The sequence below is a fragment of the Cygnus olor genome, chromosome 10 (assembly GCF_009769625.2).
Source record: "Cygnus olor isolate bCygOlo1 chromosome 10, bCygOlo1.pri.v2, whole genome shotgun sequence".
NCBI classification, from domain to species: domain Eukaryota; kingdom Metazoa; phylum Chordata; class Aves; order Anseriformes; family Anatidae; genus Cygnus; species Cygnus olor.
Window position 1 is genome coordinate 14,908,683 of NC_049178.1, and position 141,844 is coordinate 15,050,526.

Sequence of the window (141,844 nt, forward strand, 5' to 3'; positions counted from 1 at the left end):
TTGCTTCCAAATAACAAGCTCTCGACTTACAGAGGAGTTGCTTGTTAAATGCATTACCTGGTGCTTCGGTTCTGTTCAATTACATCCCACGTTCATTCCCCAGCGGTCAGACCTTCTCTGTGGTGAGAGTGCCTCCAGCTTTCTTTCCTTGCTGAACTTCGTTAGCACACGCTGTTTGCAAAGGCTGCCAGCACATGAAGTGGGCTCAGTCCTGGAGAGGCCTGTGAGGAACACCGCCTCTACCACCTCTTTGGCCTGGTGTTCTGCTGAAAGGGTGCTGTTCTCACCCTTCCTGAACTTTTGGAAATCATCTCCCAGTTTTCACAAGCCCTTTCTTAGCTATCATAACTAATAATTTCCCCTGGGGACACCACAGCAAGTGATTTGCTGATGTCCAAGCCTGCTAAACCTGCCACGCTTCCCCTGGTTCACAAAACAGCCATTTATTTGACTGACAGAGATGACAACCTCTTTAATGCCTCTTTTCCCCAGTTCCTCGGAGACTTCAGAACAATTCACTGCTGAGGGAATAAACTTCGGTGGAAGCAATTAGAAACGCTTGGCTGCAAGTAGCTGATCATGTAGGGAAGGGAAAAGCCTGTTTGCTCCAGCCCTACGTGCTCCCTTGGCCTGGTGGTGCTGCTGCCACCCTGCCTCGTCCTTCCCCTTACCTGGTAATGAGCTTCTTTCCCCGTGCTCATCACACGATGCCGGTTCTGGTGTTATGAAAAGAGCTCCGTGTTTCAGCTCGTATTCAGAGCTGATGCAGTTTAGCACCACTCCTTTGCCTGCCAGCACACAGCATGTTTGCCCAATATAAGGGGGTTTCTTTACAGACAGCAAAGCATTAAGGCTGCGATGTAGGCCCCGTTGGGTGGTGTGCTCCAAAAGGGATGCCGAGTAACAGGTGGGGAGTTCGAAGCCCTCACCCTCAGCCAGACCATGGATGCAGCACAGCACCGTAAGTCAGGAACATGGGAAAGCCAAAAAGGTGTGCAAAAACATTTTGTTCCTCTCCCAAAGCCTGTGCACGGATACTTGTCTTTTTCCTTACAGTCCTCACATGGTTGTTCTTCATTAACAGATTGTATGATGGCCCTACACTTGCCAATTCAGCCAAGGAGATATTAGGTTAAAGCACATCTGATGAAATATTGGCCAATATTCCAACAATGTAAGAAAATAAAACCAGCTTGGAGTTATTTCCAGTGCTGTTACACCTTTTCTGCAGTCTGCTTGCCTCCTTCAGCAGAAAATAAAGGACTGAGATAACTCGAAGTGCTTCTAAATTGAGAGAACGCTGCCCAGCCCTCTTGGTACTTGAGGGTGGTCTGTGGAGGTGCCCACTGGTGGAGGGGATCACCCCAGACCTCAAACCGAGGTGGGGAAACTGTGGCACCACTGGGAATAACGAGGGCAGAGGTGGAGCTGCATGCCCTGGGTCAGGCAGGCACCTGGGGTTGGTCTGTTCTCCTCCTCCACATTTGACACTCACAGCTTTTTTCAATGGGGGAACCCAAAAGTGGGTGATCTGTGCCAGGTGCATCGAGGGGAGGGGAAAATTAACTTCCCTTGGCTGCTGGCTGTGCTTGCAGGGAAGTTTTCAGATGTGCTCACCCACAGCTTAGAGAGGAAAGTGCTGCCACCATCCTTTTCCTGGGGCAGAGCAAAGATATTTAGAAAGCAATTTTATCTGCAACCACAGATTAGTGCAGGAAGAGGCAGAGAAATTGAAAAGGGGTGACAGGCTCAGGAGCAGGGACTCAGGCGGGCACAGGGGGTGAGATGTGGCCCCTGCCCTGCCTGCCAGAGCCTCCCCAGCGCCAGGGCCTCGGGAAGAGGAGGGAAGGATCCTACAAAAGGAGACGGGCGGCCCCATCAAGTGGCAGCTCGGCAAACTGCAGGGAAATGCAACTGGACGGGTTCAGCAGGACGGCTAAATATTGAGGTATTGCTTTTTCCTATGGCACTGAAACAGAGTTATCGGTGTTATGCTCGCTTTCAAATAAAAAGGCTGCTGGCTGTTTTTAGCAGCACAGATGTAAGTGGTTACACTTGCTAAGGGGGGAGCTTAGAAATGGTACGTTTCTTTGCAACAAGAAATTCAGTTAATATTAAAAGTACTAAATTGCTTTTCCCAAGTGCCACCATTTATAAGAGCCGCTCTTCATTAGCGGTGTCATCAGGTTTGTAAGATTTTATATAATACGCATGCAATTATTTAGCGCAATGCTTAGAAATTTGGTTTAGATTAAAGTATGTATCTGCCTCACACATAAGAGCCCAACTGCAGTGTGTGCTGCATAAGCGGGTTACAAATGAGACACTTTTGGTGAAAGGCAACGTAATGCTGGGTTTTAGCTCCAGCTGGGGGTGCAAAACACCACATTGCCAGGCCCTGCAGCTGCAAACCCCTACCCAGGGAGGGCTCTGGGGAGGTGTTGTACAAGTGCAACCTTGCAAACACAATTTCCTACTGTTGGAAATTGCAAAATGAAATGTGGATTATTAGCTGTATTACCCACCACATGAGCTTAGAGACCAGAAGCGTGTATTTCAGCACTCAAATGTTACCACAGCAGTAAAAGGAAATGAAACGTTGCTGTTACTGGCATTGAAGTGTTGTCCAGGGTTATGAATCCTAGGGCCTGCAGTGAGCTAACAAATATTTGAGATACTTGATGTCCTGATTTCTAATGCTGCCTACACGGGTAGGGAAGAGTGGAGAATAGGCTCTGCTGTCAGCACAGCCCTATGTCTCAGCTCAGCTCCATTTCAAGTGCACTTGAGAAATGTTCATAGGACAGAAAGTCATGAAAAGATTTATGAAACTTGCACACGAGAGAAGTTTCTAGTGGCTCTTGCTGTGGCTCACGAGGCGTTCTCCTTCCTCCACATGCTGATGTGCCAGTAAACAATAATGTGGCTGCTTGGCATTGCTCACAGGAGCCTGTGCAGCTGGGAAAGCTGCTCCATCTCCAGCCAGAGATCCCTGGTTTAAACTGAACCAGTCTGAGACCATTTGTGATTAACATCAGCATGCTCAAAATATTCCCATCAGTTGGGTGCTTTGCTTCTCTAGTACCTGTGAAGAGCTTTGAAAGCAATTCTGTGATTGAGTCTGCTAATCATTTTCTCTCCTCCTCACCTTCTGTTATGTTCATTTAAGCAAATATCAAACTAAAAGCTACTTCTTCTGTGCAAATGAATGCAGACACCTAAAGGAAAGACCAGCTGACTCACATCTACCTCAGCATGAGGTATCCCACAAGAAAAAACCTTCAGCTCCGCTACTGAAAAACAAAAATCTCACTTTTGCTCAATCTCGACTTCTGGATTCAGAGCAGCACTTTGCTGGTGGAGCAGGTACAAGGAAAGCCACCACGCGATCCCCCAGCTATAAGGACACTTGCCAATGCCTTGGTCCCAGCGTTCCCCCAAGTAATTCAATATAATTCCAATAACCTGCTGAAAGGTCACTGTGTAGTGAGTAATTCAGCACGCAGCCGATAGCGAGACGATGGTGGTGCTGGCACAAGGCCCACGTGCTCTCGCAGCTAACTTGCTAAGTGAGGCCATTTTCCCCAAAAGACAAAACTGGGGCTAGAAACGCAGCCCTCGCACTGGGAGCTGGGCTTTTCGCTTTAATTTCACAATCGAGGATCTCTAACTCCCCCAAGGCACCCAGCTGGATCCTGGAAAGAGAAAACTTGCGGGTGCGGAGGCCCAGCCGGCACGTCAGTGAGTTTCAGCATGTCGGAAATAGCAGCCAAAAAACCAACAGCATCTCTGGGGAGGTCACTTGTTTGGAGAGAGGAAATGGAGACCCCGTTTTCGGGTGTGCTTGGGTAAAGAAAAGGGAAGGTGTTTTTGGGGTGCTGCCTCCGGATACCCCATATGCCACGAGCCTGTGGCAGCGAGGTCTGCAAAGTGCCTGCTGGCTGCTCCCGGACCAAATCGTGGCTCTGGTGCCTGGTACTCATGGCACATCCACCTCTGGGGGCTCTGGGTCACCCAGCTGCACCCCAGTGTCCTCCCTGCTGGAGAGCTGGATGCTGGCACCTGAGCACCAGGCTCTGCACCCATGGGTGGTGCATCCCCCAGTGCAGGGGAAAGAGGATGCGCCCCAGCCCAGCCAACTGGCTGTATGTAAGGCATTTGGGGTCAAATTCTTGGCCAGCATGAAAGACTTCTGCTCCCGAGGTCAGTTTCTGAACAAGGACTCATTTCAGCCTGAGAAGACAGCTGAGTTTTGTGTTGAGGCAGGAGAAAATATGCAACTGCTTCTCTAACAAACTCACTGTTCTTTACATTCCCAAGGATCTCAGACAAGACCTCTGATCTACTGCAATAAATAGAGCATGAAAATCGGGTTTGGGCTTCAATTTTATCCATGACGTTAGCTCTGCCTTCCCTTTTTTTCCTCTAGCAGGGTGAAGTCCTAATAAAAAAGGCAAAAGTCACTGCTAATAATCTGGATATTACTTCTCCCTTCCTTTCTTTCAAACCTGAGCAAGGTAGATTTCAGTAAGAATGAATCTGCAGTTCGGAGCTCTCCAGCAGACCTTCACCTCCATGCTGCCCAAGTCACCGCTACCTCAGCATCTCCTAACTGCAGGAGATGCAGTTCCACTACCAATGCCAGCAAAGATCTGCCTAACACCCAGCTTCCCACCCCCTCCTGCAAAGAACAGGCTGATAAAAAGTAAATAAATTAAAAATAATAATAATCCATGGATCAACTTCTTTCCAACCATGAAGCCCCTTTTTCTCAAAACGGTAAGGTTGCACAGGAATTCTTGACATTTTGTACTTTTTAAAAAGTTTCTGGGACCTGGGAGTGCGCTGATGCTAGAGGCCCTGGTCTGCATCACTCACACAGGATACAGGACGTGTCTCCTGCCCCCATCCTAGCAGGGCAAGGATTTTACAGTCTTATATCAAGGCCAATAGTTCCTGGGCATCCAGGGTGGGAGAAAACTTGCAAGAGAGCTCCTGGCTTAGGGGTGCACTGGGAGTATCCCTGAACATGCTCAGCTGCTCAGGAGTTGGGTTAAAGCAGCAGCCAGGCCTGTCCAAAGCTGTGAAAAGCCTGACGGACATATCTTGCCGTGTATCATGTCGTATTCGCTTGTCAAAAGCAGAGCACAGTGCAGAGGCATCTCACTCTTGAAAGGGCCTGGCAGCAAGCGTGGGTGGAAGCGCAGCCGTGGCTCCGATCGGGTTATCAATCATCCCTCCGCTGCGTGGCTGCCGGTGCCACCCAAATGGTGCCCGACTGAGTGCCCCGTGTGTGCCAGGAAGCCACATGGCCCGGGCAGCTGCTGAGCAGTCGGCCCAGCAAATGCCGGGGGAAAGCAAAGCATCCAGCCACTTCTCCTGAAGAACGATGTGTAAATTTGATGACAGGCTGGGTTATTGCCCCCGGTTTAATTGGCTGTGTTGGATGGCTGCTGGTTGGGGCTCCATCCTGGGAGACAGCTTGGTGCTTGCTTGTGGTCCCTGTACCGTGTCCCTGGCGTGTCAGGGAGCACTGCAGGGCCACAGGCGGTGTCCCAGGGAAGGGACAAGCCGAATGTGACCCACACGGGAAGCTCCCCGAGCTCTTCTGGGGCTGGTTAAATGTGAAGTGTGGTGTGACTGCCTGTACCAATGCAGGCAGCAGCCTGGCTTTTCCGAGAAGTTTGTTGTAGAGATCAGAGTCATCTTCTAAGTCAGGAGGTGAGAATTAATCGCATTGCTTAAATAATATTGCACGGTGGTGAATTAGTAGTGCCTGGACTGTAAAACACTCCCAGGCTTGGCAGAAGTCTCCTCTCTGTGTTCATTTAGAGGAAAGAAGTACTTTCCAGAAATTCATGAGCAGAAGCTCTTTTGCATCACAAAAGTCTCCTGTTCCTCCAGTAACATTTTCCAGAGGACTATTTTGGAACAACATGTGGGATCAAGGCCTCTGTGTGACTGCATGGTCTATTTGCCAGCTATAGTCCTATTAGTGCTCCTTTCAGCTCTGCTTTCTGTGGGAAATCTTGCCTGTTGCTAATGTTCCCGACCTCCCGAAAGGCTCTGAGACCCAGCGCTGACAAACGGTGTGCAAGAGCAAGATGTTACCGCAATTAGCCAGACTTGTTAAGCACATCCTGGCAGGTAACGAGTACATGCCATGGGTTTGTGCAATAATTCAGCAGCTTAAGAGTGTTGAAAAAAAAAATGTTTCTGTTTTCTAAATGCCTTCAGTTTTGAAGAAGGGACGGACGCCACAGCTGCCTTTGCACGGAGGAGCCACGTGAGGGTGAGGCTGAGAGATGCTAGGGCTGTGTGAAGGACAGAGGGAGCCCAGCATCCCTCTTCATCTGCAGACACTCAGCACCCTTTTCATGCAGACAACCTAACCGGGGGCTGTCACACCATGAGCTTTGGTCCTGGAGGTAGCTTTCAGGCGATGAAACCAGCTGCCTGCAGAAGCTGGGATGTCACCAGAGGAGGGTGGCAGAGCACCCGTGTCCTGAGCATGGCCACGAGGACTCACCCAGCGCGGCGGGGCTCAGGGTGGACTCTAAAAGCCCCAGGACTGAACCACGACGTGAAGTGCACCCAGCTCCTGCAGCCACCACGAGCTCCCCGCTGGCCCCATGCTTCCCGTGTCTATGGCAGGAATCCCTCCTCTCCTTAGCTTTCCTGTCCGGGCTGATCCCAGCAGCAAACGCACAGCCCGAGTGTGAATCAGTGTCGTGATTCATCCTGCCTGCAATGTATCCTTTCACTGTGATTAAACAGCTATTCTGTAAGACATGAACTTCACTTAAGACTACATGGTTTATTTGGGTTTGGGAGTACAGATGCGGTCCTGTTCAAACTGCCATGCCTGGGAGCCAATGACAGAATACAAAAATAGCTTATGCTGTCAGCATGGCTTTTTCTTATTTGTATTCTGAGTATCATCACTTTGGCAGGCACAGGAAGCTCTTCTTGTTTGCATTTTATTTTGCCTGCAGAAAATTTACAGTTCAAATGACTTCTCTATGCTTCATCAGACTAATCGGATGACAAATTGCTTGAGCTACAGAGAAGAGACCTCAGACAACAGAAAACTGTAATGGAAGGAAAAATTAAATGCATGCTTTCGGTAGGAGCAAAGATTTTGTTTCATGGCAATCTCGATTTTCATTTTTTCCCTCTGTGTTAGTGCGAAGATTCGTGAAATGGAAATCAGATCATTTAATCTGATTACAAGGATCTGAAGACTTGACATCATTACTTTCTTCAGTGACACAAAACCTCAAAAATGCCCTTCTTTCTTACTTAACCGAAAGAAACAGCTAGGTTCTCTATTTATGCTGCACCTCCTACTTCCACTGAAGCCTCATAAAGCATCGAGAGAGAGAGGCTTGTTTTGTGCTCATCTTCTTTATAGTTTTTGATGGCTTGCTGCTCCCCAGGAAGAGTGTTTTAACAAATACCAAAGATCTATCCCTTTTTCAGAAGGGAACGGGGAGATGGGATGGGTTTTCTCTTCCTTGTCGAGCTGGCTGACCTTGCCTTGAGTCACACAGAGCAAAAGCAATAAAGATACATTGCCCTAGTTTTCAATAAGAGCCTTAACACAGACTAAATGTCAGTTTTGGAGCTTTGAGCTGCCCTTGAAAATAAGTTTACTCTTCAATTTTGATGAAGTATTATTTTCTGTGCAAGGACTCTCTCTGGTCTGGCATTCATTTTACAGGCAGAACTGTGGCACCATCTTCTGGATGACTCTTTAGACAATAAAAAATAACCCACCAAAAGAGATGGTTCTTTATCATCCCTAACAATGAGAACAGCTTGAATATTCATTGACTGTGCACTCCTGATTACAGCAGGCTTTAAATCATTTAATTATGCCATCCATTTTGGAAACACTAAGAGCTAGTCAAACTCTTGATTGCTGAATATTGTTGCAAGGGAATACAGATTTTGCTTCTGAAAGGAAACTTCTGCCTATAGGGTTGGGACGAGAAGGGTCCCATATATTAAACGCGGGGGCATAACTCTCCCGATGTTACGAGCTCAGATTATTCTGTAAGGAATCAGTTGTGAGTTCTTCCATCTCAGACAGCTGTTTATGAAAAGTTTGCATTTTGTGAGAGGAAAATTGAAGTAAGAGGTGCAAAAGGAGACTTGAAAAGTAGCCTGGGACTACCTGTAAACGTAACGCACAGCACAAGCTAACTGCCAGAACCTGACACGGGACTAAGGAATTAGAAAAGTCTGTAGGCTTTCCTGAGCACAGCTTTTAGACCAGTATTTACAGTTAACCCCCTAAAGCATTTTACTACCTCAGGGCACGGTTCACCAGCAAGTTAAGCAAGCAGTTTTACAGGCACTGAGGAGTTTGGGGAAGACGCTGAAGCACGGCAGTTCCCCTGGCACCACAGCTCCCCCTCAGGCTGGCAGTGCTGTGCTCTCCCCCCAGCACAAGAGAACTTCAAAAAGCATTTGTTACTCATGTACTTGTGGTATTTTCTTTTTACTTTTATTTATTTATTTTTTATTTGATGGTGATCATTGAAAACTGCAGCAGGTAAGATTACTGGTTGGATTCCAATTAGTGACTCTGGGGCATCTGTCAAGTTCATAAACTTTTATACTTCTTATGACACTTTGATGTCTTTTAAACTAAAATAAAAAGCTCTTTGGATTGTGTTTTTGCAGGACATAAAGGAAGGAGGGCTGCAGTGGCTTCTCACCCCTGTTCACTTTTCTTCTTCCATTGGAAAGATTAAGTAGGAGGGCTGCAGCTCTCCCCTGCGCCTCCCCCAGACACCACTTCCTGGGGAACACATTGTACCAGGCATCCCATAAATCTTGTGTGAAGGGCAAACCCAAATGTTCACAACCTAGAAGCTGGCACAAGAAACCATTTTTGGGCCTGACACTCGCAAAATTATCCACAGTCCCAGATAGCATGGTGCCAGGTGGAGAGCTCTGTCCCTTTTCCTCAGGTGGGTATTGATGCTTTTCCTAGTGATTTAAATGCATTGGGGATGTTCACTTGCAGCATTGGTCCTCATTCTTAAATTCAGAGTACAAACGCATCAGCCCATCCAAAGGATATTTTTTTTAATTTCCTTGAAACCATGCTGTGTGCGTGCGGAAGCACAAATTTAGGGTACTCTTATCAGGACGACTCTCCACCTCATGGGGCCAGAGAACCTGGACTGTGTGCTGTGTTACCTCCTGCCTTTTGATAGCTCCTGTAACGTTATATGTGATAACAAGTCATGCTATTTATCTTGGATGAGTGATAATTGGGTTGCTCTTCATAGATCGATATCTTGACAAACAAAATGACGATCAATACAAAGGAGAGCCATGACTGGTGTACCCTGGCATTTATGCCATCAGCCAAACCTGCTACAGTTTCTAGAACCAGCAGCATATCGTCGCATCAGATGAGATTTCTGGGTTCAAACTGCTATATCTGTAAGCACAAGAGATGACTTAGGTTGTCTCCTTCAGTGGCAACTTAGAGGTGCAGTATCTTGAAAATAACACAGGAGCTCAGAGCCCCAGCCCTGCTCCCACAAATTCATGGGAGCCCTGTTGCCAGCAACACGGCTTGTGCTCACCCATCCTGCATGCAGCCACTCCGGCAGCACGTAACGCTTTCCCACCCTGCCTCATCACTGCAGAAATCAGCAGCTGGAACTGCCCAGCTCGCCTTGGTACGGGAAGCAGGACCATGGCACACCACCACCACCCAGGGCACATCCCCACCGAGCTCACAGCTCTGCCTCCTTCAGAGCTCAGCTCCTGGAGTTGCTCCTTGGTCCCCCCGGGTCACTGCATGCTGCCAGCCCTGATCCCATCGGCAGCAGCTTTCCCATTCAGATGCCCAGTAATTGAAAGCACTAGGATTTCTGACTTGCGTGCTGGGTTATAGAAAAGTACTATGGCCAGGCATTACACTCATGCTGTGAAATACGACATATGCCAGAGGATACACCAGATATTTCTGCTCCTTTCCCCTCAAGGTCGTGCATGATCAGGGTACAGCAGGAACTGGAGGAATAGGGTTAGAGGTTGGCTCTCAGCTGGCACAATAGGTGGGAATTTTCAGAGAAAAATCATTGCTTTGGTTTCCATTCTCTCTCCCCCAGATTAAACTCTGGAGCTGTACAAGGGAACACAGACCTCTGCTCCATTTCTCTCTCCTCAAAATTAAACTCAAGCTATGTAACGGAGCACAGATGTCTGCTCTGTTCCTCTCTCTCCCCAGAATTAAAGTCTGCCTGCACAAAATATCTCCAAAGAGAGGTTTGCTTGCCATGCTTATAAAATGCATTAGGAAAAGCATATGCATAGTGTGATTAGGGAGTCTATACAATGAAAAATGAGGCATACTTTAGCTACTTATCATCTCTGGTGTTATTTTGATGTCTTTCTGTGTCTGAACCAAAGCAAAAGGGAAGTTCATTTGACACACAAGTGCTTTGCTCTTCAAAGCCTCCAAAGAATATAGGTCCAGATGTTACACTGGTGATTAGAGTGGGACCAAGAGCGTGGAAATGACATGCAAATGTTTGCAATCTCTAAATCTTGATGATATCCGGTCACGTTTACATCACCTTTTCTCATGCTTTTCTCCCAAAATGTGCATGTCAGGGTCTGACTGCAGACATACTGAGCAAGCAGCGTTTATCTGTGCAGATTCAAGGGCTTGTTTGCAAAAGGGTGCATTCCTCCTACAGAACTGTCCCTCCTGTCTCAGCAACTACACAATCACCTAGGCCAAAAACAACCAAAGAAAACCAAACAGCAGATCTGCTAGAAGTCCACCACGTACTGGGTTTTCTAGGCAAGGCCTTCAAACAAAGCATTTTTGTTCTCTGTTCCTACAGCTTCTAGCACATGACCAGGGCTGTAAATTACTCTTGAGTACCAGTAATAAATCCCATCTCTGTTTCTCTCAGAGTTAAACACAGCCAGCTTTGAAACTTGTATGTCCATGCAGATCCAGGCAAGGTTTTCCTTTATTCAGGAAGGAAAGACAACTCGTCCAGGCAATGGCTTTGGGCAGTGTGAGGATGGGTTTGCTCATGTCCTTCAGGAGAGGCAGAGAGACACTCCCTATGGGAGCTGGGGCCTTATGTTTGTTCGCTGCTCTCAGAGGGTCTGCTCAAGGGGAGAATACAGCTTTGTGCCACTGAGGCCAGCACCAGAGCTAGTTAAAGCAGATGAACTGCAGTGATCGTGTTTGGCTGAGTCAAGGGGCTGTTCTGCATGCTCTGGTGCTGATGGGTCTCAGGATTTAATCATAAGCCTGGCAATATTTATTATAGTGGTGGCTCGAGGAACAATTCAAATCAAAAATGTTGATCCCTGTGCATCCTAAATCTGACTGGGAAGAATCTCAGCTTTATTTTAGCAAATCACATTTTAATGTGCCAGAATAGTAGTTACAAATAATGAAACTGAGTTCCTGGAAAATAAGGTAGAAGAACAAGAAATGACAGTGAACTCTCCCATTCTGAAGCTAAGGTAAGTGCAGTAAAAAGCTGAGAAAAGGTGCAGACAAGCCATACCCCACTGTGCAGGAGCCATCAGCGGCTGCAGAAAATGACATCTGGCCTGGGATAATCTGCCTGCGCACACAATGGCTTTATGCGAGGGAAATGCCACTGATCTCAGAGGACTTGTTCCAGATTTAGCTCCGGGATCAGGAGAGTGGCTGCAGCTCAGCCTCGCGGGGGCAGCTGCTCCAGGCTGTCTGTCCCGAAGCCTCGAGCATCCTCCGGGCTGTCTCTGGGTACCGTAGAGCAGGGCAGCCTGCTGGCATCTGAGCTGGAGGTGGCCAGGATAGGGCCTTCTGTTAACTGAATGAACCATCCCCATCCCAGGGCAGGAATCTGGCCCGCTCCAGCTTCTTAACACACATCCCAGCCTGGTGCTGATGGCCAAATTATTAGCAGTGGTTTGAAAATCATCCTCTAGAGCTCACATCCCAAACCCACTACAAACTTTAAAACCAGAGGTGGAAGAAAGCACCCTTCCTGCCCTGCTGGGTGCAGGCACGCAGCCCAGAAGTGGGGATGATCATTATTGTGTTGCCAGGCATGCCAAGGCCACATGTCTATACAGAGGAAGTTTGGCTAAAGATACCTGCCATGACAAATTGCACAATAAAAACAAATTAATATTTATAAAATATTTAGGCATTCCTGACTTTCACTTTGAACACATTTTTTTTTTGGAAACTCAGATTAACATGTAAATACGCATATAATTAGACCATTATTTGCAAAAATCTTTCCTGTCATCACAGAATACATGCAATTTTTCTTTTTGATGCATTTTCGGTAAAGGGTCTGATTGTTACTCACTGAACGTGCTGTGCCAGCAAACCACACTTATTTTTAGGTCCTTTTTGAATTACTGAAAAGGTGTAACAAGGGCTTGATACAAATGAGGATTAGGAATGAAGTGTTGGTTTGCAAAATGGGATTATATCACTTCTGAATTACGGAAGACAGAAAATAGCTCAAATATCAGAGAAGCTACTCATTAAACTACAAAATTTAGGATCCTTAACACTAAACTGCATTATTTAAAATGTCCATAGCCTGTCATTATTCCTTTTTTCTTCCTTTTTCCATGAGGTGGATGCTTTGCTTTATAAAGGAAAAATCATGATTTCCTCACAATGAACTGAGTTGCTCTAAAAGAATTAGCTGAAAGACAACTCAACAACCCCAAATCCCAGTGCATTCATATTTGCACTAAACAGTGCTGAACAGACTTTGCATTAGATGTCCTGCTTGACAGTTGTGAAAAATCTTCCTAGGAGTCTACTTCCTTTTCTTGCTATGTGAAGATCATTTTCAATGATATTAAGAGTTGTACCAAAAATAATTTATCCTTTAAAAACAGAAAGAACAGGAATCTATTTGTGTTTAGTCAGTGGTTAATTGTTTTCTTTATTTTGTTGCATGGTTGTTCATGGTAGTAAGGATTTCAATGTAAAATGGAGCAAGTTGTTAAATCAACGTGCTTTGAAAGATATTTTAAAAAGCATTTTAACTGCTTGAACAGTATCTTTTTGCATATGTCCAAATATTTCAATTGTTAGAAGTATTAATATGACAATGTAAAGGCTTTCTGGTCTTAGGTATTGCCTTGCTTTTAAATCAGTATGTCCCAATAATAAGACATTTAACATCAACAGGTAGTCTGTGTTAAATTCAGGAGGAGTAGGAGACCCAAGAGCCGTTTGCTTTATTTATATAGTATCCGAATCCAGATTTTAAAAAACCTCCGGTGTTATATTATCATCCAAGGATGTACTTACACAGCTAAGGCCTCTTGGCCAAGGTGCTTGGGAACAGCTGTTCCTGGCAAAGGAATCAAGCTTGAGCCCTGAGCCTTCAGGACGCTTGCACAGCCAGGGCATGCGGATGGGCACGATGCTCCCTTCCAGGCCTTGTTTTGCCTGGATAAGCAGCTAAGCTCTTGCACTCTCCTTTCTACACCTTTGCCTATGATTTCACTTTTCTTGTTCTTGGGTGACCATAACATAACATCCCAAATTACATAGTGATACAAGCACTACATTATCCCCACTGAAAATACCACCCTTAAGAGGGTTCTTAACTGCATCTGCCTTTCCATGGCCACATCACATGGCTGGCTCATAGCTCTGCTCTGATGAATACCCAGACCTTGCCCTCCTTTTCACACATGCTGAGCTCCTTGCTTAAGGCCAGAACAGCTGGATTTTGTTCTCTGGTTGCACGTGTCCTTGCAGCTTGCATCCCTATGCAGTGGCACTGCCAAAGCCACTGTTTCTATTCTATTTCTATTAAGTGCTAGAACTGTCACCCACTAAGGCAGGCACACAAATATATGTGTATGCACACACGCTCACAAAGGACTTCTCTATAGATCTCCAGGCTCATAAAGAAGCTCTAGTGTACACAGGTCATCGAAACAAACTAAAGGGACTTCATAAAGATCAGGCTGCTCTAGAAGTTGCTTCTGCCAAGGCAGATTCTGAGAAAATCAGTACAGTGCCACTACGTGACCTTTGCTGACAACAGCCTGGGGGGAAAGGAACCCTCTATTTTCTTCTCTATCTGCCCAGTCCTCCTCAGGCCTACCAAATGCTCTCAGACAGCTGGAGCTCATCATTTCTCCTGGATAAGTTATTTCAGAAACTCAAACCTTTTTTTCTCCATTCCCCAGACTGATTCTGTGAGAGCTACCATAGTCCCCAGCTCCTTCTGTACCTGAAGAAAAGGTCTTGCAAGATTTCAAATACTTCTGAAAACTGTAGCAGAAAGTGTAGACAGAACCCCAAAATACAGAAGGGAGACAATAGGTGATAAAACTCAAGAAAGAAGACAAAAAAGATACTGCAGAACTCTTTTCTGGTGCTCTCTTCTTGTTTTAAAGGTCTCAAGATCTCTCGTATTTCTAAGAAAAATGAACTTCAGCAAGAAAAGAAGTTCTCTTAAGAAGTACACAACTATAAAGAAGACTGAAACAAGAGATACTCTGCAGATCTTGCCAGACTTTGGACTCACCTAGTGCTTTACTGTACTGTTGCTTCAGGAAAAGCCTCACCTGCCTCTTCCTCCCTCTCCCCCCAAACCCTCAGCTCTATCAGGCAGAACTAGCCATTAGAGGGCTATATATAGCCTTCCTCGCCCATCCCTAATTGACTTAATAATGCCTCTGGGAGGGGCTAACTCAATAGAAGCCCACCCTGATTACAGCTACTTGATGTTCTTGCTGCTCTGGGCTGTGTTCTTTTTCTTTTTAATTGATCTTTTGGATCTATTTTTTTTTTTCCACTTTAGTTTTGTGTTTTAATTTGTATGCTAGTTCTTGTTAGTTAGCATCCCTTTACTATGTTTTTTGGTGTTAGTGTTTTTTTCCTGCTCTCTGTACTGCAGTGTTCTCTAGTGTTGCTTTTTTCCAGCAAAGAATTGGTGGTGGGGTCTCTAAATACTTCAAAACAAAAGGTGTGTACTTTCTCTGTTGTTCCAGGGACTTGGAGCTCTAGAAGGCTATTTTTAACTGGCCTGTAGAGCTAATTTATCCTGATGAGATCTGGATATTGTTTAGTAAGGTTCCATTATCTATGAAGAAAGCAGGTGGCTTTCAGTGACGTTGTAGCTAGTCTCCTAGCGTAGTGATAAAACTGAACGGGAGTGAGGTAGGTGTTGGCAAATGCTGGATAAGGAATCTCTTCCCTCCCTGGGAGAAAAAGCAAGGTAATACTGTGAAGAAAAATTATCAAGAAAGAAGACCTTAAATAGCTTCCTAAAGGCTAGAAGCGGGAGGCCTGTGGCAGAGCCAAGGCTAGGCCTCAGGTTTGTTTGTTAGGCCTCAGCTTTGCTAGGCCTCAGCTTTTCAAGCTAGGATATAGCAGGACCTGGAAGCCTTTTGTTGGGGGAGGAGGCTTTGGTGCTGCCCATCTCAGGGGCTGGGGAGAGCCAGCTCCATGCTGGGGTGCTGCACCCTGCAAGTGTCTTGTAAGGGACAGGGCTGCAAGGAATAGTGAACTCTAACAGACCTCAAAAATCTCGAGTTTCTTGATCAGATCCTATATGATGAAACAAAATTTTGAAAAAAATGGCTTGGGAGGAGGGAACCGATGTTTTCAACAGCTCTAGAGATAAGTCATGTTGGTTGCTGATGAACTGTAACATCTTTAGCCACATCACAGACCCGAAGAAAATTCGGGTAAAGTGTAACATGAGAAAGGGATTTTGAATTACTTTTTGGTAGTCAGTTATTGTTTTAAACAGTCTTCTTTATGGTGGATAATTCTGTTTTGAGGTGCTACAGGTAATCTGATTTCAGCACGTGAATCCAGATTATTCATATTGTTAGCAAAAAAAATCTAGATGAATGTAGTAAAGCTCCTTATGAAAACCTGGAGGTTTGAAGCACTGTTACTTGGTCAGCCCCAGAGCCTGAGAAGGCAGTTGGAGAAGTGTAGTCAGCGCGAGGAAAGCAAAGATATTGTGTGAATTGTCTGCAAGTAGCAATAGGTGTGACATTAAGGGATGTTACAGGCAGTCCCTTGTTGAGATCTTTGGGATTTTACTTTCCCATAATTTGCACTTGTCCATTGTCTCTTTCCGATGCCCAAAAAGTGGGATAGAGAACCGCTCTCTTGAGTTTCTTGAAATCCCATTGCAGATTACAGGAATCGGCACCACGCTCAACTCTTCTATCCACCCACCAAGTACTAATGAGATTTCTCTTGCAAGAACATCCAAGTGGGTCACAGTCTTTAACGTCTGCCATGGCCAGGCTTTCACTGTTAAAATCCACCGAGTATTTTAAGTTTATGTGTAATATCCTGCTTGCTGCTCTGACCTTGCTGGAGCTGCACAGCAGGTGTTTTGCATCTCATCTTGGGCTTGTCTGCACCCAGTGCTTGGGGCACCCTCTGGAAAGGATGATACAAGTTTGATCTTTCCCTGGAGAAGACTGAAATTTCCTTCCATGCTTTGTCAGGCAGCAGGGTAAAAGGCAAGCAGCAGTTTTTAAGAAGGAGATATTGCTGTTGTCTTGCTCCAGGCTTTGGGTGCATGGGGAGTTGCTTGGCATGCCTTGGAGGGCAGTGGTGTTTGAGAAATTTCCTTTTCTCTACTTTTTCTATGAGCTATCTTACACAGCCAACCATGAAAAATTCCTTCCAAATTCCAGAGCTGTTCTGGTGCGCATTTGGGGATTTTGGTGAGTTTGGGTTCCTTTTTTTCCACTTATTTGGGCGATTTGCACCTGCTGTGCTGCCAAATTGCAGGGCTTTAAATCCCAGAGCAAGGGAGGCAAATAGATGCTCACCTAGAGAGGGAAGGAGAGGGGAAATACTTCTTGGGATACAGGTGTGCATGCAGTATACCCACCTCATCCTTTTCTGAGGATGTAAATGGTGTGTGTCTGCTTTACACCAGTACCCAGAGACAAAGTTTATGGTATTTCTCATACAAGCATCAATCCTAGAGCTGGCAAGGTGGTTGCTCTTGCTCTGGAGACCTGTGCAGGGGTGTGGGGACAGGGCACGGACTCATCCCTTATGGGTCTGGGGCAGCTGAGGGCATTGTTTCCATCCAGGGCTCAGAGCAAGCCCCTTCCTCTGCAGTTACCCCAACGCAGCTCTAGTTTCTGGAGCTGTACCTTGGAGCCAGTGCACTGACATTTTCCTTCTTTCCTTAAGAAAATGTAGCATTTAAACCTTTTCGTTGGTAAAGGATGCAATGGAAAAGTAGGTCGTATTTGAAGGATCCCAGCCCTGACAGCGTCCCTTTTAGAGCTCCAGACCCAGGTTTTGGGAGAGAGACAGAATCTGACTGCAGCAGTGCTCCTCACACTTGTCTCTGCTGTTTGTGTTCCTGTGTACAAATCACCCAAAAGATGCCCAGGATAAACTGCATTCCCGTGCTTTTAAGGGAAGGATTTTGTTGCCAGCAAAATAACTGTGAATTGAAGCTGCCCCTGCTCAACTCCTCTGACACTCAGCTGGGTTTTACCAGGAAGCAGAGCAATTTTTCACTTTTAAATAGTCTAAGTTAAATTAGCTGGAACCTAATTACAGAACGCTTTTGATTAAAGTCAGACAATACACTCTGGAAGCAAGGATCAGAAATGACAAGACTTGATGTCAGCGAAGGATTAAGACAGAAAAGGAAAATGACTGATTAACTTTTTAAATCAAACCAGAATTGCTTTGTACACTGAAAAAAGGTTTCAGTGCAGTTGGACAAGCCTTTTGGACTCAGGAAAACTTGACTTTCAATTTCATCTCAAATGCATATAACTGAAATCCAAAAAGACACCAAAGATGATTGCTACAGCCACTCCTAGAGATCAGGAGAGAAGTAATTGTAAGTCTTGTGTGAGATCTAAGAACTGCATTAAGATAGTCTGACCTGTAGACATTAATACTTCTGGGTCAACATCAGCCATGCAGGTAAACATCTGGTGCCTGGTTTAATCACCAAACCTTTATAAGGTGCTCTCTAATTATATGCATCCCACACTATGAAAATGACCCTGCTACCTGCTTAGAGAAATTATGTTACTGGAAAAACAAATGCTGATTTAACAAAACTAATTTTAAAGAAAAAAACACTTTTGTATCTTTAGCTTAATAGTGAACAATTTTCTCACTGCTCCATTTGAGTCCTGTAAACTTTGTATTCTATATGGTGACGTATTTAGGCATGTCTTTTCTGAGCTATTCTGCTCTGAAATGATCACACAGGGATTTCTGTTTTTGAGCTTTTTTTCAGGTTCTGAGGGTGGAATATTCTCCAGTACCATGGCCTTTTAGTTCATTGACTTTAACATGCTGGGAGGCATTGACGTCCCCACCTGGTGCTATTCTATGGAGATGAGAAATTTGAGAAATGAAGCTCATTGGGAAACAAGGTTTCCTAGAGATTATATATATATGCAGGGGTGAACACCTAGAATTTTTTCCTAGAGATTATATATATGCAGGGACGGACACCTAGAATTTGGAAACAGACCAAGGGGGAGGCCTGAAGATGCTGGAAGATGGGCTAGAGGGAGATGTCTAGGGCAGAGATGTCTGCTGCTTTTCCCACTGTTCACCCATGCGTGGTTTCTGGTCACTTGGGAGGCAATTTTTGGCTATCCCATAGCCCCATATTTTATTGCCTAACTGTTAGAGTGGAGACATCAAATGAAATAAAACCATGAAATGACTGGCAATTCCCACTAGGATGGGAGAGTGGACCCCCCCATTGCCAGGAAGAGGTTAAAAGCTCCCTGGTGCAAAACACAGCCGCAGGGAAAAATATTGTAACCTGCTCCAAGGGGCTGGTAGCTTTAAAAACAACAAAGATCCAAGAGGCAACTCTCCCTTCCTGGGGATAACGGGTTGTGAACAAATTTGATGCGGACCCCGAGAGGATGAAATGACCCTCCGGAGTGCAGATCTTGAGAAGAGTGACAGGTAGAGTGTGAGACTGAGGCCTGGCTGGAGCTGAGAAATCTGGTGTGCTAAGCACCATATGGTCCTCCTCGCGCCTGTGCGAGACCTCCTTTCCACACCCAACTGCTCACAAAAAAATAGTGCTGGTGCTATCACCAGTTGCCTTCAATCCCTTCAAACGGGGTGACCCCACCGTCTGGCCTTCACTGCTGCAGCCTGGACGGGCCCACAGGCCGTAGGCTTTGTGCTCTTTCACTTACAAGGAGAAACGCAGTTTCATCTGTTTTTGTTTTTTTTTGTAGGTTTCTGTTTTTTATAGGTGTGTGCATATGTGTGTGTGCTTTTAATGTCCGGTCTAGCAGAACCAGCGATCATTTCCCTGTTAGCAGATGGTTATAAGATTAAAACCAAAGATGTCCCAAGCAAAGGTAAATCCCCACTGTCTTGCAGCAACTATCAGCCCTTTATGGCTCTTGCCACTGCCACCTGCAGCAGAGGCAGTGCCACCTGATGTTGGCATCCCCCCTCTCACAGTGGGCACTTTTTAGCTCCCCTGGGCGTCACTTAATCCTGAGCCATGTGGAATCTCTGAAAGGGAAGGGTGGGAGGCTTCTGTCTTTGGGGAGCACATGCATGGTGTGACATCTTGTCCCTATAAAATGCTTCTGCTCTCCCCATTTTTTTCATTCATGCTGATTTCTAATTGCACCTTTTTTAGCAATTTTTGATTAATGCATGCCAAGCGCAGTCATCCAAGTGTGAAAACAATGAGTATAATTTAGTAAAAGTAGTAGTCTCAGAGTGTAGGTTCTTGCTGTTTCTCACCTAATTGCAGACCTATCATGTCTGCTGGTTTGAACATACATTTCAGTGTTTCATATTTTATCAAAAAAAGTGTGGATCTCTAAAAATGTCATGTGCAGAGCAAGTTTTGTACTGTGAGGCTCAAGAAGTGGCAAGGAGATGCTCTTCTAAGCTAGCTGGGACTGCATGCAAAGAGCTGTTGTGAAAGCCAGAGAGACATGCTCTGCCATATGAAAGGACAGATGCTAATAGTCATCGGGAAGACTTACTAACCTCTAGAAGAGGTACCGAGTGTTGACTGTAAAATCAGGTTACTGCCACTCTTTTGCAAGGATTTCCAGCCAGGGGGAGCTGAGGTGGGGATGACCGAGCGCTGAACAGCACCAAGACAGAACTCAGCTGGGGTGGTGAAAAGGGGAAAGTTCCTGTAGCCTCTGCAAGCCAAAGCGTGCCAAGCTGGAGAGCAGCAGGGAAACCATCCTGGTGGTGCTGAGGGTCTTCAGAATATCTGCTTTTGTGTGTCCAAGATTGACAATTTCTGAAAACAGAAGCTCAAGTGCTCCTAAAAATCTCAGGATTATAAGAAAAGGTAATTAATGAGAGTAGGTGAATTAGGCTTCCAGTTCGTCAATGCAGTCAATGGAGATTGGGCTTTCATTTCCATGAATATGCTACCAATAAAATTAAGGAAAAAAATGCGCTGGTCTACTGCTCAGTTATAACTCTCCTAAATGTTTCAGTATTTTGCGTGGCTGCACTTTTTGGGCACTGGACTGGTTTCTGCCCCAGGCGTGGGAGCTGCAGGCAGGTGGCTCACAGGGACGTGGCCCTGGTTCTCTGCACCAGTGGGGGAAGCTGTGGCCGGAAGGCAGAGGGTGGCTGGTGTATTGCTGCCTGCTTGTGCCCTCTGGAGACTTAGGGGTGCCCTGTCCCATTGCCTCAGCCAAGGAAGTCTGCCTCCCATAGCACCAAGCCACCTCCAGGCAGTTACTACGATAGCTGAGAAGTGTTTCATATTCCCTAAAGAAGTTATTTCGTAATTTAAATAAAAAAGCTTCCATAATATTTCATAATCAAATTTTCTTTCTTATTTTTCTCCAAGGGCAGGAAGAAAGGAGGGTACAGCTGACAATGGCTGTGTTTTTTTTTTCTTTTCCTTGAAAAAATGAAATGTAGTTGTAATTCTGACCCCAAGCCTATTTCTGATGGGGAAATAGTTTTAAAAAATAAAAGTTGGGCCCCCTCCCTTTGCTGTCATAAGATATGACTGGGTTCTTTACAGTTCCACAATTTTCACACAGAATCTTCTGCATCAAACTCCAGTTAAACTTTCAGAAATTCATTACCCCCACATGCCTCTTGTTTGCTCCTAGAGCACATATGGATTTTTTAACTGAGCTTTATTTTGAACAAATCTAATTAACTTAAACTCCTGCAGCTGGTTGGTCGCTTACAGAGAGAAATCTTCAGGTATTTTTGAGGCAGGTAGTGCTGTCTCTGACCTACTTAGGGCCCAAATCCTGTTAGAGCACTGGGGTCCTGGTGGCAGAGCTGTTTGTTGGGGTGGTGGCGAATTGAGTATGTAAGTGCTTGCAGAAGTGGGATCTAAATCTCTCTGGATACGTGCTGGAACACAGGGTGATGGGTTTGTGCCCTCAGTGCTGTCCTGAGCCCTTGCTGGGCAGGATCTGGCCCCATCACAAACCTCTCGTGGTGATGTTTTAAAGCCACAAGGAACTGGAAGCGCTGTCAGCACGTGAGGGCAAGGCAAGCACGGACCTATGCAGGGAACTGCTGCTCCTGCCAGGCTGTGCCACCCAGGATATATTCTAATCACTGGGGTTACGTTGGGAAACGAGGCCAGCACGACGACAACACACATGGAAAACGCTGCTCTGCTGTCAAGGAAATGCTACAAAAGCACGACGGAGCGCTTAGGGAGCGGGACAGCAGCGGGGCTGCCGCGGGGGGCCGGGGGCGGCAGGCAAGTTTGCCTGGGGAGATCAAGAGGGGAAAGAAGGGCACGGCGGGGCACGGCTGGCCCAGCTGCTGCTGCACAGATATGAGTAGCTTCTTGGCAGGTTTTTTTCCTTTTTTTTTTTTTTTTAATTTATTTTCCTTCTTTACTTTTTTTTTTTTTTTTTTTTTTCTTTTTCCCTGACGTTTTCCTTCTGAAATAAAAATGTTTCAAAATTAAAACAACAAAAAAATCTTTTTATTTTCTATGATTCTTTTCCCGACGTTTTCCTTTTGAAATAAAAGTGTCTAAAAATTACTATATCTATATATTTAAAAATAATAATAATATAAGTGAGTGGTGGAGCGAGGGGCGAGCGCTGCACGCATCAGCCAGCGGGTGGAGGTCGGACCGGTGCGGGGGGCGCGGGGAATCTTTTATTTATTTTTTTAACTCTTTTCCTGACCTTTTCCTTTTGAAATAACAATAGCTAAAAATAATATATATATATATATATGTTTTTAAAAAATGATGATAATAGCAATAAGCGAGTGGCGGAGTGAGGGGTGAGCGCTGCGCGCGTCAGCCCGCGGGCGCAGGTCGGAGCGGTGCGGGGGGCGCGGGAGGGAGGTGCGGGGGGTTCGGGGCGGTGCGGGGGGCTCGGGGCGGCTCCGCGGGGCGGTGCGGGGGGTGCGGGGCCCCGCCCGGCTGCTCCGCCCGGCGTGCGCGGGGGCAGCGGCGCGCAGCGCATCCCCGGCTGGCGGGCGGCTCCGCTCGGCTCCGCGGGGCTGCGGCGCCATGGAGGCGGTGGACCAGGTCCGCGGGGTGCGGTGCGGGGCCGGGGGGGGGCGGTGCGGAGCGCGGGGCTGACCCCTTCTCTCTGCCCGCAGCTCGCCTCCGCGGGGACTTTCCGCGTGGTGAAGGAGCCGCTCGCTTTCCTCAGGGTGCTCGAGTGGGTGAGTCCCGCGTGGGGAAGGGATGGGGAGAGGTGCTTCGGTCGCGGGGGGGTCGCCGTGGTGGTGGGGAGGGGGGGGGGGCTCGGGGGGTGTCCGCAAGGTGCGCCCCGCGGAACAGGTGGGAGCCGGGCTGGGACGGGGGGTGCCGGGGTTGAGGATGGGGACCCGTCGTCCTGCGGTGGTGGGGTCGGTGGGACAGCCTGGGGGGGGGTTGTGGGTGCCCGTTATCCTTGTGCCGGGTGTAAACAAATTTTTAAGAAAAGGGGGGGGGAAAAAAAATCCTCGTTATGCGTTGAGCAAACTTGTCTCTGGGCCGAGCGGGGAAGGAGGCAGACAATTGGTTTGCGGAGCAATGTCACTGCTGGTTGCTCTGATGCTCATTCGTAGTGAAGTCTGCAGGTCAAATGACATTCATCGCCAGTAGGTCTGCGGGAGGAGAGAGCCTCCCTGCACGGAAAGTTCAGAACATGTCATGGAGGATTAATCACATTCCCCTAACGCCGACTGGCTGGGGAATTATGTAAGCCGCGTATTTTTGGGGGGCGCGTCCGTGCGCGGGTGCCTTTACCCGCACGTTGGCACCCGCTGCGCGCAGCCTGCCCGCGGGGTGCTGCTGAGGGGGAGTTTTGGCATGTGTGGGGGGCAGCTGCTCTCCCCGGAGCCAGCTGCTGGTCCCTGCACACCGCCAGCAGCTCCTCTCCATGCTGAGAGCCCCAAAGCCCCGGGTCCCGTGGCGCAGGGTGATGGGGACGTGGCGGTGCCGTGGGCTCGAGGTGGCCCTGCAGCGGGGTGACCTGTGCGTGGTGGCTACGGAGGGTGGACGAGGTCTCCAGAGCTCCTGCAAAGGCAGCTGGCGCTGCTGCTCCTGCCTCCAGCAGAAGTCGGGGTGCTGAGGGGCTGAGCACCAGACATGGTTCTGGGGGGCTTCAGCCACCCTGCAGCACTCCCTCCTGCTCGCTGTGAAAGCAAACACGAAGCAGAACGGGGAGCAAAGCTTTTTTTTTGGCAAATAGCTGCTGGGAGTGCGGTGTCTTCAATATCTTCCCACTGAAGCTGTGCTGGTGGTGGCTGGGCAGCGAGCGCTGAGGGGCACAGCCTGAGCCCTGCCAGGAAACTGTCCCACCCCCCCCAGCACGTTGGCATCTTTGAGACACTAAGTGGGAACTCTCAGGGCTCTTTTCTCGATGATTTCCTAGTTCTGTAACTTTTTCCAGCAGCTGAATATAAACCTGCCTTTGTCATGGTTGAAAACTACATGTGAAACTCTCGTGGTTGCATGTCTGTAAACACACGTGTGTCTGTACGGAACAGCTCTGACACTGTTGGCGTGGATCAGTCCCTTGGGAACGAGGAAGGAGGACACAGAGTGCATTACAACTTAAGATGGTCTCAGAAATTACTCTTTCCCCCCTTTTGAAATGTATCTGTGAGTAGAATTAAGTGCATCTTAGTGCAAGGAGTGTGTAAGACTGTATCTAGCTATATACTCGGTAGGCTTTTTGGGTTACACAAATTCCAGTTCTCTTCACTTCCTCGTGCTGCTCCCATCATCCTTCCCCTCTAACCATGCCCACCGACTGCCATTCAACTCTCCCCACCATCTCAGGTCTCAAATAAGTGGCCATCTTTTCCTCAAACTCCTTTCTTTTTAATTTTCAGCCTAATTGCCATTTTAAACTTTAAAAAAGCTCCAGCAGATTCTGTGGCAGCTTTCACATCCCCCAGCAGCCTTGCAGCCTTCAGTGCACTTGATCAGAACAGTCAAATTACACCGCTAATTGCTGAATTTACAGCTGTTTCATTTCGGGTGTTAAATGATGTGTGAGTGGGGTTTTTATGCAGAAAGTGCTGGTGACAGAGGAATTTATTAAACCTGCTCTTGTTAACGCTGATGAGTTTCTCGGAGGTTCGCAGTAATCACCTATCAGAAGGTGTGACCGGTGCCATGCGAGTGACGTGACAGCTGAATCATAACTCAGCTTTACATGGAGTTTTGGGATCTGGGAAAGCAACAGCGAGTGATTGTAACATTGCCTTCTTCTGGCTTATTTACCATCTCAGAGGGAGGTGTTAACTCGTGCTTTTGGAAAACTTGCGTTTTTTTTCATCGCATTTCCCAGAAAGCCAGGTTTTTGATTTCTAGTGTGAAATCAAGCAGGTAGGACCCAGGAGTGGGGAAAGCCCTTTCTACGGTCTAAGAAGGAGGAAAACTGGCACTTCTCCCCTCTTTGTGTGCTGTAGCCCCCGTGCTACTCGTGGCACCTCTGAGCACCTCCCACCTGGGTCCTAAGTCGCATTTGGAGAGAAGCAAAGCTCATGGCCCAGCTGGAGACGCACTGATTCCGGGCGTTGGGTCATGGCATGGGGAGGGTTACAGCACAGGTGGCAGGGCTCCTCGGACTTCCTTGATGATTTCCTGGGTCTTCCTCGGAAAGGCTGGTGGCCTGGAGGTGGTGTGGACCAAAAATGTCCTCAGCTGGTCCAAGCAGTCCCATCTTGAACGTGTGCTTTTGGGCAATTTGGGTAGGCCCATGGAGGAAGTGGCTCAGGGGTCCACGTGTCTTGTTATTAAACCTCTCATACGCCAACTCCAGGAGCACCGTTGTACAAGCAAGTGCAAATATTTGCAGATCTGGAGACAACTGGGGTGGCTGTAGGCTTCTCAGGTGTGAAAGCGTGACTGCTGCAGGAGCAATCTGTTGGTGTGCGAGTTGCAGCTTCCGTGCAGTCACAGACTGGTATCTTGAGGAGCAGGGACTCGGTCAGGCCTTTGTCAGGCTTCTGTTCTGATTATCACCCAGAGAGAAGATGCTGAAATAGAGCTGAGTCTTCTGAATATTCATGGTACAGTAATATGTTTACGTTTGTATTTCTCATGTACATTGTACATTGTAATCTTATTTCCAGCCAAGAAATTGCATTTAGAAGCCACGTAGAGACAATGTTGGCTCAGGCCCAGGAAAGGTTAAAAAAAGGGGGGGGGGACTTGTAACAATTAAGCCTCAGAGTTGCATTTTTTTTTTTAAATCCAGAGCTCTACCATGGTGATAGTGTACTTACAGCACACAGATCACAGTTCTGGAGTTGGAAAATTGCGCACAGCTGTACAAGATAGGCTCAGGGCGTTTCCAGTTTTGAGTCAACTCTTGCTTCATGGCACGTGTTGGGGGCAGAAGAAAACAGTTTAAGAGCAAAATTTATTCTTCCTCCCCGTCGTTTCCTTGTCTCACATGAAGACCCATGGAATAACAGACAAGGATATACTGCTGAGTTTATTTCATGGCTATCTACTGTGGCACTACAGTCCTTTGTGACCAGTTGCAATGCCGTAGACACTATTAAAGCTCCACTTGAGAAATGACTCCCCTATATGTGTATCTGACAGTAATGAGAAAGGAAAGATGAAAGAGAAGAAATATGTTCATCTCCCTGCATTAATTTCCATCATGTAGATATCTGGATGTGCTTAGGTTGCTTTTATTGGGTCCGTGAAAAGTAAGTAAGAAAAGCAAGTTTATCAAGCATGTTATATTTGTCCCACAGTTGTTGCCTCTCTGGAGCCCTACTAAAGCAAATCAGCTGAAAAGCAGGGCGTTGTGCATCTGCAATGTGACATCTATATGACGTACTTCTTACACCTGCAAAAAATGTTACCTGCAAAAAATGTTTTTTGTAAATATGGGTACTTTCAATCGTTAGGCTGAGGTTTTTAAGGACTTTCCTTCACAGTGACTTGCCACAAACAACTCCATTCCTGTGGATGCAAAACAGCCCGGCATTTGTCCAGTGACCACATAAAATACCAGGAGCTGCGGTGATGTCCGTAACGCATTTCCCTGTAATCCTTGATAAGTAGCAGAGGTGCAGAGCCTGCACTGTTCTGCAAGTGGAGGGGCACTGGCATAGCCCTGGTGGCTCTGCAGGTGCTTTACAACTCATCACAAGCTCCTTGCTCTGGGCAGGAGCTGACCACCGCCAGCCTGGAGCCCTGCCCAGGCATGGGCACAGCTGAGGGGGTATTTGGGGCACAAAGACCATACAAGGAGCTCTGCCTAAGCCAGCCCTGCTTTTATTGGGGCAAATGGGAGACATTTGTGTTGCAGGACAAGCCCTATGGATGCATTCACAAGAGTGAATCATGCGCGCCCTCTGCTCTGGTTGCTTACAGGACTGTCCTTCTGCTGCGCCCCTTTCACATCGGTGTGTATGTACCTGGGAGCAGTTCTATATCCGTGGTTTTCATCTACCGGTGGTGTAGCAGTCTGAAAAGCACTGCTGGGGCTTTTCTTCATAGGTCAAGTTGGATGTGGACATTAAGCAGTTTAACAAACCCGAATCTGTGCGAGGAGTTGTTTCAATTCTCGCTTTGTGCAGAAAAAAAAAAATACATTCCAGTCTTTGCATGACTGTAGGTACTCACCACACATGATTCTTCATGGGATGTACCAAAGGTTTTCAAAGCAGTGCCTGGCATTTGGACAACAAATCCCCATTCAGCTCTGATGGAAACCGGACAAGTGAAATGCCAATGTGGTTTCAAAACTCTGTGTGTACATGGACCAAGCTGACCTGGCTTTGCTTCCTTGCCTTTGCGATGAGATCACTTGACTTGGGAGATGGGAAGAAGGTCAGGCTGTTATCACCTTGGCAAGAGTCAAACTCACTTTGTCTGTACTGCCTCTGAAAGGTTAGCACCCTTGCCTTGCAAACAGATGCGAACTTGGAAGGCAAAGGGTCTCTCAGTCTTGAAAGACAGATAATAAGTCTTGTCTTTTGTTCTACTGCTGATTGCTCGTCTGGCCGTGGAGCACTTTTGTTGGATTATATTTGCATGCATATGAATGGACTGAAGTAGATGCACGCTTCCAAGTGTGTCCTGGAAAAACCTAGAGATCTTGGTGATGAAAGTGAATGGGGGGAACAAGGTGACTCTTGCACAAGGCATTCATGATAGTAATTTGCTCTGTAAAGTGTGCTATGGGCCTAAGATATATTAAAGTTGTTTGAGCCTCTTCATCAAATTTGCTTGTGCTTGCTTGGTTTTTGCTCAACCAGAAGGCTGCTGTCTGGCATGGGCAGAGAGTGATCCGTGAGGAGTACTGTTGGTGATGGAGCAGGGCAATCCTGCTAGAGCCTAATGCTCCTTGTAGATGCAAGGCTGGAAGATTGGAGTGTTTGATCTTCCCTGCCCTTGTTTTAAGAGAAAAGACTTAATAACAATAATATCTTTTTATTGTTGAAAATTTGATGTTGCTTATGCTCATGCAACACCAGGACCAGACTGTGCATTCTGTATTGGGTCTGTCCATCTCCATGTGTAGGATACACAAAAATATTAAATAAATAAAAAAGATTGGTTTTTGGAAGTCTTCCTTGAAAAGCAGGTTGTTTTTGCAAACCTGGCCCAGTTCCTATCTCACAGACCTTGTATGTAGAGTGTCAGGTCAATAAAACGTGCTACTTAATCAAAAAACTGTAAACCCATTTCTATGGTATTTTAACGTTAGAAAGGTAATTACTGTGTAACTAACCCTTCTCTGTTAAGCTGTCATTAATTGGATGACTTCTTATAGGCAGCTTAGCATAATGCATGCAAAATACACTGTGGTTCAGTAAGGACAAAACCTGCCGCTTCGAAACAAGGGCGTGTGAGCGTCCGACAGCAGTGAGCCCTGCAAAGAGGCTCTGGTGGGCCCCGGAACTGGGCATACAACTTCTGGGCATGTACCAGGACACCACTGCTCTGCAGGCAGCAAGCTCTGTTGGAGAAGTTATTTTAATTAGGAAGAACTGGGAGGTAGATTTTGCCATTAGACATCAGGCTCTGTTGCACATGGCATTTCACAAACGTGAAATTTAGGAAAGATCTGGGAAGTTTTTGCTGCAGACAGATGTGAGAGCGTATGTCACTGTCAGTGGGACTGGGGCAGAGGCAGCAGAAGCTCTCACAGTTTCTGCATGGTGTTTTACCTTGTGGTCCTAAAGTCTCAGCTCCTGGGAGTCTTGTGATTCGGGAACCTTTGGCTCAGACAAGCCATATGCTGCCATATGGTAGCAGGAGAGAGATGGGAGCCCTAAAGACTGCAAACTCGGAAGACAAGTGGAGGAGCAGGAAATCTGTTCTGTGATCCCGCGTTTGTGCAGACTGCAGAGCTGGCCCTTCTGCACGCTGCTCACATGGATGTTTGTGTGCATAGATCCCATCGGAAACTGGGAATCGTGCTGATCTTGTATCTGGAAGTTGTTTTTAAAATGGTACAGATGCTGGTACAGGCAAGGAGGGAAGGAGAAAATGTCAGTAAAGCCTGACCACATTGGAAATAAATAGTATCTTTCATTCAAGATGTGCCTAACGTTTCCATTTGAGCTCATGTTATAATCATGGAAGTAACGATTATAAAAGGTCACCCAAGTATTTGTTTAAATCTTGATAATTCTCAGGCAGGTCAAGCCCAAACGTAGTGGGACCGGGCACGTAAGAGTTATATTGGGTTAGCACTTGTGGTCGAGGAGCTGCGCTCAAGGAAGCAGGAGTTTTTGGAGTTAGAAAGAAATCCGAGTGAAACTGGTAAAATCTCCTTATGGTAAGCCACCTTCTTGATGGCAGAATCAGATGGTATTATCTGCGTGTGGCTGCTCAAAGTATTAGGAATAGAAGATGAGGAGAGAGACTCATTAATGCTAAATTTGATTATATATGCAAACCAGGTTTCTGTGAAAGGAAGAACAAAAATGATCTGACTTTCAAACTAGCAAGAAGATGCACGGAGATAGAGGGCTGTGCCATTAGACATACACAGTTAAAGGCTCCTTGCCAATTTTTATGAGGGAGATGTTTCAGTCATCACTCCTGTAAATCAGCATCTGCATAATTGGAGCCCCGGGTAAAAGCCCTGCCTGTTGCCATCTCCGGATCCAAATGTTGCAGGCAAGGAGGAACGTGCTTGCGATAAACAGCTTCCATCCTTTGGATCCTGTGGTCCCCATGTGAGCCTGAGCTCGTGGCTCCACGCGTGGTCCCCAGGGGCAGGAGTCTTCCTGATGACGGCCCAAAACCTGTACCCAGGGAACCCCCTCCTGCTGTGGGACGAGGGGTGCAGAAGGGTGATGCTGAGCTCCGCGAGCGCTGGCCATGAAGGGCAGAGCACCGCACCTGTACCAGCTTTCTCCTTTGGCACCAAATAAAAGCGGTTACATGTTTTATGGTCGTGGGATACCCAGTGGAGAACAGCACTGGGCCATCTGTCCGTCTGGCCAGCATCTGGCCAGAGGGCTCTTAAAGGCTGTGACTCTTGGGGGGGGGGGGGTCCACAACGTGCTGCAAAGAACGTTGCGGGAAGGAACATAAGGGTGGAGGTGCTGCTTTTAAAGTGTTTGTTCGAAGTGACATATGTACTGCAAAGTGTGACATAGTTGCTAAGGTGACAGCTTGCTTTCTTTTTGGCAAAAGCAAGGGAATACCGAATATAGACAAACTGCCATTGTTTAATTCGCACAGTTTTTATCTTTTGGCAGAAACTTCTCAGGTTTGTCTTTGGAAACAATGTTTTTCCCATTCAGAATACCTCACCGCTCAGCTGGAAAAGCTAATATTGCTGCCTGTTCTTAAGAAAATGCTTAGGTAATGTAAAATGATGGATTTTTCAACGGTTCTAACTGCAGACACAAATTATGACATTAAAAGGGTTCGGTAATAGCGTTCAGTATTAGGGAACATTTCCAGAAGAGAAATCCAGAAGATTTTTGCGTGTTCTACTTGTATATTTTAGCTAATTGCTCAGAACTGAGCTCAGACACCCAGAGAGGTGAGAACTCCTGGCGGCCACGCTCGGAGGCTGTGGCTGTGATGGGAAGGAGCGATCCCACGCTGGACAGCTCGGGTACTGCCAGCACCGAATGTTTCTATAATATTGTCAGGGGAGAAAGCTCAGCAGAGGGTTAGACTAACGTGGGCCCGAGAGACAGGGGCTCTCCAGAGCAGCAGCCATCTGCAGTGGGAGGCAGCGTTGTAGTCCTCAGAGCAGAAAGTGCTCACGAGCCTCATGCCAGCTTCAGTCCTGAAGCAGTGGGGAAGGTGCGCGGTGCAAGGAGACTGCCTGGGAAAGGCTGCAGCACTGCGCCTATCGCCCTTTTTTGTTACACCTTTCCTTCCTCTGCGATGTTCTGACGGATGGAGAAGCGTTGCTGCGAGCAAGCTGTTCAGTCTGTGCCCCTGCCAAGACGCCGTAGCACCTGGGAGAGGGTTGCGTCGGAGGCGGCGCCTGCGGGAGCTTGTGCCGTGGGGAGCAGAGTGTGCAGCAGCCAGGGGCTTGTTGGAGAAACTGGGGGAGCTCTGGGGCTGCCCAGCCTCTGCTTAGAGGTGCCATCACACAGCAGAACTCTGGGGGGGTATTGTCAGAGTCAGAGATCACAGCACCCTGTATAGAGGGACTGGGGACACCTCTTTGCTAAGGTCCCAGCGGGCATCCTAGGCACCGAGGAGACAGTCTCCCATGCCTCTGTGTTAAGGAAGCAGGCAAAAAACTGTGGAGCAGGAAGATTTCAATAACGTGTTATAAACGTTCAGATGGGTGTACAGTCCCGGAGCCAGCCACTGTCAGAAATAAATCTGATTTGACTGTCCTGCAGAACTCCCGGCCTGTCAACTTGATCCTTATTCCACGAGAAGTACCCGCTGCAAGCGGCCTGGCTGAATGTTCTCTGGAAGTGCACAGGAACCCAAAGTACCAAGGGTGAAATTCTGCTCAGAAGGTCTCTGAAAGCAGTGCTGCCTAACAGCTGTGTGGTCACTGCTACCTCAGCGGCTGACTTAGAGTAGCAGCACTTCAGCAGCTCTCTGAATTTCAAGAAGAATTTTGTGTCTGTCCTCAGACTTCACCTTAGATGTTCATGTTCTGCCCTCTTGCGTCATTCCTCGGGTGATGAAAATGCAAAGTATCTTTGGTTTGAAGTGTTAAGCCTCAGCTCAAACCCTTTGGTTGGGTGCTGGTGTTGGAGCCCCATGTGCGGCATTGTATGTGCTGATCTTCCTGATGCTAGGGGAAAAGCCTCTCTGGCACCAGAAATGACACGATAGAAGTAGCAAACCCATCATTGCTGAGTTCCCAAAACCAAGGAGATGCCTGGCCTCTTGGTTCAGCCTGCCTTTGGGGGAAGCTGGCACGTGAGCTGTATTACGGTCCATGGCTGCCTTCAGCATCCAAGTCAAAATGCTCCAGGATTCAAGCAAATATCTCAATTTCAAGCAAATTCTCAAGCAAACTTGAGCCTTGCATGAAGTGTTTTCAGAGTGATCTTCTCCCTGTGTGTCTGCTGGGGGTATGCTCAAAGTAAAACAAAAAGGAAAAAAAAAAAAAAAAGCAGGTAGCTGCTTCCCCTGCTACTCCTCGTGCAGATGCACGCGAAGAAGTGCCACTGCTCTGCATCATTTTCTTCATCCCCCCCCCCCGCCTTGAAACAGTTTTCCTATGGAGCTGGCTCTGGGAGCGATTGAACAGGGCAAGGTCACAGCTCCTGAGGACTCCACAGGGGAGTTACAGCCGTGTATGTATTATGGACTGCACGGTGGGCTTAGGTTTGATCCTGGAAATTGCCTTATTACCACAAAGTGCGTTCACTTGCATAATTATCCTTTAGAGTGGAGCAGTTTCTCTGGGTGCTTTCTCTGAAATTGTGCTTCAAAACCTCTCCCCACCAAACCACAGTGAGCAGAAGATTCCCCTCCCCACCACATCCCATGGCCAGAAGCCCGCAGAGCTCTGCTGGTTGCCATCTCCAAGGGCAGCTGGCGTGCTGGAGTGGAATTAGGTCCCGCTTTGCAAGAACACGCCTGCCAAAAAAATTAAACAATGGATGCCTTCCTGTTTAATTTTAACATTTTAATTAAATTCTGTGCTGCTGTGTGCCTTTGATCTCACCAAGCTGATATGCACAGTGTCTTTTGTTGTGTCCTAGCAGCGTTTTATTCTAATCTTGCACGCAGATGCAGGAATGCATTTGAGTATGAATAAAAGTGCAAAAGCTGCATGCTGTCAAGTAGCGAGTGCATCCCAAACAGACTTTGCCAACTGGTGACCAAAGGCACATGGACCAAGAGATTATTCGGCAATATTTTAGTGATGTCTCAGTAGAGCTTCTTTTTAAATGTAGTCTCTCCCTTTTTTTTATCTACTGTGAATGGTACGGTGAGAAGAATGTCATGGGTGGAATTATCCACTGAAAGATTTGAGGCTGAGAGTGGTTCATTGCAAAAGAGAATCAGCTTCAAGCGGGGTAATTAATAAAAATTAATAAAGTTTGATCCCTCCGTCAGAGCAGAAGCAAGGCAGCGCTGCCTTCCCTGTGCTCAGGGCATGTTCATTGACTCGTCTCAGCCAACTGCACAGTGCGAGAGTGTTTGGCAGGCTGCTGCTTCTCCATACAGAAACACAAAACGTGCATACCGAGCGGCACGTGGCCAAGCAGCCCCGCTGTGGCTGGTCTTAAACGCGTGGCAAAGCCCTCAAATAAAGACGTGGTTACACGTTGCTTCCTCTGCGCTGCTAGTGACTGGGCTTTGGTGATGACAGGAGGTAAGTGAGGTAGGAGCATGCAATGCTTTCGTGGCAAAGGTATCGAAGTAAGCTTTCTCCTGTTCTGTAGCTTGGGGCTGGTGACTGAGGAGCTGTGGAGTATTTGGCCTTTGTGATTCGGGCCATACCTAGGTGTCAGGGAAGCAGCGGTCATCGCTGCATCAAAGAGTTGTTGGTTGAGCTGGTTGGAGAAAGGAACTTCATTTCATGGGGGGACAGTAATTTTTTATGTAAGTTTCCATTGGAATCTTGGGCTTTCTAGTGAGATAGTGAATGAAGAAATATTGTTGCCAGAAGCTACAATATTTCAGCTTAGAATAATTCCATTAAGAAGCAGCAGCCAGGTTGTGTTCTCCTCCTCCTCCTGTCTGCAGCCCACTGCGATGTGCCAGGCTCGCTCCTGGTGCTGCACCATGTCCAGCATGGCCTCATGCTCCCAAGCCCTTTGCATTGGGACTTGCAAAGGAGAGTTGACATTTTTGGAGCAAAGACAACAACTTTTTTGTAAAAAGGTAAGTGTAAATGCAGAAAACGGCTTTGGTGGAAAACTTTCAGCTGGCAAGCACTGAATTTTTAGACAGTGTGCATATTGGTGCTGTAGTTTATGCTTCTGTTTTGTGCTTAGCCCCCTTTTTTGATCAAAAATGAAGTTTTTCAGAGCTGCACCGTGTCTGGCAGCCCTGCTTCTTTTGCACCTTGTCTCCCTGGGTGCGCACGCTGCCGTCGCAGCCTGTCGTGTGTAGCAGGCGGCTGTGCGGAGGGGTGCCCATCCTAGCACGAGATCCATCCGTGCCTGCCCAGGTTGCGAGGCCCTGGCAGGCAGCAGAGGCTGGCTTCACTGCGGCTGACGTATCAACATATGCAGGGGACGCGGGGTGGGCGCAGCAGAAGGTCGCCCGCTGCCGCCGAGCACGGTGCCACGGTGCTGTGAAAATCAGCTCCTTGCCTGTGGTGCTCTGCGGCTGGATCAATGCACACCCCACTGCAGGGACCAAGTGCTGGCAGAGGTTGTTATTTTTGTTTTTGTTTTTGCTTTTTCTCATCCCCTCCATCATGGTTTTCACAGCAGAACGGCAGCAACAGGAGACCGAGGAGGGGCTCGGAGCAGAACCGCGCCAGCACAGCTTGTGCTGCTGAACAGCGAAACGGAGAAGCTCTTTCTGCCACAGCATCAAAATGCTTTGCTCTTTTATACAACTGCTTTTCCATCTTTTTGTTTCTGTGCTCATTAGCACTGGCCACCGTGGATGTTGTATGGGCTGCTAATGCAGCTGAACAGGCTCTGACAAAGCTAACAAATATTTTTTTGCGCAGCTTAGTGCCCAAAAAGTAGTGACTCAGCAATGATCCAACATCCCTCATGGGACGAACAGTTCCCAGCTATTTCCAACTCGCAATAAAATCTGCGTGTTACGGGGCTGTCGGGAGGCAGGGCTCCAAGTACCCCACATCTGTACCACTCCTGCACAGAGAGATTGCTAAGCAAGTACTGGGTGTTAGGACAAGAGTACTCTCTTAAAAGAGATTTTCTGGGGATTTTTACACTCCATCCCGTGATGCGCTTTGGGATGCATTCAGCTTTCTCTTCTGAATAGGGCTCCAGATGATGGAAATAAATTATCATAAATTAGAATAGATTGCACTCTTCAGCATCTCTACATCTGTCATTATGTTTCTTTAACAGTTCAGTTTAACATTTATACACACTCTGACAGCAGCTACTGGTGTGTATGCTATAAATATTGGCTTGCAGAAGACATTAATGGAGTTTAGGTAAACGTTTGATGACGCTGAGATTCAGTTCCATATGGTGGCACGCAGCAAAATCAAATGCAACGCACCATGTATAGCGCTCCTGTGTGCCGTAGGCACTGGCCTCCTGGCATGTTATCGGTGTACCGTGCTACCAAGAAATGCAGGTGCCCTCAAAGAGTTTCCTGCAGTCTGTTCTGTTGTTTACCACCTGTATTATTTGTGATGTTTGAAGCCAGCACGTGGCATGTACGGATGGGAAGGGCCCAGGGAAAAGCGATGTCACCAAAACAGCAGGCAGGAATTAGGTGAGGAGCTGCAGGAGTGCTCTGCTTTGAACGTGTGAGAAGAAAACCCACGAGATTTTTCTGGCCAAGATGCTATTTTATTAGTATCCAAGCAAGTCCCAGAGGCAGGGCAAAATCTTTGCATGTTGGTTGGTCATAGTTGCTAAAACACTCTCTGAACAAAACTGTCCCCAAAACCACATGTGACTGGGGAGTCTGACTTGCATCCCGCTGCCTGATGAGAAGACGTAGCTGAGACCATCGTGGCAAAAATTAGAGAGAAATATATTCTGGGCTCTCTGATGTTCCTTGCCATCATTCAACAGAATTAGAATGTCTCCAGCAACTTTTTTTTTTTCTCCTCTAATTGCACCACCTTGATTAGTGCAGCCTGATGATGTGGCTGCCTTCTCCGCAGCATTTCTCTGATTTCTCCCTCTTTGGAGCTCCAAGGGTACAACGCGTTTCGTTCGGCTCCGCGCCGCGGAGGGGCAGCTGGGGCAGAGGAGCTGGGCAGCCCAGATGTGGGGCCCTGGGAAGCATCTGGCCTGGGCTGGCCCCGGGCACAGCTGCCCCAGTGTAATGCAATGTAAGTAACGGAGTGACCGTAATGTACGGGCTGGCTTAGAGCAGGGCAATCTGCAGAGTGCTCTTCACACTGTAAATTGCTGAAGGTCTTCATGATGCCAGTGAATTAAAAATCCGCGGAGAAAAAAACCCTGCAGTGCTGTAAGTTCAAGACACTTTTAAAAGCCGCTGGTGGGGAGGGGAAGAGATAACTTATCTCAATGGAAATGTATTTAAATTCCGTCTCTGGCAGAGCACTGGGTTATTGCAAAGAAAACCGTGCTCCCTGGCACTCAGCTGCAGAAATTGTTGTATAGACCAAATGGGTAATGTGGTAACGCTAGCCCTTGTGATCAGAATCGTTAGTGAATTTTTCAGGCCCTTGCAGGTTGTTTCTTTTAAAAGCAGCTGCTTCAGGTGTTTTGGCAAGGCACTGGTGTTTATTTGCATGGGCAGTTTGGAGGGGCCTTGTGTGCTCCTGAGCCCCGTGAGGGGCGCTGCCTCTCCCCCTCCTGGCTGGGCAGAGAGCCCTTTCTCACAATTTCTCAAATTTCCAGTTTTTGTCACTGTTCTGACTGGCTGTGTTGTTGTTCTGCCTCAACTTTCCTGTTCTTGCTGCCTCCTGCAGAAAGAAATGTGTTCACAAAACCATTAGCAAAAAAACTCTTCCCTGACAAAGTAAAATCTTGCCTGTGATTTTCCTCTAGGCAGCCAGTTGTGTCTGTCGGAGCTTGAGGCTTGTGTTTGTCTCTTGAATGATGCTGTAAAGTAACTAAATTGTATTTAAAGAAAGGCACTGTTTACATTTGCCTGCTCTTAAAGACGTTTTATCCTGAACATGATTTCACAGTGAGCCTTGCTCCAGCGGGAACCCAATCAGCCCTCTCTGAGCTGAAGGAGAACCTGGACTCCAGGGAGTATTTCAAAGCCCTGAATCCCTCTTTTATTCCTGTTCCTTGTGTTTCTTTTTGGGGACTTTAGGCTCTCTGAGGCCAGCAGTAAGACTTGTAATTTCAGACCAGAGGCTCTGGGTGCAGCTATGGCAGGCAAAGGTTTCTCTATGATGTCCTCATACAAGCACGGTGAATTTGAGAAGGGATGTGCAGCAACAGGATGTTCATGGGAACAAGCCACGTGGGTGCATGCATCTTGAGAATATCTCCTTTAATGGGTTATTTAATTACTTTGTTTTATTTAGCTCTGATCTAGACTGTAAAGATACTCTTGTGTGAAAGGAGAGAAAGGAACCCTTATTCTGGCTGGATTTTTTGTTTGTTTTCAAATATGCATGGTGTTCCCATGGAAAATGGGTTGATGTGCTTCTTCAAATCTGCCAAATTTTAGCTTTCACATGTGACCGATGTTCCTAAATGGAGATGACCCATTCCCAGCTCCTACTGTCACCTATACCTGGCTGAAAGGCCCTTTAGGGTAGGATGGGAGAAAAGTTGCACTTCTTGCACTCAATCAGTACGAGTTCTCAGCATTTAAAAATATCACAAGTGAAAAACATGAATGTGAGTCATACAGGCAACCTAAATTTCCAAGAAAATATAAATATCAGAGAAACACATTCTTCAGATGTTTGTTCTTCCTGACAGGTAGGAAACATCCAAGGTTTCCGTTTGAAGCGTTCAGTCATCGACATCGATTCCCTGCTGTCAGAGTGACCACTGGGTACAGGAGATGCCTATTAAATGTTAATAGCTAACAATCTGCAGGAGCTAAATTAGTCACAAGGGTCTGAGTGAGCTTTGTGCGAAGGGAGAAGGCGGAGAAGGCTGTGACTTCGCTTCTTGTGGCAAGATGCTCCAGCGATCTCCGCAAATATACCTCACTTCTGTGTGGGTTGGTCCTCACTTTGGACCTGGATGCTTGTACATACCTCACTTCTGCATAGGTTGGTCCTCATTTTGGACCTGAATGCTCATACACATCTCACACAGCTGGTGCTACACCCCAGGGCAGCACATCTGCACCCTTTTTGGGGGGCAAGTGTCCAACTTGCCTCTCGGCAGCTGGGAAACCAGGATTTTGTATCATCCGGGCTTACTGGTATTTTGATGCCAGCATGTGTTAAAATGCATATGCATTTCCTTGTATTTTAACAGGATTAATATTTGTCAAGGCTATTTGATAAAAAAAATTCCAGAAAATTATTTAAAACTGAGGCATGCTGCAGAGATCAGAGAACTCTTATAAACTGTTGAGTTGGTAATGTCAAATTAGATATGAGAAAATCCTTTTCGGCTTAAATGGTGAATAGGCTTTTCTCAGAACTTTTTCCATGTTTAATATCTTCATTCATCCTACTAATAATTGTTACAGCTTTGGCTTTCCCCGTGTGTACGTGCGGGGGTGCACAACAGATACAGTTCGGGCCCTGATCCGTTCAGCCAAAGTGCACATCACTAAGGGCATCAGGGAGCCCCAGAAAACCCATCTCGGGGGTATGTTATCCTCCTGTGCATGCTGAGCCCTTCATGGACAATTTCATACTCGTATCTGAAAACCCTGCTTCTGCTGCTGTCTGAGAGAATGGAGCCCGTGAGCGCTCTTCAGTGCTGACACGTCAGCATTGTCTTCTAAGAATCCTACAGATTTGAACTAGAAATACCATTTGCGTAATATTTTGCAAGAAAGCTACCATGAGGCTCTTGAGGGGGAATTGCAAGCATTACAAATCCTGACTCTTTTTTTTTTTTTCTTCTTAACTTTTGGAGGGCCCCCTCGATAACAAGCTGCTGCGATAGCTCAGGAAGGCAGCGCGCGTCCTGCTCGCACCAGATGGGTCTCGTTTTTGCTGCCACTCGGAGTCGGCAGCGGCAGCAAATGGAGTGGAGCCTGAGGCAGTGCTTTGCTGCCTGAAGTTGGTGCCTGATGAACTACAGAGATAAAATAAGGCGAGAGTCTGCCTCCAGCTTTTCCCTTTGAGCGTGCGCTTAAGTGTTAGGTGGCCCGTGTTTGAAGAGACAACGTGAAACGTGCTTTCAAATATTTTCTTGAAGTTCTGTTAATTATTTCGTTATAATGGTGAGGAACAAAGCCGGAGAATCAATACGCCTAATTATTACATCTAAATGCAAGAGAAATTAGCCAGTGAACTCCCTCTTCTCTGGGGAGGATTAATCTTCCTATGCTCTATTTCAAATGTCTTCCAGAAAAATGAAAGGCTTATCACCTAGGAAACACGCGGCCCTAAGCGCCCAGGTCCGGCCCTTGGATTTACAGGCGGTGAGGGGACTCTTACTTAGTTGGTCTTCCAAAGCACAGAATTAGATTGTTTTGCTTGCGTTTAGCCATTGTAGTTGGAGTTTTGTGGCTGAGGGATTTGAACGACAAATGCTCGCAGTGCACACACCACAGGTAATCTGGAGATGCCTCGGCCAGCTCTGGATGCAGTGGTGGAGCTGTGTGTCCCATGGGAAGGGGATGGGCTGGGCCTGGACCTGACCCTGTCAATGGGGCATTGCTAATTAGCTGAGCTCAGCAATTAAGTGCTGTACTGGTGGGTCTATACTGCATTCAGAATGGCAGTAGATTCTGGTTCTAGCTCTTCCCTGTTGATGTGCACCAAGCCAATAACATTTCATGGTACTTTCTACTAGGTTGATCACAATAATTTTAAGATGTAAGGTGATTTCAAATGGAGTGTTAAATGAATAAATTCATTTTTATATGAAATAGGTTTAACCTCACTCCCCCAGTAAGGTCTGGTTTTCTTTAGGTTTTGTTATTTGTTGTCGTGTGTTGTTCCATTGGAAATCCAAGTCTGGAAGCACGAAGATGTGCTTGTCCAGAATATCACCACGTTCCTGCACGTGCAGATCATGCCCGGGAGAGATGGGTTAGGTTTATTCCTGCCTGAAAACTCACCTCAGTGTAAAGAAGATTCAGCTGCTAAAATATGAAGTCTAAAGAAAAAAAAAAAAAAAAAAAAAAAAAAAAAAAAAAAGGTCAGTTCCTTTGCATAACACTGGGGAAATCAGCCTTACAATTCACAAACCAAGATGACAGCTTGCTGTAGGGAAATACTTCAGTCCATCAATTATTTTGCATTTTTTGGATTGCATTACTCATGGCAGTTTATTAATTAGTTTCTGTTTTGCACTCTTCCTTAAAAGAAAAAAGATTTCAACTCATTATGTATCACCCAGTACCTTTCTCCCTTCCCAAATTACTCTCCGAATCACGGTCGGTTCCCCTCTTTCCTGGCTGTCAAGTTGATTAACTGGGCGATGCTGACTGGAGGGCATGGGATGCGCCACTGATGCACCACCTGATTATGTGGTCATGGAAACCCCCCGAGGTAAGACCTCTGTTATCAAAATAAATTGGGATTTTCTGCCAACTAATGGTTGGCGGAGCTTGCACTAATGCTAGATTCTGCAGGATGATGCACTATGGAAGCCAATTAGCCTTTGCTGTGATAAGCTCGGCTTTGATTAAGCTTTTCCAGGCTTTCTCATCGCCAGAAACATGTATTACCCATTCAACATGCAAATGCATTTGCAGTGTGTAATTACAGAATTTTCTAAAGGAGTGACCTATTTTAAACCGGGCTTTTGTTGCACACTTACTCCTTAGTTGTCCTTACCAACTCGATCACGCGGTGTAATTCAGCAAACGTAATTGACTGGTTTTAGGAGTTAAAATATCCTCTTGTTGAATGTTTTATGCTTCAAATATTGAATATAATGAAGACCACTGTGGTGGGTACGTAAGCTATCTGCAGCCACTCTGAAAGCCTTGCCCTTTGCAAGGAGCCTTTGGGAAGTAGTGGACTGGCAATGCTGCTGTCCCCAGCTTCAGCCAGTCTAGAAGTGATCTCGTCCCGATAATGCCGAGAACAAATCCTTTTTCTGTAGCTGTGGACAGGGATAACTTTTATGCTGCTGAATGTGCAGCTTGTTCCACTTGATGGGAATTCATTTATTGATCCCAACTCATTTACAGGGTGATTGTGGATGAAACAATGTAATTAAATTTGATGATGGCTGTATATCACGTCTTTAATCTTTGACACTTGGGATTTGGATTTTATGGTGTGCCTTCTGTAGGTGCTAATGGCTTGTGAAGAGCACCAAAGAGTTAATGTATTTTCACACTCCTTAGGAATACATTTTCTGTGTTACTTTCTCATGTATCGTGCTGTTAACTGAGTGACAGTATCATGTTTCTTATCCGGTCATACATATTATGATAGCTTTAGTCACTTCGTCTTCGAGATTGTATGAGCTTGTATATCTACATCTGTGTTCATATGGTGCTGCTTTTGAAAAATGTTTATGAAATGAAAATTTTGCTTCCAAACCTAACTCTGTCACAGTCGTCATGAGTAACATAAGCCTTCCTATAGGTAGATGTGTATGCTTCCTATTTGTGGTGCCTTTAGTTTATTGCCTAATTTTTTTCATATTCATAATTAGGTACTGTGGTACTATATTTGGGTCATATCATATTGGCCTGTTTAGCACTTTCTGATTGAACGGCGTTGCATATTCTCATGTCATAGCAGAAGGAAGAAATGCAGCAGCGGGCAGAGCAATGCCCCAGTCTGTACTTTCCCAATTTTACACCCCATCTCCTGTTCCGTGGCTACAGGCTCCGAAGTGAGTATGGCCTCGTTCCTCACTTTGTGGTGGTGTTGTTGAGGGAACCAAGGGCTTGACTACTGCAGAAAACTGTGGCTGAGAGTCATTACAAGCCCCAGTCCTGGGTGGTAAGCCTGTGTGTGAGAGGGGATTTGTCCCTTTCTGCAGACTATGGTTGATGACTTCAGTGTCTCTTGCTTTAGCAGTGGGGCTGGTGGGTTCAAGAAGTGCATGGTGTGAGGGTGTAAGCACATCCTTCACTTGTGGGGCTTTGCTGTCCCAGACTGTGCTCTTTTGCTAAACAAGTTCTTCCTACTGATAGCATAGATGCTCCCAGGGTTCCTGCTAATATCACAGAGCAGACTTCTCTTCTTGCTCTAAAATACCATGTTTATCCTCCTCCAAATTAACAGTTTTCAAGTGTCCCACTGGACACTCAGTCTAGAATAGTCTGAGCACTTCTGCTGTTTTATTGTACTTGCCAGCTTTTATGCATGTACACAGGCTCCAGTGAGACCACAGCCTAAGCATTACTGTGTCCTTTATTTAAATTAAATTCCATCTATGGTAGTAATTTTGCAAGGGAAGGTTCCAGGACTCAAGTTTGATTTTGATTATCTGAATTGTGTTTTAAATTCTGCAGTGTTGACCTTAAAGAATTTTTTAAAAAATCTTAGAAATTGTATTTTTTTTTCCATTCTATCAATAGTAACTGCAAACTTGAGCATATGCTGCAAAAAGCATGGAGGCAAAGCATTCAGTTAGAGAGAACACAAGTGCCTTTTTAATCTGAGAAAATTAGCAGAATGGATACAACTTCCAGCAAACTGTGGCTTCAGATCCGCAAGCTGATAAAATCTGCATATTAGTCACAAGTTATTTTTCCAGATTTCCAGTTCATTCTGTTTTCTTAATTAAAGATGCTGCAATTCCCTTTCAGCCCTTTCAGTCTGTTTCATAACCAGTACACTTGGTGTGTGAAGGGGAGAGCCAGCATCATCACCACCACCTTTATTATAGCTCACATCTGGCAGGTTGTGATTGTCTCTAAACCAACAAAGATGCCAGGCCGTCTTTTATTCAGGAGTAAATCTAAGGAAAAATACATTCTTCTCTTGGGACCAAATACTGTAAAAGTGAGATTTTGCCCCAAGGGAAGATGTTGTTTTATGAAGAAGTTATTAAATCCAAACCCATCATTGCGTGTTTTTTTGTTGGTGGTGGTTTTTGTTTGTTTTGCTTAGCATCTCAGCACAATCCAGTATTTGCCCACTGGATTCTTCCAAATCTGAGGTAGATCTGCACATTTTAAGCAAGTGTAGAAGCTCGTAACCTTTCTGATTCGTTGCAGGGGTAGATGTGTGTCTGTCTATGTCCTATACCACATGGCACCCATTGCTTTGAGGATTAATGGTACCTCGGTGATTTTACCTAGCTATCACATGTTCTAAGTGCCATAAGGTTTTCCTAATTATAAGAACAGTGCCTGGCCCAGGGAAGGGGCACGATCGCTTGCCTCTTTCTGTAATAGTGCAAAGGCTCAGGAAAACATTTCCCTATCAGAAATGGTAATGGTCCCTTTTGGTGTACCAGTAGTGTCATCAGAGAACGAGCTTTTCTGCCAGAAATAGCACCCACCAGCTACAACGTGGGCATTGCTGCTAAGGATAACATGTAAGAGTATTTGGGCTGAAAAGCTTAGCTTTTTGTAGCCTCACAATGACTGAGGAAATCTGCTGCTCTTAGCTGCAGTCACAGAAAGTGTTTTCTGCACTTGTTTGGCACGTGGCAGTTTGCATGGAAGTTGTTCGGGTGGTGCTTCTGAGCTGGAGTTTGTGCCATTATCCCCTCTGGAGAAGCACTGGTGCTGGCAGTAGTGTCCATAGAGAGGTTTGTAGCTGGCACAATCAGAGCAACTACCATAAAATCTGCTGGCTCTCATGGTTTCCTAATACTCAGATAGTTTGGTGCTGCCCGTTATTGGCATACATATCTGTTATTCTCTTGTACTGTGTTTTCTATCCTAAATTTACAAGGAGAGGCTATTCACGTCCAGAACACGCAGGGATATACAGAGGGAAAGGTAGATTGTGAGCATTGGCCTATAAGCAGAACACAGCCTTCAGCAAGGGCCAGTTTGATGTAGCTGTTTGATGTATATGTGCAGCACCTGTTTCCAGTTCAGTTTAGCTCGTCAGTAGGCAGAAAACTGTTCCACTGTGTAATGTATTTCCACCCAAAGGATCATTCCTGCTTGTGCTTTCCACTGTCCAGTTTTCTTCCTTGTGCTCCTCTCTTTTGCCCCATTTTCACTGCTGTCAGCCTGATCACTGCCTAGAGCTGTATGTCATTGGTCCACCACTCATGGGGAGGACTTCTGTGGGTTGAAACAAGACTCTCCAGAAGGACTAACAGAGAAACTATGAGATTTTCCAACCCATGCCGGCTGATGCAAGAGTGGAAGTGAGTCCATGCATTTAGATAAAGCAGTGAAAACCTTTTTTATCCCCATGAAATACTAAAATGCTGTTAAAGCAGAACAGTTGTTGTAATTTTATGTGTGTATACATAAAGAGAAATTAACCTTTTCAGGTTGGTGGCACTCATTATCCTAGAGCTGTTTTTTACAGGGTCCTTTTACCACATTTATAGATCATTTTTATTTTCTCTTAAAATTTGCTCTAACATGTTTTGTATTTTGGAGGAATTTTCCCTTCCATGAGATGAAACAATGTGCAGTCATCTGATTTTTTTTTTTTTTTTGTGGCAAACTCTTAAATGCTGAATTCATGGTGGACTATGATTGTGTTGAATTTTCTTCTATTTTTCTGTACTGAAAATGTCCTCCTTATTTTCTGTTATGGCAAACTGATTGATATGCTCATACAAGATTTTACCTCCTCAGTGTCATGTCATTAATAAAGACAACGTTTACTAATAGCTGTAGCATTGCGTCTTTTTAAAAAATTATTATTTATTTCCAGCATGACCTTCATATTGGATTTATCTATTGTTAGGTTGAACAAGTAACAATATTCTATTCTGTTGTAACGCTATCATAACAAAATACATAACAAAAGCATTTGGGTATAAATTGACTGTTGTCGCTACACAATTATGTGGTTATGTGGAGGCAGTGGGTGATTTCCTTATTTCAAAATACCGCTTTTCTGAAAAGGCCACTACAAGTGATGAGGTGATGTGTCTCTTGGCTGCAGGAGGATTTGGGGGAAGAAAAAATTGCAAAGAAATGTTTCCCAAGAGCAGCCTCTGCTGTAGGAGTCGGCTTAAACAAACAGGCACAGCTAACACCTCAGTGGATGCACCTGAGGAATCCTGGTGGAAATCCTGCTGGGGTGGCCCTAGAGGGCATCACCAGAGGTTGCTGTGACCATCATCTTGGCTTTGAAGCAAATCTGTGATTCACCACGGGTAAATGTTGACTTTTTTGTGTTATTGAGGTGAGACTTCTGCAGTCGTCATTCTGGATGCACGGAGTAGACAGAATGAGGGACTGCATATGTGCATCCAGTGCAGGGCTGGGCAGGTATCTGTCATCTGCACACGATAAGTGCTGCTTTATGGAGCACTTTATGGAGCAGCTGCGATATTGCCGTGATGATGCTGTAATACTTAGATCTTCAGAAAAGACAGTTGGGTGCTATGGAAGTTGGACCCTCTTCAAAAATAAGCTCGAAGTCATTTTGGAGGGTAGGAGAAACAAAGGCATGGTTCGCAGGGGAGCAGCAAAGTAGGTGAGGCAGCCTGGTGTGGTGGTGTGGGTGACAACAAGCCTTTGGCAATGTCCTTGACCTCCATCTCCTGGAGGCAAGGAGGCTTCTGCTTGAATGCTAGGGCACAGAAAAGCCTGTAGGAAACTCTCGGTGCACACCGCAGAAAGTACAGGGCTCATTTTGAAATTGAATTTCTGTATTTGCAATTTAAACTTTTTTTTGGGCCTTTTACATGCTTGAAACCTTCATTACCTGAAATGAGCAATGGAGAGCCATTCTTCAGGGCTCTGCAGGTAAGAAAGCAACACATTTCCATAGGCACACTGATTTTTTACTTCCACAGCAGAGGCTGTGATCACAGTCTGTATCCCCCCCCAGGAACATGCATAGAGCAGATATACCCTTTAAAGATTGAACTATTAGAAACATTTTCCTCTTGTTTCACTACTATTATCTTTTTTTTTTTTTTTTAAGTGAAAGCTTGTAAAACACAGGCAAAATGTAGAGCTGAAAGGAAGAGAAGCCAGGAATACTAAAGAGAGAGAGAGCTTGCTTGAAAGTGTTGGCCAAGCAGCTGTTCGTGCCTCCTATTTAGCATGAATGGAAGACATAGCCCTGATTAAAAATGGTAGGTAGCAGCTGCACAGCCTGGGCTAAGGATTACCAGATGGTTAACTGTGATTGACTTGTCTCCATGGAGCTCAGTGGGGAGGGAGGAATGGAATATCTGAAATGTGATGAACATGCTAGGTACACAATTTTTTTTTTTTTTTTATAATGAATGTGCCAGATTTGTTTACATGCTTCTTGAATAAAATATGGCTGCTAGTTTGACTTAAGACAGACATCTTTAGTACATGCTATGTTGCAAAACCTTGCTCTTTTGATTGTAGGTGTGATGATTTCCCCCCTCCTCCCCACCCCCCCAGTGCTGTGATACAGCATAAAATAATTGGTTGACAGAATGTTGATTCTGCAGCACGGGGAGGATTTGCACAGATGGGAGTCAAAATATGTCTCCTTGCCTTATGCTAATGCCACCACAAAGGTTAGGGAGAAGTTCAGAACTGAATGTGGAATCCTTGTGCTGCTTTAGCTGTTGCAAAGTATTTAAAGTCGGTACCTGAAGAACGAAGATCTGGATCCAACTGCTCGGGTTGTCTGCTCACTCTGCTTTACAGCAAGAGGGTAGCAGCACTTGCTGTGAATTCAGAGCACAGTGATACTAACTCGGCTGCTTTTCCTTGCTGTGTGCCCATTGTGGCCAAAGCAGATTTTATTTTTTTAAGCCTGGGAAGGGCCAGTGCTCGGCAGAAGTGCAAGAAATCACAGATCGCTCTAAAAATACTATGGCAAGGGGATGACGCATCAGCACGGCTCCAAACAGCGCCTTCTAATGGGGCTTGGCCAAATTTCTTCCAACTGCCAAACAATTGGCACTTGTGTAAGCAATATGTTCTGCAGAGGCCGTAGCCATGTGCGTGGTGATGTATTCATCGTACAACCAGTTTGTTAGGGCGGCAGGAGAAAGGAAGCATCGGCTGGGTCGATGGGCAGCACATCTCTCCCAGCTCTTCTGGGCACACCCAGAAAAGCAGCTGCCCCGTGACTCAGTTTCCATTCCCCTCCCTCTGACCTCAGCTCCTTTGCAGCTCTCCTGGTGTGTTTTTGGAGGACGCCTGGAGCCCTGGCATTCCCACTGAAGGCCCCAGGGCTTGCTCAGAGCAGAGCAGAGCATCCCGTGCGCTTCCGACCTTCTGCTCCAAGCGACCGCCGCGACTTGGCAGGCAGGTGGCAGGAGGTGGGAACTGCAGCTAACCGAGAATAGAAACCGGTCATTTTGGAAGTAATACCTTGGCACGTCTTTAGGAAAAAAATAAATAGTAATACCAGCAAATAATTTAGGAAGGCAAAGATAAATACCGCGTTTGAGGGAATGCATCGCCTCCAGCTGAGGGGAGTGGGAGGCTTGGGCTGTGCGTTTCTTTATCCTCTGCCGTGAATATTTTTACTTTGTCTGCATGAATTTTTTAGATCAAATTACAAATATGTCAAAAAGATGGAGCTGACAATTATGCCAACTCATTCCCTCGGATTTGAGTATGAATGAAACTGTGATACAGATTCATCTTTGTAAGTGCTTTGTTACCTAGAAAACATTGCTTTTGAGCCTGTGGCAATTAGTACGGGCATTAGTCTCACCTGAATGTCATTGCTGCATATAAACACAAATAAAATGATAGTTAAATCTTCCAATATTGAGATTGAAGTGGTTTATTTCATCTTTGTTGTGGGGTGTGTGAGCGTTTTGACAACACCATAGCCTGCTTACCTACCTTATCCTTCACTAAACATAAAAGCAAACCAAGACCGCATCTGATTCATCAAAAGAAGCATCAGTCCCTTGAAAGCAGATTGAAACTCTCGTTGTCTTCAAATCATACCCGTAAGTGCCAAAGGGAGGCAGTGGGCCTGGGGATGGCAGCCAGGCCCCCTCCCTCCATTTGGGAAGAAACGTTTGGCTGTGGGTTTTGTGGTACCGCTCGAGTGTCCTGGCTGCAGCAGCACTAACAGCATCTCCTGATCTCAGAGGCCTGAGAGCTGTGAGGTTTGTCGTGCCCTGGTGAAGGAGCAACAGGCTTTGGTCTCCTCATACACACCACACCCCCTGGATGTCAGGGTGGGGTGGATGCCCACAGCCGGATCGGTGCCCCCCTCCCCGCACGTGAGAGTCTTTTCTTCTTCAGTGATGCTTGGCAAAGCCATGAGGGAAGCAGCCTTCACGTCTTACCCCTCCAAAAAAAAGACAAGGCTGCCAAAATTTCGTCTGCTTTGAGTCATGAAGACATGTTGGAATCTTGAAAGTGTGCTTGCCTTGAAAAAGATACCCACACCCCCAACCTCAGATCTGGTCAATTGAAGGATTTTGATTTTGATCCATTATACTTTCTTTCTTATATGTGTTAAAGTCTTGTAACACAATATTTTTCAACTGAAACTGTTCATTTTGAAAGCTTCAGAAGAAGAATTTTGACAATGTCAAAAATTTCTGTACAGAACATGTCATCCTGCCTGTCAACAGCTATTTGTGACAAATGAAAGTTTTAAAGGGGAAAATACACACTCATAAAAACCGTTCTTTGGGAAATTTCTTTCCGGCTGCATTGTTTAATGCATTATTTCAATTTTGATGAAATAGAAAATGGTTAGTTTAGACCCTTAGCGTGTTGTGGGAATTGAGGGCAATTCCTCTTGAGGCTCCACCAGGAGGTCCCTTGTTGTCAGTTGGGAAGTTTCTTCTCAGCTCTGCTGGGAAGAAACATCCTTCAAAAGCTGGTCTCGAGGGAAATGCTGGGGTTTGGGGTGTAAAGGTTCGTGTGGTGCCTCCTCATGGGTCCCTCTCTTCCCCTCCACAAGCATCAGGAGCCTCTTACTGGCTACAGAGGCACCACCAAGAGTGACAGCACCATACCAAAGGTGTCTTCCCAAGTTGCAGGATCCTCCTGTCCCTCCGGGTGAACCACACATGAGGCACTGTGTCCAGTATTAGTTTTGTAATTAGAAAATGCACCTGGCCATCACTACGGTAAAAATGAGGGGAGCTGAGCTGTCTGCCGGCACTGCTGCAGCTCAGGCTTTCCTGTTTGCCTTCAAGATGGCCGCCAACAAAGGCTTGTTAATGACATGGCAGCGAAGCTTCCCTTGGAGGTAAGTGTCTATGACCAGGCTTTTTAGGTTGTTTACTGCTGCATGTTGTAAATACTACCGTATGCGAAGAGAAGTATTTATACCATATTACTCTTGCACAGCATTGTCTTCTGCTACTGCAAAGATGCTTGTTATAAAACATTCCCATCTCGGTGAGCTACTTGTCAATAAGTGCTTGATAGCAAACAAAAAATATCCGACTGCTGTTGTAAACAAAACAGATGCAAGTGATTTTTCTTCTTAGCGTTGTGTGCTGAGCTCCAGGCTTTGGAAAACATGGCCTCGTCCAACCCCATCTACGGTCTGTTTTGCTATTTCACTCTCAGCACAAAACCCATCGTTTCCAAGCCATTCCGTCACGGATACCTCACTGTGTGACATTTTCCTGGTGATATTTCTAAGCAGATTTTTTGTCTCCAGTAGCATAAACACCATGGACCAAGATTTCTTTTTTTTTTTTTTGTAACTCAAGGCCTAGTGCTTTGTATTGAGAATAGCACCTTGCTGTGAATAAAAGCTCGGTCACAAAATGTCAGGTGGCGACGGCATCCTGCCTTTCATACTGCTAAATTTGTCTCAGAAAGGGTGTGATGAATTAGTTCTTTGGCTAATTACTTGGACATATGTAGTCTGCTTTGTGAGTGCTTGGGTGGCTCACTTGTACTCACACAATATAAATCAAATGCATCTCCTGCTGGCTGAACGCTGCCTTGAATGTAGATGGTTAATTCAGAAACTGCCTTTTTTACAAACTGCACTGTTTATCTGCTTAAAATTAACTTCTAACATGAATTATTTCCACTGTTATAGAAAAGTGTGGACAATTAATCCAATTTATTTTGCGAGTGTAAAGCAATATAAAATTGGCTTTAAAAAGATTGTCCATAATGTGTGATTTTGCCTTAGCCAGCTTAAATAAAGAAGTAAAATCTTGATGTTGATTTGCTGCAACATAGAATGTAAATACATATAAAATACAAAAATTACACATATGTAATGAGAATATATATTTTTGCACACATGTATATATATATAAATGAAATAGTGTGTGGGTGGCTGTAGGCATCTGAATTTGAAGCATCACCTCCGAGTCTGAAATCTGTACCTGGATGGGGCAACCTGTCACTCTGCAGCGGTTTGAATTCGTGATGTGCCAAGAGCAAGCTGCATTAAGCGAGGCTGGATTAAACCTCATCTGTGCTGTAAAGGTCATTAGCAACAGGGGTTGGCCTTTTCTCCCTCTCCTTACCCGGATATCCACAGTTTCTTTCAGCTGGATGCTTTTGTGTAATCATCCTTAAGAGTAGTCTATGGATGGAAAATAAAAACTCTTTCTGAGCTGGCTTGTGAATGTTGCTGTGGTGCAAGCCGTGCATTTGCAGTCATTCCTGATGAACATGTGCAGACATTCCAGCACTGTTGTCCTGATGTGTGTGATCCCTAAACTTCATATTTAAAACTTGGATAGCTTGGGGAAGCCAGGCAGCAGCTTTTGCTTGCATCTGTGCCTTGCATGCCTGCATTTTTAGCTGTGTCTACAAGATGAGGTGATGCTAGGCTACTGGTGCTGGAGGGGTGCAAAGCCCAGGGAAGTTCAGTGCTGTTTGCATGCAGGGAGAGGTGCTTCAGGACTGTGCCGCCCGGATACGTCGTCTCCTCTCATGGTACCCGCTGTGTTCATACAGCACAAAAATCTCATCACAGAGGATTAGGGGGTTTAGTTCTGCATTGTGCAGTTGAACCGGTTAAGCTGCACTCGGTTTATCCACGTGCCCAGATATCTTGATGAATTCATCCTGCCCTACAGCACGTGCACCTACTGTGAATTAGATTTATATTTTTAAATTTCTGGACAAAAAAATCTAAATAAACTAACGGAGTTGAGCAATTCATCTGGATTAATGGGGACTGACTCTATTAGCCTAATACAACACTAATCTGATTCCAAACTGTTAACATATTAAAGCTGCTTAATTATATGTTTGTTTGACACAGTGTAGTAATCCTGTATGATTTAGGGTATATTGTCACAGTTCTTGACTTGCAGTGACTCACCATTGATAAAAATACAATTAAAGCCCTTCAGTGTGGGTTAGGCACTCACTTCACTCTTTGCTGTGTTGAAATGTGGCTCGTAGTAGGCGCTGCCAACCATCCTCACAGCTTTTACAGGCAGGAGAGATGGAGAAAGAAAGAGTTTCCACCTCTGTTTAATGCATGGGAGGGCAAGAGGATTAAAAGACTGGTTGCTTGTGCAGGAAACCAGTGTCTGAGCTGAGAAGTGAATCCAGGGCTCCTGAATCCCCTTCGCTGATTTAATAATATGACAAACTTCTTCCTCTACTGACGCTGCTAATCAACCTCAGCTTCATCATACTGCAATAAATACAAAAATTCAATAAGGGAGGAGGTCTGGAATTACTTCTAGATTAAGTAGGAGGTCAAGGGATAAGAGGATATAGCACTTGGATGTATTTGGACAGTTTTCTGGTATCATGCAGTGTTTTCTACCCAGTCTGGAGACAGCAATGCTCCAAAAAGCGAAAAGCCTCCTCACATCTGCTCACTGTGAAGAGTGGGATAATGAAATGCAAAATCAAAGCAGAACGCAAGGCCTCTGCTTGTTTGAGCCAGGCTCTGTTGGAGGAAAAGATACCCACCCTGAGAAAACTGCTCTGTCACTGGTGAGTACTGCTTGTGCAAGGGGCCTGATCCTGGCTTGTGAGGAAGATGCTGCCCTGATCCACAGCAGGAGTAGGGCCAAACCTGGGACATTTCTGCATCACCCACCACACACCTCCGTAGCGTGGTATGTTTTTCTCAGCAGAATATGCAGTGTGCTATGTGCCATGGACTTAATTTCCTTGTGTGAAATATATCATCTTTGGGGCTCTGCAGAGAACCAGGAGCAGGTGCAAAACGTATAATTCCTGATGAGAAATGAACCCAACGCACCAAGGTTACTCACCAATGAAGATCCTACCAGCTAATACCCCTGTCCTAAAACCACAGGTGGCACCTCTGCTTTTCAGTTGGGCAAAATCTCTGCTTTGTTGTCCCAAATGATGAGGTTTTTTTAAACCTTGTGCAATACCTTTGAGATTTTGTGTTGCTAGCAAGGTAGGGCTGCAAATTTTACACAGCATCTTTGAAATCAATACAGAACAGAGGCATGTTTACCTGCAGCCTTATATTTAATTGAAAACTTTCAGCTTTTTAACCACAACTGACAGTCTTTCAGTGTTTCTTGCAGCTTGGTGGGAAGATCTTAGCTTAAGCCTGATGTAGAGGATGTGGGGCTTTGGTGGCCATCCAAAGCTGAAGTCTTCCTGGAATGGGCGACATATAAAGTGGTGCCTCGAAAACAAATTAAATCATTTCTGGTCTTGTGTGTCTCTCTCAGATTCAGTATCTGCATGGCCTAATGAAGCAAATGCAAAAAATTCAGATTTCAGGGACAGTCTTATATGAGGATGTGGACAACAACATCCCTGAACCTAGCAGTGCTGCCGGTGGTAATGCTTTTGGTGGACAATACGGGGACAGTCTCAAAGGGTATGGTGAAATGAGGGCCACCCAGAGTGATGCTGTAAGTTCCGGGGCATCTGGCAAGGCTCCAAAGAACAGAAAGTTCTAATTTCTCTACGATGCTGCAGGTTTCAAGTCTGTTGTTATGTTTTGTCACCCTGTGAGGGTTTGCTTGCTACAACGAAGGACCTGGGACCCATCAACCAGTAGGGAAGGTCTGTGCCCAGTTAGAGAAATTTGCAGCTCAAATCAGAATAAAAAGAGAGCTTTGAGCCCCTCCGGGAGTGCCTTTCACATGACAAGGCAGTGTCAGGATGCTGCGGGAATATTTCCTCATTGATCATCTTCACAGCATGGCAATGCCTGTGAGCACCAGGCGCGGTGGCAGCGTGCCCGGAGTTGGTGCTGGGGGCTGCTTCTGTGCGCCCCTGCCTCCGCCTTGTGTCCACCTGGTACTGCATTGGGGGCCTGGGGTATGGTACCTCCTGTGATACCTTTTATTTATTTATTTATTTGCCTTCCAGGTAGTTTTCTAATGGATGCAGAGGTATTAGTAACTCATGTTTTGCGTCCAGTTCTCCCTCTGAGCTGACTGTAGAAATGTCATGCCTGTACACAAACATATGGGACTGTTTGGAAAGATTTTTTTCCACCATCTGAGCTGTTTTCTTTCCATTGCTTCCACTCCTGTGTTATTTCTGATTGACACGGGAAGTCGCTGTCCCAGCACCGTTTGCTCCAGCCATCAGGACAGTTAACTGTGCTTTTTGCAGTTACCACTTACCCTTTCCCAAGGTACTCTTTAACCCTGTTGTTTTATACCTTTAGCCCCAACGTCCTTCATGGAAACGAGTTAAATTCAACGGTCGGGTTAGGTCTTCTTTTTCTAAAAGTTGGTAGGCTGCAGGAATGGCTGCAAACATAATGCCATTGGCAGGGGCAGCTGTAATGAAAGCTTTGGTACAAGAGTGTGTCTTGTGCCATCTGATTTTGGAGAGGGAGGTGGCCATCTTCTCTGGGTACTGGCGGTATGTGGGAAAGTCGTCCCCTGGGCTAAGAAATACCCTGATAAACGAGCGTTTTCAGATCAGATCTGCGTTAATCAAGAAGTTAGTGACACCTGGTGGCAGGCTCTGGCCGGCTGTGGAAAAACATGAGCTCTTCTGGTGACCCAGATTCAACAGCTGCCCTTCCAGCGTGCTCCTGCAAAATCTGCTGCAATTTACTAACAAGGGCAAAAGGTTCCAAATTATGGTGCTTGTTTTCCAGGGTTTTGCAGAGAGAAAAAACCTGGTAGGTAATTGTGTGCAGCGATGGGAGCATCCCTACCCGGAGTTGTGCCTCAGCTGTGCAGGCAGGAATATGTCCCCGAGCTGTCCCCAAGTCCTTGCATTCAGCTGGTCCCCTCCTCTCCAGTCACCCGGAGTGTGTTTTCTGTAACAGATGAAGAATTTGGGAAGAAGAGACTGCAGCAGGGGCTAAGCTCAGCTGAATTCTTATCTAGTACATTTTGAATTAATTAAATGCATACTTAACAGGATGCATAAGTTTGGTATCACTTCTATCTGGCTCATCTTACAGAGACATAAGGGGATATGTTACTGACAAGACAATAGCGTGCCTGCATTTATCCGTACGGGCTAAACCTGCCAGCACCTAGCTCAGCAGAATGCTTTTGCTCAGTTAGGGGAGTTTTGGAGTCGCTGACTGTTTGGGTGCAAGCACCTCCATGCACAGGGCCTGCCGGGCTGATGTGCTTGGGGAGCAGCAGTTTTGGATGAGCCCCAGCCGCTCTTTGGGGCCGGCCCTGGGCGCTGCCCGCTGCTGCAGAGCCAAAGGGATGGCTTCTGGGAGGTTGTGCTGGCTGCAGGCGGGATCCTTGCTGCCCCTCGAAAAATAGAGTGGTTCCAGTTCCAAAACTGTAAAATTAAAAAAAAAGTTAAATATTTATGAAGGCTCCTTGAAAGTAATATTTTATCCCTTATAAGCGCATCTTCTAGTCAATGGAAGTAAGTGTAGCATCATTATATCAGTGAGTGACATGAAAGGATCATTCAGAAGGTATTGCTGCTGATGTCCTTCTCCAACGATGGTTTCACTGCAAGAGATTAACAATCAAACATGTTTCTTGAATGCTGTAAAACTCCCAGTGTTTTGGGATCAGGGGAACAGAGACTTCGCTGAATTCCGGTCAGTTCAGTTGTACTGAGGTGTCCTTCCAGACATCATTTAATGCTTCAGAAGTATTTTATGCTTTCTGTTTAGTTAGTTTCCTCTGGATGTGGTTGGATCTTGTATCTTGACTAAGTGCTTCTTCTCCAAACCACCTGAGATGTCAAGTTGATCCCGACAGAAATGCTGAAGCAATCGGTATTATTTGGGAGCTGTGACCATTCAGAGCTGCATCGCTGGTGCCGAGCTGCTCCTGGCTGTGACAGCTCATTATCTCTGCGTTCCCAGGCACCGTAATATCCAAGTCACTCTATCTGTGTTCTTGGGAAACCTTTTTGTTTATCCTGGTGGGTGGAAAATACGTTTGCATGTGATTTTGCACGTATTGCTGTTTGTCCATGCAGTAGAGCAACTGCGTATAGTAAGCGGTACAGCAGCTTGGGTACTTTTATTGGTGCAGAGGCCAGCGGGGAGACTTGTACTGCTGTGAGTTTGTTTTATGAAGTCTATGATATTATTTGTATTCATATTTATATACTATGGTATATACATTTACATATATATATTAAATTTTTAACGATGTGTAAGCGTGGATGAAGATGACAGCTGTTTCCAGTCCCGATGAAGTCTCTGTATACCTCTCAGAAGTGGTCAATAAAGAGTTTTCCCGGTCTAAAATATTCGTCAATGTCTTTTTGAGCTAACCTGGCTTTTGTGAAGGACAAAGACAGTAACATTAGCCACTCCAGGTGAATTTTTAAAAAACACTTACACCCAAGTGTATTTGTTGTGATCTGTGGACTTCGTTGGAATCACTTTGTTGAACCTTTGAAACTGTTCTCAATGTGCAGTAGGTGGTTTTGTTTTGTTTTGTTTTTTTAAAATGCTCCATTTCAATAAAGGTGAAAATATCAAGCATTTAAACTCACTTTTCTACTTACTGCTCAGATGGAATATGAATATATAAAAGCACATGATGATTTGGCATTACATCCATCTTCTCCTTTAGTCTGGCAGACAGCCTTTCACATGCACACATCAGGGAAGTGGAGTACAGGGAAAAGTGAGGTATCCTTCTCTGGCTGGGGGGGGGCTGTGTTTCATTGTGCTTATTACAGCTGGGTCATCTTAGCAGTCGAGCTTATTTTTAATTGGAGTCTCCTGGTTTTGCACAGGTGGCTCTGTTTACATTGAATCCCATAAAATGTGGTTAAAAGCAAACCAAGAAGAGTTATTGCTCTTTTCTTACACATCAGGGGGAACAGTGATGGAATCATAATTGCAGAGACTTTTCCAGGTCAAAAATGCTGTGTCTGGGGATGGAGGACCCTTAGCATCTGCTGTTTCAGATACCAGGTACAGAATATATTTTGGGTATAACATCTCTCAGCTGGAGCAGCTGATACAGCATCACCAGATTGAAGAGAGTCACTAGTTTTCATTATTTTAAAGAAAATTTAAGGAAACATGCCTATATCTCCGTGCCCTGAGACAACCTTGTGATACTAACCTTTTGACTGAGTAAGCAGCCATTTTTAAATGTACTCAGAGCCTGTAGTCTGCATTATATGTGTCAGCAGATCATGGCTTATTAGAAAAACAAAATAAACACAGATATCTGGTTTTATCTATGTAACAAACTACTTTGTGCTCCCATCAAAAATAGGGAGGGAGCCCTCTTGAAGCCTGGGGGCTTGCCTGCAGTTATGATTTAGAAAGCTATTTCAAAATAGCCACCAATTGTGGCTGGTGCTGGGAGATGCCACTGCAGGGGAGGGATGCTCTGCTCTCAAAAAAATAAAATCTCACCCAAAAAATCTCTGCCCTGTGCAGATCCCAGGTGCAATACATTGAACTTTGCTGGCAGCCTGATCTTTCAAGGCTTGACTAAATGGATTAACCTCTTCCAAGGTGCTGGGCTGAGGAGCTCCGCTAACAAGATCTGCCTGGGTATGGAGTCCTTATGATGATGTCTGTTGAAGTAGTGATGTGATTTATTTAGTCAGATAGGGGACGTCGCTCTCCCAGCTCAGAGGTGCACAGCTTAATGTGCCACAGATGTTTATGGTGGTGAATCAGGGCCCTGGAAGCTTGCAAAGAGGGAGGCTTTGCTGCCAGTGCTCCTGCTGAACACCAGCTTGTGCCAGAGAGCAGCCCCAGCACCCTGGGTGGGGGCCTGTTGTGCAGAGGTTGGTCGTTAGGAGGCTTCTCTGCTTCTCCCTAACTGTTTTTCCTTTTCCTTTGTTTGCAATAAATCTCACCAGCGAAGGAAACAATGAATAACTTTCTGAAGGTGCTGATGGTTGTTCCAGGCTGGAATATTTTCCTTAATTTTTTCTTATTTCCTCAGAAACGCTTGCCTTTTTCTTCAGCAGGACGGATTCATTGCATTATGTATGTAACTTGTTATGAAAGTGCTGACAAAAGAAGTTGCCAAAGTGGCATTTATTTGCATAAATTTAGCATATGAGAACCTACTCGCGATGAACTTTAATGCAGGGAAAAGCTGTTTGGTACGAAGAGCAATGGTCCCCACTTGCTGGGCCGTGGGTTATAACTTTGGTATCAGAGACAGCCAAAGGTGCATGGATTAGTGCACAATTAGTGTGCTATGAGTGATATTTAATGGTATTTAAGATGGTTTGGAAGGAGCCTGTGCTGCTGCAGTGAGACAGCGAGATGCTGATGGTGGAAGGTTTGCCTACAACTCATCCCCTCCCTGAGGTGAGCTCCAGCTCCTCGTGCTGTGATCAAGCTGAGGCTTGGCAGCAGAGTTGTAATGATTCGAGAAGCCCACAATTTCCTGTGTTTGCCTCCTGTAACATCCAAAATGTGAGAAATCCCCACTCCCCTGCCCGTTCACCTGCTGCTGGTTTATCTCACCAGTGCACATGCTGTCTACGAGGAAAGGTTATGACAAAAAAAAAAAAAAAGGAATATGGTACAGTTTGAAATAATTCCAAATGAGGAGAATCTGTGCTTATCTGGGAACCACCCTAATATTAAAGGCGAGTACAAGGATGCTTTTTGCATGGGACTCAGTGCAAAGCACTTGGAGGCAAGGAAGGAGGCAAGCTGAACTCCTCCATCAGTGAAGACTGATGAGAAATAAATGCCCGTGTGTAAGAGGCAGGATCGCACCCAGCCGTTCCCTGACAGATGTGTGCAGATTGCCTTCAGAGTGGTCACACTGGAAGCCCAGAGGGGGCTGTGTTCATGGACGAAGAATACAAAAAGAGCAAACGTCCAATGCTGGTTCCTCAGAAAAGTGCTAGCAGCAGGGGTTGGTCTGCTCAGAGCGGCTGCTGCTGGTTGTGAAACAGGGAGAGAGAAAATCAGAGTCTGTGAAAACCCATGGGCATGCCGATGTCCTGGGGCCGGCCCTTTAGGGGCAGAACAGGGAGGCAGTGCCTTGTCCCGAGGGCAGTGGGCAAATTGGTATTGAGATTGTAAAGGATCTTTGGTTCAGCATCTCAACTAACCTGCGGTTCTTCCCTGTAGGCCGAGCTGGAATTCCCCTCTGTTAGTTTAAGGTTTCTTGCTCGTATTTTGTAGAGACTGCAGCCGCACCTTCTCCTTCCATGTGGAGAAGGCAGTGGGTGACCCGGGCAGGAGACAAGAGCTGAGTCCTGCACCGTCCCTGGCAAGGCTGCAGCATCTCGCCCTATTTCAGGCTCATTTTGCAGCTGGATGTTGAACCTACCTGGAACATGAGGGGAGTGGTTTCCCTTCCTTCCTTCCCCTCCCTAAAGGTTTGGAGGTGTTTTTCCTGGAGGTTAATTAACATGTTGCTTGAACTTAATAACTGGCTCACTTCTCGTTTCTGGCTGCTGTATTCTCCCACAGCCTTCTGAGGATGCAGTGTAGATCATAGTAGAATTGATATTAAATTAATCATTTTCCTGAAAGATTTGTAGCTACTCTCCCTCTGTGAATGTTACATAGGAGCAAGTATGTGGCCCAGAAAGTGGATTTGGGAATAGGTTGCTTGAAATGAGCAATTTTTTCCTCAGCAAAAGCACTTTCCAAAAACCAAGACCACGCGTGGCTTTACAGGATCTCTTCTCATTTAGAAAGATAGAAAGGTAATGAAGTAGTTACTCAGCTTTGTCCATCCAATGGGTAATTTTTTTTCTGTGTGATTCAGTTATTTCTCATCCTTTTCGATCCTGAGAGTTCATTGAGTCCATCCTCCTGCCCCAAGGCAGGATCAGCCTAAACTGTTCCTGACAGGGATTTATCTAACTTATTCCTACTCTGTACCACGGTGGAGACCCATAGCCTCCTGAAAAATACAACAGTGCCTCAATACCCGCAGCTACTTGTTTCCGTTCGGTTCTCAGGGATGAGAAGGAGATAGAAGCTTGCAACAGAAGACTGTCAGTCGTAGGGCAGCGTGCTTTGACATGAACTGAGCCGAGGAGCTTTTGGCATTGTACATAAAAAGTGCACGATAGAGTACGTCAGAAGAATTACAATGATTCACTTACAGCCACAAGCCCATAACTACCGCGCTTGTTGCTGTAGTTTATAATGTAGAAGCTTTCAAATGATGCAGAAAACGAACATTTCTGTGTCTAAACTCAAACCTGTGACTTGGGCGTTACTGGATATATAATAGCAGGCAACGGTGATATTTATGAAACAACAGGACAAATCCCTCTTGAGCTGTAGTAATAGATGTCATAGACATGGAGGAATATGTTCTTAATTAGGTGGGTGTAATTTTCAGGTAAAGTTTTGCACTGCTAGGGTATTTCTTCCAGGACACAGGGCTGCTACCAAGGAACTGAGGCTCAGCTGTTGGCTTGGCTGCAGGCTTTCCATTCGAGGCTGGCAAGCAATTTCTTCTTGTGCCTTGGCTATAAAGGAGAAGAGTTCCTTTTTGTCTGCCGGGAGCTCGAGGCTGCTCCTTTTAATGATGCACGGGCCCCGTTGCTGTGGGATAAATAAGGCTTTCTCTGTGCAGTGGCTGGATTCATCACTTCAAAGTTATCTCCGGATTTTTCACTCTTAGCGGTATTACCCTGCCTGACGCTTTCATTTGCATTTGCCTAACGCTGTGGTGAAGAGGAGAGGCGCTGGGACAAAGTGTGGCTGCTGCTGTTCCCCTGGCAGGGGGGGCTGAGGCGAAGAGCTGATCTGCTACGAGCCTCCCCTGCTGTAATCCTGACTTGGTGCTGGAGCACACAGAGGGCTCTGAACGATGGTGGAGGCAGCGTTCGGCTCATAAATATTTGCGTTTCATCACCACATCAGCAGAAATCTGGCAGGCTGTTATACCCAGCCAGGTCTGTCTTCGGTGACAGTAATATTTTAATTGGTTTCGCTTCTTGTGCTTATTAACCCAAACGTAACATCTGCTTTGATGTCAAGTTCAAGGGGAAATCAAATCCTTTCCAAAATTTTGGAAAGAAATTGCTTAAATAGAAGCCTGTTTTTGTGATGATTTTTTTTTCAATAAAACCTTTTTTTTCCCTGCTTTTTGCAGAAGAAAAACCTCCCGCTGCCTTTATCCATACCCTTAGTTCAGCCAGCGTGTTTACAAGGGCTGAGCTTTAAAATCAAAGCCCCATAAGGACTCAGCTGTGACTTTGCCTGGATTATAGCAACGACAAGATCACTAAATATCTGTATTATGTTCTTACCTGCTGTAAGCTCCGGGGAATATGCAGCCTTGGCTCTTTCCTTTGCATGCCACCTCCCCTAAAACCCCCCGTGCCGGTGCCCTAGTGAGACATGGAGCATCTCCATTTCTTTTTGGACACCCGGGGGCATGCAGTGAGCACAGCCGGGCTCCAAGGCAGGGAGCAGCTCTCTCTTGCATCTCCGCCCAGCGGGAAGCCTGGCCAAGCTCACAGAAACCTCAAAAGCAGCCTGGGCTTCAAAGTGCCTTTACTTTGGAGTGGCTCTCACATGCCTTTATCATTTCTTTATACACTTCTGCAAGGAGGATGGGGGCCTTAAGATAGCAGAGGCACTGAGGAAAGTGGTATCTGCTGATGTTAGAGCAGGAGCAATACCGTGGAGGTTGCTCAAAGGCCCAGGTGAGTGGTGTTGCTGGAAGGATGTGGTGGTCCCATCCCAGCATCACCTCTGGTGGTGGAGCCAGGTACTCAGGGGAATGGAGAACTGGCAAAGAAATGACTTGTGGTTTTCTAAGAAAAACACTCTTCAAAGAGGGGGTTGCTGGGAACTTCATGTTTTGTTAGCTTGTGAGATTTCTGAACAAATTCCTCTGCATCAAATGCCTCCAGGGCTGCTGCTGCTCTGCCGCGAGCAGGCACCAAAATAACCACGGCTGGCAGCAAGGCCAGCGTTGCCGGAAGGAGTCCTGGATGTGACAGTCTCAAAGCTTCTCTGCTTTCCTGGGTCCAAACCTCAAAGAGGGGGAGAGAGCAAAATTGTTTTGCTATAGTTCTTTAATTAGCTAAAATCTTGGAGATTCAGTACAGCCAGCCCAGCTTGGGATGGATTGACTGAACTTCGCCCTTCCAGGATAATCGTGCTCCAGAGAAACAAGGAGAAAAATCCAGAAGCAGCCAAAGATTTCTTCCAGGGTGTGAATACCTGGCCCTGGCTTGGCCACGCTGGGCATCTCCTGAGGGAACTGCATCTCAGTGTCTGTGCTAACATGGGAATGTAATGTCAGCCGCGGGCCCTAGACATGGCCTCAGGAAATGTTATACTCAATTTTTAATTATATGCCCTGTAAATAATAGCCTGTTTCCCCCATTACCTTCCAGCACTTTACGGATGTAAAGGTGAGGGCAGAGTTTGACCTCTGTTTGATTTTGTTTCAACTAGTTTTAGCCACAGACAGTATCAATTACCCCAAAGCTGAATGAATTTAGTTGTATTTTAGTAACACTGCCTACAAAGCCTCAATTAAGCCTGTGTACATCTGAGGTTATGAACTGCACAATATTGTCAAACTTTGTCACTGACAATCCTTCTACAGGGGATTTATTTTTTTTTTTTTTTACAAAAACAATGAAAAGAAAATTTAAGAAAATAACTAGAGACTACGCAACTGGCTGAAATAAACTTGAGACTAGTGATTTTTTTTTTTCTTATTTCCCACTCATTCCTTCCTGAGGAACAGAGAAGTACTTGCAGTTTCAGTTAATCCAAGGCATGGGCCATGGTGTCATCTGCTGGCAGTGACCTGGCTGACATTTCTAAGCCTGCCCCAAATTGCCCTCTGCAGATGGGAAGATGTCACCTCCGAGCTGGGTGCTAAAATCCCGGTCAAGTAAGAACCAGCAGCCCATTTATGCCTGCAATTATTAATTTTAACAGAAACCGGCAGGCTGGAAATGCAAAGATCTTTCCTGCATTAAAACATCTTCAGGCGACGGTAGAGCTCTGCGGAGCTCTATAAAACCTATCAGCTCTAATGAAATCACTCTCTTTGATCCTAGTCTCCGTTTTGGTTTTCTACAAAATTAAACAAAACTATGCAAACATCATAAAAGAGAATCAAATTGTTATATTACAAATAAAGAGGTTTTTTTTTATTTCTTTCTTATGGAAGATGTTTTTATGAAAGCTGAATTTAAAAATACTTGCACGATACAAGGGGAGAAAATGGGTACGTTCATTATGTGGGTTTGCAGCTACAAGGTGATTCTCAGGTTTTAAATGTCACGTTGGATATTCTTTGGTCCTTTTTTTTTTCTTTTTCCTAATTGATGAGATAGCTCTTCAAAATAAATAAAAATAAAAAAAAAAAATAAAGGCAGACATATGAGACAAGAAGTGAGCTGCAGTTGCAAGGCAAAGAGATCCCAGGCTGCTCAGTGTGTTCCCCAGCCCAAAGGTCCTGGCCCTGCACCTCTGAGCCTTGTGCCGGGTGCCTTTCCTACCTGCCATGGGATGTGGCACCAGGAGAGGGAAGCTCTGCGTGCACAGGGAGCATCGTGGGGGCAAGGATGGGCACAGGCTGCGTGAAACTGCCCTGTGGAATGGCACCTGCATGCCCCCTTCACAAGCTCCTCCTGGATGCCTGGATAGTACCTAAGCAGGTATCATGTCCATCACACTTAATGTGATGATAGGCACAGCCGAATGACAGCTATGCTCTGATCTTAAATCTGTCCAGGCCCTGGGATTCTCTGACTTCTTGATGCTTCTCAGTTAGCAGTTTGTATGTGTTTTATTTGTCACCTGATGACAGGCCCCAGTTTTGCAGTAACAAAAAGGCTGCTCTACTCTTAAATTATTAAGTAGTCGAACAGCTTCTGAGCAAGCACTGAAAAACTGACTAAGCTATTTGAGCATTTATGATTATCATGAAAATTTGCTTCTGCCGTTCAGGTATTTTGCTGCACAACCAGCATATGTGCTGCCACAAGCAGGTTTTGCAGTTACATGTGGGCTACAGTCACAAATTGCTGTACACTAAAACCTGGGGGTGGTTTGAACCAGGCTCAGTCTTGGTCATGGACGTCACGGGGTGTTAGCTTTGTAATGCTGCTTGAACCTTGTCTGGCCTTGCTTCATTTTATGTAGGGTGCTAGTATTTTGTGTTCTTCTTGGTACAGGGCTAGTCCTTCTGTATGGTTTGTGAATTTATTGCTCGCAATTTATGACTTTTGAATGAGACTTGCAGCAGACCTGGAGATAACGTGTAAGTCAAATGAGTAAATGTAAGTATTCTATGAAATAAGCCCAGCACAGAGCCGGAACACCACTGCCTGTGCCAAGCACAGTTGCAGTTAGAGAGCAACCATACAGCCAGTGAAAGAAGTGGATCTAATGTTAGTATAATATAATGCTGCTCCTTCCAGCAGTAATTTGTTTATAATCATTTGGGGAGCAGGAACAATATCCATCTTAATGTTCTGCCTAACTCTGTTTGAAGAAGATAGCTGCACGTCAAATTGTTTAACGCACGATAAGGGGTGAAGGAAGTTCAGCTGCAATCTAAAAGCTGCTCGAGTTTTGTGCAAAGCAGAAGCTGCTTGCAGCGAGCAGGAGGAACCCAGCCACACCTGGCCTGGCAGCTTGAAATAAACTCACCAGACCTGAAGGCCTAACTCAGTGCAGGTGATTCCAGGCTAACCAGGCTGAAAGTTTAAGGGACCATCATTAATACCATCTGCAGAGGCTTGTTGAGCCATGGCTTTTAAGGGAGGGGGGCAGCCTCAGTAGCAGTTCTGTACCAAGTGGCTGGTGTGGGTGGAAGTTGAACAGGCCGTGTGCTTGTGTAAGTCAGACCTAAAGCTCTTCCTTGCTGTTGGCTTCTTCTTCTGCAGCATGTGAGTAAATGGAGGTGTGCAGGGTAGGACTCAAAGCATGCACGAGACAAGCCAAAGTGGCCAGTGAGTAAGGGGATCAGGAGCTCTTAGGGTAATTAAATTGTGGTGTGTAGTCTGCCTGGGCCTTTTGTGTAGCCAGTGGAAAGAGACTGGTGGCTCCTTGAGGTAATTTAAGAGTTGGCTTTGATGCGGAGAAAATATCTGGAGCCATCTGGTTTCCTGTAAGTGTCCTCTGGGGAGGTGCAGGAGCAGCCTCACCAGCACAGCCTGGCTATGACCCCATAGGGAGCCCCGAGGCCAGGCTCTGGTTGTGACTTGCTGCTTCCTAGCCTGAAAGGAACAAGTGTGGTGTTGCAAAACAGCCAAGTAGATGTGGGGTACAGCAGCTGCCTCATGGGGAGGAGAGGCAGTCCTTCCATGCTGGTTAGACCTTGGGAAAGCATCCTGTTTTGGGCTTTGCTCTCAAAAGAAGAGGTAACTGGGGAAGCAGAGCACAGAAGGACGCAGCAAAAATGAGCTGAGAATAGAGGCTGTGGGGGGAAAAAAATAAGTCGTATGACTAAGGCTGTTTACCCTCAAGAGGAGGGAACTGCAAGGAGATGAGATTGTTGTGGATGGGTTCTCCAGGGCTGCTACGGAAAGGAAGGGAATGGGTAGTTCTCTACATCCGTGGTGGTGGGGATGAGCAGAAATGATATTAAGGGATATATACGTTGAATATGAGGATTGAGAAACACCGGAATAGATTTGCCCTGGGAAGCTGTGGAGTTGCAGTTGTTGGGGGTCAGAAGTTAGACAAACGTCTGCCAGAAATGGCACGGCTGCCCCTGCCTCGGGTAGGGCAACGGGCTGCCTGGCCTCTCCTTGAGGATCCTGCCAACCCTCTTTGCTGGGTGAAGTTAAAAGCAAGTTCTGCACAAAAATAAGTCAATGCGGTGTCTTTTCTCTGCGAGGAAGGAAACGCAGCTTGTGCCCAGGAGGAAAAGATGTGGTGTAAAGTAGCTGTGGCAAGGGGCAAAACGTGACTGAGACATGAAACCAATATAACTATAATTTCCTTCCTGCTCTGTAAGTATTAATAATAGATTTATTTCTTCAGACTATCAAGATGAGTAGCTTTATTCTATGCTGTGACCTAAGCCACTAATGCACTGTGCTCAGAGCTGTATCTTGCAGGCCTTTTCCTTCCCTCTCAGGAGAGGTTTCCTTATGAAGTGCCATCATAGGAAGCGGGGCCAGGTGCTCCAGTACGATGCGTTACGGTTCTTCATAAGCAAGTTCCCCTGTTTCCGGAACAAACAGTGACTTTCCCACATAAGGCTCCTCCGCTTCCCTTCCCGGCAGCAGGCAGACCTGCAGGGTGACTGGTTTTGATGATAATAAAGAAAAGCACACTGTGTGCGCACTGGGGAAATAATAAAATGATTTCTGAGTGCTTTGGAGTGGGATTCTGAGGACCTGCATCCTCACCTGGGTTTTCTCAGTGCTCCTTCCTTGCTGCTCTGTTTGATGCCCATCAGCTGGACGTCTCCCCAAATAGCTGGGCCCCGGGCAGTTGGTACCAGGAGCACATCAGCAAAGTGCAATAAGAAAGTTAGGGAATGTTATGACAGATAAAGGCTTTGGGATGGTATAGGGCGAGCAGGCAGGTTTAGGAATTATTGTCCCTAATGAATGAGGTGCAGTGAGCTGGCAGCAGTGGTGGTCACTGGTGGAGATGCTCACTGAGACTCCTGGTGTGGGTGGGTGGAAGTACCCTCAAACAGCCCTGCTTCACTACCTTGTGGGGGGGGGCTCCTGTGGGCTCTCTGTTCTCAAAATCAAAGCTAAATAAAGCCTGGAACACTCTGTCTGTTCGGAAGCATTTCTCAGCTGTTGAGAGGCTTAGCAGCAAGCCTGGCCAGGGGAGTGTCGGTGTGGTGTGTGATCTCAGGGCTCTGATCAAAGCTTGCTGATTTGCAAGGTCCTTTTTTAAAATCGGTGATGGGAACAACACAGGCTTTGCTATCTGCCAGTCGTGGAGGTTATTTGGAGTTACCCTGTGTCCTCAATTGCAAGAAGCCCTGGCTGGCAGTGCTGCCAGCAAGAGGCAGCCCCACACGTGGGGTCTTCCAGGCTTCAGGAAAGCAGTTGGAGCAAGGAAACCTGGGCTCAATGTTGGCTTGTTAATGCCTGTGTTTGTGATTTCTAGATGGAAATGTGCTGTGTGGCTTTTGCATATTAACGGACTTGCATATTGGGCAGTCTTTTAGAATTCAGATGCTGCTGAAGATATATATATCTATCTATATATATATAGATATGTATTTTTTTTTTAATCTCGTGTCAGATATGCTGAGGGTAAACAGCTCTGCCCTCTAGTGCTGCTTGGCAAAGCCGTTAAAACCGAGCACGTCGGTGATGCTGGGAAGGTGCCTGACCCAGAGCATCCGTTGGAGCGCACAGACCCCTGGGGCTGCACAGGGAGGGTGCTGTGGGAGGGCTGGGACCCGGCAGTGCCAGGTGCTGGCATGGGGTCTGGCACACAGCGTGGCACGTGGCACACCCTCTGCATGGCACCCACGAGGTCACATCTCTCTTTTCACTCAAGCAACCCTGCGGAGCCTGATATTTGCTCTCCCATAATGTTTATTATGCCTTTGAGAGACATGCAGAAGAGCTAAATGATGAGCAGCCATTTGAGCAGCTTGGCTCTTTCGGCCCCATAAATAATGAATTCACTGGTGTGAGAAAACACACGCCCAGACACAAACCCGTGCAAAGCCTTGCAGATGAAAGGGAATAAGAGCACAGAAGCTGGAGATCCGAGTGCAAAGTTCTGTGCCAGTAATTTGGGAACTGCTTCTTGGAGACAGAAACTGTCAGTGAGTTAGGAGTTAATTGCCTCAAGGGGAGACGAGCACTTAGAGATGCCTGGGAGTGCTAGCTGAGGTTTGAAGTGATAGCTTGCTACCTGCCTGGCTTCTGGGGAGGGCAATTAGTTTGAGCAGGATGTTTGCTTTATTGTCTGCAAGTCCTGTCTTAAGCAACAGCTGAAATAACTCAGCTGTGAGTCAGCTTGTGGGCGCGCTGGCTCCCTGAATCTCAGGAAGGTGCAGAAATAAATTTTGAATTTGCTGGCCAGCTTCAGCACGGTTGGACTGGGTGGTGTGGCTTCAAAGAGCCTGTGTTTCTGGAAGTTTTCTTTTAAGAAATAACAAATAAACAATACCTGTGTTGCCTCTGAGAGTACATACAACCTTTTGCAAACACCAGGGCTTGGTTAGCCCCAGCACCCACGAACAAGTCGCCGGTCTGGAGGGGTGAGGACTGCAGAGCAGTGCCTTGCATCAGGGGCACAGCACATCCCATGCTAATAGCAGGGAAGAGCTGGCTGCTTCTGCTTCACTGGCAATAAACCAGGCAAGCACAGTGGTGAGAGAAAACCAGGTGTCTGCAAACCTCCACTGCACTGGGTAAGGTAAATGAGATGCAGGGGGCTCACCTGGGCAGACTTAGCAATGGCTTGCTGCCTGGAGAACAGCATCTTTGTGATAACTCTGTTAATTTATCTTCTGGAAAAGAGCAAAGAAAAGCATACTAGTTTGTAATTAGTCCTTCAAACATGAGTGCTCCTGGACAGCCAGTGGGAGCATGCAGGCAGTGGTTTGATTTATGAAATGATGAGATTTCAATTCTCTGATCCGTCTTAGCTTGATTTGTCCAGATAACAGCTAGGGCATTTTCATAAAGTTTGATCATCAGCTTACAGCCTTGTCTCACATGGCTTCACGATTCGGTTCCCAAGATGAGATTATCGTCTTGTGGAGCTGGGAATTTGTTTAGGGAGGGATGGACAATCCAATTTGGAAGCACTTTACCCCTCGGTGGGTAGTGATGGTGTGGGGGAATCTCATGCGGAGTTTCAAGATACTGAATTTCAGAGCTTAATGGGGGCTTGCAGCTCTCATGTTGGCATTGAACCCAGATCTACTTGACTGTTTCACAAATAGTCCACATGTGGGGTTGGATGCTTTACTAGTCAGCATACAGTGATTTCTTTTTTTAACATTTTTTCCCTGAAACCTATGTTTTCTATAAGTCCTGATTGGCAGTATTTTTCAAGTTCATTTCTGAAGCAAATGAAGCCTACAAGATCACGTTTTTTGAGCTCCCTCCTCCTCCCCATGGATTTTAGGCTTGTTAGCCTGTTTAACCAAATTTGACTGTGGTTGCAGGTGTGGTGGCCCAGGTGGCTGTGTTGAGCAGGGACCTGTCAGTGCCTCTGGAGAAGGAGAGGCTGCTGCAGAGGGTTCCTGCCAAAGGTGACAAATGCAAGTGGGAGAGAAGGAGAGATTGGAGAGAGAAAAAAAAAAAGGCATTAGTAATCCAAAAGCTGGTGAAAAGTTCAGCCACAGCTGCTTCCTGGTAACTGTCAGATCCCTCCTCATCCCTCTTTATCTATTCCGTGTAAAGATAAAAGCTCAGATGTAAATGCAAATAGAAGGTAATTTTGCAGAGCATCGTTCCTACAAGCGCTACATTCTTTACAGGATGAAATAATATAATTAGAGAGATAATAGCAGAGAGAGGGAAATGGAGAGGTGTGAGCAGAAAAAGAGCAAATAAGTTTTCAGCCAAGTTTCAGAACGAAACAGAGCTAATGAGGTGGAGCTCATCTAGATGGCAGCAGCAGGCATTGCTTTTCTACCAAGAGAAGTGAGGTGCCTGGAGAATAAGAGTTAGTAAATTGCCAGGCTGGTGGATGGGGTAGAAAGGTACAAAGAACCACCAGAGGTAGCCTGAAACAGCTGGGGTGTGATGGATTTATATATGCTACAGTTCATTCAGAAGGAGTTCCTGATACTGGGCAGCTCACTTAAGATCTGTTTACTGGAAATGACTGGCACAGAGCTCATAGGTGAGAGCTTGTGTGCACTGCATGAGACTGGGCAAACTGGAGTGCTCCTGGGGGTTCCTCACGTCAAGAAATAATAACAAATGCTTGAATTTCATATTCACAAAAATGTGCAAAAGTCTAAGGACAATGAGCTGACTTGCACAGACACCTTCTGATGCTTGGACAAGGACAGTCTCCTGCGATCCACAGGGAAGTTCCACCTAGAGGACTTGTGCGGCTGCCTAACGCAGAACTTAAAAAATGCACCATTCCCCTTCGTTCACAGGGGAAATACAGTACCTTACCACCCGACCCTCCTGAAGCTGATGTTCGGAAGACCCCTGCTGCTGCTGATTCTGGTAAGATATAGCCAGAGGGAAAAAAGGATAATACTATTTTCTGTCATGGGCATGGCTGGTTTTACTGAGCGTTGGGATTACACAAGATGTCCTCATGACCTTCCATGGTCAACATGTCTTAGAGCTGAAGAGACAGGGCAGTGCATGACCAAGAAAGGGGCCGTCTGCTTGGGCACTGCTTAGAGAGGTGGAATCTTTCACCAAAAGGCCAACCCACTGCTTCCCTCTAGCCTCTTTCTCCACATGGAGATTTGTCAGTGGTCCCTGTCCCCCAGGACCACCTACTGCTCTGGGTGTGACCAGGAGGGCATCCATTGTGGACCGAAGTCCAAGTGTCCTACATCATGAGATGGGCACGTGCAGGCAGTCCCTGCCCTCCGGCACACAGGCATGTCTGCTGTGTGGTGAGGACCCAAGGTAGCTGTGTCCTGCTCCTGTGATGGATGTAGTTGTGTGGTGGGGGACGGATCCCAGATCTGAGGGAGCTGGAGCAGTGGGATGTCCCACAGCTGGGAACAAGACTTTTGATAACAGCTGGCTGAAAACTCTTTTTAGTCAGATGTGGCCTGCAGACTCACCCAGGCATACAAGATTTGCCAAAGGAAAGGCTCCCTGCTCAGCTGCAAGCACAACAGGCCTTGCATTCCATGCAAACCCTTAATTACAGCCATCAAGGAAAGCTGACTTCTTTGAACTGTAAAATGAGAAGTTGGTGGCAAGGCCTATGTTTTGCTTTTGCAACTAAAATCCCAGTGCTAATTAGATGCTATTGAAGCAGAAATGCACTTTTCCTTTTCCCCTGGCCAAATCATTGGTTGAAATGCATTTTTATCCTTTCACCTAGAGTACTTGAATCTGGGGAATAGTGAGACCTTGTGCATGCTTTCTTGCATGCTCAAACCAGGTTGTAAATTTGAAAGTTACTCTTTAAAATCTTGATTTACCTAGCGTTAACATGGCCTGTGCTCTCCTCTTCCAGGTTCCTCCTGAAGGACCTGTGGTGATTGATGGGAAGCCGCCAAAACACATTGTGTCACGTCATGAGGAGCAGAGGACAGCCTGGGACTCTCATTCCCCCTTCTCTTTGGGGGTGAAGAGCTGACAAAACTAAATGGACATGCCACAGGCACTGGAGTCTCGGGAGATGGAGGAAGAGCAGAAGCCCCTAGCAGTGTTTGAGACACTGAAGAATTGCTGCCCAGGGACGTACACCCGGATATCAAGGCCTTTGTTTATAAGAGTGATTGCTTTGCCATGTCTCCTCGAGGACCTGGCTGAGCATCCAAAGAGGGAGCATTTGCCGTCACCTCTAGCAGAGGCGGGCTGGCCTATACCACCTGTCTGCTGTGGTGCTCTGGGTGTCTGCACGTGGTGTCCCATCACCAGCGCTTCTTCCTCTTGGGGGTTTTGCTGCCCACGTATCTGGCAGCTTCAATTTTCTTTGCCTTTTCCTCTCCTCCTGTACTTGGACATCGTTAGAGATCTGTGCAGGGACAGTTCTTAGGCTAATGGGTTTCCTTCAGTCCTGGTACCTGGGCCCTTTCTTTCTTCATCCTTTCTATGGCCAGCAGGTGTGGAGGCTGTGGGCTCTGCTCCCTGACCCCGAGGCCAGGCACTGGCAGTTTAGTGACACCACCAGCAGGGCTAACCTTGGCTTATAGCACAGCTTCTCTGCATCTCTGAGGCTTCCATCGGCCCGCAGGTCCACTTGCACAAACATGAATGAGAAAACAAGCACAGCATGAGGCTGTGTTTACTTTAAATCTTGGGGGCTGCTGGCCCCAGCCTCAGGGGGACATCCAGGTCTCCAGACTGGGCTTGCTGGGAGCAGTCCTGGGTTGTGTGAGAGCACCAAGGGACTGTGCGATGGCATTAATGATTTTCCTTCCTCTTACCTCAACCAGGAAAGCAAAGGTGGCAGTACTGCTGCTTGGTGGCTCTGCCAGGAGAGAAAGCAGTCAGCCAAAGCCATCTCCCGTGGCTCCCCTGCAGGCCCGGGGTGCAGCTGGAGTGTTTTGTGCTGTTTTGTGCTCTGGGCTGTGCATCAGTCGCAGTCAAGGAAGCAGCTGAATGGGGTGGAGGCAAATGCAGAAACTGCAGAACTGCTTTAGGGTCATGTGGAAGCCCTAGGAGAGGGGTTTAATATTGTTTCCTATTCTTTGCAGCTCTGTCTGAGGGCGAAGCTGGAGTCCTGGGTTTGCGGGGGAGGCAGCTGCTGGCCAGGCACCTGTGCTGGATATTGCATCCTTTCCCATCTGCTCCTTGCCTGCTCTCAGCAGTTTCTGTGCGTGCCCACCAGAGAGCATCCCTGGCACAGGGCTGGTGTCTCCAGAGACAGAGCTGGGGATAGTAGGGCTGGGTGTGAGACCAAAGCCACCTTCCTTCACCCTTTCCAGCCCTGATACCTCGCCCAAACCTGAGCTGGATGGAGGTTATAGCCCTGCTGTGTGTCCTGGGCAAGGGAAGCATCCCGCTGGCAGGAGGATGTGCTGCCGTGTGAAGTCCTGCGAGAGCCTGGCTCTCCTGCAGCAAACACACAGTGTCTGCAGGGGAGGACGGTGCTGGGGGTTAGCAGGGAGGGTCTGCCCAATGCACAAGGAGCAAATGGGGGTTTGGGCAGAGCCTAAACTTCCAAAATTCAGATGGGTGGAAGTCCAGTGCGTTATAGCAGTCTCCTGAGTAAGTGCACAGACAAATCTTTTTCTTTTTGGTGATCGTTCATCTCAATGAGTTTCTTTGATTGAGTATGGAGTTGGGTGCCCTGGCACGGTCTTGTGTGTGAGATAAATATCTAGTGCTCGGTGTCTGGGGAAGGCAGAAACCTGTGCTTTCCACGTACCTGCGGCCTTTGCAAGCATCACCTAAACTTCAGCACTGGCCTGAAGTCCCAGGGTGGGCAGAAAGCTTTGGGCTTAGAGGTGGGGTTCGGCTGTGCAATGCTAAATATCTCACCTCGGCTCTCGCCCTCAGGAGGCAGAGATGGGAAGGAGCTGTCCTGCCCAGCACAGTCACCTCCATCCCTGTGCTCAGCTGGACATGTTCCTGCAGGTAGCTGTGGGTCAGAGGAACTGCAGCCCTAGTGCTTGTGAGATGGGCTTTGAAGGAAAGCTGAGGAACGAAACAACTCAGCTATTTTTATCCTTGCACCAGCCCGGGGATTTCAATTGACAGGATTAGTTATGAAGCCAATATTATGAGTTTAACTATAAGTGAAATAACACAACTTCTGTGGGAAGCGGAGTAAAAGAGGCAATTATGCAGTAGTTTAATAACAGCACTCTGCTGGCTGGGAAGCTGAAAACTTACAGTTGACAGTAATTAGATTTTTTTCATTCTTCCTGTTAAATAGCTACAAAAATTACAATAGAAATTAATCTGGTTCACTCCTGTTCCATGCTGTTTTCATCATCCAGTCCATGCCCGTTTGGCTTTCAGGTTATTTTTGTTCTATGTTTTTCTAGTCTTTGGTATTTTAGAAGTGCAGAAACAGTACTTAATGCTGAAAACATGGAAAGCAACATGAAAAAGGAGGCTGGGGGAGTGGGCGGTAACCTCATCAGAAATGCAGGAGGTGTTTGGATGGGCAGTGAGGGCTTTCCAAAGGGAACTGCCAGGAGTAGCAGCCAGACTTCTAAGCGTCCGTGCTTAGAGGGGTAGGAGATGTCGGAGCCCTGCTCTTTGCCAGACTAGTTTGGAGAAGGTCCTGCATGGTCTCTAGGGCGTGCAGGGCTTCTTCTCTTCCCAGTCTTTGCAGCGGTGTGTGCTGGCATCTCATCTCCCTGCTGTCTCCATCCCAGGTGATGCTCACCTGTCAGCTGCCCTGTTTTTGAGCACTGTCCTCTTCTTTTTCATGTACAGGCATGGCATGAGAAAAAACTTGATGCTAAAACCTTGAATTACTTTAGCAACTGTGTACTTCCAAAATTGTAGGGTGGAACTTGATGAGCCAGCAAATGTGTGACATTTCGGCTGCTTATGATCCTAGCTTGAAAGTGCTATGCAGCATGAAGGAAAAAGCTCTCAGGTTTGCGCTGTCATCATTGAAAGCTCAGGATGGGATATTTGCTTGGAGGCTAAAAGTATTCTTCCTCGTGCTTTCATTTCTTTTATGATGCAAAAGAGCCAGGTATGATTAATGGCATCCTGGTCCTGATGTCGTGAAGTGACACGGGATTGAACATGGGGTTGGGCTTTGTAGCTCTGATGCCTGGCAGGATCTCTGACACGTGTAATAAATATTTTCTGCAGCAACACACCCAACCTCACAGCAGAGCATCTCATTTCTTTTCCTCTACTGTGGCAGGAGCAGCACAGTTCAGGTTCACACTTGTGTTTTAGCTTTAAAACACTCTGGAGATGCCCAGATCCATTAGAGGGGTAAAGGCCACCTGCAGGTATGTTGCAACCCCATTTGCTTCTGCTTCTCCGCGGAAATACGCTGTGCTCTTGGCAGATGCAAATGTTCCAGATGGTATTGTGAAAAGTGCAAATTAGAGATTTGATTCCAGCCCATCTTCACTTTAATGAATCCTGTCCAGCTCTCTAGCAGAGCTGTTTTTAAGCTGCCTTTAAAATGCATCCCATCTTCTTTCTGCTACCCCTAAATCTGCATCAGCTCATTCCTCTGTCACTGGGCAGAGCACTGCCGGGCACTGCAGCCTGCCATTCAACCTGTGTGCCTTCCTGCACGTCATTCTGCTGTTCGGACAGCCTGCAAAGGTTGGATACGATCCATCCATCAGGGTGTCCAGCTGTCCCGGTGCTGGGGCCAGGTGCCAGTCTGGGGACCTCACAGTAGGCTGGGTGGACAAGGTGACGAGTGGTTCATGAAGCTGCCAAGGTGTGCAGGGTCCTCTTGCAAAGCCATGGTGGAAGAGCCAGGAGGCTGAAAGGAGTCACCCTCTGGGTTGTCCCCTACCTGGACCTGGATTTGGTTGGTGAGGTAAGGAGGGGAGAGCTGTCATCTCCTGCATTAGCTCCATCTGGAACGGCGTGTGTGCTCCCGGCCATGTGTTGTGCTGATGCTCACACGGTGCCCCAGTCACCACCCTGCATTAGCTTATTCCAGCATATTTCTGTGTTACAAAATTAGATCCATTTTGCAAATTGCTGCTGCACTAGTAATTGAATTGAAGGGTTTTTTTTGTTTTTCCACTCTTTTTTTTGCACTGGAGTAAATCAGGAATAAGTCAACAGAATCGAGCCCTCAGTGCTTTCAGCAACATGCTCATTTAAATTGGATGCAAGAGGGTGTCTGTGTTTACATTTGGCCTGCCAAGAATCTCTGTTTCAGAAACTGGCTTACATAATATGTCAAAATTGGTTTACTCATTAGCATTGCAAACAGCGTGAAACAAGGCGCAGATTGATAAACTCGCAGCAATATTTGCATCCAGAGCCGGGCGGCGCAGGGGGAGGGGAGGTTCATTAGGAAATGTTCCATTTCCATGGGAAAAACAAACGGCTTCCAGTTAGATCTCAGACTTTGTTAATTTTCTGTCTTCCCAAATTTGAATAGAGGTTGAGAGGGAAACGTGAAAAATCTCTGCTGGCAAACGGGCAGCCCTTGTGAGTATTCCCTGGGCTGGTGGGTTATCTGCAGTGGCTGCTTCAGGTATATTTTCATTACAGCACAGCTGGGATGGAGGCTCTGATAGTACTAATTAGGTCCTGCAAATGTGGCATGGGCGCTGATGTAGCTGCCTGCTCCTGCTCTAGCCTAGCCAGGCAGGCATGATGCAGCCGCGGGCAGAGCTGAGGACTGTGGTGCCATGAGCTGGAAGGTTTTCAGCATAGGTCCTGCATGGTGGGATGTGTAAAACAGGGCTGCTGGGGTGGTATGAGCACACGTACCAAGAGTAAAGCAGCACAGCAATAAGCGGATCTAAGCGTACCCTGTACTTTTGGGCTCCCTCCTTGCCCTTCCCATCATAGCATGTGGGCTTTAGGCACCTTGTGCTGGGCTGGGAGATGTGAGGGGAGATGGCAAAGTGCAGATGGGAGAAGAGCAGCCCTGTCTCGTGCTGTCCTCCAAGTCTGCTTTTGTCCCAGGGGAGGAGGATTTTCTCAGCAGGCTGCAGCCCTCAGGGTCACTGGTGTCACTGCATCCCTTCCAGCTGCTCCGGCCAGGAACCCCCTGCAGGCAGGGGCTGAGGCTCTTTAGACCCTGGAGTGGTGCGGCAAAGCTGGCAGAAATCTGCTGGATGTGTACAGCTCTGCAGTGGTATCTAAAGGAGTTTGGAGCTCAAATCCCATGAAGCATTTTAGTCTGCTCTGAAACTCCCAGCTTAATCAAAAGTGGAAAGCTCTGATACAGCACGGAGAGGGACGTGTCCTAGAAGTGCTGACACTGGCAGAGTCTGGTTTTATGCTTGGCGATGTAAAGTGTCCCATCCAATATTTCAAACAAAGTTTTCCAAAGGAATCTAATAAAGCCACAGCAAGCACCAGTGCTGCAGGGCCTGCTGCATCCCGATGAGAGTTTTGCCTTATCAGCAAGCACCAATGCATCTGCTGTCAGCAGTGTTAGACCCGATCCGTTCATGGCGTGTCACAGTTTGGGATTAAAAAAAAAAAAAAATCAAGCTTGGGTCTCCTTCCATCACAGAGTCTGTGTTGCAGCGTTGTTTGGAGGAGCTGTGGGACAGGATGGGGCATCACCTGCTGCCACCCATCGTGCTCTGGCTAAACCTGCACCCTCGCGTCCTGCGCAGGTACCCAGGTGGGCACGTGTTTTGGAGGGCCAAGGCCTGGCAGCTCCTGGGGGCACCTCTACAAAGCTATTTTAATGGACGCTTTTCAAGGCTTTTCCGAAGACTTCCGTGAGGTTTTTAAGTAGCAGCGATTGTGTAGCTGTTTGTAATCCAGAGGTGGGGTGGGGAGGGAAGATGAAATGATCCCACCAGAAAACGAGAACGAGGGGTGCTTGCGTTTCGCTTACGGTCACGCCTTGCAGCAGGAGGCTGGTCCGCGCGAGATGCAGCGAGTTTCAGTGCCAGCTGTAGACCTGAGCACAACGCAGAAGACCGTGGTTGTCTGATCGGTGTGGCTGCGACTCGGGTAGGCAGCACGCACAGCAGCAGGCAGATGCTTTCCCCTCCGTTCGAACGCACCAAGCTGTGGAGCAGCGCCTCAGCATCTCTCCCCGGAGAACTCGCTCGGCACCGTGATGTCTCCTTGCAGCGCTGGCTGGCAGCGAGCCGCCTCTGTTGGAGAGGCAGGGCCGTGGTGCCAGAAGGGACATCTGGCAGCGTGGCGGTGCGGCTCCTGCTCGTGGGAAACAGGCCCAGAGGTTCGGAGCTTGTCAGGGGCTGTGAGAGCATCCTCTGTGCCCGGGCTGTGAGCATCCAATGCTGGGAGTGCCAGCCCCAAATGGACAAATTGAATTATCAGGTGCATTCAGTCCCCTTGTTTTTTATCTTTATGTTTTTCCCTGTGAATTCCAGCTGTCCTGGCACAATCTGAATTCCAAACTGCTACGGAAAAGTAAATGCACTCAAATTTTGCTCTGCGGAGAACTGTTGTCAGCCAGCAGGTGTTTCTGTACGCCAGCATGTAACTTCTGTCTCCAAATAAAAGAGAAAGTTCACGTTGTGTTTCATCTATTAAGTCACATGCGTTTGTTGCAGAGTCTGGAAAAGAGGGCAAAACAGTGATAAACCCAGGGCTGGTGGGGGGGAAGAAAAATAGCATGGAGTGTGAATCACGGTCTCACTTACACAAAACACCGCTGGGGCAATGGTCTTGCGATGAGAGCCGGGCTCCTTGCAAAGAGAAGGAGCCATGGATCTGTCTCGTGCCAGGGTCTGAAACCTGGTGAGGGGTCTGCGGGGATGGGCTGTGGGGTCCTTGTGTCTCGGTGCCGGGGCAGCAGGCGTGGCAGCATCCCAAAGACCCGGTGTGCAGCTGCCAGAGATGAGTGCCGCTGGCAAGCAGATGCCTGTGTGTCGGAGGCAGTGAGCTAAGCTCCTGCTGTGCTTTCCTCCTCCTCCCAGCAAACAGGGGCACGGTGAAGGTTTGGTCTGGGTAAATTAATAGCACAGAACTTTTCCCGTTTGGTGGAAGGGAACCTGTGGGTTCCCCCTAGGTTTTCTCTGACGCTAAAGAAGTGGAAAAAGCACGAGTTTGAGGGAGATGCTCTGGAGGTCCAGTTCTGTGAGGGCACGGGGGAAGCTCAGTGCACGTTACAGTAAATGTGGCCTGAAAGGTCTGATCCCCTTTCTGGATGGGCTCCTTGCTGGAGCTGCAGGCAGCTGTCTGAGAGGCAGTGAGAGGCACGGCAGGGAGGTCTGCAGAACACAGCAAAGAGCCCCCAAAAGCCAGCAACGAAGGTGCGCTGCCCCGGGGGCAACCTGCAAGTGTCAGATTCGGAGGCTCTTATAAGCTGAGCCCAACTTCAGCCCAGCAGTGGTGAGGTGCTCCTTTCCCCAGAGCGTGCACGCAGAACAAAGCCGTTCTGCATGCACCGTGGGGAGGACTGGGCTGCATCTCAGCACGCCGTGGTGGTACCTGCACCACAACAGAGCAATCAGCCTCTCGCCACGGGGAAAGTATTAGATTTCTCCACTTAGGCTGTGTGTAGTCATTGTCTAATAATATGACCATTTTGCTCTCCCTCCGCAAATAAGGCTGAGGCTGCTGCCTGATTGGTATATCAGCTCACTTTCTCTCAGCATTGATTTTCTTGCTCTCCTTATTTGCTTCATAAAAAGAGAGGCAAGGAGCTGGTGCTCGCTCCCTCCCTCCCTCCCTCTCTCTCTCCCTCTCCACTGCGAGAAGCTTTTGGGAGCCTTTATTTTTAGTATGAGACAAACCTTGCTTTATTTCAGGAGACGCAAGTTGGATTATAAATCCTTTTGTAAATGTGTATGGTGATATTTGCTCCGGTAAGTTATATGCATATCTATTTATTTGTGTAACTGTGCTGTTCTGGGGGAGAAGTGGGTTTTTAAAGGAATTGCAAAGCCCACCAAATTGTTTTTAGCTTTGGTTTCTTTGTACTCTCATGCTGAGCCCAACTGTTCCATGGTTTTTAGATACATTGAAATAATTTTGGTTTGTATTTTGCATTGCAGAGGGGGGGGTGCCTGCTTTGAAAACTTGTTTTGCACTTCATTTTACAGCAGAAATGTGGAGAGTGAGGATTAAAGGAATGTTAAACGTAACGCTTGTCATGTTTCTTCTGGCACTTTTAACCAAAGGCTCCTCGAAAATAATGCAGCAATATTTGATACAAAAAAATCAGTTAAGAGCTATTTCGTATCGATCAACCTGAAGCACGAATATCTGACTGCACATTACCTTGGAGAGATCAATCTGAAGTACGGCAGGTGGGCAGCAACGTGCTCCTCACCAAAACGTATTATTGAAATAAAGAAAATCTTTAAAATAATTAAGAGCATAGCGTTCTTTTCAGAGTGTAATATCGTTAATGTAGGTCAATAGACTGTTGCTCTGACTTTCTGCTCCCTGCCTCTGCTTTGTACAGCTCAGCAGCCTCATTCCTCCGCGCTCTCGGCTAACTTGGAGACCTCTTTGTTACCTGTAAATAACAGCGAGGTGCAGTTATTTCTCTCTCCCCAGCATAGCTCACCGTGTGCTTTCCGGGCAATGCCTGACAGTGATTGTAACAGTACGGCTGAGGAAAACAAGATGTATAGCTGTAACACCTCCAGACTGCATGATAAACATTTGAATTCGCTGCTTTATATTCATTAATTTATCGGCACTTTGATTCTTTCATACTTGAATCATATCCCTGGGAGTCGATCCCGTCGGTGCTTCACAAGTCTTTAAAAACTCCATGAGCTGGAGCTGCTGTGAGAACAGGCTCGAGTATTTACCTGCTTGGAAAATTCACACACCCTACCCGGAATAATCCACCTACTCTCCTGATACCAGGGCATGCTAATAGGTGCTTGAAGTGTGCTCCAGTAAGAGAGTAACTGGCTTTATTAAACCCATAAGAGAAGGTAAGGATGTGTTTGGCAGCGCAGGCTGAACTCTTCCAGAGCAAAATTTCAAATTGGTAATAACTGCTTAGTCATTTTAAGCTGCTTTTGGGCAAGCTTAATTGTTCCAATGTTTTTTTTTTCTCCAGACGGAGGAGTTGCACTTGCCTTCCCACCTGTGTGCCCAGCAGCTGCAGGCAGCACTGGGGGCTGTGCCCCCTCTGCAGCCAGCTCCCGAGCCCTGCTGGTGGCTGCTGGAGCAGGGAGCCTGTCCCTGGGGCTCCGCTTCCCACCCCAAAACAGGATGAACATGTGCCCGGTTCAGTTTTTTTTCTTCCATTTTTACATGATTGCTGTTTCGTAAGCACTGTGTGTATTTATACTGCATAGCTTCCCATGAGCGTGTGTGCTCGGCACAGTGTTGGGGGACAAGGTGCGTAACCATAATTGTTGCTTTCCCAATCTAATCTTTTTTCCCAGTTGTTTAATCTCTCAGGTGCGGAGGGCATGAGTGAGCAGCACGTATCTCACACACTTTCTAAGCATAATCCTGCCTGCCTGAGGATTGCTTTAAGCATTTCCAGCTTTGCCGAGCCTGAGGCATGTGGCTTAGTGCAGGAACCTCCAGGTGAGCAGGAAGGTGGCCAAGGAGCACGTTTGGGTGCCCCTGGAGGGGAAGGGGCGGCTGACATGAGCCGAGGAGCGTGGTTCCTGCCTCCAGCCCTGCAGAACAAAAGGGCTGGGGTTTCTGTGCCGCGTAACTCATCATAGCAGGGGTGCCAGACTTCCCTGAAAGCTGGGCATGCTGTGGTTAATTAAGAAGATGGTTCGGCTTGTCTTTATAGATTTGAAGCAGGAAAAGTGGCCAGGGCTGGTTGGCGTGACTGCAGGCAGGGCAGGGCTCACCCTCGCCAGCAGCCGAAGGAGTGGAAGGCCCTTTGTGAGCCGTGTGGTTACATCCATTGCTGCAAGGCTTTTCCTTGGCATCGGACGTTGTGGCTCAGCAGAAATGATCCCTCCAACCCCCACATGCTCTCTCTACAGGATATGGCCAAGACAAACTCAGGGGGACAGCAGAGCTTGCCCTACTCCCTGTGTTGTACATACAAAACTCTTCCATGCTCACGGTTTTCTGTCTGTCGCCTTTTGCCCATCCTGGCACTGCAACGTGTGGTCCTCCTCCACCTCCTGCTCCCTGGTGGTGGCAGGTCTGGGGGTCGCTTCTCCCCATCTGAGCCCCCCTCGGATTATCCTCTGCCACCTCTTCTTGACCATGCCCAAAGAGCTTCACACACCTACAGGGCTGAAACCACGAAAGCTGTGCCAGTAGGGTGGAGGAGCTGCTGTCTCTTTCTGGCAGGTGCATTAGGGTTTGGAAGGAGGTAGAAATGTTATTTTGGGGGAGCTAAAATGTTATTTTTGGGGAGGTATCTTGGGGAGCTGCTTCTCCTCTGAGACGCGTCTCGTTGGCTGTGTGGCACCTAGCAGCTCAATCAGTTCCTAGAGAAATTCCTTAAGCTCTTAAAAGATTGATTTCTTAAATATCTCCTCCTGAATGCCAGATATTCTTTTTTTAGCCAAGTCCTTGGAAGACTTAATGAATACTTTCCTCACCTCTGTTAATCCTGTTCAGATCAATAGGTGCTCCACGGGGGGAAAGGTATTTTTGTTGATATTGGATAGCAGCTGCCTGTCACTGCTGGTGATGGCAGGTGGTGTTTTATTCGTCATGTCATTCTTGATTAAGGGTTCTTGTACAATTACATGACCATTTTTTTCAGAAAATATTTCCCTGTATGTAGGATGGCAGATGGCAACTTGACCCAGAGGTTGGTCTTTCTTGATTTTGCCTTTGGGCTCTCTTTCCTTCAGCAAGCTGAGCACGAGTCTTTTCAGAGAGCAGCGTGGTGCCCCTCATTGATGCAGCATGGTCTCGTGGTGGGCTGGGGGCTGTGGGGGAGGCTGGGGTCCTGCAGGGGCAGCATGGTACAGCACTCGCTCAGTTGTTGCTTCATTCGGTGTCTGGTGCAGGTGGGGAGGGGGCTGACTCTTGCTAGTCAAACCAAACCCTTGATTTGCAAAGTGGTGACGGTCCTTTGCCCGAGAGGATGCTCAGAGCCCTTGAGCCTGCGATGAAAATCCTCTTTGCTTTGGTGTCTGGGGTCAGAGACGTGGCAATACTGTGAAAGTCTTCAGCCTTCCTCTCCTGTCATGTCCAACTATTATTTTGGAGGGAAAAAAGGAAAATGAGAAAGATGTGGTGACCCCTTCTGTGCATACAGGGGAAGAGACAGGTGATCAGCATGGGGTTCTGTCTCTGCAGTGTATCCCTTTCCTTTCCTTTCCTTCCTTTCCTTTCCTTTCCTTTCCTCTCCTCTCCTCTCCTCTCCTCTCCTCTCCTCTCCTCTCCTCTCCTCTCCTCTCCTCTCCTCTCCTCTCCTCTCCTCTCCTCTCCTCTCCTCTCCTCTCCTCTCCTCTCCTCTCCTCTCCTCTCCTCTCCTTCCATGCACAGGCTGTCTGGGTGGAAGCTGTCCCACCACCTGAAGAACCACGCCGCAGCTCACCTCTCACCAAACTTCCCCAGCACCCTGGCAAAGCAAATATGCTGCAGCAGGCTTGAAAGCTGTAAACATATGGGCACTAACAACAGATTAACTGAGTGATTTAGTCTAAGGGGCCTGGTAGATTACCATAAAATGTATCTTAATTAGAAAAGCAATCAAACTTGCACAGAGTCAATGAGGATGAAACATCCCTGTTGGCAACAGTGAGCGCTCTGTCCCCCAGGCCAGGGGATGGGGTTGTTGATGGATAAGCCTCGTGCCCACAGTGAGGGTTTTGCTGCTGTTTGCCCACTTTGGCTATGGGTGGAAGATGCCTCTGTGCTGAATTATTTGTTCTTGGACCCCTGAGAGCATCCAGCGAGCTGCTCGGAACGAGGCCAGGGGTGAACTTGGACTCCTCCAGCAGCAACAACAAAGCAGAGGCTGCTGAAGGTGAAAGAACAGAGCATTTGCACATTTTTCTTAAAAATGTGTGCAATTACCCGGAGATATTTGAGTGTTTGCCATGTATAGCACAGCTAGTCCCAGATAAAGGACTGGGGCTTCTAAGTGCTACCATAACACAAATAATTAATAAGTCTATCTCCCTCACTGTGCCCTCTTCTTCCTAGCGAATATGACCATAATTAGCTTTTACCTGATCCTGAATTTATAGCATGTTCAATTGCTTTTTTCATTTTCTGCTTGTGTTTTCTTTGCTTCCTTATTTTATCGGCCCTGGTTTTATTCCACAGGCCTGAATCTGCAGATGTAAAAGCTGGATAATCATCTCCAGCAGTGCAGGTATAAAGATTGCAACAGCCAAAACCATATTGATGCATTTGGGTTTTGAACAAGCGCCTGCTTTTTTCTGGGTTCTGATAGGATTTGAAGTACATTGGGAAGTGGCACAGAAGATACACAGCAGCTGCTGGCAGTTGAGAGAAAGAAAAGCATGCCTGATTATTTCCGAATTGCAAGTATTTTGAAACACGAAGGAAATGGGGAGCATTCAGGCAAGGGGGTTGCCAAGTTTTTCTGTTATCTTTTTTTTTGTGTTTAGAAACAGGTATAGCTGCAGATTTCAGGGAACACCAGTAAGAAGACATGGAAACAAAGAGACAAGGAAGAGGTTAGGAGGAATATGGTCTGGGTGAGGATGGAGAGGAAACAGGGACAGCTTAAGCTGGCCAGATGAAGTGTGTCAAGAGCTAGTGAGATATGGAATATTTATTATTTTTTTTCCAATTTAAGGACACTGTTATTACTGTTCCCTAAAAACGTTAATGTTTAGGTGTTGCTCTTTATGATCTAGTGTCAGGAAGGAGAGCAATGCCATCTCTGGGGACAGTGTAAGAGGAGTGGAGGAAAAGAAGAGGGAAGGGAGCTTTTAATGTTGAAAACGGTTCTTGCTCAAAATGTTCCCTGTGAATTCCCAGAGCTCAACAAGGCAAGCATTCATTTATAGTCCATCGTTTTAATTATTAGAAAAGAAATTATTTTTACCATGTGTGCTGATAGCTAGCCAGGAGCAAATTCTTCTTCCAGCCCTTTGCATAGAGGCGGGTGCTGAGGTCGGAGCTGGCGCTGATGGAATTTTCCATCCAAAATTGCTCTGAGACGAGGGGATTGGTCCTGCACAGGAGCCTGGGCACAGCTCAAGCCTTCCTCTGTCACAAAGGATGCCATGGTGAGGTTGGGCTGGAGCAAGAAGGGCACCTCTGTGATGGTCAGGACACCCACCGTGGGTCTTGGTGGCCAGGACTGGCTGCACACACATATTGCCTGGAAAAGCAGCCATGATTTCCTAAAGGAGAGCCTTGTTCCCAGTGGTTCTGCTCGTAAGGGTGTTGTGAGGCTGAAAGACTGAAAAAAAACGTCCAGCCATCATTTCAGGGAGCATTGCTGGGGATGTGAGGAGGATGTGAGGCCTCATTGCTTAGCAGTTTGAAAGCACTCTCAAATCCTCATGGGACAAAGCTGTTGCGCTGGATTATTCGTCCCAAGGGTTCTCTGGATGCCTTCCCAAACGAAATAATTCTCACCCATTTCCTTAAGTCTGCTTGAGAAATGAGACAGAGCCGAGTGCAGGCATGCGTGCTGGCGGGGCGGCGGGTGGAGAGGGAGCAGATGACACCAAGTGGCTTCGCAGCAGCGCGGGGAGCCGAGAGGAAGCTGCTAATGGCCTCTGATGAGCACGGCCGTGATAATAATGAGGTTAATGCCCTTTCATTCACCCAGAAACATCTCAGCAAACGTATAATCCCTGCTAGTCAATGGGCAATCATTAGGTCATAAATAATACAGCGTGATTGAAGGACAGGTGCCTTTCCTGCGGTAATCATGTGGAGTTGCTCCTGACCCGGGGAGGGTTTCGCTGCAGCCCCCACGCTGCGCTGCGCTGTGGGCACCCAGCCGTCAGCGCATTTTCTGGTCAAAGGAGAGCTCCCACCTCTCGGTGCCACATGTGGCAGGCTGTAATCAGAGCAGGAAGATGCTCCTCCGGCACTCAGGTCTGCCAGGCAGCGCTGGGGCGGGTGGAAAGAACAAAGATGCAAATTGGATAACGAAGCAATTACAGCAGACGGGGAAGGTGCCTTGTCCCGGGGCAGACGGTGCAGCTACCGTGTATGACACTTTTTTTACAAACTGCATGTGTATTCCACTGCCATCCAATGCTGCAGGAGGTATGGGACCATCATGGCTTTTGCTGAGCCCCTAAGGGACCCCCATCAGGGGTGTCAGTGACATTAGGTTCTGGGGCACTTTCTCAGAGAGCTTCATGTGTGGACACTGCTCAGCCATAAGGTAAATCCCTGTGTTTATTGGAGAGAGTAAATCCGACTTAGTAATGGTTTGGATCACACTCCGTATGCAGTTATGTTATATGGCGGGCTGTTTTAAACCCAGATGTTTTTAAACCCACCAGGCAAGCAAGGAAACGAGCAACCGTCCAACCTTTTTATTTTTATAATTAAATGTTTACACTCATTACACAGTAAATCCCATATAAACAGACTCTAAAGCCCGCAAAAAAATCCCATGTTTTCAACAGGGAGCAGGGACAGAGTTGCATTCACACATGAAGTGGAGCAGCCTGGGGGTGGCCACTCTTGGCACTGGGGCACCGTGGCAGTGAACATCCCTGCCGAGAGCATCACAACTGCCTTCTTGTGCCAGCAGGCTGGAAAAGTCTTCAGGCCCAAAAAGGAGTGCACGTCTCCGCTGAAGTGGCATATGTCACAACATGAGTTATTCAGGGATCGCATGCACAAATTAAACAAATCTGTCTCGCTTTTGCTCCCACCTCCTTAAAAGAAGAGGGTAGGGATGTGGAGTTAGGAAGGCAGCAGAGGAAGAGCTGTAACTTCCAGGATGCTGGGGGGGAAGGAACTGCAGGCGTTGGCTGGGGAGAGCTACAACTCTGTGTGATACATCCCCAGTGAAGCAGGTGCACACCCACCAATTACTCAGGTACTCGTAAATCTGTTGGCGGTGAGTATCGGCGCATTTAGTTCTGTGGTTTCCTTGCCGACCTGTCACTGCCCATGTGCAAAAGGCAATTTATACAATAAGGCTACTAATAATAGTAATAGTAATAATGAAGCAGGTCCTTGTAGATGTCTTCAATTATGTCAAACCTTTGGCAAGTGGTTGGAGGGGCTGGAAGAGCTTAACATCTCTGCCCTGCTTGTGCAAGTGGCTTTGTTCTCTGACAACTTTTCATTTCACCAAGTCCAAGAAGATGTCGAAATATGTCTTTATTTTCTGCCAGTTAACTCTTCCGTGCGAGCTGCCAACCTTAGCATTAGCTTTCAACTTTATGGCTGACCCATTAAACACTGGATGAAACATCTCATCAGCTTGCATTACATTTTGAACTTAATAAATAGGAAAGGCATTACACAGATTCTGTCTGGCCATCTGGAGGAACAATGTTCTTTACCTCAACGAATGGCTATCTAATCCTCTCATATACAGTTGGGTTTTATTCCATTAAAATATAATGAGAAAAGACTACCATACCATTATGTGGCGGGCCTAAATGGGATTTTTAGAATAATCAATGAAAGATGAGTAAAATAGATAAAGATTTTCTTCAAAGAAAAAGAGAGAAAATTGTCTCCTTGGGATTAAAGTATTGTAGAACTGAATTATTATAACATGATCCTCACTCACTAAAAATACCCCAATTTCATTTCCATAAATCTTTCCATTTAGAATCAAATTAAGTATTTTTTTTTTTAATTTTAAAAACACGAGGCATTAAGTGAAATGCTGTGCTTTAAACAGAGGATGCTGCAGGGCCCCTGCCCACTGCAGGGCTCCTACCCAGTGGCACTGAGGATGGTCTCCGCAGGTGCCACCAAATCCAGCCCAGGGATTTGCTGCCACAAACGGCCCAGGGAAAAGCCCGGCCACGTGGGGACATTTTGGAGCCCGCTGTGAGGGTCCTGCTAGCCTCAGGGATGGAGGACGGGGTGTTTTTAGGCAATGGCTGTCCTCGCCACACTGTGTGAGAAAAGCCTGATTTGCTTAGCTCAGTGCAAAGCCAGGCAAAATTGTCGATGCAAGTATTTTCCTCCGACACAATTGTAGCTGCGTTTCCATTCCCCTTTCAGAATGCACTAGAAATGAAGCCTCATCCTCAAGTGAGAGCTATGAGGTGCTTGGTGTGAGATCTGGACAAGCTGTGTGTGCCCAGCCCCAGTGGTGACCCCAAAAGTCCTGTCCCAGCTGCCACCACATCCTGGAGGTTGTGGGATAGCTGCTTGAGCGGTCTTTCACCAACATGCTAAAAGTGAGGCAATGATGGGGCACACAACATTCACAACGTGGGGTTCCTCCAGCCCCACACCCTCAAATATTCCCTAATCCCCAGGCTCCTGGTCCAAGCAAGCCAGGTCTGGGCAGGCACAGGCTTGCTTTTTGCAGTGCTGCTGGTTATTTCTAAGAGGGCACACTAAATCCTGGCAATTAGTGGACAATTGCTCTAGGCTTTATTTTTCAGCAGGAGGAGAATATATTTCAGCTCGCTCCCTGGATAGTTGTTGGAGGAAAATGAGCCCTGCTAGTCATCGCCTCCCCCCCAGCGCTGCGTTGGCTGCAGTGCTATCCACCTCCAATTCATCAACCAGTCAAACTGATATAATTAGGAATCCCAAAGTCAATAATCTGATAATCTCCAGTGCACGAAGGCTTGTACGTAGGAGAAGTGATTCCAGGAAGTCTGCAGCTCGGATCCATGCAGAAAAAATGCCAGATTTTAAAAAAGAAACAGGCAGGCAACTGGAGGAGAGCGCGCTCCCCAATTTTTCACCGGTGACATATTTTGGGCCATCAGCTCTGCAGTAAATGTTTTCCCATAGAGTCATTCAGTGCCTTTGAATCTCCCCTTTACAGTCTTAATAATGATGTTCAGTTGCCGGTTGTGCTCCATAAATAAATAATCCAAGTGAAGGGAGGCAGCGCGCGGGGCGATGCTGGCTGCAGGGCACGGGGGTGCTCCCTCCCCCTGGCCCCAGCGAGCAGAGGAGGCACAAAGCCACGGAGCTCTGGCGAACACTTTTCAGTGTGTATATTATGGGGAAGTCTTACATCCAAAAGCCCTGCCAGAAATACATGTCTTTGTGAAATGCTTTCGATGTGTAAAGTGACTAATAAAAGAGGAGGCGTTTCAAGAATTGCTTGCTGCTCTTCACAAGTGTCAGAATTCCCCCTCAGTTTCCCAGCACCGAGGCAGGACCCAGGGCCAGGAGCTCTCCTGGTGGGTTTCCGGCAGCTTCAGTTCCCTTTTGCCCTCCCGGCCCAGCAGAAGCGTTGAGGACCAGCCCTCATCGTGGGGTGCATCCCCAGCCAGCCCCGCAAAATCTGCCAGCGAGCTGCCAAGGGCTGCTGCACGGGGCTGGTGTGATCCCAGGCAAGGCAAGTGGCTTATATAAAAGTTTCATCAATTTTAAATGACAGCGTTATCCTCCCAACAGGATGTTTTAGTGCAACATGCTCTACGTAAGCCTTTTAGCTCGCCTCGCCGGGAGCTGCTCTGCTTTCTTCTGGTCCTCACGGCAAACCTGTTGAGGGGACTTGTCTGAAAGCCAAGCGCTGAGAAGTGATAGGAAACTGTCCTGTTTGTCAATCCTGGGGCAGGAGGAGATGTACCTGGGGTCCCATGCTGTGGCACTGCCACCTGCCTCAGCACAGCAGGGACCAGTTCCTGGGGGTGCCAGCCCCAGGCACCAAGGGGAGTGGGGCTGAAGCCTCACCCCAGGGGCTGCTGAAACGAAAACCTGGATGTGTGCATGCAAATAGGTGCTTCTGGTTGGGTGGCTGCAGGGGGGACCCGTCGTGGGGTGGCCAGCAGCTCCTGACCACAAGTAAAGAAGCTGCTGGCACTGCACTGAAGCTGGAATCGAAGAGAGGGCTTCCAGCCGATGGGCTGGTCTTCCCGTCTTTGCCTGCCCTGGACGGGTGTGAGCTGCATGTGCTCTGCTGGGAATTATACTGCTATTTTTTCTCAGTGTGCTAAGTGTCCAGCTGATCTTTAAAACATGCTAATCTGATTCAACAGGAAAGACATTATGACTGCACAGTACCGTAATAAATTTCTGTTAAGCTAGGCTGTGAGATTTACCTGGCTTCCCTACAAAAATATGCCAACAGCACCGGCCAAGGCTGCAAGGTCACGGGGAGAATATCATCGTTAGAAAAGCAGGGGATTAATTAAGTATTAATACCTACATCTATGTGCCATTCAGAAAGGCACTGCCATCTTCAGAGACATGCTGCCTTGTTAGAAATGTGTCCAAAATCTCATGGAGGGTCTTCCAGCCGGGGCTGGGCCAGAGGTGGGCAACATGCACGGGCAGGGATGCGATGCGCCAGGGGCACGGTGCTTCTCCCAGCTGCTCCTCGGGGAAGGCAGGAGCGGTGCTGGCCCTCAGGGCAGAGGCCACATAATAAATAACCAGAGGTAAGCACGCAGTGGGAGATTGATCTAATGTGAAGGGGAAAAGTGATATGCATGCACGGTGCAGATGGGACAAGGGCTGAGCGTGGATTTATAGGCAAAGAGTAAATAGGAACATAGGGAAACGCTTTCCCCTTCTCCATAAACTTTTCAATTTCAGAGAGGCTAGATTCAATAAAATTATCTTGCATATGGAGGTTTTATTGAATCTGGCCCATAAAGCTCCCATTATGGGGTTTACAACTGCCATTTACACAAATCCTGATATAATAAAATACAATAGTGTTTACAGCATTCCTGCAACTGCCGCAGAATTACAGCACGCACAGAACCCACCAAGTAAATCTTGTCTTAATGCACCAGGCGCTCCACTGGCAACATAAAGCAGCAAAACTTGGGGGGGGGAAAGAAAGACAGAGAGTTGCTTTGCCAAGAGGAGAATTATGCCTGCTGCTTGGCCAAGACACCCTGGGGAAATACTCAAGATTTAAAGTCTTTGCCCTGCTCCCCCATGAAATAAAATTTAAATGTGCTTCCAAAAGGTGCTGCGTGGCCTCAGCGCACAGCTGCGAGCAGCATCTGACCCAGCTGCAGCTGAGAGATGGGCTGGGGCTGGCACAGCCCTCGCTGGAGCTGGGTATAAAAATCTCCAGCTGGTGCCTTTTTCCTTCCCCACCTGTTCCCACACTGTGGGTGCTGCCTGGGTGCTTGTAGCGTAGCGTGTGCTGAGCAAGGATAGAAAGTGGTGGGCAGCCCTGGTGGGATGTGGCTGCAGGGGGAGCAGCAGGAAGGGTTTGCTGAGCAAGAGGAGGCATCTGAAAAGCCTCATGGCACTCAGGGTAAGTGGTGCTGGATCTGAAGGGACTGAGGTTGTGGGGGCCTGAGTCTGCTGCCAAAGATGCTCCTTAAGGAGAACATCCTTTCTGAGAAGCGGTAGTCTGAGCTGTGGGTTTTGGGGTGGCGCTTTGGCCCTGGTGAATAAACATGGTGGCACACAAGCTAATTTCCAATACTCCACTAAAGGAGGTGCATTGAATTGCACGTCTTTCTTCTCCCTGTCCCCATGCTCAGAGCTGCAGGTGATGGCTGTTCATTTACGGTAGGCCTGTCCTGCACTGCAGCCCTTCACTTCTCTCTTTATTGCAAGCCATTAATCTTTGCGGCTCCCTATGCATCTGCAAAACACTTGCATTTGCGACTTCATTAATTAGGCCAGAAAGCAGGTCAGCCTTAATCTCTCCTGTTCTCCTTAATATATTGTTTTCTGACATTGCCTCACAAATTGCAGTGAGGTGATTAATACTGATTTTAGTGCTGTTTCACATGTAAAAGGAGAACAACACTTTGTATTTACAGAGGAAATGTCTGGTTTAGGATTAGGGAACGCTACTCAAGTTATGGCATGAAGATTTATTTTGAATTACTTAACAAGCCAATTCATAGTAAACTTCAGCTTTCTTTTTTTTATTTAGTAAACCCAGCTTAAAAAAAAAATCAATCACAATTTTATCAAATTTCTTTATCATTAGGCACCTAAACACCTTTGCAAATCTGCCCCTAAGTGATATGCAGTGGAAGTGAGTAGCAGGGTGGCACCTTGCCTTATTTTCCCAGGCGTGTGCACTGCTCTGTGCATCGTTCTTTGGTTGCCCTCCTTTCTTCTCTCAAAGCATGGTCTGCTCCCTGCTGGCTCCAACCTTAGCCATCTTAAGGTGGGTGAATGGTATTGAAGTGTACATCTGTGCTGGGGAAGCCGTGTATTGGATATTTTTCCAGATGCATGTACTTTGTTTCCTTTGGGTTTCTCGCCTCTAGTATATTTAATTGTGACTGTGACTGGGGGGTTACTTGTTACCATATCTGACCCACTGCAGATCTCGGAATAGCTCAGTTAAAGCTGATGTACTTACTTCAGGTCTATACTGATGCAATGGGAACAAAGCCTAGCCTGTCCTTTAATTTAGATCACAGTTGTGTAAGTAAGCTCTCCCCACTTTTGCTCTGGATATTCCAAGGCAGCCTACATCAGTGAGGTTTCTTCTTCCTCTGTCTGAACACCTGAAATAACTATAAATGCTGATGTGTCTGTGGCCTGCCCAAACCCTCCTTTACCTTCTCCTGGAAGATTAAGATGTGTCGTGGGTTTGCATCAGAACCACCCTAATTCTTTGTTCCTGCCCAATTTGCCTGAGCTTATCCTATGTCTTATTTTTATTTTATTCTGTTTTGCTGAGCTTCAGTTTATGGTATCTATGTATCTATCTTGAATTATAGTAGTAATTTAGGATAAATATCAAAAAGTCATCTTTTTTCTCCCCAAGTTTTACATTAAATGGAATAAGGGCCACATGACTGTTTCATTGTGCAATGGGATGATGGCCGTATGAACTGTCTTGGTCTACTACTGCTATCCCTGCCTGCTCATTATAAATAGTTCTGCCCATGTTTTATTTGTGTCAGGACTGACTCGTTATGCTCAGTCAATATTCATCCTTCTCTTCTAGTCCAAACTTGCCCATCAGCCGGGTGATTTAAATAGCTGACTGTCTTGTGAATCCCAAGTGGGCTTTGGGGCTGGAGGGGAGGGCTGAGATGCCTGACACAGACAAACGGTGATGGTTCTGTCTATGTGAAGCAACAGGGCTTCAATTTTTATGGTTCTTTGTATTGGCTTTTGGGAAGGGTGCAGGAATATTGCATGGCAAAGCTGTGAGTGCATGGAGTGATGGATAACCTCACCCAAGGGGGCAGCTGCTGCTGCACAGATCTGCTTGCGGTGGTTGCCAAAATGAAATAAAATAAAGATCTTGTTTCTTTTTTGACAGCTTTTTGCAATCTTTGCATTTGCAACATGCGGTGGGTACTCTGGAGGACTGCGCCTCAGTGTGGACTGTGCAAACAAGTCAGAGAGTGACCTCAACATTGACATAGCCTTCGCCTACCCGTTCAGGTACGCTTTGGGTCGGAGCGGTTCGGTTGCAGGTTGCTCCTGATGAAGCTCCAGTTTGGGGCTCCTGAATTTTGCTCACAACACTATTTAGACTCTGGGTGAGCAGGAGGAATTAATTTGGCTGGACCTGGTGTGGATGGGGCCATAGGAACCACTGGGGAATAGGAACTCAGTGAAGAAGAGCAGCTGTGGGCAAGAAGAGCCTCATAAAGGCCAGGACAGCACAGGGAGCCATGGCAGGCAAGGGAAGAAAAAAAGGGATAAAGTAGTCATTAACTGTGGTGTAGCCATTAACTAAGCTGCAAATGAAGGAAGTTTTAATGACAGTTTTGAAATTCTTTTGAAAATTACACTGCCTGTCTGCATCTCTTGGTGCCTTAATGCTTTAAAGTAGGACCATTAGTAACTGAGGAGGAGGTTTTGTTGTTCAAGTACATTTGAAAACTATAGTGAGGTTAAAAATATGTATGAAATGCTCCTGTGTTTTAGGATCCTGCTTCAAAAGAACACCCACAGTCTTCTGTTTTTAAAGATGTCAGGACCACTCTAGAAACCTTTCACTTCTGCATAAGTGATTTCTTTAAGGAATTGAGATGATTAAGAAAAAAAAGGCATAATCCAATCTCAGGCCCAGTATATTAGGACTGAAATTATTTCGGTTCCTTGGGAAATCACATGCTGTTTTGCTTATGAGTTTGTACAAACCAGATGTAATAGCATCTATTACTTTAACATGTTCTAAAATGTAGCATTTTCCAAACAGCAGAAACTGAATTTGATTCCTTGAACTGTTGTTGTCACTTGACACACATTTATTACCCCAGCAGTCCTATTTCCTGGTATTACAAATGTTTACTTTATATCTTCAACTTGTCTGTGTTTTCTTTCGTTTCTGCTTAGTATGCATGAGATGGATCCTGAAAATTGAGTTATATGAATTTGTAATGTGATTCACTTCCAAATAGGTCATTTCTTCAGCATTCATTACAGAATACACCCTACAGTAAAGTGGTTTTAATTTGCATGATTATTAAGTAGTACTTTATACAAAAAGTTAATAAAACTGAGAAAACTAGTCAGCAAATATCTCCGGATGTTTTAACAGGCACATTGACCATTGCTTTTGGAAGGAAGTGGCCAGATCTGCAATTCCCAGTCTTGCTTATTAGGAAACTAGAGATGTTGTTGAGTAATTGTAGCATATGATACAAAATCAGGTTTATTTGCAGGAGGGATCCAGCTGGGACTGAGGCTGTAGATGGCCCTTGAGCTGTTGGTGTGGCTGCCAGCTGTGGCTGGTGCTCTCTGAGCAGTGTGGGATGTGAGGAGCCAGCACCTGGATATATTCTTGTGGTGTGAATGTACCTGCAAGTCTGCCCATTTTGTGTGCAAACATGAGGAACATGCAAAAAGCACGTGGGGTAGCAGATGCAGATGTGTGCATGGAAAATCTGGCCCAGTGCTGCCTGTGGAACTTGATTTCATTTTAATAAGTTTTATCTAAATGTTTCTGTTTTGTTTTTTCATGAATTTGATCTTTCCACTTTTTTCTAGTGCTCCTTTCACTGAATGGAGAGGGGATGCTCTAAAAACAGGAGTGGCCTTGATTGGAAAAGGCAATGTCTCCTGTCAGAGCAGTTGATACCCTTGGAAAAAATCAGAGATGCTTTGAGCTCAGGCTCCTTCATCAGGTCTGTGATCCTGAAGCTTACCTGCCTGCATGGACACGTAGGCTTTGTGTAGGTAGGATGAATTTCCCACCAATTGTCTTGCATCTGGGTCTGAGTAAGTCCGTGTTCACATGGCATTTTCCTTTCCAGTGCCTTCAGTTTTCTGATTATTGGCTGACAACTGGAGCAGGTGTGGGTGGAAGAAGGGATGCTGCTGAGCATCTGACACCACAGCACTGTCGCAGCTGTCAGCGGTGGCACTGAAGCAGTCACATACCTGAGCGCTGCTTTTTAAGCTGCACCTTCCAGCAGGACTTAGGATGTAGAAAAGCATGCAGCTGTACTAGCAGCTGCTTTCATTCCCATTGCTGTGTGAGGATATTCATTTTCTTCTCCTAGAAGGTGCGCAGCTAGACCATGGCTAGTTAAGTGTCAAGAGTTTCAAGCAAGTAAACTAAATCCAGTATAAGGTGTTTTTCAGTTTAATTCTGGGCCTGGATTTGTTTGCTCTTTGAAAAGGAAGTGGGGAAATGCAAATAAGCATGTTAACCTCTGGAGAAGAGTTGTGGCAAAGTGGTACGCCAATTCATGAAAGCTTCTTGCAGCCCACATCCATGACCCTGTAGTCACGCTGTAACGTGCAAAGAAACCCGTAGTCCAACCCTACCAACTCACCAGCAGTGTTTCCTGGAGCTCTGCTGAGCTTTTTCCGCAATTCTGCGAGGCTTTTTCGTGTCCAAGCTGATCTTCATAAGGCTGTTTTTAATGATCACCCTAGGTTTTTTCCCTGTTTCTTCTGCTGGCTTCTGCTTCTATCACAAAGGATTACTTTACGTCTTCACACTTTAAAATACAAGGCAGCCTTGGATACCTGTATGTGCAAATCAAGTTTTACAAGTTTGTATTTTGGGGGCTGGAACATCTCTGGTCCCATGTTAATAAGTTTTTCTCAGCATTAGGCTCTGTGCTTGGTACAGTGTCTATTGCAGATTTGGCACGTATCTGGATGTTCAACAACTTAACCCTCACCCCAGTACTGATTTTTAAGAAGAAAAAAAAAAATCAGCTTCTTGGAATTATTTGTTACAGTCGAACAGTCCGCCACCATTTCAGATTGGATTTGTCACTCATCCAAGTGCCCTGAAACAATATTTTTTCTTTGGGAAAGGGTTCTGATGAAGGTCCTATGAACTTATTTGTGTTTTTCTTCTGATCTCAGCCACAATTTCGTTGCACACTTGGCTATTAATTGGTTTTGCTTTGACAGCAAGTGGTTGAGTAGTACACCTGCTGTGTACATATATTTCTTGCTGGTATTCATCTTTTTAAGGTGTCTTTTAACCAATCCTCTAAGAAACATTTTTTTTCTTGATTGCCAGCTTAGTTGACAGGCTTTATTTACAGGGTTAGTACTGAGGAATTTTTGCTACTTTATTGTTCATGTCAGAAGCCTAACATTTTTCTTGTAACTGGCAGAGTTGCACTGAAGTGTTTGGGCTTCAGCAGCTGATTTAAATGAAACTTTGCAAAGGAGCAGTGCTTTCAGGTTGCTGTGCTGCCAGGCACAGGTTACCTGCTAGTATCATATCTTCTGCCTTGTGGATAGCTCGCTTCTGCAGATCCCTGTCTTGACCAAGTGCATTGCTCAGACCCTGGCCGCAGCGCGATGATGGGGATGAGCTCCAGGAGTGGATGGACCGGGCTGGACAGGTCTGCGTCCAGCTTGGGATGGAGACTGTAGAAAACTGTGGCTCAGCACCACATTTCTCTATAATTGCTCTAACTTTCTGACTTAAAAAAAAAAATAATATAAAACTGGCTTATAAGCCAGTGGGATAGAGCAGGGTTGCCTACTAGTGCTAATGGGAAAGTCTGATGAGAGGAGATGTCTATGCATGCCTTTGCACTACAGCAGTGAGCAAAACAAATGCTGTTTTCCCTTTTTATTTTAAATCTCACATTATATTTCCAGAGTGCTAGTAAAACTGTCTCTTGAAGTAGTCCCTGAGTCTGAAAGAAAAGGAAATTGTATTTTACGGGAGCTTTTCACTCTTTAGGCATCTCGTTTGAATAAAGATGTTTCCACTGAGTACCCTTTAAAGCGTACACCTCATCTGCATGCGATGGGTAGGCTAATTTTTCCTTTGAAATATGACAGTCAGGCCTAAATTGCCTACTTAGAAGCTACAGATGATAATTAAGGAGAAAGTAGCGAACTCGGTGCTTTACAGCTATCTTTCTTTGGAAAAAGCCTCTGTCAATATTAGCACACTTCTGTGCCAGAATGTACCAGTGTTCATTTTTTAACCCATTTGTAGTAAGTCTTGCTTCAGAATTCAGTGGAAAACACTTTCACCAAAAGATTATAAATGTCTGTCATTGCTGGGAGACAAGGAGCTGCTGATAAATAGGATGTTTTTAAACTTTAGTAGTCATCTGCAATGCTGACTTCAGGCGACTATGGAAGTCTCTCCTCTCAGCAGTCTTTGTCAGCTTATTTTATTTTCAGTATTGTTTCAAAACCCAATCGTTTTCCATGCATGTTGGTGGACGGTCTGTAAAAGTGACCATTGCTGAAATTACCAAAATGTCACCAACTTTCTGGAGGTGGTGTCTGCTGCAGAAAAGGGAGAATGTTGCCCTTAAATCTTCATTGAGTTGTAGAAGCTTTTCTTTTGACACTCAAAGCAATTGGATTCTCGATGAATGTGGATGGTATTGATCCACAGACTGGCTTATTTTGCTTTGTAGATGCTGTATTTTATGTTTAACGTTCTTTTGGTGTAAGAAAGTCTTTAATACTTTAACTGTAACTTGATCTTAAAGTGGAAGTCACTCTTGGATTTCTTAACATATGCAACTTTTCTTCCTATTTGAATTTTTAATATATATTCATGAATAGTTTCTACAGCATTCTGTGGTGATGGTGTTTTATCTATGCCTGCCACAAAGGCTTTTTCTAAAAGTCAGTCTTTTTACCACTTCCCTTGCAATTTTTTTTGCCTATTTTCATGCTGCCAATACAGACGCAACCAAAGCAGAAACCCTTCGGCTTTGCTTGGTATTTGATCCCATGCCCCAGGTGGCAGTGATCAGACAAGTCCTTCCCCTGCTCCCAAATCTGCAGTTGCTGTGCAGCAGCCCTGAAGGTTTCCCCAGAACCGTAGGGTTCCTGAGAGGAGGTACTGACTTCTACTTTGAATGAAAACATCTTGACTGGGAGTTTTATTGGAGTCATGCTGTAAAACTCCACAGAGGACTGAATTTGATTGCTTCGAATGCCTTAGGACAATATACTTGGAAAAATTATAGTTAAAATACAAAGTTAATGTGAAAATATAATACAAAGGAATGAATGTTGCTGCACCTTCTGTAATTGCTCCTGTATTTATGTCTGCTGGTCCTGAAACTGAAATTGCTGCTTTCAGGGTTTATAGACCTAGATTAAACTGTGTGTGAACCCTGCTTCTTGCAGGGTGAAAAACTTATGGTTTTGGGTGATTCTGGCTGAACACCCAGTGATACCCAGGAATTTGGATTGACTTTATGTGGAGTTAGTAGCCCATTAGATTGTGGGAGGCAAGGTGAGATGGAGGTGGTGTAAATGCCATGAACTGGTGAGAGCAGCTGTGGAGCGTGTTGGCGGGGTGCAGGAAGGGGGCTCAGAGCTCCCACAGTGCTCCACGTCGATGCACTGCCCAGGGGCCTGGTGCACCCCCTGCCCAGGAATGGTCTCATTAGATTCATCTGTCTTTTATAAATTTGCCTTATGCTTTCTATTCCTTGCAATATAACCTTAGAAGTTGAGATCTGCATAGGCTTTTCTCCATATGGAAGCTCGTGTTTGGCTATGACAGGCTCGCTGCTTTCTGAGCTGATTCCCTTGTCTGTCCGGGGGAGAAGGGAGCACATGGGGGACAGATGAGCTGTGGGCTCCCTCAGGTCCTCACTGTGGGACTGGGTACAGTTGGACAGCTGTGGGTGCAGCAATGCTAACATGTGCCTGTGACATTTCCAGGCCTCCCAGTTCGCACTGTTCCATGGGCCCAGTGACATTTCTAAAGGATAATCGAGGGTTAGCTTCCTTCAGAGACAGTAGCCAAGCTTCCTGGTGGCTAGGAAGCAGTTTGCCCCAAGAAAATAGCTTAGTGAAGGGAAATCCCAGCAGTCTGTACCACAAAGCCTGATTTGAGAAAGTATTTGGGTTTGTAAAGACTGGTGGAGGATGTCTTTGACTGCTGTGCTCTGCTTGCGCGGAAAGGGAAAGTGTGCCTTTCCGAGGAGAGCTGTGAAAGTCTCTCAGGAGATAAATCTGGGTCTGGATGTGGGCTTGGAATTGGGGTTGGGATCACCCACTCAGCTTTGCGAGTGCTTGCAGCAGCATGTTCTATAATGAGCCGTTTTGTTTCCTTTTTGGTGTTACGATGGATTTCCTTTTTGGTGTTACGATGGAGTACTAGGGCTTGGATTGCTGTTACGGGCGCAGTCTGGGGAGGCTCGCTGCTACGAGCGGCGCGTGGCTGGGACGTCTTCCTGCGGGAGCGTGTGGCGAGGCTGTTGCTGCTTTCCAAGAAGTTTGTGAACGCAACCACTGGAAGCAGGTCCCATGAGAGGGCTCCCAAGCTGTGGACACCACCAGGGCCAGGTCTCTGTCTTAATGAGGATGTCCCTATTCCAGAGCTTTTAGACTCCATCCTCCAAATGGTTTTGTTCTTTCCCTTCCTGGAGACTTGGGCACCTTGGATGCCATCTGTCTTGCTGTGCTAAAGAGAAGAGATAGGAGGTGGGGGATGGAGAAGGCTGGAGCAGAGGACGTGCATGCCACATGGCTCTGGGCAGGCTTTGTGGCATGCCCACTCTGCTGCTGGTGCTGGGGGAATTGCCACCAATCCATGCATGCAGTGTGCGGTGTTGAGACAGCAACTGTGGCTGGCAGCTTGTCCTGTTAAAAACAGCGGCCTAGCAAAATAGTACTGGCCACATGTTTGCACTGCTGCTGTGTGTGAGTGGGGACTGGGAACCTGACAACTTCAAAAAAAAAAAAAAAAAACATGGAGGGGGAAATATTTTCCAGCATTTTGACTGGACATGAAGAAGAGAATATAGGTTGGTAGGTTTTTAGGATGTTCAAATGTCCGGGACAGAAGCTAGGAATAAATGTCCGCAAGATGAAGTGCATGTGTAAGTGTGAAACTACTGATGGTGCTGAATAATCCTAAAGAGATCAGGGCTTTTTTTTTTTCTTTGGAGAAATTGAGAGGACAAACTCGAAGTGAAATACTTTCAAACCCTCTTTGATCAGCAATCTGCTTGCTTGCTTTCTCTAGAAAGCAAAGAAACAAAAGACCAAGCTTGGGTTGCTGAGTCAGATGGAGATTTTTTCCTGTTTCCAGAGAGAAATGAACTGATTTTGTAGTGATAGATGTGGCAGAAAATAGTGTCCTAAAGTCCTTTTCTGCTTCCTTAAAGAAAAGCAGCAGGGCTGCCAAGCAGCACCGCAGCTGCTCTGGAAGTGGAGGAGGCCAAAAAGGAGGGTCTGAAGGCACCTTTGGACACTGGGGAGACTGAAGGAGGGGAGGGACTTCTTGGGGACTGATAAAGCAAGGAACGGAAAATTGCTGGGACACCTAGGAAATATGGGTAAGCACCTCACAAATTTTGAATGGCTGTAGTATGTTTGGGCAGTGCTGGGATATGTTGTGGCAGATGGGCAGTGGGAAATGTAGGGGACTGAATGCTCAAGCTAATGCTAATTCTCTTATCTCAGGAAAAAAAAGTTTTCAGTGCAGGCTCGGAAAGAAAGTCTTGTCACTCTTAGCGAAGGCATGGAAAACTCAGCTTTTGCCAAAACATCACAGGTGCAAAAGGGACAGGGAACAATCACCTCCATGGTACCTGCTGTCCTGCTGCAGGGCTGAGCCCCTCACATCCCCCCGGCTGCCCAGGGGTCTATTAACACTTCAGGTATTTGACTTTGAAAGGCTGGAGAGAACTTTGGTATTAATGGCTTGAAGCAGATCAAATGTGGCATTAATGGGCTGGCTGCCTCAAAGAGAGAGCGACTTTCAACAGCTCCGGGAGGCCTGCATGTAAAGACTCAGATCCGAAGGGAATTACTGGATAATGGTTATAATTGGCAAAAAAAAATAAAAAATAATGTAAAAATGGAGAGATGGAGGACAACTGCTTAGCAGTGGCTCCCTCTGCAAGTGTTCGTGGTGTGTATGAGAGCTCACAGCATGGCTCTGCTGCTGCAGGGTTCCCCTCCTATAGCATTATGTCCTCAGAGAGCAGATTTGGGGGAGGAAGAGGAGGAGGAAGGTGTGGAGCTCAGATCCAGCCACCCTCCTGAAAGCTGGAAGTCTGTTCCTTGCTGTGTGGGCAGCCTTTTGGATAGCCAAGATTTAGCACCAAAAATGTAGGGATATCCAATGCCAGGGGAAATGTTCTTTGCAGTAAGGAGCAGTATGTGCACTGCTTCTTCCTTAAGGGTGTGCAGTGAATGATGTTGTGGCTCTGGAAGAGTCAGTGGACCTTGATTTCATTATAGAGAAGGACTTCCCTTCTCAGGAAGATTTCTGCTTTCACCTGAGTATTAAAGGTCACTTTTAAAGTATTTTTCTTCATGCAGGGAGCATCTCCAGGGAATGATGGGCTCTGCTGTGAGAGGAAAGGGTCCTGTTTATTAGTGTTCTTCCACTAAACCTACAGAAAATTCACATTTGGCACCTTGAGAAGGTGCATATGTCCAGGGACTGGCTGGCTGGAGATGCAGGTGAGAAAGCACATCAGCACAGTCCTCCAAAATGAGGGACCCGCGGTGTTTCTAGGGATGACTAGAAAAAATGCCTTTACTTTGTATGCCAGAGAGAGAAAAGCAAAAATTCCCATCACGTTCTTGTCTTGCCAGAGCAGCTTTGTCCTGTGCATTTCAGCCTTTCACTACCATATTTTGAAATATCACTTATCCCTTGTTTTGGAGATTACCAGCCAAGATAAACATTTTGCAACAAATTCCTCCGCGGGCGCTACCTGCAGTAACTAATTTCCAGTGGTGTATTTCTCTGATTGCTTTGCAGACAGTAAATACAATTGACAGTGTGACTGCCAGAAATAAGTGAGGGGGAAAGAAAGCCTGATGCAAGGATAATGGATCTTTGAGCTTTTGCAAGCGCGTGTGTGGGTGTTGCAGATTTTGTTCAAGCATGTTATAGACGGGTGTGGGGGGGGTGGATTACAAGATGCTATTTTCAGAAAATAGGACAATCTGCCAAAACAGATTTTTATCATGTTTTTTTCACCACATCCTAGTAAAGAAATGGAGAAACACTAACCCCCATTGAGAATTTTCAGAGGCAGAACTTTGTCTGTTATTTATTAATCCAGGCACTGATCAGAGCCCGGGAGAGGAAATCTGTGCCTGTTCGTCAATAATACTTGAGCACACACTTGTTGTTAATTGCATGTTCTGTTGGTTTCAAGGCTCAGCCCTGAGTGCCTTGCTAAAGGAGGAGATTTCCTGAAACAGAGGAGATCAGATCACCCTGGGTACGCTCCTGCTTGGGCTCTTGTCCTGTGTGTGCTGGTAGAATGGGATGTGGGACGAGCTGGGCTTTTGGAGCAGTTGGCTCTGTCTGCTCTTGTGCTCCAGGATCATCAGGTGTCCTAGGCTGCTGGAGAAAGAGAGGGGCCATAACTGAAAGCAAATTGTCTTGAATATTGTACTAAGGAAGTTCAGCAAGGAAAGGCAGCTTCACATTTGCATGGAGGGAGCACAACTTCTGTTCCCCACGCACATGTAGCAGCTGTAGCTTTGTTCAGCGTGCCTGGCTTCATGTATTGTTTTCAGAGTATGAGTAATTAGTGTCTGAAAACCTAACCACTCTTTGCTGTCGGGGAACAATGTAAAAATCCTTTTTTTTTTGCTGTAAAACATTCCTACCCTCTTCTGATCTTGTCAAGCCAGACAATACAGCTGTCTTGTCATCATATTTCCCATGGCAGCGGAAAGTTTGCCAAGTGGTAGAAATCTCACAAGCCCTTAATTACTGTGACTTCATCAGTGCAACTCGACTGCCTTTGGTGGACTTTGCTTCAGATTCATGTGAGTCGGAGGGAAAACAGACCCAGAAAGCTTGGCAATGGTGGTGCTGTTAGCAAACAGCCACAGCAGGTGAAGGGTTGATGTTAGCAGTGATGAGCAGTGAGGCTGCCCCTAGCAATGCTCTGCTGAGTGCAGGCTGTAAGGTCATGCTCCTGAGTCACTGTTTTTACTTCTCAATTAATAGCAACACTTAGCATAGCACAAGGCAAAAAGCACTGTCCAGCTCAGGTTTTGAGAAACTTGGGAGGAAAGGTTTCTGTGACTTTTTTCCCTAATTAGGTAAATTTATTACTGAAGTGTTTATTTGTATTATCAGTCAGTGAAAATCACTTCTGCTAATGCAGCCCAGCAGCATTGCTCAGATGTTAACAAAATGCAAAGGATGTGATTGCAGAGTTGCTCTCAGGGCTCCTGATTTCCTCTAGGAAATGGAGAAGTGAAGATGAAATGCAGGGGCGGTGCTGGAGATGGAAAAGCAGCAGAAGGAAGACACTGGCCAAGGATGACTCGGAAGAAAAGGTGGGGTGGAAAGAATGAGAGATGAGAGATGAAAGAAGAATAAGTCAGAGGAAATAGGAGGCATAACAGGTAGAATTACATTGAAAGTGGGAGGCAGAGGTAGAGGCAATTAATTTGAGTCATCACCGAGCAATCCTGCCCCCAGAAAGGCTGACTCAGCAGCACTGGTGGAAAAATTTGAGCTTCCAGATTAAAGAAGACTTGATTAGTAAAACTGGACTTTTTATCACTGACCCTCCTCTGTCTTAAAGGTACTTTTAAAATGCATCTTGAAAAGCCAGCATCCTCCATCACCACCTCAGGGCCTCCCTCACCTCCCATCCCTGCCACAACCTCCTCTTCCCAGGTCTGTGTCATGATCTATTTTGGGGCCATTTGCACCGAGATCTCAGTGGTTTGGGCAGAGATATGGTGTCCCCAAGAGACACCAATTACTGTACATCCTGTTAGAGGCTGGAGAAGTCTAGAAAGAAAAGCTAGTGAATAAATATAATTTGATGGAAGAAGCTCTTCTGTGATCATGAGGTATCTGGTATCACTGACAGATGCTTGGCCAGAAAAGTACTGCTGGAAAGATAAGAGTAAGATGTTAACATCGTGATTCAGAACTAAGATGCAGCAAAGAAAATAGGGAACAGAAAAGGGAAGTGGTGCTGGTTCCTTCACTGTGTTGCAGCAAGGCTGGCGGGCTGTTGATGATGGGCAGGATGGGGCTGTGGTGACCGAGGGCAGCCCAAGGGGCAGGGCTGGGCAGCAACTCTTGGATAGGAATATTCTTCAAGTTATTTCACCTTTGGTGTGTGTAAAACGTTATGTCGCCAAGTGTGGTATTTCAGGACTCCAGGGAAAGAAGAAAACAGCCCTAAAGATCTGTTTTACATGGTAAAATATAGTCAGAATTGCCTTGTTCTTTTGTTCACCAGAGCAGTAGGATTGTATTTAATGTAGCTCGGTCTGGTTTCATAGTGTTTGTGAAAGTAACTTGAGGGTCGGAGCAATCCTCTGAAGTCTGTTTGCAGTGTGAGGTGGTAACACAGCACCGTGGAGCTCCATCAGCACAGCACGGCCTGGCCCTCCGCGAGGGGATGGCCTGTGCCTGCCTGCCTCAGCTGAGATGTGGCCTGCGCGCCCGCTGCAAGGCCCTGAAAGCACAGCAGGGATACCTGAGCATGGCAGGGCAAATACAGTTAATTATTGAAGGGGCCCTGGACCCCACACACCACTGTGGGTGTCCTTCCCACCCCAGGATTCTGGGTGGAAGGGGACAGAGGGCTTGGACCTGGCCCCAAGTCCTGGAGGAAGGATGAGACCAGAGGAGGGCCATTGGCACAGCCTCTGTGCATGGTGTTGCATTCCTCTGGGGGATTGGGGCGGGGGTTTTGTGCTGATCCAGATACTGCACAGGCTTCCACTGAGTTCAAGGGGTTTTGAAACAGGTTTCCATCTCCCACTTTGGTTCTGTGTCCATACAGCACCCAAGCAGTTGTGCACGAGGAAAGCAGAGAGCTTTCTTTTCTGACCATGCATATCATCCATTTCAACCCTTTCTGTAGTGCTGGCAATGGTTAAAATGAAGCCACTTCGTCTCCAGGCTGCAGAACGGGCATGGCAGGCACTAGGAAATCTTTGTTTTCCTCTTATTGCCCTTTCCTAAAGGTGGAGAAGACCTAATAAAAAAAAAACGCACATGCACTGATGCCACAAAGCTTTGCAATCACATCAGGAAGCTGTTGGATGTGTTGAGAGGCATCAGTCACATGTGTGCGGCTCTCATCAGACTTGGCTGCGTTCACAGGGAAGATGAGGCAGCCACTGCTTGTTTCTGTGATCTAGGCACGTGTTTCGTGATTCCACCCCATGCTACTACAGCGACAGGAGCTTGGGGAGGAAAGTGCCTGAGGCAGATAACTGGCGTTATGCATCAGCCACTGATGAAAAGGTTCTGCCTATATGCTTGGATACATTTAGTTCAGACCAGGAAACAGAAGTCGTGCAATCCTCCAATGTCCATTAATCCATCCTCTGCGATTTCTGCCGTGGGTTTTTTGTTTTCCCCTAGAGACTGAACTTTTTATTTAGTCATACATTCACAGCTGCTGCCGCCGGTGGCTCGCTGCTGCGCACATTAATTGCCCTTGAGCAGAGGAATGTCTCCCAGAAGGCCTCATCCTTTCTCAGCACCAGATCATAACTTCTTTAATTGCTGCTTTTGACTTTCTGCTGGCTTTGTCCCTTCTGCTCTCCCAGCTCAAAGCAGAATTGCATGATCCCTCATCGGGCCCCATGTCCCCACTGATGCTAATCTGGGACGCGCAGTGGTACCAGCCGAAGCACGCACTCACATACGCCCAAGGGACCCCATTTCTCTTTCTGAATCAGAAATTAAAATTATTAGAGCAAAGAAGGCTCTGGCAGGAGCTGTCAGACACCCACAAATCTATTAGCTTGGTGGCTGATTGCAAACGGTGTGTGAGCACAAGCTTTGATTGCTAAAACCAAGGCATGCAGGCTGTTTCTTTGACTCAAGTTGTGTATTTCTGCTGCAGCTCGGCTTTAAAAACTTTCAGCATAGAGGGCTCTGTACAGCTCACAGCCCCACGGCCCAACAGCTGCAGGTAGCTGTGCACTAAGTTGTTTTACACAAGTTTTGAGTTTCCAAATGTAGGTATCCCGTGGTACTGATAGAGAGGATAAGACCTGTTCTGTTATTCCTTGATGGTAAGAATTCAAGGCTCAAATCACTTCTCGTGTCACCCTTTTTCAGTTGTTGCCATGGCAAAGCCCCAGAGCAGGTGAGTTGTACCAAACCACTGGAACAGCAACTTTTCTCTCAGATTGATTAAAAGTCTGATGAAAACATGTGTGCAGGTTCTGGGTCTCACCCAGAAGCAACCTCACGTGTACGAGCAGCTCCAGAGAGCACAGCCTACAAGGCTGCTCGCAGGGCCGGTTATTCAAGCAGGAGATCCATGTGCATCTGGAATGAGACAGGGAAACAGCAAATATCAATGTATCTTTATTCAGGTAATGGTTCTCTATTTCTGTGCTTCACCTGCTGCTCTTTGGAATATTTTCCAGGTTGCATCAAGTGAATTTTGATGCTCCCACTTGTGAAGGGAAGCGCCGAGAAAAGCTCTCCTTGATAGGGGACTTCTCCTCTTCCGCGGAGTTCTTTGTCACCATTGCGGTCTTCGCCTTCCTCTACTCACTGGCTGCCACCGTGGTTTACATCTTCTTCCAGAACAAGTACCGTGAAAACAACAGGGGACCACTAATTGTAAGTGTGCAATTACTGCTGGGTGCGGCCGATTGACTTTTCTTTGGAGAATTACATGGTGGCTTTCCCACAATTACCATGAGCACCCAGTACATTTGTCTCCATGCTGGTTTAGGAGCTTCCTCACCTTCCACTTATCACTATATGCACCCATCAACCTTTTCCTGTTTGTGCCTTTATTTTTCTTTTTACTGATTCTGAAAGGGTCATGACAAGAAACGAGTGCTGCTATGTATTCATTTTCTTGTAAATCAAGGCTGTGAAACCCATGACAGCTATTTTGTTTGAGGTGTCCCTTACCTGTTAGTGCATCAAGACCTGTGACAGACCCCTTGGTCTTACTTGTGCACCAATCCTCAGCTGCATCAAGTTTGGCCAGGTCCCTGCATGCACAGGTTTTAGGGGCACATCACACTGCTACAGGGAATACTCTCCTCCTTGGTCACAAGAATAAGGTTACACTAAAGAAAGGAAATACCATGCTCAAGTGTTGGTGCGAAGAGAGCAATTCAAACAGCAGGCAAGATTTTAGTCAGGACTTAGCTAAGGAAAAAGTTGATTCTCTATTTCAGAAAATATGAAGTTTAACACTCCCAGGAACTAGGCGTTGAGGTGAGACCTGTTTCTTAAATGACTGAAAGCCACCAAAAAATAACATCAGAAAAACATAATAGGAAGGAAAATAAGTCACCAGCTCAAAAAGTCTGTACCTGATAAAGGAAATAGCTCCAGTAACAGCAGGTGAAAGATAAAATTGTAGGAAGGTAATCTTGGCAGTTTTGAGAGAGAGATTTTCTGCTGCAAGAAAATGTGAGTAATTTAAGGTTGCATCATTCGAAAGTGATGAATTGATACAGAAGTAAAGGTTCTCAATCTGCATTAAAGGGAATGAAGCTTCTTCCTTTTGAAGTCTTTGGGAATTTCCCTCTCACCCTGGAAAATTGAGGAAGGAAGGGAAATCACAGAAAAAGGAGAGGTAAACTGGGCAAGATGAAGGGTCCCTTTAGAAACAGTAAATAAATAGTGCCTTGCTTTGCTTGATTCAGTTGGGACCAAGCAATATCTCATTTCAAACTGTCTCATCAAAGGATTAGTTGCAGAGATATGCCATTTTAACTTTATTGTGGAAAATAATTTTTTTCTTCTGACCAACCATGCTATCCTGCATAATAGAAAAAGGAACAAGATAAATAATGCTAATATGTCAGCTTATGATGCTGCCATTTGCCATTGTCTAGGACTTTCCTGACACAGCTGCTGCAGTTGTGTTTGTCACAGGATGCGCGGTGCAATCCGCTACAGCATCAGTGTGGCATTGATTTAATTTGTTCTGTGTAATGGATTGTAATTGAATCTACAGGTTAAATTTAACTGGTGTCTGTTACCAAAGCCGCTGTTTGCAGTTTTCCAGTCTTTAAACCAAGCCTAAATGACCTTATTTGTTCTGAATGTAAAGATACTTCTGTGCCCTACAGCAAAAGCAGCTCCTGCTGGGGCAGGAGCCGGGCTAAGAGGTGCTGGGTGGTGGCTTAGGGTTATGTCCAGTTACTCCTGCCAGGAAGGGAGTCCCATGTGCTCCAGCATCTCCTCTGTGCTGCCAGCTCTGTTTCGTTTACAAAAAAAAAACTTTTCACCTGGATCACATCCCCTGTGGTCTCCTCAGAGGCTGCACACTGCAATGGTTGTAGATATCTGCAGCCTGCCTGGGGCAAGGTGTGAGTCCTGTGCGGTGGAGATTTAAGGAAAATGCAGGGCCTAAGGCAGAGAAAAATAAAGCAGCTTTAGCCAGAAGGAATTGAAGGGTGAAGGGACACTCGGAGTGCAAACCAGCTCCCCAGGGCTGCAGGGCTCACCTGAGGGATGTAACACCTTGTGCAAGGGAGGTAGGCGCAGCTCTGGGAAGATGCTACCCTGCAGTGAAGCACCCAACCAGATCACACCTGTAACAAATCAGATATTTGATTGAGATTGTTCCTGCCAAAGACAATCTCTGCAGAGATCTGGGTTGCTTTGTGCTAGCTGGAGCTGCACCAGCAGTCACCCAGCGCATCGGTGTGGGAGGCAGAGCCGTCCTCGCTCACCCCTCCTAGGCAGAGCGGATCAGTGGGTCAGGCACCGCTGCCAGGCTACCAGGTTTTTGTCTCTTAGTGATGAGCTTAGAGATGGTTTTGTCTGCCCTTGCTTCTGCTGCAGTGCCTGATCACAATTTTGTATTTAAAACCCTTCCCATTTTAAGCCTTCTACTTCCTCTTGGCTTGGTAGCTGCTCAGTCTGGGGTGGCATCTGCCTGCTGGCTGCCTTTCTTCCTGACAACTTCTTAGGATTTGAAAAATAAGTATGATAGAAGTAGAGAGAGGAGAAAAAAACAATCAAATCAAAAATCCCTTGCACAGGCAGTAAAGCACTATCAATGCATCCCAAATTGCAGCAGGTCTGACTGAATGCAGACCATATGACTGTAAAGAGTTAAATGAGCACTTGGTCACAGGAAACTCATGGAGAGAATTTCAGTCACAAACGTTTTGCATTTACCTTGTTCACGCAAATACAGAGAAGAGCAACTGCCTGTGCTGAGAGCTCAGCTGAGCAGCACTTTAACTGTGGAAAAATATTTTAATGTTCAGAGAGGAGTGAGATGTCATGGCAGGGAAATATTCCCAGTACGAGGAGCTGCTAGCTCCTCCTGTGGCTGTCTGGATTCACTGTGCAGTGAGCAACAGCTGTAGCTAATGTGTGCGCCCTCATCTTCCCTTGCTGGCTCCACAGACAGAATTTGGGTGGTTTCATCCTGGATAGATAAATCTGAGAGAAGACCTTGGATTGCCAATTCCTAAAGGAATGAGGGGAGTATACCTGGGATTAAAGTTGCAGAGGGAAAAATCACATGCATTTGTGTGTATGTTTATATCTCTTGATTAGTATCCCAATCAATTGATATAAAAGCATAAAGTGATTTAGCCAAAAAAAAAAAACTGACTAATGTAACCCTGGAAAGAGATACTTAATTTTTGTAGTGATTTGATAATCTCATGATTGCAGTGCATAAAGATGCTTACAGGTAAGGAGATGAGATCCTTCAAATCTGGAGTCCCGCGAATAATCACTTTAAGCAGAAAGCCATTTGGTTCTTTACATGTTTCATGGACCAAGTGAGTTAAAGTATACTGCTAATTCTCTCTTTGGAGGTGTCTTTGATTAAACATGTTTAATTTCCTCTGCTTTGCTCTGCCTTCTTTGCCTATTTATTTTCTAGAATAGAGGGCCACCTGTAAAAACAAAGACGAATTCCTTTTTAGTAAAAAACAAAACAACAAAATGTGAATAACCTGAATAGTCCTTTGCATTTCAAAGAGCTATTTCAGCCCACTTCTGTCATCTCTTTTTCAAAGCTCCGTGACCTTGCTGCAACCGTGGGTGCCTCCCAAAGAGCCCCACGTGTCTCTGCTGTCAGAGAGCTCCCAGGGCCGCAGACCGCAACAAGAAGTGTGTAACTGGCTCAAAGCTGGGTTCTGCAGGAAACCATGGGTGGGACCTTGAGCAGACCAAGGGGCAAACAAAGAGCAAGGGGAGCCCACTGCCCTGCCCTGGGGTGCAGCAGCATGCGCCTCGCCTGTGTGCTCGGGGCTCCTTGGAGAGAGGTACGAGTGACATCGGAAAAGATGAAGCACGTTTTGCTACCAAAAAAGAGCTAAATTGTAAGGTGTTTGTCACCTGTGGCCGCTGGCTGCTGTCCCAGGCTGGGGCTCTAGTGGACCTCTGTTGGTGGGGTGGTTCCTGTGTGACTGTGACAGCCAGGCTTTGGAGTGGTTTGTCCTGCCTGGTACTGTGCTGGCCGGGAGGGACAGCAGGGCAGGCAGGGATGTGGGTTACAGGTCCCTGGGGACTGCTGAAGGCGCTGAGCAGCTCAGAGCAGGGAAAGGCACCTGCTGCTGCGCGGAGCAGTGGCTTCTGCAGGCGGGCTTGGCTGGCTGAGGGCGTGCAGGGTGCTAGGGTTCTGGATCCACATCTCACTGCTGCCCCCAAAGTCAGGAATTTGGCAAAAGCCGGTGGCTTGATAGCAAAGAGAAACATGTTGGTTACCACGAGAGGAAAAGGCATATTCACGGTTCTATTCTAAATCATATAATAGATAAAATTGTCCCAGTTAGGCGTTTTTTGGCAAAGTTGGTAATAGGAAGTTTCAAGGTGAATAAGGCAGCAAGATTTTTTTTGCTGTGCATACTTCATGCTCTTAAAAATTCCCTCCTTGGATATTCTGCATATTTTAAATCTTTTCTGCTTTCTCCTACATGTTCCTATTTTGCTTTCTTCCCAAAGGCACCTGTAGGCAGACCAAAGTATCTCAGCTGAGATCTGAAAAAGAAACTTCACAATTAGAAGTATAGAGTAACCATACCACAATACACACCAAAGAGATCTGTAGGCATCGTTTCAAGACAACAACTACAAAAATTACTTTGTTCCAAAGGAGGGGAAAAAAAAAAAGAAATATGCTATGGGGATATTAAACATTCAAATGCTAGATTTGTTTTAGTATGCAGGCACTCTGGCTTTAATTACCAAGGAGAAATTCCCCAGATAAACATTAAGCCACAGAACAGCTTAGCTTGAAATTCACTTTTATTTTCAGCATGTCATTATCTTGTAACTCTGTTCCACCCAGAGCTGTGAAAATGTTCAGCCAGGAATCCAAACCCACTTGAAAACAAGAAAGGTTCAAGTCCCAGCCAAAGCTTGAAGGTTAGCAAAGATTCAAAATAAATAGGGAAGACACAAGTTTGCTCTCGTCATGTATTTTGTTCCCTGCACAGTGTGGAAGAGATGGAGAAAATTCTCCAGTCACAGAATTGTGGAAGGGTTTGGGTTGGAAGGGGCCTTAAAGACCATCAAATTCCAACCTTCCTGCCCCACTTGGAGCAGAAAGGTTTGTGTTAGTGGCTGAAGACCACGCTGACTTGACTCCCTGCAGTTTTTGAAGCAATTTGAATCCTTCAGACTGCAGCGCCGAGGTTCAGCGTGTGCTACCTGGAAGTGCTGGAGCAGCTCGCAAGTGATGTTTCTGAGCAGGAAGGGTTCAGCCAGGAGCCTGACGGTGTGAGCTGGAGAGCAGGTCTGAACCCCTCTGCTGTAGGCACCTGCTTGGAGAGCTTTTCTTACTTTAAAACTTCCCTCTTTTTAGCAAGTTTCATCTTCTATATTGCATTAGTTTTGGTCTGTTTGTCTCTCCCTTGAATTTCTACCTGCTGTTTGTTTATTTTATTGTTAATGCACTGATTCCAGAGCTTGATTTCACTTGCAAAATATAACAGCATGGCAACATTGAGAGAGAATTCATTATTGTTTAACAAAAGTATTCCCCAACCCCCCGGTGCATCCTAGTCTATTGGGTTCATAGGAACCTATATGTGGGGTTGGCAGCCAGGTGTGTAACATGTCAAGCCTCATAGCAAGAAAAAAGCATACACCATCATAATTCATAGCTTAGCGAGTATGTGGCATCTCTACCAGCTGGAATTTTTAGGAAAATATTTTAAATTGAGCTGTTGCCTCTAGGAAACAATTTCTCATTCCGTTAGTGTGAGGACACAAAGCATACAATAATTTCTCTTGTTGGAAATCTCCCCGAGAAGAGAATACACCGTGGGCTACGTGCCTCTGCCTACACTGGGTCCTGCTGAGCGTTAAGATATTTGTCAGCTCTCGGCCTTCGCAGCACGCTCTCCCAGAGGGCCCGTTTGGGCAGCACCAAGGGAGGTCAGAGGAACTCAAAGCGCCGTGGCAGACACAGGCCTGCAGAGAATAAGTTGTGGCACTGTTTAAAAAAAGGATGTATCCTTTGGGAAGCATCCAAGCACGCTTAATTTAATCCCATCTGTGTGAGCGGAGCGGTCCTTTGTTCAGGACTCGCTCGTGCGGCTGGTTCATCGGCTGCTGCCTCTCCCATCGCAGAGGCTCGCGTCCACGCTTCGTGCCATGGAGAGCCCAATCCCCAAATGTCAGGGTGTCCGTAGAAAAGGAGACTGATTTTTCCCAGGGATCCCTTATTTCTTTGGATACAGACCCTAAATGCCGTGTTCTTAACAACCGTTTTCTCCTCCTTTCTCACACACCTTTACTTTGTAGGGGGAAAGGGAGAACAGCCCCCACGGGAGCTGGGGTATCAAGCCGCAGCAATGCAGTCAGCGGTATGTTAGACTTTGGCACCTCCACCATCTGCTGTGGGCTGACAGATGGGATGAGAGATGACAGCAGAAAGGCTCTTCTGTTTTAGCAAGACACAAGAAAGCTTGAAAAATCACACCTCCTCCCCCTTCTCCCCCCCAAACCCACACAGCAACAGTGTCACTTGGCCACTTGTTCTGGCCAAGACAAGGAGAAGTTTACGCCTGTGCGTGCTCCTGAAGCCTTTCAAGGGAAAAGTGAGCAGAGTGGTTCAGAGCAGAGCTGCCGGGAGTCGCTGCAGCCTGGAGGCACCGCCACACCTTCTCCCCTCTTCTCTCATCAATGGGAATTAGGAGCAAAAGCGCTGCCGGGACAGAGGAGCTGAGCAGTCTCTGTGCTTGGCAAGGCTTTCTGTTTATTTGTTTGCTCGTCATAATTAGCGGCTGCACAGTTCATGCAACAGGGACATTTGGCCTTACCTGTAGCTTGTGAGAAAGCTCATCTGGTAGCTGAGGATTAGCCAGTTCCAGGTTCTGCCTCAGATGCCGCTGCCAATGGAAACGCTTCCCATTGGAAACCCACACCAGGGACAGCCCTCAGGAGGGCCCAGCTCCTTCCTGGGCATCTGAATTTTTAAATTGCACCAGACATCCCAAGCAGCCAGATTTCCAAGGCGGCTCAGCACCCTGCATATCGTCCACGTGCTTGTAAGGATCTGCCCTCTGGCTGGAGATGTTGATGGCAGCCACAGGGCACATCAAGCTCTTCTGAAAATTAGTGCTGTAGGTGATGACGGTAATCACGACCTGTTGCAAAATAACAAGCTCTTATTTATTTGTTTCTCTCTACTCTGATTCAAGCTTTCAGTTTTCTGGTGATTTTTTAAATTGTTTTTCTTCTCAATGGACACACCAGTATAATGCTCCCAACTGATTTGTCTTTTAGGATTTCATTGTGACAGTGGTCTTCTCATTCTTGTGGCTAGTGGGCTCATCTGCTTGGGCTAAAGGACTGTCAGATGTAAAGATTGCGACCGACCCAGACGAGGTACTATTACTGATGTCAGCCTGCAAACAGCAGTCCAACAAATGCTTGCCTGTTCGCAGTCCCGTTATGTCGAGCCTGAACACTTCGGTTGTAAGTGAATTTGATTATTTTCACCGTTACCTTACAAACGTATTTTCATCTCTTTCACCCGTGTTTTGACCTAAATTAGCTGATGCGAACCCATTAGCTGAAATGCTGTCACTGCAAGTAGAAGCTTGCTGTGGGGAAAAGTAGAGCCTGACTCAGAGCAGGTGCCGTGGGACAGGAGTGAAGGGCAGGAGCTTGGGGGAAGCAACGTGCCTTTCCGAGCGTGTCTGTCAGACAGCTTGCTTGTAAGCCACCCGTCTTCAACACTTTGGAAAAGGGGTCTGTACTGTCCTTAAAGAAGGAAAGGTTTTGTGCCTGACAGATTCCTTTAAAAATCCTCAAAAAGAGCAATATAAATCAATCTCTGTGTTTAAATGGTATATTTAAATGTCATTTCAGTATTTAGAAAATGTTTAAAGAACAAAATTATTTAAAGTCAGCTGAGCAATTAATTTCTCTCTTTTAAAAATATTTTCTTCCCATTTTATCTTTCCAATGTTTCTTTAAGCTAAATTATGTTCTCAAACAACAAAAAATTGGCTGAAAATCCCAACCTTGTTCTAAAAAAGCAGGGGAAATGCAGTTAACCTAGCGAGCTAGTGCTAAGGGTGGTGAATTTACGTGTTCGCTCCACAGCTGAGGATCCTTCCTGGCAGATTTGGGGAGAAGGACTGACTGGGAACGGCCCTGACTTCTCCAAGGACCATGCAGAGTCCCAACCATCAGGCTGGGTGGTGACACCGCGGCTGTGGGTGATGAGCTTCTTTTTTTCCCCCCCCCCAGGTCTTCGGATTCTTGAACTTTATCCTGTGGGCAGGCAACATTTGGTTTGTGTTTAAGGAGACGGGCTGGCATTCCTCGGGCCAGCGGCACCCTCCGGACACCATGGAGAAGCAGTCCAGCAGCTACAACCAGGGTGGCTACAACCAAGACAGCTACGGGCCGGCCGGGGGCTACAACCAGCCGGGCTCCTATGGGCAGGTGGGTGACTACGGCCAGCCCCAGAGCTACGGCCAGAGCGGGCCAACCTCCTTCGCTAATCAAATCTAGTGTTTCACGCAGCACAAGCTCTTACATCCCTCACACACAGAGCGTTTAACAGGTCTCGAGTTTCAGTGGCACCAGGTTTTTAAGGGTTTCACACAAATTAGTACTACAACGCAGTGTTCAATGTCGATCGAAGATCTTGCCCTACCTTCTGAGGTGGATGGGAGGTGGCCTGTGGCTGGGGCTGACATTTTTAGCCCCTGACTAATGTCAGGATGTGCACATTGCAGGTGGTGACCTGGAGTCCGTGTTGTAGTATGTTCTGTAGAGATAACTTTATGGTAGTTTTGTATGTGTTGAGATGGTAGAAGCATTTTGTAGCCACAAGTCCGTAGTATTTAATATGCGTAATATAACTGAATTTCCTTCTGCATTTTGGTGACAAACAGAAGTGTTTTACTGTTATTTCTACAGATTATTCTGTATATCCATGCATGTAACATTTTCAAAACTGCCTGTCTGTGACTCTTCAGAGCATTTGTTTTGATTATATCTTCTGTTTCATAAGATTTTACTATTATTTCAATTAACCGAGTCATCTGTAATTTAGTGCATGGATAAGCAGTTTCATGCTACCAAATGTCTGGACTGTGAAAATGGAACTTCTCAACTTCTGCCACTACACTTTGTTAAATGTCTGTTTAAAAGAAGTATGCATCTTTTATATATTTTGCAGAGTTGAATATATGGCTTACCCAAGTTCTGAATGCTTTGTAACAAAAATGTTTTTCCTTGAAATGGCATTCAGTAGTACATATGGTACCTAACCAATGTTTATTCCATTTAACTGAGCTAAGTATTCATTCTATAAATCGCTATTTCTATGGATGTTTTGTGAATCTTTTAACGTGAGCTGTGGAGATTAAGGACCAAGTAACTGTGTTATATGTTTACAAAGGTATTTATTTAACTAAGATAACAGAGGTGCAGATATCAGTATACAAAACCACCTGAAGATGCCCTGTTGCTCAGTACAGCAAAACATGAAAAATGCGTGTACTGTTGTGACCTTACAAAGATTAAATATTCCTCTCTACCCTCTTCTTGTAAGACAGTCTTTCTATCCGTGCTGTTCAGAGATTGTTAGATATCCCTCTGTTCTGTTGCTGCTCTGAGCGCTAGCTTGGTGCTACTGGAGAATGTAACTGGATTGACCAAATAACCCAGGTTCAGAGGAACTCACCCTAAAATAGCCAGAGCCAGGTTCATAGCCAGTTCCGATTTCTCCCTGGAAAATTAATCCCTTCCTTGCTATGGCATATGGGATGCATTGACAGAAATTAAAGCCCGAAGCACAATATACTAATCCAAACTGATCATCTGCATTTCTAAATAAAAGTGTATCAGTATATAATCTTATTGTATGAGCTGTAATGTTGAAAGCATATTAGCTTAAAACAGCTTAGTTTCTTCTATGATTGTTGTAACCAGTTTATGGCTACTCGGTGGATGAATCTATATTGTGATATCTATTTGACCCTAATAAAGTTATTGCATACAATGCATGTTTTCAGAGTATGATAATATTAAAATGTCACTGCAAAATAACTAAAAAGATGGATAGAATATTATCTCTGTGCTTGACCTTATTGGTCATATTCTCACTGTTTTCCAACACCTTTATGAGGTTTGTTTTAATGTTCAGTGGAGTACAACACTTCTACAGATACTTGTCATTAAAGGTCACTATCACAAGTTTAAACAAAAATTAAACTGTGCAATTTAATATCTGCCCACCTCTATGCCTCTCTTTCCATCTGTCAGTAGGACTAGCCCTGTGCTGTGCTAACTACACCAGTTCTGTGGATTGCTGGAAAAGCCATTTCTCAACCTGAAGAACAGACAAACTTGAATAACTAAATGTCCTTGTATTCCAAATGGGATCAAAATTCAATTTTCTGGGTCTGAAAAATCTTATTTTGGCTTTCTGTTCTTTTGTTCCTTCATTTTTAAGTTTGGAAAAAAAGTTAAATATAGGCAAGCAAAAAGAAATTGAAATCTGTGCTAGTGGGGAGGGATGGGAATGGGCTCTTCACATCTCATCCTACTTTCCCTCATATAATTTTTTATTTTTTTAAAATCCACTTTGTATTAGTTGATTGGGACTATCGTAAATTGTGTACTCAAGGCCTCTCTCTTAGAAGTAGAATCCAAATTTTTCTTCAGCAACTTTTCCACCTAGGTGATCAGGGTCCCATTTCCAAACTTTTCTATGCTGAGTGTCAGAAACTTGAGTTTTGCTGAGGTTTGTTCCTGGTGGAGGTGAGACGTAGACTTATTTTGGGTATTAATTGTGTAACCCCTAATCTAAGCAAAGATTGTCTCGTGAAGGGCAGAGCTAGTGCTATAGTTGACAAAAGCAGTAAAAAAGGCACATGTTTTCATGAAGGACTTGTCCTTTGCTTTACTGGTTGGCCACAGGTACACTATTGCCTTGCTGCCACGCAGGACAGATGAGCTGGTGGTTGTCCGACACATCCTTCAGGGACTAGTCTTCACTGTGAATTAGAAGGGATGGAAAATCTCTTCATCTACAGCTTCTCAGATTAATATACTCTGGCAGTAGCACAAGTGAAAACAAAAATGATACATGTACTTGTCTGTGTTACATAAAAAATGTTTCTGAATGCTTCCTCTGTGTTCATCTGGATTCAAGCCTTATCACATCCTTTGGCTATCGCTAAGGAATTGGAAGTTTATTTGAACGGGGAATAGTGACTGTACAGCAGAATGTCAAGCAGCAAGACAAGAAAGACTTTATTTGATGTATCCTGGTTTTAAGACAAATAGCTAAGTAAACTCTAGCATCCTCTGTGAAACTGCTGCTGGCAGACCGATTGCTTTTCTTCTCCATCATTAGTGAGTATCTCTGCCAGTTAGTTAAATAACTAGGTCAGCCTGGGAAAAAAAAATGTTAGTTGAGCTTCTGTGCTGTCCCTCCTGTTTTCCCATGTGTTTCTCTTTATAGCCCATTTCTCAGTTACCCTGGATGGGAGCATATTTGCATTACCAAGTGTAGCGCTGAGGAGGAGAGGCAGGTACCTCTGTGAGCACGACAGGGAGCTGGGAGCGCAGGACTTTCTCTCCGTGTGCCTCCCAGCCAAGCAAGAGGTATGCTCACGTGTTGTTTGGGGATTTCCCCATTGCTCTCGACTGGGGAGGGAAGGATGTTGCAGAGCTGCAGCGTCATCCCCTCCATGGGATGAGGAGAGGGGCTGGAGAGGGCAGGGAGCATGGCTTTGGGTACCAGCTGCCTCTGCTGCCTGCTTTGCTCTCTTTTTGCAGATCAAAATCTGCATGTATGTGAATGGATGGGCTGCTTACCTTATGCTCTCCTTGACTCAGCTATTCTTTTCCAGGATTACTTTCTATTCCCTCTTGCTACTAAACCCAAGAGCTTCTCCTCCTGGAATTTTCTAAGAGCAGCAACAATCTGTGTTTCAATATTAATATCTGGCACTGATTGTCCCATCATCCATCAACGCATACGTCCTTAGTGTGAAGATTTGGATTTTGTTAGCATTTTGCTATAAAATTTTAGTAGTCGAGCAGGGGGGCATCCCTTTTGTTGCATTTAGCAACCAGTTTCTTTTCTTACATTTTTATTGTTGTGTCTTTCTTTAATAAGATTTTCCATTTTTAATGAGTATAGCTGCCTTTTTAAAGTCTAATCTTCCTTTAGCCAAATGTGTCTCAGAGGGAAGATTATTTGGTATTAATATTTTCAGACTTCACACTGAAAACGAATGCCATACCAAAACTGTTGGGACCGTGCCTTATATCTTTTCTATGATAGATCTTCAAAGGCAGTGAGGGAGCTGGGTGCCTGCGTGCCAGGGACCCCTGCGGCCGCTGAGCTCCCCGGCAGCCCCACGGGAAGCACGAGCAGATTTTGGCCTGTGCTATGTGCCATGTCTAAAAAGTGCCTGGGCGTGCGATGACAAACGATGTTTCCCTGCAGACAACCTGTTTCTAATAGCTTTTCTTAAATGGCATTTTACCTGCTCTGCCTCAGCAGTGGGATTCATTAACATTTTATTTGTTCGTGACCCCAGGCTGAGCGCCACACGCAGCCATCTCCTGCACGTGGCGGGGAGGTGGGCTGAGGTGTCCATGCCTCCCGGGTGGGGACCTCTCCTTGGTCACTCCTAGGTTCAGGTTTTGCACAGGCTTGCGTTTTGTTTTCTTCTGGATGCTTAGCAGCCTGTGAGCTCAATAAAGACAATCAGGAAGCCTCAGCAGGAGGCTGGTGTCAGCTTTACCCTCCTTCTGTTGAGCTGCCTTTTTTGTTTCCCTCTAGAGACGAAGTGTCCCAGTCTCTAGGTGCAGGCTCCACGGAAATGTCCCCAAAGCAGGCTGCAGTGCTGGGGGACAGCAGGCTGCTGTGGTCCCACGGCCACGATGGTGCTGGGGTTGAGCCCACGGAGCTCAGCCTGCACAGTGAGACCCGGGAGCATTGCGTGGGGTCTTCCCAGTCCTCACCCTTTGGGGGAAAAAATTAACGTCAGGCAAGATCAAAACGACCACGTTCTGGTCACAAAGAAATCAGGCTGTTAGCTCCCTGGGTGCAAGTTAGCAACGCTTCTTCTGCAGCTCCTGGGAGTTTGCTGCAGAAATGAAGGCTGGCTGGAAAATGGCACGAGAGCATCTGCAGCTTTAGGCACTCCCTTGTGCCACCGCCCCTGCCCCAGCACGGGCAAGCTCACACCTGCCTCTGGCTGCTGTTGTAGGGGCATCGCTAAGGGAGCCGGGACTCCGTGCACACAAGTGTGTTGCAACATAAGTCGTCCTGAATGGCAGGAAGTTCTTAGAAGGGATGGGAAAACTCTGGGAAAGCACCAAAAAGGAAGGGGAGGCAGAGGCTTTTTGCAGCGCTTGCAAAATCTGAACTGAACTGCATGTAAAGATTGCGTAGTCGTAAGCATCAGGTTGCATATTTTATGCAGACAGTATTGTTAATGTGTGAAATGTGCTAAAAATTGCCTGATAGAAGCACCTGGATATCTCAACCATAAATAGAGTGGATCAAAATAGATACAGAACAGATGGCCCCGCTCCCTCGCACCTTGCTGACCAGAATACTGCACCAACACATACAGCCAAAATCTTGCTGTCTTCAAAGCTGATCAACACTTGCAAAAGCAAGGGTTATCCTTGTGCTACCCGGTATCTGTAATGCACTAACACTCCTGTGTACACTAATTAATACAACCTAGAGAGAGAAAGTTTCCCAGGCTTGCCTGGGCTTGCTAATACCCCACCAAAGGAAATCACCTGCTCTGGAGAACAGGCTCCCAAAAGTCAGCTAAATTCAAAAAAATAAAATAAAATTGAGCTGAAATCTGATCTGCGATGCAAAGAGCCCAAAACCCAGGGAGCTGGCTCTGCTCGGCAGCTCCCAGCACTGCTTGTAGCTGATAAACACACGACGGGGGCTGTTCCTCGCTCTCGTTTTTACCTCGGATGCTGAGACCAAACACCCCCGTTCTGTGGATTAACCAGGATGTAAGGCTTTTCATGCCTTCTTGTATGGTTCAACAGATGTAAAAGGGAATTATCACTTCAACGTGATATCAAGACTTTTTTTTTAAGAGCTTATGGCAGATTACTAAGCCTGAATTCTTGTTTAATTTTAGTGTGTTAATTGATGGGATAATGAGCATTGATTATATGTGTTTTGGCTGCGTCATTGCAATTATAGGCTCTGTTTTATTCATGAGCCAGTCCTAAAGAACGCACTAGAGATCTAAGACAGCTTAAACCTCTCAGAAAAAGGCTCTGAATTGTTTGAGTAATGACACTCTTAGATGGAAAATTAAAGGTTCTCTTTTCCCATGCTTTTTAAGATAATTAAAATCCAGGAACAGTAAGGTGGTGAACATCCTTATTCATTAGCCTTCAGTAATTTAGCTTCTACTAAACGAGGAAAACATTTTAATTCTCTAGGCCATCTGTTGCAGTCTCCTTTGCGTGTCCTGTTACATAAAGTCTCATTCTGGGAAGTTTTGACATCGCGTTGTATCTTTTCCCCAGGAAGGATGTGCTGGACGAGGTAGCTGAAGTCAGTACCTTTTAACAGACTCCCCGGGATGAAAATAGCTGCTCGGCCCTTTAGGTCACCGTCACCCTGTCTGGACACCTCTAGGCAAAGGATGCGTGGCAAGAACGTGCCCAGAGACGGGCGGTGTGACAAGCTGTGTGTTTTCTGATAGCGATGTCCATGGCAATAAATAACAAAGTTCATCAGAGCCCTTCCAGTTCCTCCACTGCGCGACTGCTCTGCCAGATGGCTCGGTGCTGCTTTTGGAGGCAGGCAGTGTCTGCTCGGGCAAAAACCGAAGCCAAGGCGTGGTGCTGGGTGCTGCTGTGCTAGTAGCTGGGGCAGGAGCAGAGCTCTTTGTGCTGCGCTGGGGGAGCGAATGTCGTAGCAGGAGTGTGCTCTCCTAGGATGATGCTGGGTCAGGATCTGGGAGACACCTGGTTTCTGACTCTGTCTACGGGAGCAGCTCTCTTCGTAGCACAGGGCAAGTTACATTAGCCCACACCAGGAGGGCTGCTGATTAAAATGATAATGGGTACTGCTTTGGTGGCTGAGTTAATCCTGGTGCAATTTTACATCCCACAGACCTAAGGGGATTCAGGCCCCATCTGAGTCTGGTTTGTTTCTGTTAAATTCTCCCAGAAAATGCAGAGCAACTCCGCTTGCCAACGTCACAGAGGCCGTTTAGACCCACATATTTGCTGGTCCCGTGACCAGCAGGTAGCACTTACATTATTGATGGGGCACGGCTGCAGGCAGGCTGCTTGCACGGGGCAGAGCCTGAATCCACCTGTTTGCTGTTACTCCAGTTGCTTAGAGATCACAAACAGCCTGCCCTCACGATGTGTGGCTGCAAGGCCAGCGTCCCCAGCACAAAGCACTACTCCGTCAGTCCTGCTTCCCCCCAGAAGAGCCCTCCAGCCGCAGCGGGGATGCCTAAGCGGTAAGTGACTGCTCTGCTCTTTGCATCTCTGGTGATTTGTTCGTGAAAGGCTTTATCTGGATCTATTTATCTGCAAAAATGTTAAATTTATTATCGGTGTCTGCTCCCAAGTGGGAGGACCACTGGGCAGGGAATGGCAAAGCCCTCTGTGCCTCCCTGGGGATGGCTCAAAACCGAGAAACTTCTTCAGAACATGAAAGAACTCCAGGAAGAGACCTACCACAGGCTGCAGTGCCTCTCTCCAGTGATCAAGTTATTTATCATCTTTAATAAAAACTCCAGGCTACTTGCTTAGGTTAAGAACTGGGAGCTGTGTGATGCTGTGTGCCACTTGTGAGGGATGTTGATCTTCCTGCTGCGAAGGAAAGACAGTCTCCTTTGGGAAGCCCCAGGTTTCTGGGGGATTAAATAAAATGAAAGGGAGAAAGCTTATTATGGAGAAACCATATGCATGCTCAATTCACCAGGTGATAACTGTGTGTCCTTTCTCTCTCCCTACCAGCATACCTATAGCCAAGCAGCTGGCATCAATAAAAGGTAAGGGGACCCTTCACTGCCCCTGGATGCCCCAGCGTTCATCCATGTCTCCTCTTCTGCTTGCCTTTCCCTTAAAATCACAGCCCAAACCACCTCTGGTACCTGCTGGGAACGTATGGTCTTTAGGATGTGGTTTAGGAGTGAGGGGATAAACCCAGCCAAATGTTTTAGCCAGAATCCTGAATACATGGCAACACTACCATGCAGCTCTGTCGCTGATATTCAGACATGGGCACATCTGTTGGGCCGCATTTCCCCTGCTAGAGGGCCCTGGGAGTCCCCACGCACCCAAGAGATGTCTGGAGTGGCCTGTCCCCATGGCACAGCAGGTCCCCAGGAGGGGACAGCCGGGCAGGTCTCACCCACAACCCTACATCCCTGCTGGTGCCCACCCCGGCCATGTGAAACCTGCCTTCGGGTGTGTTTCCACGGGACAGGAGGTGTGTTGCTGGCCCACTCCAAATAAAATCTAGGCCAGGTCCTCTGTGGGTGCAAACAGTTTCAGGCTTATTAACTTTAATGGAGCTACACTGATTTCCACCCACTCAGGATGTTTCTGACACATTCCTTTCAATTATACCTCAAACGCTGCTTTTCCTGATAGGCTGGCAACATTTTTCCCCCTAGCTCTAGAAAAAGGCTCAGACCTTGAAAAAGCCGTTGCTACTGCTGCGCTGGTGTATAACAACGCTGCTGACCCCGAGGGCAAACTCAGCAAAGCTGAAACCAAAAACCTGCTGCAGACCCAGTTTTTGAGTTTCATGCAGGTGAGAGTTTGGGCGAGTGGGCATCTCGGGCTGTGTGCACATCCATCCACGGGGTGATCCTAGGTGAGGAGCTGGTGGCTTGGGAAAAACACCTTTGGATTAGTTGCTTTGTGCTGAGCCTGAGTCTGGTGTGGGGCTAAAGGAGGAGCATCAGCAATAAGCCGCTGTTGACGTGCCTGTTTGTACTGTTGCTGATGAAGTAGGGCAATTGCAAACAAACAAATGAACAACAACAAAAAAAACTCATATAATGACAGGTATTTGTGTGTTTATGGGGTAAGAAACCCATTGCATTTAATTAGGGACGGAGTTTGCCAGAGCGCTGGCCCCGTGCTACGGAGCCATGTGCACCTCACCATCCATCGCCCACCCTCCAGTAAAACCAGCAGGAAGCTGCGGTGGAAAACCAGCTACATAAGTACTGGTGGCTGCAAACTTCTTGCATTTTTTTTCTCTCTTTCTAAACCAAAAAGAACAGGAGTTTTATCAAGTGGTAGAAATGCTGCAATTACCAGCTGCACTCATCACTGCCAGATTTTCAGTCGTGGTTAGGTATCTTCTCAAAGATGTATTCTGCATCCAGGAAACTTTGGGGACTGGTTGTTTTCCTGTCTGATTACAATAATATTTCTGTTTGAGTTTCTTGGGATAACTTTAGAAAAACTAATATGCATGTGAACATAAAATTCTGAATAGAAATATAGGAAACAAAAAATTATGCTTTTTTTTTTTTCTTTACAGATAATACAATAAAAAAGGAATTTAATGCTTTTTTTTTTTTTCTCCATTTAAAATTCTCCATAGGGCCAAGAAAATAAACCAAAATACCAGGAAGTAATTTCTGCCCTGGATGAGGAGACAGAGAACAAAATTGACTTTGAAGATTTCATGATCTTGCTGGTCAGTCTCACTCTAATGTCTGACCTGCTGCAGGAGATCAAAAACATGAAAACCACCAAATGACCGGTGCTTTAAAGGAAGAAATAGTTTTGCACTTTACAAGGAAAGTGGGAGTGAAACACGCACAGAGATAACACTGAGTGCCTGAATCCCCTCTGCTGTTCCCTTTCAAATGGAATAAAGTCTTGTCCAAACCCGCCTGACCTCGCTTCTCTGCAGAGAAAGTGTCTGTGGGCAGTGTCCTGGCAGGAACGGCTGTGAAATAGGGCCGAGGGCTTCGTGTCTGTGCCAGCGGCTGAGCCCGGGGTCGACTCTTGCCCTGCAGCCCCCAGGGAGGTCCATGGAGCAGCACCCGTGGTGGGGTTTGCCACTGCCACCCGTGGGGCAATCTGCTGCAGCCTTCAGTAAGAACTGAGTTAATCCACGTGCTTTTCACCTTAAGGCTAAGCCTTCTGGATGGAGCTTTATTTATTTATTTTTATTTCCTCCTCCAGCTGGCCCGTTCAATGAGCGATCACTGCGGAAGGAATTTCCAAGTCCAGCCTTTGCAATGTGTCTTTTGGCAGAGGTGTGCTCGTGTGACCAGAGGGGTGACTTAGTTCAACGTGTCAGTCAGCTGGGCCTGTTATTTCCTGAAAATGTGAAGAGGAGAGAGCAGATAAGCTCAGGGATGGTCAGGACTAGGGGAGTGGGAAAAGGGCAGCTGATGAAGTGCAGGTGTTGGAACTGGGTGATATCTACCACCTTGCGTGGTTAGGGCCAGGGCCTTGGTGCTAAATGCTCATCGTTCTCATGTTTGTTTTGATTCCTTCCTGTAAGGTCCTGGCTCACAGCCAGCATTTAGCCCTCCGGAATAGTCCTCTGGGGCACAAAAAGCGTTCTCACACCCCAGTAACAGAGCATCCTCGGTAAGAATTTAGCAGGCCTCTGGGCGAACCAGCAAAACAGTGCAACCCCTTTCCTTTTCTCCTCTCCCTTGCTTGAAAAGGTGACAGTGATTTAGCTTTGGTACATAAAAATATATATAAAACAGGATGGGATGAAAACCTTTGGTGCTAAAAGAGGGAAATTAACGTCAGCTGTGTAACCAGATTTAACTCCTTGGCATGAAAAGGTTCTTAGTGCTTCCAGAAAGGAAGAGGATGCTTTGCATTGGATTTTGGTCAAGCTGTGGCAGGAGGATGGCAGCCAGCTGTTTAGAGAGGACAGGTCTGTGTCTTTCTGCAGCCTGTAATGGAGCTGAAAGAAGTAATGTGAATGGGTTTGGGGATGGAGCTCAGCAGGGAAGGGGCTGCTCGGGGCGCTGGTCCCGGGGCAAGGGCCTGGCCTGACCTGGAGGCTAAATATTCACAGATCAAAGCGAGGCCTAATTCTGGTAGCTTCATCCATGTGGGCATCGCAGCTTTGTACAGTTAATGTGTCCCCAGTCTCTTCCCCCAGCCCCTTGCTTTTTCTTTGAAAGCTTATGGAAAAAGCAGATGCTCCTTCTCCAGGGTAGAAAGGCAGATTGAATGCAAGAGTGCCTAGAAGGCTTTTCCCATTACCAAAGTAAAGAAATCGTGGCATAGCCCTGAAAAGCTTGTTTGAGAGCCACTGATGACTTTGAAAACATGAATTTATTAATATCCCTCTGTTACAACAAAAAGGCAAAAGGAACAATATTGTGAAGCCAATTAAGAAAGCGTTCTTTGAAATCGCTAAGGTCCTAACACAGTTTCTGTTATTGCTGAAACATTTCTTAATCTTGCGTGACTTGAATTAATGACTTAAGAGCCTTTTGTCAGATCAATTCACTCAGTCGTCCTACCACGTGCAAACCCTTCGTATTCTAATGCAGTCCCTGTTGTGCACTAGCATCCAGAGTGCCTGGCTTCCATCAAAAGCCTATTGTGCACAGCACTGCAAAAATCCAGAGTAAGAAGTAATTCCTCAACAGCATAGATATTGGAGTGGTAGGGAAAGAACCAGAGGTGCAGAGAAACCAGCAAGTGCTCGGTGCACGTAGCAGAACTGGAACTGTGTGCCAGTCCTTGGGTACCTGCCCTTGACAGTCCTGCCTGATGCTCAAAAGCAGGGGGGTGCACTCGGAAGAGCCCCAGCACCTTCTTATAGGTAGGAGTAGGCAGAAGTTTGCAACTCGGCTGTGGAAGGTGCTCTTTTATCAGCTCAGACTATTTGTGGCTGCCCCGAGCACTCTCAGCTGACGGCTTTGAAGCTGATCTGGCGTAGACAGCATGTCTGGCTTCATCCTTAGGGAGCTGGCTAAAAGCTTCCTTAAAAGGCTACTGTTGTGCTTTATTTTGTTCCTAGCTCGCTCCTATTGGAAGCGATGGGAGTTCATCATCGATTTCTCATAGCAGAGCCCACGCGAGTGCTCAGGAGTCGAGCAGGCAGCTAAATTGATGAAAACTACATACTCTTCTGCAAGTGTGAACATCGTATCAATATCTGATCCCACTCCTGGAAGTGAAGGCAGCGTGAAGAGCAGCTAGTCAAAACTTGACCTCTGTGGGCCTGGACTGGGATTTTTACAGCTATGCTGTTCAGGTAGGCTCTGCAGACTTCAGATCTATGTCTTAAGTTCTGTCATCTCTGCCGGTCTGTGAGCTTTCAAATGACTGCCAGAGGAGCCATGGGGGTCAGGAGAGCTGGGCTGAAAGCTTCAGCCTCAGATCTTCAGCTTCTGTTGCCAACTATTGTCTCAGAGAGGCAGCTTCATTCTCGTACTCTAATTAGCACACCTAGAGCTACTGCTTCTCCCCATGAGACTTACTTCATATCTGGCTCTAGTAGAGCCTGCTGGACTTGGAAGGTTTTGAAAATCTGCTTTAGCCGAACCACCGAGGCGCTCTCCCAGGTTGCAGGGGAGCTCTCACACCCCAGCCCGCTGACTTTTGGGGGGTGAAGCACAGCAGAGCTTTGCATGGAGAACTTTCTGCCAGGACCCTGAGGCCACAAACACTGTGCCTGCAAATCTGCATAAAACTTTTAGGAAAGAGAAATATGTTCCCTGACGGGCTTGCTGTTATTGCACCTTCAGTAAGGCCTTCTGTCTGAGGCCTGAAACCTTGCCTGCTGAGGGACATGTTGCTCTGTCTCTTCTCCCCTCAAAGTGTTGTGTTACTTTTTTATGTAAAATAAAGCTTGTCTGGGTTGCACGCTCCCACCTTGGTCTAGCTGCATGCCCACAAAAGCACCTTGGCAGCTGCCTGCCACCTGCACTCCTGCCGTGATTTCTGCAGGTCACCGCAGAGGGGGCACAGGTTTGCATGTCAGCCTACCAAGACAGCAGTTATCTCCTCTTCAGGAGTGCTGCCCTGACTCAGGGAGATGCTACGTGGTGCATACCCTCGGGAGCTCGCTTCAGAGCGGATGAAAAGCTTTGTCTCAGAATTATGTTCCTTCCGAAGTGCTATAGTTTGTGAGCCACAAAGGAGCACTCTGAAACGCCTTCTGGAAAAAAGAAAAGCTCTTTGTTTCAGGCTCAGTCAGGGAAGCTAGATAAAGAAGAAATGGTGTGTTTTTTATGGCTTGCTGAACTGACAGCTTTTAATTCCTGCACTGACTTTTACTGCAGCCAGTGCTTTACAAGGTTTCCAGCGGAGCTACGTCTCCTCTCCCCTCCTTGCTCATCTGCTGCTCCCTCACCCTCCGAGTGTTTATAGCCCTGGTCCCGAGTCCTCCTCCAGCAAAGGTAAACAGCAAATGATGTTCAGCAGCCAGATATATCGGGCTGTCTCTCCAATCCCCAGCTGCACAAATCAGCCATTAGACTTAGATAGATTCAAAGCCACGGGACTTATCTTTTATTCATTATTATTGTAGGAGTGAGTTTATGTTATGTGTAGCCATAACAAGAGCCAGCCCCAGCCTCCCAGGCATACCGAGGGGGTGAAACCATGCTCCCCCAAACTGAACCAAGTCCAGAGCTGGGTGTCTGTAGCAGAGGCTGTTTGTGCACAGCTGGAATGGTGCCTTGTTCGTCCTTCTTCCTTTCTTTCCCCTTCACCCTTGATCTGGTTTTCTGAGTTGCCATTTGCTGGATTTTGATGGCCAGAGCTACACAAGGCACAGCGCACGCTCCCATGAAGCTGCTGCTGAAATCAATGAGGCCAGGACCTCTCATTGGAGGAAAGCAGCTCCTCAGGTGGGATAGTTTCCAACCCTCCAGTAAAAACAGCAGCTGAATAAATGCAGAAGTTCATCAGTGGGCGAAACCAAGCCTGTGTTTGTCCTGAATGATCAATAAATGACATCTCAGGAGCTTCCCCACCCTCGCAACCCACCAAAACTAAGCAGCCTCTGGGCACCCTGCTGTCACCGGGGCAAAGAGAACAAGTGTCACGGTAAATGATCCTTAGCAAAAGTCTTGCCTTACTGCATATGATTACTGCGAGGCTCAATAAGTGTTATTCAGTGTTACAAAACGAACTATGAGCTCTTTGGAAAGCAGCTAAAGTCAGCGTAACTTTTTGTCTGGATATATCGATGTACGCTAGCCCTCTGCTTGAGTTTGAAAAACAAAGCTGGGTACTACTGGAGATGAACCAAATATTCCTTCAGTGGGGACAAGTAAAAAGATCTACAGCCCAGCCCCAAGACCTTTCATTCTCCTCCAGCAGTGTCCCAGAGCCCTCCAGTTGTTTCTCTGGTTCCTTTTTCCAGGAGTACAAGCGTGGTTTATTTTGATGCTGGGGCTATTGGGGGAAGGCTGTGCCCAAAGCTGACCCGTTTCCCGCATCTGCTGGTGGATTATCCTTGAGCTAGTTGTTCTGTGCTTGGGTCCAGCCTCCACTTGATGCTCTTTTGGGGTTTGTTTGGAAACCACGTGCACTTACAGAGACACACAGGTTAGGCTTTAGATGAGAGAGTTTGCTTCTTGAGAGCTGCAAATACCCCTGTGCTTGACATGTATGAAAACCACGTCAGGGACAGACCACCAGAGGTGAAACATCCCCTTTCCTCAGACACTGCAGTTGGTGTCACCATTTCCTTGGGTTTGTGCCTGACTACGAGGATTTTTATAGGGTTTTGTCTAATTAATTAAAGAAAACAAATTGCAAAACTACCTTCTTATTAAACTGCTCTCACTACGGAAATAAGGCTGATTACTTCCTTGACAAACTTTAATTAGGCAGCTACAACAAGCTGTAATAAAGACCACAAATTAAAAAGAGATCATATTAAAGGTGGCTTTGTCAAATCCTGGATTAATGCTGGGCAACACACACAATGATTAAATGATATGGAGAAGCTCCTCTTTTCTACTTGGGTAAAAATCTATCATATTCCTGGAGGAAGATTAGTTTATGTAAAAACATCACATTAATAGCCGACACATCAATGAGTGTTTAACAGCAGTTTCTTTCCATCAGCAGCTCTTAACTTGCGTTTTTTTGAGACTCAGCCTTTACAATGTTCTTTATCTTTTCTCTAAATTTATGCTTGTACTACACATGACCCAAGGGTACTGCAAAGCCTCTGAGAAATAGAGAAGCTTTATTACCTGCACATTTATTCCCCAATTTGTCTTTCCTCTTCTGGTATTTTAGTGCTTGGATTCAGCTCAGCTGAAAACAGAACACAATTTGAGAGCAATTTGCATAAGAATTGTAAGCAGAGACCCACACAAATTAGGCATTAATTAATGAGCACCTAAAGCCTTCTGCTGAATGCACCCCAAGGAGAAGCAATGCTGAGAGTGCTCAAGTATACGTGAGGGAAAGAGCAGGTAAGCATATCAAACGAACCAGCAATGCTTAATTCTTCTCCAATATTTATAATAGCCCTTGGGAGCACAGGGGAGCTGCAGGCTCTTTGTGCCCCTAGAGTGTAGCAGGAGCTGTCCCTGCAGCAGAGCTGGGTTAGGAGGAAAGCTCGGTGTGTTCGCAGGGTATAGCTGTGAAGCTGGGCTGGGCTGGATGTTGGAGGCCTGTGGTATGGCAGGGGTGATGCCCTGATGTCCTGAGATATCGGATGTGTGCTGGAGGAGGCAGGTCTCTGCTGCCCGGTGTGGGGTCTGGGGGGGGTTACCCCCTATGGGGTAACCTCTGCTGCTGGTCCCTTCCTGCTGCTGCTCTGCGTGACATAGCTTCCCCTGGTCTGCCAGGTGCTGAAGCCAACAGGTCTCCACACCCTGGCTCCTATCCCAGAGCTCTCTTGAAATCCAGTATTGAGCTAGTCATTCCTCGTGCCTATGGTGTTGATCTCAGTGAGAACAGGGACATCCATCAGCGGCAGTTGTGGCTAGCATCTCTGAAATGTATTTTTGTTTGTTTGTGAGCTGAGGACTAGTTTCTTTGTGATAAGAGTGTAGGAATACAAGCCCATCCCTTTTCCTAACTTAATGTCGTCTTCTCTCCTTCCCTGCTAGTTAGAACCCAAAAGACATCAAATATTTAATGAAGGATGTTTTCTGATGTGTTGTTCGTTCAGAAACTCCTCCACCTTAGAGTCTGTTAATTTATAGGGAGAATAAAGAGAAAGGGAGCCCTGCTGATAACAGACTTGCTGCTTTGCTGTTTTTTCTGTAATACACTGCTGCATTGTAACTGCATCTCCCTGAAGGTAATTACCACAGAAGCCATCAGCTCACTCTCAAGAGATCCCCGTTCACAGGTGTGTGTGGTGGGAGCCAAGCCCTGCCTTCCACGTGATGCGCACACAAGTGAGCTCTGGGATGCTGCTCTGAAATCAGGTCTCTCAATTACTCATTAGTTAATGGCTCCTTGGGGAGGTATGGTCTGGGACTGGGGAACCTGTCTAGCAATACAGGACCAAGAACATAAGGGTTTTATGTTATTTAGAAGAACAGAGGCTGCTGGTCCTGGTGCTGCACTGTTAGCCCAGCCACCTCCCAGCTCCCAGTGCTCTGCTGGTAGGTGCTTGCCTGTGTTCGTGGAGCAGGCTGCAAACCCTCCCCAGTGCCCACTGGTTGGGACAACCATCCCACAGCACGTGCACCGCCCCACCTCCAAGCTTCCATGCACGTTGGAGCCCAGCTCCTGGCTGCCTGTGGCCGTGGTGCTCGGGGAGCCCTCCTGCCCAGACCTCGGCCCATCCATTCCCTTGTGTGCCTGCTGCTCTGCTGGCCAAGGTAGCCAAACCAAAGCTGTGCGGAATACTTAAGCTCTTTTCCAAGATTTTTTTTTTTCCTTGCTTTACTGCAGGGCTCTTAATTTGATGAATTCATGTAAGACATGCTAATGTAGCAGTAAAGACAGCAGGCAAAGCTCTGTCTGCTGATCCCAGACACAACAGACTTCAGCTGCACCGCTGAGCATGGTGCATGCTGATACCACTTAAAAACTGCCATAAAGAGAACAGCAGTGTCTGGGCTCGCCTCTGAAGAAGGCGTTCGTGGCTTTTCAGTTCTCTTCTCTCCCTGTGATAGGACTGCGAGCAGTTGTCTGTGCGACAGGAGCAGGCTGTGGGGCTCTGCTCCCAGGTGCTGAGGGCAGGCGTGCGTCCTACCCACGGGTACAGCTGGGTCCCCGGCTCAATGCCGGGCTCTTTCATGCCTGAGGATATCATGGGGCGACGCTGTGTGTCTGCAGCTCAGTACAATACAGCCATTGCAGTGTACTTTGTGTGAAGTGTAGCAAAAAAAGGCTGAGACCACTTCTGACACCACCACAGAGCCTGTGTCAGACAGAGGTGATGGACATAGAGAAATGTTGCTCCAACTATAGCTATACATGTATATACTTCTTCTGTTTGACTTTTTCTAGTGTGTTATCAGTCCTTGAGCAGCTCGGGCTTCCCACACTTTACCTATAGAAATAGAGGTCTGATTCTGGGCTACAGGAGACTCACTTATTGTGTTTCCAGAAGCAGCTCTCCTGTGGCCGCTGTGCATGGCGACGTGTTGGTACTTTCCCAGCACACAACAATTGTCATGGTTTGCATGTTAAGAGGCAAATTTAGTTTCACTGTCTGCTTGAACTTGCCCACAGCCTGTTCTCACGTGATGTGGTTCGAAATGGAGCCACCTTGGGACGCCTGTGCCTAGAGAGAGCAGCTTCAACCAGAGGGGGCGAGATTGCTGGGTTGCTATTTTTGAAAGATAAATGACCTGGCTGAGAATGGCTGTCTGCTCGTACACAGAGCATTTAGTCACGTGGCATACAGCGGCCTATCTAGAGCATTAAGGTGTGTGGTTTTGCAGTGCATAAAGAAGTCACAAATTAGCGATTCTGTGTGGCTGCTCACCCCTTGTGTGCAGCACTCCAAGTGATTACTGCTCTCCTCTTTGTCTAATCAAAGATCCTCAGCTCAGAGCAGGTTTCTAATTGAAACACTTGAGCACAACATATATCTCACTAAATTAAATAACCTTTACCCAGACAAATCACTGCGTAGATCTGAGTCTCATACACAACAGATTCTGCACCTACCCTGTGTATGACTTCTTTTTTCTCCTTCCCATCTCTGTAAACAGCTTCTTCTGAAAGGTAAATACTAATAACCTAGACTTTGCAATATTGCATCTTCACACAACTCCTTTCAAGACACCTACTAAAAATTATAGCAAGGCCTTTAACTTTAGATGAGATGCTTGGACACGCTTGTGCTGGGAGAGAGGCTGGCCCTTGCCCTCCCTGCGGTTGAAGTGAATTAACTTAGCATGCTCCAACTCACATCTAAGGTTGGGTTTGTGGGGTTTCTTCCTCCCTCTGTCAGAGGCAGGGACATCTCGATCTGCTGCTGCAGCACGCAGCTGAGCGTGTTAAAGCACGGCTGATGCAAGCTGGCTGGATTTGTTGAGCCGGGGCTGCAGTCCCAGTAAATCAGAGCTAGCTGTGCATGCATGCAAGCATTTACAGTCACAAACGCAAGCTTGTGGCTTGTGCTTGAGGATATGCAACTGTGCTCTCGTGCTGACTGGGTCTGTTCATGTCTTAATGCTGCAGCCAGAAGATAGGCTATATGGGTGGAGGTCATCAGTTAAAGAGCTTATCCTAGAAGGATAGTGAAGCAGATTTCTATATGCAGGAAAATATTCAAATATATGGCTGAAAAAGGTGCATAAAATCGTGTCTCAAAAGAGATTCTCGGTGTGAAGTTATAGCAGATGGGACCTCCTGGGACCTTGTGTGGAAGGGGTCAGCCCCATGCTTTTCTCAGGGAGGGTCCCTTGGTGCCTTTTCTGAATATGTTCTGCCTCTTACAGAGCGCAGCTGTTTGTCTTGTAAAAGCATTAAAGCAGCAGCTCTTCCCTCTTTCTCTCTCGATTCCTGTATATAAGAGAGCCAAAGTGGTGTGTGGCCAGGGCTGTCCCAGCAAGCAACCTGCCCAGCCCTCAGTTCTTCCCTCTGTAACACAGCAGAGGGAGCTGGGCTTCCTGCCCCTGCCTTGCCACTGTGGCCATTTGCCTTGCTCGTTGGGCCAGTTGGATGTATCTGGGCTGAAATGGGGCCACTGGAGCCTGCAGGGCTCAGCAGTGCTGTCTGTGCTCCTCTGTGCAAAGAACTCTAATGCTCTGGATAGCAGCAGCAGCATTTTTTGACCAGGTTTCCCCCAGGATCATGACAGCAGCACCACGGGCTAGAGGAGAAGTGCCATCCATCAGTAACGCGGTGGCAGCTATTGATGGGAGCTGACACAGCCAGGTGATAAGCTGCAAATTAGATCTCTTTCTCAATAAGCAGTCATTTACAAGGCACTTTTGTTTTTTTATTTTTTTATATATTTTTTTTAAAGTGTGATCAACAGCTCATCACTTATGGATGGGTATCCTCCAGACAAGGGACTGCTCACAGACAGTTCACTGGAATTGTTCCTGCTTTCTGGTTTTGATCTAAACCATCCGCTGATGAATTAGAAATATTTTTAAGGACAAGAGGATGGTCGATGCCATATTTCTGGTGTAAACTTTAAATAGGGAGGCATGTGTTAAAACTCATGGACAATTTGTGAGCATCTCTCAGAGATGCCAATCTTTCCTTGGCATCCGAATCATCCTTAATAATGAATAAAGCTGGTGATATCCCCAAACAAATGTGAGCCTGTAGTTTGCCAAGGGAACAGATGCTGAGTTGCATCCCATTGTATGGTTAAAATCCCCGGAAAAGGCTTCTTAGCAAAAACTTCTAGCCACGTAAAATTGTTCTTGGGGTGAACGTGAAGGGGACATACAAGTATCCCCAATATATTTTGCAATGGTATAGACGAAATTAAAAATCTGCTGTGACAGCTGATAATCTCTGGAAAACAGCATCAAAAGGAAACGATTGGTCATCTTTGTGCTGGCTATTATCTTTTCATGGCTGCCTTGCAAGATTTTTTTGGTCAGTCTGCATCCCGATATTGCCCCCAGTTCATACAGAAACGTGTGAGCTCGTGGGCCGAGCTTGCTGTGTGCCAAGTGGTGATGAAGTGTCACCCCAGAAATCCAGCCAGGCTGCCTGGGGCTCCGAGTGTGCATCCTGTGTCACAGAAGGGTGGGTCTATATTTCTTCCTTAAAGCAAACTGTAAAAGACGTGGCGAGTGCCCTAATCACCACCCCAGAGGCCGCTTTTGCCTGGATGTGATTCGCCCCTGCCACTTCTAAGGAACTGCACTGCACCCACGGGCTTGGCAAAAGCTGTGAGGTTTTTAACCATGATAACCTAAGTGAAATTAACGCCGTTAATAGGCTCGTTATCTAGTCCTTTTACTAAACTCTGCTTTCTAAATGTCACGAAGGACCCCACTGTGTCAGACGTGGCAGAAGTTTACCCACAAGATGTGACCCATAGCCCCTCTCTAACTGCAGCACGCTCAGCACAGCACCGAGCACGCTACCGGGTGCTATCTGAGCAGGACTGCGGAGCTGCTCAAGTCCCCACCCTAACAGTTCAGCTCAAAACTGCTGAGGTTTGTCCAACCAGCAGCACTGTCAAATACAATTGCATTATACAAAGAGGGCTTGTGAAGTTGGTGCTCATCGCTCTCCTCCTCGATGTCACTTGTAAGCTGACAGGCTGAAGTAAGACAGGCTGTTGGTGCTGCAGTATTTATTTCTGCTACCTCTTGTGCCGTGCATGTATTTTGTAGGCTGTGTGTATCTACGTAATCAACGTCCTGTGAAAAGATGTAACTCATAGGTCTGACATGGCTAAAAGATTAAACCTCGTTATAGATGGTACGGAGTGCCTCCAAATGGTCAGAGCGCTGCCAGTTTCACCCCGTGTTCATCAGGATGACAGGTTGCCTTTGACTTCACAGGTACAGCCCAGGGCTGGGCCATTCAGACAGCCCACACCTCATGTTGCAATGTGGAATGTGTTAGATGACTTTCTCAGGAATTAAACCAGGGGAAAAAAATGGTATAAACTCAGTGACCGAAGATGTTACGGGGGACTTGGACCCCATATTTGTTATTAACTGAGGAGACATTTCTACAGCATTTTAAATACAGCAGTCCCCAACACAGGTGGCTGCAGATGCCTGCAGGGCTTCATGGTGAGGGGCAGAAGTCCCAGTCAGGACTGGGAGCGGGGCAGGAGCTCCAGCTGCAGGTGGGGGTGTTGCTGCTGCAGGAGACGGAGGCACTGGAGGCAGGGGAAGCCTGCTGGCACTGACAGTAGCTTGTGGGGTCTCCCATCAGGTGTATTCACCACCACCTCTTTGATGTCCCAGCAAAGCAGATGTGAGAGTGTCTGCTAATTACAACATTAATGGAACGTATGAAATGTAGGGGTTTTGTTTGTTTGTTTTCAAGCAGGTTCATGGGCTGCAGAGCACTGCTGTCTCGCAATGCTAAAATGCGATTGTATTCCCCCCCCACATGGAAATCCCTGTGTCTTGGCTTCTCCTGGAGCTCTGGAAGCTCTCCCTTCTGACCGCAGGGAGAAAACACAGCCTGGGGAGCCTTCCTCTGGTGCGATGCGCCTAGCAGCCCCTGCCAGCTGGATGACAGATGTTGTCACCTTGATGTTCCAGCTGCAGAACTTGATGGTTTTGTGTGTCTCTGGGGAAGCTTTTTATTTGCATTGATTTGTCTGCCGTGTTTTAAAGGACTGGTGTAGTTCAGTGTCTCCTAAAAGATGAAATACTGCTCGTGGTGCATCCTAGTACCCAATCCTTATGCTCGTTTCCATAGGGTACTGTTTGCTCGGGAAAGTGAGACAGTAAAACGACAGACTGTGGTTGAGTGAGCTATGAGGAGAGTGGAGTTGTATCAGAAAACTTGTACAAGGATGTGGGAGACTGACGGCAAACAAGTCTCTGGTTGTTCATAGGAACTTCTTCATCCGAGATTAATGACAGGAGGTTACTGGCATCTTGCTCCGTACCCTTTTTTGGCTCTGGGACACTTGCCAAAGTTTAGACTCCAGCTCTGAGCGTTGACAGGCAGAGAGATCGCTTCAAAATGTGTTATGGACATAATTAGTTACTGTTATCACAGTTTTCTTAATTAGAATATCATAAAAAGGGGAAGTGTGATGATTTACATGGGGAAGATCAGGAGAGCAGCAATTCTAAAGGCCAGAGACTGAATGTTAGATAGCAGCAGAAAGGTTATCTGCCTTTTGGATGAGCGATGGTGCTCACCTGGGATGTACAGAGCGATGCCTGGAGGTGCTCTCGCTGGGCGCTCAACTTTTTTTTTCCTACTTTCAACTAACTCAGCCAAATTGTGCGAGTCTTTGTTCAGCAATCACCCATCCATCTCCTGCAGAACGGCTCACCCCTGCCAGGATCCTCTGCAATGCTGATAACTTGTAAACGTTAAAAGAAAGCTTATTTTTACAAAGGCAGCAGCTTCTTTCATAAGCTACATTTCCTTCCTGCTGCTTCTAGACAAGAGAACCTAAGACGTCCAAGTTATTTATTTTTATAATTATGGGGAGAAACTAGAAACTTGTTCAGAACAAGAAAGGAAGCAACCAGAGGAAACTCAGTTATTTTACTGATACCTTCCTTGGCAGAAATACTTAGATCCCTGGCAGATCCTGTGCCTCCCCTCCCAGACGTGCCAGCCTGACAGAGGCAGGGTGCCTCCGGGCCTGCAGCACAGCCTGGGGAGTCCTGCTTCAGCGCTGGTGGGGGGCTGCTGCTCCTTGCTGCTTTCCACATCTTTATCTATCATCCTGACCAAATGCATTTGGAAAGAGAATCTCATCTAGGCGCTCTCTCTTCCCGTGGAAGGTTGGACCTGATGATCTTTCAAGGTCTCTTCTCACCTGGGCTCTTCTATGAAGTAGTGATTGAATTGTTCCTGGGGATCCTGGGAACCCACGTGTGCGCCAAAATCCTGTGCTCCCAGCATGTCCCCTAACCCTGGGGAGTCAGCAGCAATGCCAGGGCACCCTGCCTGCTCAAGGGAGCACCATCCACTCCTCTGTGCACCTTGCAGAGAGCCGTGGCACCGGGATGCGCTGGGGTTAATTAACCCCTGCCTCCCCCTCTTCCCTTGACAGTTTATGGTGAGGTTGAACTTCAGGTACTTAAAATTCAGCGTGACTCTCTTCCCCACCCCCACCCCATGAAGTAGTGACTGAATCATAGTTCTCCTGAAGGCAGAAGCTATGTTTTTTCCTACTGGTTTTCCCTGAGCATGCGATTGCACAAACTCGCTCCTTTATATACCCGGCTCCTCTGCCCCCTCAGCGAGCACTCACACACTTGTTGCTCCGAGAAGTTACGATTGCAGGAGCCAGGAAGTGTCTGCACCCATCAGGGATAACCAAAACCACTGCTACAAATGCAAAGAATTGGGATTCTGGCTCTGAGCTCATTCCGGGGAAACGTCCCGTTTTGCCCTGGGATGAGCTTGGGCTGCGGCACAGCAGCACCCTGTGTGCTGAGCTCCCAGCTGTGGTGCTGGCATCGCCTCGCAGCAGCCCATGGGCAATAAGAAGGCACGGGAAAGGAGCCTGGCCTCAAACATGGGCTGCTTTCCTCTGCCGCTGTGCTGTTTCTTCTGCTCGGGAAGAATGGAAAAGCCGCACGGGTTAGAAACGCACCAAGCCCCGCACGTTTGTGCGAGGGGCCTGTAATTTTCGCATTTAACACTCCGTTAGAGCTAATGGAAAGCTGATATTTTTCTGTAGGTGTGAAATTAACCTTTCAATAAAACTAAGAGCTATCGCAAGCATTTTTCCGAGCTGAAGTTTAAAATAGAGCAATTATGAAACTTGCTGAAAGACTGCCAAGTTTTCTTGTTGAAAACTGCTGCAAATGAATTATGTTTCCCTTGTGATTCACAGCATACTGTGAGGCAACTTGAGTTTGTATTTGAATCCGCTTCCGCTAAAGACTATTTGCAGCTTAAAGAAATCTAATTTTTTGGTCAAAGTTGTCAGGCTCCGTCAAATAAAATGGGCTGCAATGTCTGATACTACAAATTGCTTTAAAAAAAGATATTGTTTTTATGAATGCAATGTGTAGTAATTATATGTCTGTACGACAGAAGATTGTCTTTGAGCAAGAATGGCTGGTGCTGAGCAGAGCAGCTCCTGTCCTTGTGGAGGCTGTGGCAGGCAACGTGGAGAGGAGTGGAGGTTTTCTTTTCCTGAAATCCTAGCAAAGGGCAGTTACTGGGCCAGCCCCTGGTCCTCAATGCCATGCTCCATTATTCCCATTTAGGTTAAAAAAATAAATAAAAAAGAGAGAGAGAAGCTAAAGCACATATAGATTTTGCACTCGTGGCCTCTGTGTAGAGGTCCATATATGGATCCAATGGGATTGCCATGGGATGCTGGAAAACTAATAAAGCTAGCCTCCATTCTGGAAATTCAGAGGGCTTTGCATCCTGCTCCTAAAAACAAAGGGTTAAACATTGCAGCTCGCTGCTCTTTTACCCAGTGCCATTCAATCTGGGCTGCAAGGAAGAAATTTCTGGGAACATGGAAAATGTCAGCTCTGGTCTGTGGCAGTGCCACAGCTGTGGTGTCTCGAGTGAGCTGAAAGCTGCTTCGCCGGCCAGTTTGCTGGGAAAGGGATTGAACTTTGTGAAATTTGGCTCATAGGATGTGAAAATAAAATGGGTCTGCAGAACGGATTTTAAATAAGGAATTAACATTTGAAATATTTCTGTGTGGAAAGGCCTTGTGTCACCGTATACAAATATCTTCCTTTTGTGTGTGTTGACACCTGCAGCTTCAGTTGGAGCCTCATAAACCAACTATTTGGTGACCTTGAAAGCCCGACGAAGCGAGTCTTTCTGCTGGTGCTGGGCGGTTATGGAAAATCCACACGCCTGGAAACATAAATCCCATGTAATGGCAAGGTAATTCTTTGAGGTATTCATATCTGAGGTTAAAAGAGCATTTACCTATTTATTTTCTAATTGCTTTCTAAAAATAGTCCAGAGGAGGTAACAATCGCCTGCCCAAACCACCCCCATGCCCATTGCTCCAGAGGCAGGAGCAGCAGGTCTGAGGGCAGGTGACAAGGTGGTGCCCAGTGGCTCTGCTCTCACTTTTTGCTGGGTTCTGGCATGGAAACTGGGCAGGCTACCTCCTGAGGGTGGAGAAGGAGCTTACAAGCTAGACCCGAGAGCCAGGCTGCTCTTGGGACCCTGGCTGATGCCCATCGTGCTCTCCCCACTGCCCAGGGACCCCATTCCTGCAGAGGCAAGGCAGGGTCTTCTGTCACCCCGTTCACAAAATCAAGGCATTTTGCCGCTCACTGTAGCTTAAGTGATTACAGGTGTGACTGCTGCAGCTCGCACACCACACCCGACTGTACTTTTATGGGAACTCTGTGGTTTATCAGCGTATCATGACCCAAACCCCATCCGCCTCACCTCCAGTTTGGGTCAGGCAGGGGCACTGCTGTGAGCAGGGCAGGTTGGGATGAACAAGGCATGTAGGGCTGGGTTTTGGCTCACAAACGGTGCTCCCAGCCTTGGTCTTGCTGAAGGGCTTTCCCGTGCTCCGTGGGCTGCTCTTTGGTGCAGAGCGAGGTGCGTCTGGGGACCTGTCCTGGTAGAGAAATGTCAGCTCAGCAACAACTGAATTATTTGCAATCACCTCTGTGCCTGTGTGTCTAATTAAAAAGAAACCATTAACATGTCAAAGTAACTGATATTCTAGCAATCTCCATAATTATCCTCTGCAAATGTCTGTCAGCTGTACCAGGTTCATATATTGCCATCCACCCTAATGGGAGGTGTGCTTGTGTAATGGGCTTGGTGCTAGCAGCTTGAGCAAGGTGAGGATGATTTACTTCGCTGAAGACCTGTTTTGATAAATGTAATAGCTAGTAGATAATTGATTTCTTGGTAAAATTCAGCTGAGTGTGTCATGATTCTTGAAAAATACAGCCGAGTGGCTTCTAAAAGCGATGAATAATGTTTCTGATCTCGTTTATGTCAGCCTTGCATCAGTGTAGCTGCAAGATTTGGAGGGTGAAGGCTCAGCTCTAACAGCACCAAAGTCAGCATTGATTTAAAGGATGATGAATGTAGGCCTGTTGTCCCACAGCCATCTGCACAGCCCCATGATGGGAACAGGCTCCCCAAAAAGCAGAGGACCTGGTGCACTACTGGTGGTGTTTGGACTCTCTCCAGAGTGAACCGACCGCCCAGCACTGCTTCTGAGGATGAGAAACAAGTCCTTAAAAGAGCAGGAAGAGGGACTTGTGTCATGGGTGGTGCGTGTCAAGCCAGCGTAAATCGGGTGGGAGTCCCTCATAACACAGTATTAAAAGCCACAGAGCAATGCTCACCCTGGGGGCTCCAGTGCAGAGTAGTGGGCACACGGGGAATTCCAGGTTTCACAGCCGGAATAGTGTTGTACAGGGACCAAGCTTGACAGTTGAGATTTTCCTTGTATTTTTACTACAAAGAAATTCACTAGAGGTTTTAAAGGATAGAAGTATGGAAGTTCCTTTTTATCATAAAGGGGGGAAAAAAAGGGCATTTTTTTCCCCCCTCATGCTCATGTTCTGCAAGAGCTGGAACAGTGGGAGCTCTCTTCTTCATAGGTGTTCAGATGGGAGGGTCCTGACCCAATGGATAATTCTGGGAAATTACCTTGTCTCCTGTCTGAAATCACTTAACTGCAATAATAATAAGTTGTCAAAAAGCTATAACAGATTTTGATTTTATTTTTTATTTTTTTTTGCCAAAGGTATTCTTGTAGAATGAGCTATGCCTGGGCTCGTGCTATAAACAGCAGCAAGAGCCCATCAGAAACTCCCCTTTATAATATTGAAAGTGTGACCACGCTGATGATAGCAGCAGCCATGGGTTTGAGCCCATCCTGGCTTATGGTGTGTTGTCAGTGCCAGGGGCAGTTTTGGGCTGCCATTTATTAAGCAGTAACTCTCAGCTACTACTTCTGTCTACAATTCTTTTCTTGCAGCTTGATTGTAATCACCAAATTAGCTCAAATTAGTTGCTAATTTTTTGTGTAGCCACTTTGCCTGAATAGTTTTCTATTGTAAGATGCAAGAGGGAAATATTTGTGCTGGGTTTCTGAAAGGATTAGATTCTTGTACAGCTATTAATCTTGGAAGCTGATCAAAAGAAAATTGCATTTCCTATTTCAGTGTATAACACTGTTCCTTATGTAGTTAATAGCACAAGGGGCCTCGTGTTCATGGAAGCCTCCAAACTTCTTAGCTGTCAGGTGCCAAGCAAGTAAGATGTTCTCCAGTACGCCACCTCTCCCCAAGGTCCTTCAAAATTTCTGTTTAAATAAGAAAACTAATGTTACTCAACAATGCACAGTTGAGGGATTTCAACCAGCTCTCATTTTAGTCAAATAAATTAGCAGAACTCTCTCTACCTTGGATAAAAGAGATTTCTTTGTAAGCGAGTTACCTGCTGGTGCCAAATCCTTCTGGTTTTGAGTTACTTGAGCGTCATCGGTGGGGTCTGGTGGGGTTGTGCTGTCTGAGGGGATGCTGAGCTGCAGAGGGGGCGAGTGGTTGCTGCAAGGTGCTTCACGCCCTCCACGTGCATTATCTGTCGTCATTATTTCCTGTTCTCACCACCAAACCCTGATTATGGGTTCATGTAAAAGATAAATTCTGCTGCCTGATTAAATTAAGTCTCCACAAAGTGGAGTTGAGGGTGTGCGGTGTGGGAATTCCTAAATCTGCCACCAAAACAGGGGCAAAAGCACAATATCCGTAGAGCTCCCCAGAAGGCTGCTCAGGGAATTTCACAAACCTTCCAGAGGCAGGATAACTCATCAGGAAAAAAAATGCCTGTTAAAAACAGATCAAAAAAAGAATAGATTTCTCTACTTAACAAGGCCAGACAATATTAATATGCAAGTGCAGGGAAATGGCTAATGAATAGGATTCATCCTTACTAAGGCAATCTATAACCTCTCTGAGTGCTACAAGTGGTGGGGAAGTCACTGCTGAAGTGACTGGAATTAATGAGCCGTCACAGGAATTTTATCAAGTTTTATAGAAAAGTCTTTCACTTGCTCCCGAGGAGATGGAAATATTCAGCGAGAGGCAGAGAAAAAAAATTCTTTGTATCTGCTTAAAGGTTGAATGATCATGAAGGCTATAAAACCCATGAGCTTAGGAAGCTCTTGATGCCGAATTTGTATGGGAGCTTTGAACGGCATCAGTCCCATTAGTAAAGAAATACATTTAACCTCTTCAATCTGCTGGTTTACCTCCTACGGCTCCCATCCATCAGGATTCTTCAGTGCCTGAGCGCGTTCAAAATGCGAGCGGTGGCATGAATAGGCTGGACGGGGCGTGGGCTTTGGTGTAGGTTTTTAATAAAGGCGCTCGTCTGCAGCTTGCACAGAACTGTTATTACTTAACGTTTTCCCAGGGCCAGGGAGATTGAACCAGCCTGCTTTACGCTGATTAGCAATCGTAATAGTTTTAGAGGAAAACAAAAGCTTGAAGGTCTTAACGTGCTGCGTCGGTGACTAGGTGGCAGGTCAGGCTGCCTCGGTTCTCTGCCAGGTGTGTTTAGGGTGGAGTAGAAGTGAAACCCCACTGCTCCTTCCTGTAGCTGAAAGCTGAAGCTCACAATTGCCATGCCAGGTAGTTACCATCCGTGTGCTCTACCTTGCATGAACTGGAGGGTAAACATTTATACTAGAGTAGCTGTGCTATCAAAGACAACTTACTCACATGTCTGTTTCATAAAAATACATGTCTTCTTGGATCAGAGCTCACGAGAAGCGCTCGGGTCTACATTCATCCCCTTCTTTGCTGCTGAGCTCTTGGTTTGAGCTTCACCCTTCTCTAGAAGTATTTCCTCTGAGAAACTGAAAGGATTCAAAGGATCAGGATGTGTTTGTGTGTATGCATGCAACTACTCATAATTTCCTGTA

At 46.6% G+C, this 141,844-nt stretch overlaps 2 protein-coding genes and 1 long non-coding RNA gene across 9 annotated transcripts; all 3 read left to right on the top strand.

The window, feature by feature from the left end:
* Positions 1-22,426: 22,426 nt before the first annotated feature.
* SYNPR (synaptoporin) lies at positions 22,427-114,948 on the top strand. 3 transcript variants are annotated; one of them, XM_040568713.1, is made up of 6 exons: positions 22,427-22,532; positions 22,607-22,672; positions 91,372-91,496; positions 104,868-105,066; positions 112,174-112,365; positions 113,146-114,948. In XM_040568713.1, exons 1-6 carry the CDS (start codon positions 22,515-22,517, stop codon positions 113,410-113,412), a joined length of 867 nt encoding a protein of 288 aa, XP_040424647.1. In that variant the 5' UTR covers positions 22,427-22,514; the 3' UTR covers positions 113,413-114,948. The 3 variants fall into 3 exon arrangements, with proteins under 3 accessions (XP_040424647.1, XP_040424646.1, XP_040424648.1); XM_040568712.1 differs by having other exon boundaries at positions 22,488-22,541; XM_040568714.1 differs by lacking the exons at positions 22,427-22,532; positions 22,607-22,672 and adding exons at positions 77,422-77,971; positions 101,696-101,789.
* Positions 114,949-120,163: 5,215 nt separating this feature from the next.
* On the top strand, positions 120,164-128,171 carry SNTN (sentan, cilia apical structure protein). 5 transcript variants are annotated; one of them, XR_005823038.1, is made up of 6 exons: positions 120,164-120,392; positions 120,895-120,929; positions 121,557-121,696; positions 122,501-123,000; positions 123,091-123,805; positions 124,907-128,171. XR_005823038.1 is itself a non-coding variant. In XM_040569002.1 (4 exons), exons 1-4 carry the CDS (start codon positions 120,292-120,294, stop codon positions 122,657-122,659), a joined length of 435 nt encoding a protein of 144 aa, XP_040424936.1. In that variant the 5' UTR covers positions 120,164-120,291; the 3' UTR covers positions 122,660-128,171. The 5 variants fall into 5 exon arrangements, 1 of the variants encoding a protein (XP_040424936.1); XR_005823037.1 differs by having other exon boundaries at positions 122,501-123,805; XR_005823040.1 differs by having other exon boundaries at positions 122,501-123,805; positions 124,954-128,171.
* A 51-nt stretch (positions 128,172-128,222) lies between these two features.
* LOC121075583 lies at positions 128,223-139,431 on the top strand. The gene is made up of 3 exons (XR_005823041.1): positions 128,223-128,327; positions 137,685-137,814; positions 138,905-139,431. It is a non-coding gene; the product is annotated as an uncharacterized LOC121075583 (long non-coding RNA).
* Positions 139,432-141,844: the final 2,413 nt, after the last annotated feature.

Excerpts from the sequence above, each read along its gene's own strand:
- SYNPR (XM_040568712.1), top strand. The coding sequence starts at position 22,515 with ATGGAGGCGGTGGACCAGGTCCGCGGG. Across the intron at positions 22,542-22,606 it reads CGGTGGACCAGGTCCGCGGG|CTCGCCTCCGCGGGGACTTT; the intron begins GTGCGGTGCGGG and ends CTCTGCCCGCAG. Across the intron at positions 91,497-104,867 it reads GCCTTCGCCTACCCGTTCAG|GTTGCATCAAGTGAATTTTG; the intron begins GTACGCTTTGGG and ends AATATTTTCCAG.
- SNTN (XM_040569002.1), top strand. The coding sequence starts at position 120,292 with ATGTGTGGCTGCAAGGCCAGCGTCCCCAGCACAAAGCACTACTCCGTC. Across the intron at positions 120,393-120,894 it reads GCAGCGGGGATGCCTAAGCG|CATACCTATAGCCAAGCAGC; the intron begins GTAAGTGACTGC and ends TCTCCCTACCAG. Across the intron at positions 120,930-121,556 it reads GCAGCTGGCATCAATAAAAG|CTCTAGAAAAAGGCTCAGAC; the intron begins GTAAGGGGACCC and ends TTTTCCCCCTAG.